General features: G+C 47.3%; 2 protein-coding genes and 1 long non-coding RNA gene across 12 annotated transcripts; all 3 read left to right on the top strand.

The window, feature by feature from the left end:
* The first annotated feature begins 7,770 nt into the window (after positions 1 to 7,770).
* On the top strand, positions 7,771 to 12,079 carry CRIP1 (cysteine rich protein 1). The gene is made up of 5 exons (XM_072866862.1): positions 7,771 to 7,916; positions 10,926 to 11,020; positions 11,141 to 11,198; positions 11,331 to 11,378; positions 11,727 to 12,079. The coding sequence occupies exons 1-4, from the start codon at positions 7,877 to 7,879 to the stop codon at positions 11,369 to 11,371; spliced, it is 234 nt and encodes a 77-aa protein (XP_072722963.1). The 5' UTR covers positions 7,771 to 7,876; the 3' UTR covers positions 11,372 to 11,378; positions 11,727 to 12,079.
* An 8,948-nt stretch (positions 12,080 to 21,027) lies between these two features.
* TEDC1 (tubulin epsilon and delta complex 1) lies at positions 21,028 to 99,841 on the top strand. Of its 9 annotated transcripts, none has more exons than XM_072867704.1 (8): positions 21,064 to 21,267; positions 22,283 to 22,334; positions 30,647 to 30,849; positions 44,583 to 44,753; positions 51,127 to 51,225; positions 72,745 to 72,831; positions 75,820 to 76,032; positions 98,603 to 99,841. In XM_072867704.1, exons 1-8 carry the CDS (start codon positions 21,097 to 21,099, stop codon positions 98,960 to 98,962), a joined length of 1,356 nt encoding a protein of 451 aa, XP_072723805.1. In that variant the 5' UTR covers positions 21,064 to 21,096; the 3' UTR covers positions 98,963 to 99,841. The 9 variants fall into 9 exon arrangements, with proteins under 9 accessions (XP_072723812.1, XP_072723808.1, XP_072723810.1 ...); XM_072867703.1 differs by having other exon boundaries at positions 21,070 to 21,267; positions 22,283 to 22,361; XM_072867706.1 differs by having other exon boundaries at positions 21,098 to 21,286.
* A 21,736-nt stretch (positions 99,842 to 121,577) lies between these two features.
* LOC140655016 (uncharacterized) lies at positions 121,578 to 129,812 on the top strand. Of its 2 annotated transcripts, none has more exons than XR_012043601.1 (3): positions 121,578 to 121,695; positions 124,470 to 124,563; positions 129,628 to 129,812. It is a non-coding gene; the product is annotated as an uncharacterized lncRNA (long non-coding RNA). The 2 variants fall into 2 exon arrangements; XR_012043602.1 differs by lacking the exon at positions 129,628 to 129,812 and adding an exon at positions 125,389 to 125,619.
* Positions 129,813 to 141,725: the final 11,913 nt, after the last annotated feature.

Genomic DNA, 141,725 nt, shown 5'->3' with positions numbered 1-141,725 from the left:
AGCGGGGGCTTTGCCTTCCCCATCGCCCACCTGGCCCCATGCTGTGCACCCAGCCCCGACCAGCAGCCCTAACAGCATCCTCGCCGCGGACACTGGCCCTCGCCCCTTGATGGGGGCCAAGCAGCAGGCTCCCTCGCCAGCTCGCTGCAGGGGGGAGCTGGGCACACCCGGGGCTTCACCTGAGACCGAGAGCGTGGCCAGGGTGGGATGGGAAGGAGACGATGCAGGGCTGCTGGGACTAGTTAAGCCAGTCGTCTTGAGATAGGAGGAAGGCAGTTTGGAGGGGCAGGGATGGGAGGGGATGCCCTGATGGCTGGTACCCGCGTTAGTTCTGGGTGTGAAGAGATATGGGTCAGGGCAGGTACAGCATCCTGGCTGCTGCCTGCTCCTAGGTGGCAGCCATCAAACGCAGGATTTTATTTTGGTTTGGGGCTGGCTGTTTTTCCCCCCCTCCTTTCTTTTTTTGCTTACATTTTCTTTTCCCCATGAGAGTTTTATTGGGGGAATGCAATGAAATTAAAAATAGACAAAATTCAGCTCTGCTGCACAGGGGGGTGCCAGGAAGCCTGCATCTATCACAGCTTCCTGCTACCCCAAAGGGGACAACCTGGCTGCTCAGGCTCCAGGTGGGTGATGTCTCTTCACTGTCCCTCCACCCTGATGGGGGGGGGCTGGGCACCCCTCGTAGCAGAAGGTGGCCCCCAGGTACAGCAGGTACCCAGAGGGTGGGTGTTAAGACGAGGAAGCTGAAGGATGTAGCAGGGCTTTGGGATCCCACAGGGGGTCATCTGTGTGCGTGCCGAGGGGTCGGGGCTGTCCCTGCGCTGCCGAGTCGGTGTGGGGACCGGTGCACTGACACAGCAGAGTGGCACTTTGCTCGAGCGGAGAAGGCAGCTCTGGCCTCCAGTCCTTGGTGCATTTTTGTATTTATTTTTGGGAGGTCTGTGTGAGCTGAAAATGCTCCTTTACTTGAGGCTTCGAAAACATTCTTCCCCTTGGGGATGTCAAATATTTTGGTTTTTTTCAGCTCGGACTTGCTAGTGGGATAAAAAAGTTGGAGGGCTCTGGTGATTACGGACATGCTCTCCAGGGTACGGAGGAAAATAGAGAACAAAGTGAATGCAGCTTTGCTTGGAAATCCCCCAAGCCCTGTGAACTTGTCCTGGGCAATTACCCTTGCTGGCTCCCAGCTTTCCTGGGAGCCAGCAGAGCTCGGCAGGGAGCCGTGCCTTGCAGCTCCTCGCTGGGCGCAGGGCAGGGATCCCACCAGCTGCCTTGATGCACTGGTGGTCAACCTCTTTTAAGGGCAGTCCAGGTGATGGGTGCCAGCCCAGGTATCCTTGAGCTGCGGGAGGAGCAGGATTGTCACCCAGTGGTGTTTCTCAACAGAAGGCTGAGGGCACCCGTGCTACCAGAAACAGGGCTGCAGTGCCCCAGAAAAGGGACTGGTGAGTGTACAAAGGCTGGTCCCAGAGGGGCACAGCAGGCTGCACACAAGGAACACACCAGGGAAGGACTTGGTGGGAGTAGGAATGATGAGGGCAGCCCTGTGCTACAACTTCTGAGAGAGTCCGTGCAGGGAAGGGAGATGCAACCATTGCGGTGTGGAGGGGCTCCCAAAATGCAGGGAGGTGGCAGGACAGCATGGCTGTGGCTGGCAGCACGGCTCTGGTGTGCCAGGGGCCAGAGCAGCACAGCTGGGCAGCGAAGCAAGACAGATTTAAAGCATTTGCTGGGAAATCAATAAATAGGAGCCAAAAGGCATGAAGTGGTGGAAGACGTGATTTAAGATGGGATGCTAAAAGCAACCCAGTAAGCACAGCCTGCTTCCACGAGGGCTAAGAATCGGCTCCAATACCCGCTGAATTCAGTCGTGTGGCTCTCCCTGGCTTTGCGGGGCTTTGGCTCAGCCCCAGAGGGAGGTTAAAGTACTGGGTGTAAATACTGGAGAGGGTGTAGGAGAGCAGGCAGGGATGAAGGAGGAGGAACAGCATGAAACCAAGCAGAGGAGGATTTGGGCTGTAAATCCCCCTCCCAGTGCAGTGCACTGGACTGCCGTGCAGGGAGAGCTGCTGGTGCAGGCTCCGGCCACGGCACTGGCGAGGAAGACGCTGGCTCGGTCCCTCAGCGGATCCCCGGCTTTGCTGCTGCCTGGGGGCATCCGCGAGGCAATTTCCCCCCAGGATGTAGGCTGGGCTCCCCAGCAGCCTTTTTATCACCAGTTGGTTTCCAGGCGGGGTGAGCAGCCAGGGGACCACCTTGGGGACTTGGGGGAGCTCCTGGAGGGCCCTGGGGCTGCTTGCTGGCGGAGGAATACCTGTGCTGGTGGGACAGAGGTGTGCACGCTGCTAATGGATGTGCAAACCTGCGGCTCCTCCTCTCGCTCTCTTCTCTCTTGCTCTGTCCTGACCCTCCGTCTTCCTTGGATAAGGCAGGGTGGAGCAGCTATATCCCGCTCCCCTCCCTGTGCCACCACCACGGCACAACCATGCCGAGCAGCATGCTGACAGAGAGAACAAACACCTCTGCACCCCTTCCCCTTTGCGTCACCTCCAGTGAATTTTTAACCAGGAATAAAAGGTGCGGTGTCAACAGCCTGGACCCAGCCCAGAGCAAACGGTGCTGCCGGGCGAGTGCCCCACGGCAGGGCAGGGCTGGGGAGGTGGTCCCTGGCACTGGTCCCCTGCGAGCAGCCCCTGAGCCGTGCCCACACTCCCCACCAGCGCCCAGCACGGATGTGCATCTCCCCGGCAGGCAGAGGCGATGCCTCACAGGTGCTGGGCGGCTTCCCAAAGCAGCGGGCGTTGCTTCCTCGACGATCCTGGCTGGATTCGATAGCCACAACAGAAACAGCCGGGGCTGTGCCAGGAAAATGCACCAAACCCTCCCCCGGCATGATTTAGCCAGGAGGTTTCCTTGGGCTGCTGCTAATGGAAAGCTTGCAGAAAAGAGCAGATGGTAGTGGAGACGTTGGCCAGACCGTACGCAGGGAGACTGAGGGAACGGTGCCTGGATGAAATCAGAGATTTTCCATGTAGCTGGAGGTTGGAGGGGTTGGAGAGGCAGGCGAGGGCTACCGCGCTCTTCTGTCCCATGGGTGGAAATCCCAGATGCATCCCCGGTGTGGCCCTGAGTGGGCAGCCCCACGCTCTCCCAGCAGCAGGGCTCACCCCGTCCCCACCGAGTCCCTGTGCTGCGCGGCAGCGCCTCGCCGGGCCGGGAGCTGGCCCCGGGGCTCCCGTGTTTGTTATTGCTCCCACAGTGTAATATTAACCGCGTGATAATCATTCACGCCTTGGCTCTTGAGGTTGAGAGCTGACCTGACAAGTGACTGCTGCGGGCAGCCAGCTGCCTTAACCGGGCTGGAAATGTTTTTACAGTTTCTGCTAGAAACAGCTGTGTGATTGCCCATTTCCACGGCGGGACGGAGTCTGCACCACGTCCAGGAGGGCAGCAAGCACAGATTTTTGGCACGGCAGCGAGCGTGTTTCGCAGGCTCAAACCCTTCAGGGCTTTACAGCATCAGTGGCAGCGTGTTGGTGGGTGTGCTGGGCTCCCCTGCCAGCATCCCCCAGGGTGGCCCTTTCTGAGGCCCTTTCCCAAGCCCCCTGCTCCGGCACTGCCTTTCCCGCTGCCATCCTGTTCCCAATTACTCCCAGCCGTCGGCCGCCTGTCAGCTTTATGAAGACATACCCCAGAGTTTTTCCTTCGGGTGTAATTTGCCCTGACAGCCGCCTTCATGCTGTTGTTTCCCCAGCCGGCTGGTAATGGGATTAGCTGCATGCAAATCTGGAGGTGACGGAAGGGAGGGGGGTGGGGGGTGCCAGCCCCCTGCCGCAGGGTACCCCGTGCCACTTCGCAGGGCCACGGCACTGGCATCAGATGCCTTTTGATGGGATCATGCATCTGGCAGCTCCCCCCAGCCTCTGCTGGGCTTTTTTTGAGCCACCCTATAATTTTCTTGTCAAATTAGAGTCCTGCGCTGGGCTGGGTAGAGCATATTTTACAACAAATTGTCTTGGCGGAGTGGGCCTTTGACTTGCACAAGTGTGGGCTGAAATATGGCCAGGGATAGAGATTTTGCAGGACTCGCAGTTGTGTAAGCGCTGGGAAAACGCCGGCCGTGCCTCCAGCCCACCGCTGCCCTGTGCGCCCCGCCAGCGCAGCACGCTGCTGCCGCTCCGGGATATTCCTTAGTCACATTTTCTGCAGGGGGGAACCCACCTCGGGAGGATCCAGGGCTGGGGAAGAAATGAGGTGTCCTAACGCTTGGACCGTGGTGCCGTCAGCCTCCGGGTTGTGCCTTCACTGGTGCATCGGCTTCCCCCCTGTGCAAGCGTGCTTGGGGGGCCGTGAAGCGAGAAGTGTGGGAGCCCCTGCCCCGCTCCAGCGAGGGGGGGCAGGAGGGGAGCCGGGAGCTGCTGCCCTGGCAGATGGGCTGGTTTGCTATGCGGAAATAGCTGTTTTTTCTTGCTGTGTTAGCAAAACAAACCCAAATTGGCTTATGTTACCCACCCTGCCTGCTAAAATGCCGGTGAATTTTCCGGTCGTTACTCCGGTAATTACCAGCGGCCAAGTTGCTCGAGGGGGATATTTGGGCAGGCAGCGTGTGCCCACAGCTCTTGCATGCCCGGGCGCTCCCGCCTTGCAACCCTGCCCTCAGAGCTCGGGAAACTCTTGGTGGGCCCTTGGGGGCTGTGAGGACCTTGCACCAGCTATGCTGCAGAGGGACCTGGGGAGCTGGTGCTGGCTCTTGCTGGTGCTCGCTAAGGGAGCGGGGAGGCAACGCTGGCCGTAACACCACCACCCAAACAAATAAATGGGACTGCCCGGGTTTTTCTGAGGGCCGTTGCTATGCCATCGGGGAGGGCTAGCGCCTCTGGGATGGAGCCTCACCCACAGATTCCTATCAGAGGGCACAGACAGCTGAGGCATGCTCTGCTCTAATGGTTAAATTGGGTGGAACAAGGTCTCCAGATAAGATAAAGCTCTGGTTTGCTGAGGAGTCTGTTCTCCATAGGCGTTGGCTGGGTTGTTTCCTTGGCAGGCTAGGAACCTTGCTTTGAAGCAGTGCTTGGGCTGGGGCCTGGCTTTGCCAAAGACAGCACCCCTGCCTCTCTCCTGCTGCTCCTTGGAACCGTCTCTGCCCAGCACCAGAGCTTGCCCACTGCCTGCCCTTGCCCGTGTCTGTGGGCATGGCACCGTGGGCAGTGTCCCGCTGCAGAGGGATGAGCTGGCCACTGCTCGCTGCCATGCCGAAACAGCTCACAGGCAGTCGTGGCATGGTTTTGGCTCCTGGGGGGACCCTGGATGGCAGAAGGAGCGGTGACCCCAAATGTAGGGCTGCCACAGCGTTTCCAGACAGCTCCCGCCAGCATGGGCCGGCAAGGGCTTTGTTTATTGCCCTGCCACAGCATGCTGATGGGTTTCACACACCGGCATTAGGAGTGTTTATGGCCTCACTCCCTGTAAAATGAGCAAGAGGCCACATCCCGCAGGCTCCCGAGGTGCTGCCGTGCTCCGGGAGCACCTGCAGCCCTTCCTCCCTCCCTGCCAGGGGCCCTCCGCCAGACGGCTTTGCTGTGCTGCCCTGCTGCCATGCACGCCTGCTGATCGATGGGATGAGAGTGGCGTAGCGGCGATGAGCAGGATGCATGCGTGGCCCCGGTGGGGTGTAGAAACTGGGGCTGCTGACCCACGGCATCCTTCACGCTGATACTGGCTCACTGTAATTCCTGTACAATTGCACAGTGCACCACGCGCTGAGACCATGCTTCAGCTCTCCCCTTCGTGAAGCAGGCTGGGGGTAGCCCAAGGTGTACTCATCCCCACGGCAGGGCTGGCCAGGCTAAACCAGGGGGCTGGGGGGGTGGCTGCCAGGCGTAAAGCCCCATGTGGGCAGGGCTGGCAGAGAGCAGCACACGGCTCGGCAGTGCCTGCTTCGTGAGAGCTGCCGCTGGTTTTGTGCCTGCTCTGTTGTGCGAACGGTTTCCAGTAAGTGCATGGGGAACTGAGGGGAGGGGGTGGCTGGGCTCTGCTTCAGTGGGGTCAGTCGGTGTGTGGTGCCATGCGGGGGCACAGGCTGCCCTGTCCAGGACAGGAGCATTCCTGCTGCAGGCTGAGCGGTCTGTGGGGACTGGCCGCAGGGCTGGGCCAGCTGGAAGAGACCTTCAGCTGCCCGCTGGCACAAAACCTGCCTTAAAAGGGAGCGCAGCTGAAGATGGCTGTCCTGGACAGGCAGCGGCCTCAAAGCAGCCTGGCACCATGTGGAAGGGGAAGCAGGGCCACCAGAGAGGGGAGAGGACATGCCCTGTCCCCTGTATTTCATCAGGGTGCCAGCTGCACCCCACGTGGTGCAGGGAGGGGGTCCTGGCCTGGGCAATGCAGCTCATGGGGTGCTGCAACTTGGTGTAGGGGGACGTGGCATGGCTGAAATACGGCGCTTGCATGTGTGTGGCGCCTTGGGGCAGGAAGGACGGGGAGGAGGCAGCAGCCCTTGCAGGACACGTCTCTCCTCCCATGCCATAAGACACTGTCCCAGCGAGACTCATGCCTTAGCTGGGAGTGGGCTTCCCAGTGATGTCCCTGCCAGCGAGGGCTGCTGACCACCCTGCTGAGCCCAGCCGTGCCCTTGCAGCAGCGTGCCGGAGGTGCTCCCCAGCCTGCCGTGGAGCCACCGCCGGTGGGGTGAGGCCGGGACCAAGGGCAACAGTGGGGAGCATCAGCGGGATGAGGGCTCCTGCTGGGAAGGGAGGCTGGAGACAGGCTGGGTCATAAAGCAATCCCAGCTGAACCATGAACTGCGCCTCCAGGCACAGCTTGCCACCTCTCCTGCTGCACCCATGGGTGGGCTCCGGTGTCAAAAGGGCCCCGTTTGTGCCGGCGGGAGGGCGAGGGGTGCCCTGCATTTCGGGAGGCAGACGCTAGGTGTCCTGGCGCTGGGTTTCACAAGCCCTCATGACCTTTGCAGCACAGCAACATGCCCTGGGGAGGATTGTTTCATACAAAACAGACCTTTGGATAGGGTTTTCATTTCCTTCGCAGCCAAGCACAAAGGAACAGCAAGTCCTCGCTCCTAATAAAATGACAACAGTCAGCGACGCAGATGGGCTGGCTCTCTGCGGTGATTGGAGCCACGTCCTGCACCCACGCCATTCCTGAGGTCCTGCAAGAGGGGGCTTACAGCCCTATAGCTCCCTCCGGCTTAACCTCATACCCCAGACTTCCCCACGGGCAGGAGGTGCTGCCCGAGGGGTGACTTTTACACTCCCTTGGGAGAAACAGATCTGTGCTCGGAGGGGGTGAGCCCTGGTGGTCAGCGCCCCATGAATCTTGATCTGGGAGCGTGGTAAATTGACAGATGCCAATCACTCCTCCAGCCCCACTCAGAGCGGGGCTCTCGGCCCCTCACACGGCACAAGCGTGGGCAGGGAGCCAGGGTGCAGCCACTCGGGGTGCAGAGGGGGCAGGGCTGCAGAGCGTGGGGAGTGCAGGGGGTGTGGGGCGCAGTGGGTGTAGGGGTGCAACGGGTATAGGGTGCAAGGGTGCAACTGGTGTAGGGCTGCAGGATGCAAAGGGAACGGGGGTGCAAAGGGGTGCAGGAAGTGCAGGTGGAGGGATTGCAGGGGGCAGGGGGTGTAGGGCTGCAAGGAGTGCAGGGCCCCGTCCTGGGAGCCCCTGCAGGGCTGTGCCCCGGGCGGGTGCCTCCAGCTGCGGGCGGGGCCGCACATCTGGGCGGGGCGGGGCGGGGCGGGGCGGGGCGGCCGGGCAGTGACTCCGGCGGGGCCGGCGCGGAGCATCCCACAGCCGGTGCGAGCGGCGAGCCGAGCCGAGCCGAGCCGAGCCGAGCCGAGCCGAGCCGAGCCGAGCCGACAGCATGCCCAAGTGCCCCCGCTGCCAGAAGGAGGTCTACTTCGGTAAGGGCTTCCTGCTCCCTCCCCGGCCGCCTCCACCCCGCGGGGACCGCAGGGCTGTCGGGCTGCTTAAGCCGGGGTGTCCCGATGCTGCACCCCGCCGGGCTTCGGGTCCCCGGGCACCGCGATGCTGTGGGTCCCCGGGGTGTCCCAGTGTTGCATACCCCGACGCTGTGGGTCCCCGGGGCACCCTGGTGCTTACAGGTCCCTGTGCACCCCAGCGCCACAGGTCCTGGGTGCCCCGATGCTGTGTGCCCCAGCACTGCAAATTCTTGGGGTGCCCCAAAGTTGCGCATCCCTGCTGCTGTGGGTCCCCGGGGTTCCCCAGGTGGGTGGCCCTGTAAATCCACCCAAGGAGAAGGTGTCTCGCTGCACAGTGTGGGGTGCAGTGGGTACCCCCAGCCTGCAGACGGGGCCATGGCACGGCGTGGTAGCTCAGCCCTGTTTCCTTCCCAGCATCGCCCACAGCCCTGTGCCGAGGCAGGCAGCTGGGCCAGCCCTGAAGACTGCTCAGTTTGGAGCCCAAAGGCCTGGCCAGAGCAGCCCACTGCTCTGAAAGCCTGGGGGAGTGAGCCAGCACCTTCCCAAGGGCAAATCCTGCCCTCAGGCACATTCCTGGGTCAGTGGGTTGCCCACATGTTGTCCTGTGTGGTTTATCACAGCAAGATGACAGCCCTGGGGTGTTATTTTCAAGCCACTGTTGCAGGCTAGCTGCGAGCCTTGAGCTTCTTTCTGCTGCTGGGCTTCAGGCAGATGTCCTCCCTCCAAACTGAGGCCCCGAAGCTCCAGGCTCCTGCCCCTTCTGGTGCTGTGGTCCCACTGTCCTGCCTGAGGGTATTTGGGGCGTTTGAGCCTCTTGCCCTGCCGGCAGCAGCTGCTGGAACAGGCAGGGTCTGTCTGCAAGACCTCCCCTCTTCCCTGGTTTAGCTGATCTTGAAGGGGTTTGCTGGGAGCAGCTCTTACGTACTCCTTGCTTTTTAGTTTACTAGAGATGAGGGCTCTGCGATCCGAGTGCCGTCCCTGACTTCTGCTCTCTCTGCCTTATTTCTACTCTGCTTGTGCATGTTGCCCCATCTTCCACTTCTGCTCTGCCAAAGAATTTGGAGGCTCAAACACAGGGGCTGCTCTCCCTGCCAACAGCCATGTCCGTTAGTGATGCCCACCCTGGTGGTTGTGCTGGGGCTGGCGTGGGCGCTGCCTGGAGGGCTACCGGGGACGTGGCTCCTGCGGTTGGGGAACATCTCTGCCTAAACTGGAACTCACTGCTTGCAGCCAGGTTTTGATGTTGTGTTTCAGCAGGGTACAGTTCATGGCTCCCTCCTGCGACCAAGGGTCCTGGGGCACCTCATTTACCCGTGTGGCTTGATGACGGGAGCTACCAAGGTGCTGGTGTCAGTCTCTGCCTTTCCTGTGTCCCTGTGGATCTGCTTCGATCCCAGTCCAGACAAGCTGGGTTTGTTGTGCCCGCAGGTGTGGCCGCAGAGGTGCCAGGATGTTCGACCAAGGAGGGGTTTGGCCCCACGCTTATCAGGCTGCTCTTACGAAACCGTCTATTGATGCAGAGGCTGAGGAGGGTTCAAAAGTGGCTGGAGGACGGAGCTTGCTGCCTCATATCTGTGCCTGCAGATAAGGAGTGCTGGCAGAGGAGGCAAGGCAAGCCCTGCTCCGGGGCACCCTGGGGCTCTCAGAGCCCGGCGGTCCTGCTCGGGCATGCCTTGGGCTGCTTCTGGACAAATTGTGTCTGTAGAGAAGAGGGGTGAGGGGGAGATGATGCCGAGAGGACGGGGGATGGGGTTTGCAGGGCCACCACCAGCTTTCCAGGGGAATCTTGCCTGCGTGGCTGAGAGCCAGGGGGGACCCCGCTGCAGCGAGCCTTGGCAGAACTCCTGCCCGAGTGTTGGCACAAATGCTTGTGCGAGAAGTGGGGAGCCTGAGCTCCATCCAGAAACCCTGTGATGGGAGGGCCCTGCCACGAGCCAGGCTCAGGGTCCTGGGGCTGCCAGAGGGAGGACGCTGCGGCCCCCACCGGGCTGCGGGCACAGGAGGCTCTTTGTGCTGCTGGGGGATGGCAGCAGGGCTGCCTCGTGACATTTGGGCACTGCCTCCGCTCCCACCTCTGCAGCCGCTGGCTTGCTCCTTGTATAAGCTGTTGTGGGCATATTTGGACTCCAAAGAAGAGGTGCTTCAGGCTGCCAAGGGGCTCCTCAGGGCATGCGCTGCCAGCAGTGGCTCAGTCCCATTGCTCGACCTCCTTTTGCAGGCATGGGGAGAGCGCTCGGACCTGGCTCTGACAGAGTTCCTGTGTAAAGCTCTGCTTTATCACTTAATAAAACCCCAGGAGTGCAGCTGCCAACAGGATGAGCACATGTCTCTGCAGAAAATACCCTCCTCCCCCGCTGTGCTGCAATTAAAAGCCACCCTGTGTTCCCCACTCTCTCCATAAACGTCCTGGCCCCAGCAAACAGCATGTTGTCCCCTCCCAGCCGCCTGAGCCCCGGCCAAGCTCCAGCCCTGCTCTGGTTTGCCATGGTGCGTGCAAAATTGGAGCTGTGGCTGGAGTGCCAGTGGCTGCAGGGGACTGGTTTGTATTGGGGCAGGGCACGGCGATGGCTTTGCCTCCCCGGTCCTCACCAGCATCCCCCCTTCGCCCCTGCTAACTCTAGTGATTGCTTGGGCTCCAGCTGGCCGGGGAGAAATTAGTCCCTTTGCAGGCTGATGGTGGAAGGTGGGAAGTCCCCAAATCTTTGGAAGATGGATGTAAGTTGGTCCGTCCACATGGATGTGGTGGCATTCACCCTGGGCACGGCACTGCGGTTTTGGATCTGGGCACCCAGATGTGCATGGCGATGTGCGTGCACAGTGAGCACTTGCGTTTGAAACATGGTGCCCTCTGTCCTGGACAAATAGACTTGAGAAAATGCCCCAAAATGTCCTCCCTAGGATTGGTGGCAGGGAGGCCAACCTGCCAAAACTGATCAGTGCCTCAACTAACGCATCTCCTTTCTGTGGCAGCCGAGAAGGTAACTTCTCTGGGGAAGGACTGGCACCGGCCTTGCTTGAGATGTGAGAAGTGTAACAAGACCCTAACATCTGGAGGCCATGCAGAGGTGAGGTTTGCTGCCCAGGAGGTCCCTGTTCCCTGCTGCTAGGGGCTGCAGGAGGGGTAGGATGGGCAGAGATGGAGCTGAAGGGCGGTCGGGGCTGATGCTCTTTCTCTCTCCCTGCAGCACGATGGCAAGCCGTACTGCAACCACCCCTGCTATGCTGCCTTGTTTGGGCCCAAAGGTAGGGTTGCTGTGGCTGGGGTTGTGGGAGGGAGGGGAAGGGGGCTCAGGGCTCCCGTCTCTCGGCGAGGTGCATCCCACCATGTGCTCGCCATCCCGCAGCGAGGCTGACCCTGTTCTGGCTCTCTTCCAGGGTTTGGCCGGGGAGGAGCCGAGAGCCACACGTTCAAGTAAACCTCAGGTTGGTGCCTCCCCTCGGAGCTCCCCTTCTGCCTCCGGCTGGGCGGGCTGGCCGGGGCTGTCCCCCCGAGGCGAGCGGGGAAGGCAGGCGCGCTGCAGTGTCTCTCCGGGCTGGCTGTGACTCCCAGCCCTCCGCCAGTGCTCGGGAGCAACCTGCTGGGTGCCAGCTCCTCCTCTCTGCCAGCTCCAAGCAACCATCAGCACCCGCTTAGCTCCGGCAGCGGACACCAAAGGCTTTTGCTTTGCGGCCTGTCGGCAAAGACAGGGTCTGTCCTGGAGCACCGTTGTCCCTGGGATGTCTCCACTCCCAGCCTGACTTCATCCGCCCCTCTCTTCCATCCCTCTCCAGGTCTGATGGCCAGGGTTCCCAGCACAGCCTGAAGACAGCACAAACGCACCGTGACAGACATGCATTTTTGTTTTTAATTCACTCTGTACTAGACTAGCATGTTAAAAGCAATAAGTAACCAAGGCTGGGGCTGGTGTGGAGAGGGGCTTTGCTCCAGATGGAGTGCTGCCGGGGTGGGGGCGTTGGGACGCCCTGCCAGATAGGAAATTTGGCCAGTATTGCTGAAGGCCGCCTGGAAAGGAGACCGCACCCTTCCAGCCAAAACCCAGCCCTGCTTCTGGCACCCAGCTCTCGTGGCTGAGCCCACAGTTGTATTCTCAGCCTTTAATAAATCCAGACCAAAAGATGCTTTCCCCATGTAGCAGCTGTGCTCTCTGTAACGGGGGTCCTGCAGGACTTGCTTGCGCAGCACTTGCCGCTTGCTTAAGGACCCCACGTGGCCTCTGGATTGAGCCCCACACCGTGTGATGGTTCCACGTGCTTTTGCTCCTGGTGTACGTGGGGTCCTGCCCCAGGCTGCCCACCCCAGGGGCTGCCTGAGCCCGGGGGGGTGAGAGCAGCCCGCGGGTGCTGTGGGCACTGGGGCTGAGGGTGCCCCAAGGGATGGGGTGGTGGGTGTCGTGCTGGTGCTTGTCTGGGGTCGGGGTCTTCCTCGGCTCGGGGGGAAGGCCTTACCCCACCCACAGCCTCACTGGGCCTGTGTTGTGACATTTGCAGAAGTCTAGAGCGTGGTGGCTCCTGCCATGAGCCACTGCTTGTTGCCTGTGGGTGTCATGGGGTTAAAGCAGAGGCATGCAGTGCTGCTGGACAAGGGTCCGAGGCTGCTGACCCACGGTCTCTCTGGCAGGCAATCTCCGGCAGGCATTCCGGCCATGTCGCAGCCCCTGGCAGTGCCTGCTGGAAAGCCATGCCCGTGGGCAGCCCCCAGCTCTTTGCTCCTGGATCTGAGATGGCACTTTGCAGCCCTGAGTTGGGGCAGGGAAGTGTCTTGCTGGGAGGTTGTTAACTGTCACATCAGGCAAACCTGGTGTTTGCTGGGTTTCACTCTGAGCAGCCATACGAAAAGGCCAAATAAGGCGGGAGGTTACCTGCGAGGCAGAGCCAGCCTCCCTCGGTTGGGAAAGCAAAGATGCAGTATTACAGAGCGAGAGGTGGCTCGCAAGCACTTTGCTCTTTCGTGTTTCAACCTCTTTGCCCCACTGGAAGAACAGCACTGACAGTTGTAAAAGATGTCGACTTGAAGGATGTTTCTAAAATGGTTTCTTAACCATGTCTTTCCCTAACCTGAACCACCACATTTACATATTCAGAGAGACTTCACAACACACTGGGATATTTTTGTCTACAGTTTATGCATGCATTTCCTTAGAGACTGCTCTGCATCTTACTGTCACACTAGCCTTACTGGGACTTGGCCAAAACCCTCAGGGGTCAGAGGTACCTGTCTAATGTCAAAATCTTCGCTGTCAAAAGCAGCCTGATCTGATAAGCATCTTAAAACTTCCCGTGTGCTTGATGCCAAAAAGCTCTGCCACCCACTGGGCATGCTTCAGTGGGACAAACTTGACCAGCCGGCGCTGCCTTGCCTCCCACCCAGTTAGCACAACAAACGCAGGCGTCTGTGTCAAAGGCAAACCCTGGCTATTGCTGTGCGGCCACCACCAGGCCTCCCAGCCAGCCAGGTCTCATAGGGCCCCCTGCCCTCCCACCCTCGCCAGAAGCCTCCTGGGGATGCCAGTACCCATGGCTCCCGGCCAGCGAGACACGGTCCTGCTCTGCACCTCTGCTGGCACCCAGCCCGCCCCTGGGCCACTGGGGAGGTGGCTTTCCTCTGCAAACTGGGCTTCAAAGCAAACTAGTGATACAATCTCAGCAGCCTTGAGCATTCCAGTGAGATAGCGTTTACCCTCAGCATTAAAAATAATGCCAAACACAAGCCTTGTCATCCTCTGGGCTTGCATAAGTGTGTCCAGCTGAGAAAGGGACCCATGTGTTGGGCTCCTGGTCTCTCCCAACAGGGCCCAGCACCACAACTTTTCAGGAGCAGCTAATTCCAGGTGCAAAGGGCCAGGCTAGAAGGGACGAGCAGGGAACCAGCAAGAGATATGGAAAAGCAAGCACTGCTTGGGGAGAGTCTGGACCGATCCAGCCCTTCAGCTGAAAGCCCTTTCTGCGGGCAGTGGCCACAGCTGGGGCAGGAGGCAATGTGTTGCCGTTTGCAGTGTGCTGCCCGGGGCTGCCGTTTGCTTCAGTCCCTGCCACCCATTTACAGTGTAGGGGTGGTGGCTGGGGATGGCTCTCCCTTCCCTGGGTGCATGGAGGGATGTAGGAACTGTGCAAGGTCTGTGCAGCCTCAGGAAACCTGCAAAGAAGCTAAATCCAATCCTGCAGCTGCCTCCCTGGAGGGAGGGGCAAAAACTGGGGGTCCCTCCAGGAGGCTTTTAGAATAAGTCCTTGGGTATTGATTCCCAGTGCAAAAAGCTCCTTCAGGCTGTCCTATTTCTCTGCCCACCCTGCAACAGGCACTCCCACTGAGATGGTGTTTAGCCCCAGGACTTGCTGTCAGGATACTCCCCTCCGAGTGCTGTGCTTGTACAAGTCACGCTCTCTGCCTGCTCCAGCCCTGATGCTGTGAGGTTGGAGTTCAGGAGCAGGTCACATCCGCAAGGAGCCTTGGTCAAAGAAAATACATAATAAATTGATTTTTTAAAACTTGCTTCAGTCTTTGGAGAGGAAGCAGAAACAGCTGTATCACATTTGGATAGGAAATCCGCACCCAAGCCAGGCGCTCCCCTCCGATGCTCAGTGAGGCTCGGCAGCAGCCGGGGAGGTGGGCTGTCAGCAGACACAATCTTTTCTTCATTGAACAGTAAACCTTCAGTAAACCTCTGCGGCCTGGAGCCTGAGCCGTGCAGACAGGCAGCGTGGCTTCCAGCGCAGCTCGTCTGCGATGCTCTTGGCTCTGAGCCCCGGTGGGAGGTGGGGACGGGCAGGGATGGTCCCTTCCCTCCCAGTGCAGCGATGCCCTGGCCGCGCTGCTCCTGCAACAGGGGAGACAGTGAGGGCAGGATGCTCAGGGCAAATCTCAGCTTTTTGGGGGGAGCAGCCGAGGGATGATGGCTTGGTGTGCCCTACCAGCTGCTCCCACCGCTCGAGGCAAAGAGGAGACCCTTGGGAGGTGGCTGGCAGCCCCCATGTCCCGCCTGGTCACCGGCCAGCAGCCACGGAGATATCACTGCCATTGCAGGTGGGGTCAGGGCACGGCCCCAGCCCTGAGGTGCCCGTCTGGGACAGCAAAAGGTGTCGGATGATTTGCAGCATGGTGATGCCCTGCACAAAGGTCCCCTGCTTCAGTGACCTGAAACACTGCCGTTGCTGACCCCGAAGGAAGGGGCTGTGCTTCCTCTGCCATTATTTCAGAAGCTTGGGCTGAGATCAGTGAAGTTCGTGGATTGCTGAGCCTTGGTTGCTATAAACACTTCATCACTCTGACAAAAAAACAAACATCACCCCTTCCTCTGACAGCTGGGTGCGGGCGAGCCCCAACGCCCTGGGTAGGGAAGCAGAAGAGGTTTTGGCAAAAGACAGGAAACAGGACGGGTTCAGAAACTAAACTGCTGCTGTTCCCCGCCCCGGCTCTGCGGCTTTCTGTACAGAAGCAAAAAGGAGAGGGGCAGAAAGGGGCCTGGGGGGCCCTTTAGCTGATCTATAAGAGGTGGGGGTGTTGCTTCAGCCCCCAGTGGAGGCAGAGTGCAGGCAGGAGGGGCCGGTGTGGGTTGCCTGGCCCTGCATCTTCCTCCCAGTGCAGAGGGGACAGACCTTAATCCGAAGCAGGGGACAGATGTGTCCTCAAGCCCGCAGCTGGCAAGGGGGATGGCTTAGGCTGGAAGCCTTACAGCAGGGTGCTGCCCTCAGCATTGCTCCCTAGGGCTGTCCTTAGTGAAAGCAGCAGCCCGGGGACAGGGCCACGTCCTGCCAGCGTGGCCGTGGGAGCCGGCTGCAGCTCACGTCTGGGCTAACACGTGCTGGGGAACCGGGGGGGTCTGGTTCAACGCTGCAGGCTCCGGTGCCTCAGGGCTACGGCAGCCCTTGGGCACCGGTGGGGCCAGGCACCTGCCGTGGGGCGAGTGGTTTGTTTCCCTGCCGGTGTGTTTCTGCAAATAAAGCTGTGTCCCCTTCAGGGACAGGCAGGGCGCAGGCAGGGCTGGGGGAGCGTGGCACGGGGGCTGCGGCTGCAGGGGTTCCTGCTCTTTGCTGCGTGGGGCTCATGGGGATGAAGCTCGTCTGTAACTGGGTGGTAGCCAGCTCACCACTGCTTTGGGTATTTTTAAGGCTGATTTGTGCCAAGTTCAAAAAGCTCTGATATCTTGTGGGAGAGCAGTCAAGAAAGTGTCTGCCCATCTCCTAACACCTCAGAAATCTGCCTTCTTATCTGGGCAATGGTAAGAGGGACCGTGCAGCTGATGTCAGACAGCAGGAGCTCTGCAAGCTCACGTCGTGAGCCGGGACTTCCCGGCCCAGCTCTGCAAAGCAGCGGGTTGAGGAAGCCCCGTCCCACCAGCGGAAACAGCTTTGCAGAGGTGGCAAAGAGGGGGTCAAACCTCGTTCCTGATGGGGAACAACATCCCCAGCAAATACTGAAGCAGCTGAAGATATTGAAGGCAGAGGGGCTCTGGGTAAGGGAGACGGCCAGGGGTGTAACGAGAAGCGGACGAAACCATGAATGAATACTGGAGACTGAGGTCTAATCAGGGAGCAAGGAGAGGAGGGGACGGGCTGTTCCACCATCACCCTGTCCCCAGTGCTGACGATCCAGTGTTAGAGAGGAGCTGGGTGTGAAGAGCCCTGCGGACATTTGCCAGGTCCTGGGTGGCATTCCCCAGCAAGGAGCCCGAGAAGAAAAGTTGGCATCAGACACTAGAGATGTGTTTTACCTTCATGCCTCTTGTGTTATTTTCAAGGAAACAGGGAGAGTTTCCACGGGGGAAGGTATAAGAGCTTCACACCAAAGCCTCTGGCTTTCTTTGGTGAGTCTTGTGTTAAAGGTCTGGGGGGGGAGAAGGTAGAAGGAGTTTCCCTCTGCGCAGAGCAATGTCAACTTGGCTATTTAAGTAAAAAGGAAAGGGTGAAACTCCTGAGAACAGAGAATTGCGAGATCTCAGATCTTTTTTTTCTAATCCTCCCCAATTCACTTATCATACTGTGTGCAGACCCTGCATCAGAGCGCCTGAAACGCCAACGCCTACAGTAAGCACCCAACTGCCGGGAGCTGACCTTGAATTTTGGCACTACAGCCCACACACAGGCCTGTTGTAGCCTAATGCACTGTGTCCAGGAACACCTGCGCTAGAGTATTTGTGTAGCCATTACAGTCCCTCTCAGGGACCCAGTGATCTGTAACTGTTAGGTGATGCGACTCAGCGTGCGAAACGTGCTGGCCATCCCAGCAACATCAGCACCCCTTGCACCCACCAGTGAGGACGGTGCCGGGAAGAAGCTCATTGCTCTCTGGCAAGGAGATGCCTATTTGTGACCTGACATGGCTGCTCTGAGCGTGCTGACGGCTGGACTACAACAGCAGAGATCCCAGGGTGGCCGGTCTGGAAGGCACCATCCTCTCCCCAGTCAGGGAGGGCTGCTCGGCTGACGGAGACATGAGCCCACAACGGATCAGCAGCAGCAGATGCCGGGGCTGCTCCATGCCCGGTGGGAGCTGTGATCCCTGACCGTCCCCAGGCAGCATGGGGCTGAGCATGGCTGCAGGCCTGCCCCGCTACACAGGTGCTCAGTGTTCACAGCCCCTGTGCTGCTCCGCTCCTTCCTGCCGGCATGATGTCTGTGTGGCCAGGCCGTGCCTTCTCCCACTTGGGTTAACCCGGCATCCCAGCGAGGGGAGAGAGCGCCTGTATAAAAGAGCCGAGAGGGTGTTGGGAAGGAGCTGGCAATGTTTGCAATAGGAAGCGGTGCAGCCTGCCTGGTCTGCTCAGGGCATGAAATGCTACGGCTGCCCAAAGCTTCCCTCGCGCGGGCAGGGAGAGCAGCTGTGCTCTGCTCTGGCGTCTGCTCGGCCGCCGCCGCTGCTGTGGGGAGGAGAGAGGAGAGGAGCGGAGTGAGGAGCTCCGGCTGCCCCGAGCTGGCGGCGGAGCGTAGGAAGCACCAATGCATGGCCTGGGGACCTGGCCAGGAGACGGGCTGGCTCCTGCATGCGCCTTCACGGGGATAAAAGCATTAAAAAAAAAAACAAACAAAGAGCAAAGGGGTTGTTTTCCCAGGAGGAGAGCTCACACCTTCCCCTTGGCAGGGCTGGGCCAAGGTGACACCAGGAAGCCGTGCTGCTGCTGGAGCGAGCAGAGATCGCCGTTATCGCATACAATCTGCATGAGGCAATGGGATGTGGCTGTCATCTCTGGCAACGGCCGCAAACAGTGGGGCTGTCTGCGGCGGCGGGTTGCCATGGCACGGGCGCAAACAGGCACCCTCGGCCCTAGCTGAGTCACCCGGGGCGGAAATGACCCCAGCTGACACATCGCGCCGAAAATGGCCGGCTGTGCGGCTGCGCAGCATCACACGAGCCCCGGGAACCGAGAGAGGGCGAAGCCCAGTGACCTCTCCCCGGGGGGAGCATCCCTGGCCTCTCAGTGCGTGCCCAGACCCTCCCGTCCCGTTGTGGTCCCCGCCGCCGTGCTCACTGCTGGGTAACCCCTCCCAAAACTGCCTCGGTGCCAGGGCAGAGCTGGAGAGCCCAGGGGAGCGGCCGGGCAGGTCGAGCCCATGAGCCAGCTCCGTCCTGCTTCCCCCTGCCATACTGAGGATCCTGGAGGCTTCCACGGGTCTCCTGTGACCTCACAGGTGCACATAGTGACATCAGAGGGGTGTGCTGACATCAGCCAGTCATTGCTCGTTTGCATCTGGCAGTCTCTGCGGGGCCGGGGCTCAGCATAGGGGAGGTGAGGGTGGCCTGGATGCAGCGGGGCAGGGGCTCTGCTGCCAGTGGGCTGGCATCGCCATGCCGGCTGGGACAGCATGCCGGGGGCCGTCACACCGTCACCTCCTTCGTCTGTCCACCGCACAAGGTCCATCTCCTCAGCAGGAAACTATCGCCTTCCCATTGGCTTCTCCCACCCTGGGAAAACCGCCCAGGCAGCCGGCAGAGCAGATAAGTGGGGCCTCGCATGCTGGGACCGAGCCCCTGCCGCACCGTGCCACGCTGGAGAGGCTGGGATTTGCCGCCTGGCGTCCGACTCGCCCGTGGCCGGGTGCCAACCCTCCGCAGAGCCAAGCATCTTGCGTCAGCTGCGCCCACGGGGCTGCGTGCCGGGGGAGCCGTGGGGACCAGGGGACGCCAGCCGGGAGGGCAGCCAGCCCAGCTCCGGGGCACCACAGGGCTGGTCCGACAGTGGGATGGAGAGGCGGCACGGGGGCTCTCGGCGTGCTGGGATGGCGTGCACCCCAGCTGCCGCTCCCATGCTGGGTGATGATGCTCGCTGTCCAGGGGTCTGGTGCGTTGTCTGGGGGACAGGAGCCCAGAGCGGGGGTGATGGGCAGGACCACCCATCGGTGCGTGCACTGGGTGCTGCAGGAGAGCCCTTGTCTCGGCCGCAGTAAAGCAGGCAGCTGTCCCAGGGAGGAATGGCCTAGACAGAGGAATGTGTGTGGGGACAGGGATGGCTTTGAGCAGGGTTTATGGAGTGGTCAAGAAAACACAGGAAATTGGCTCCAGCTGAAGGTCGTCCTGCCCGGAGACTGCAGCGGGGACGGGAAAATAGACAAGCGATGTGTCATGGAGGGACCAGACAGCGCCCGATAGCAGCAAGGTATGGAAAGCCAAGAAGGATGCCAAAGACAGCAGAGGATTATCCAGGTCTGATAAGGCTCTGAGCAATAGAAAAGGACTTTATGGGCTGTTGGGAACCAAAGGCAAGGAACCATATGGAGATGCCAAACCTGTTAGGAAGGAGAGCAAAGAAGTGAATAGAGATTGCTGAGCTAGAGCTGGACGAGGAATAAGAAAACACTTTCCAGGCCATTAGGAAAGAAGGAGGATATGAGACAACAGCTGCTAGAGAAGATATTTTAAAAATCCTTAAGCCTGGATAACTCACACCCAGGGGTCCTTTCAGGGCCGGCTGGAGGAGCAGCCAGGATCCGCGGGACTGGAAGAGCACTAATGCAACGCTCGGTGTCGGAAAGGGCCGCGCTCCCCGGCAGAGAGGCGGGAGGCAGGAGAGGCAGCAACCAGAGGGAAAGAGTGCAAACGCAGTTCACGTTAGCAAGCGGGCTTTGCTGAAGGTCTCGTCGGACCAACGTGACTTCTCTCCTCATTGTGAGCAGCCGTTTGGCTGCGAGAGGCCATTCCGTAGCTGGGAAGAGTTTCACGTGTTATTTCATGGTGTTCAGATATTGGGAAAAAAAAAGGAAAAGCATCATGCTAGATGCTTTTAGCACGTTAAATGGATTATGAACTGGGTAACTGGCCAAGAAGCCATTAGTGGGGGTTTTGAGCAGGTCTTATCTATAGGCACAGGCAGGATGCCCACTGTGCTGGTGGAGCAGACCAGTGTCCCTGGCATGCACGGGTTGTTCTCTGTAAGACCCACAGTGGGAATCCATCTCAGGGCCAGGTTTCAGCCATGTAAACCCCAGCCAAGAGATGGACTTTTCATCTCAGTGACTCAGGCTATCTCACAAACGGCAGAACCGTTTCTCCCCCACTGCCCTCCCAAGGATTAACCTCTAGGATTGCTTCAATTAAGAGCTTATACGCCTGGGGACCCGAGCTGCCTGCGTCACATGCCATTGAACTGGGAGGAAGGTGGGAAGCTGGGGATTGGAGCCGAGCTCCTGCTGCCAAAACCGTGCGCTCTCCCATCAGCTGAGAAACAATTTCTTGGTCTGACAGCAGCAGAGTCGTAATTTTAGAAAAGCTGAAGCCGGGGTTTTGCAATAACTCTTTCAGCCAGGAAGGGCTGGGGAAGCTTGCAGGGCTCGCTCGGGGTTTTCGGGTGGGTGGGAGACATGGCCGTGGCTCAGGGTGAGCCCGTCTTGCCTCACGTGGGTGGCAAGAGCACGTGTGCCATCGTCTGGGCGATTCCCACCCGGGTCACTTCCCAGGGGAGGCAAGAAGTGAGTTCTCTGCCCTAAGGCATGAGCACAGGGAGACCAGTGAGCTGTAAGAAGCCAGGGGACAGGCCCGGGGACGCCCAGCCGGGCGGCGCCGCGCAGCCCAGCGCTCCTCTCCTCGGGACGCGGCCCACGCGTGTCGCCCCCACGCGGCGCAGGGGCCGGCGGTGCAGTGCTCCCTCCCAGCGGCCAGGGGGCGCCGCAGCGGGCGGGCTCAGCGGAAGGGAGGGACCGCTCTGCCGCACTGCGCATGCGCCCTCTGCGCGCCGGCAGAGGGCGGGAAGTGGCGGCGGAGCGGGATGCGGCGGCGGCAGCAGCAGCAGCAGGAGCGGGGCCGGGCGCTGCCGGGCGCTGTCGGGGCGTTGTGCCGGGCCCTGCCGCCCCGCGCCCGGCCCGCCCCCGACACCCTCCGCCGCGCCAGGTTCGACCGGCCGCAGGCGGTGAGCGCGGGCCGCCCCGGGACGCCCTTCGCCGGCGGCCCCCGCTGTTGCCTAGTGGTGTCCCCCCCACTTCCTCCGTGCCCTCCTGTGGGCGCAGGGACAGGGACAGCCCCTCGGGGCGGGCCCCGGGTGGGAGGGCGTCTCTGTGGGCGGGCAGGGATCTCCGCGCGGGGCCGGCCACCGCGTGGGGCCGGGGACAGGGACAGCTGGGTGGGGAGGCATCTGTGGGCCCCAGCCGGCACTATCTTGTGTGACTCTCCGCAAACTCGCAGCTCTTGAAGGCGCTTTATTTTCTGGTGGTTTTAACTTAAAGCTCGGTATTTCACCGTGGTTTGCGACACCTTTTCTAGTGTCACCTGAGGTTTGCTTCCCTCTACTCTACACCGGCTGGGGTCTTTCTGCTTGAGGGCTTTACGGAGCGATGCTTGTGAGGCCTCCATCTCACGCAGGGTGCTCCACTTGTGGAGTTAGTTATTTTAAGCATTTTACAAGTGTTGACTGAAATTCCAACTGTAAGAATAACTGTTTCAGCTTGTCAGCGTGCTGTCCTTGTGTGGCCAAGAAATTATTTCCAGTTCCAACTCACTGTGTGCTGCCTCTTGTTTGTGAGTTTTTAATACTATCGTGGTCAGATCTTTTCAGCGTCTTCAAGTGCTTGTTTAACTTTGGGCGAGTTGTGCCATCTGTGGTTGTATCGGAGCAGATACTTTGGAAGCCGCACTCCTGTATGCCTGTGCCTCAAAGCAGAAGTGCTGGGTCTTGCTGTACAGCCAGTGTTAGTAGCCCTTCTCTTTTTGAGTGCACTTTACTGTAGGTAACGTTCATAAGACAGCCAATGTGTGAACCTGCATGATTCGACAGTGTTGGCAGGATGTAGGTATGCTCTTCCATGTAACAACTGATGCTCAGATATGGGTTTAATTGCCTAATTAAGGCTAAATATGTGGCAGATCTTTTGCCTGCTGATCTCCCCCCACCCCTCTCTTTCTTTTGCAGAGCCTGGATTTCTGGAGGCTGCTCTATGCTCTTCTGAAGCAAATCCACGGAGGCAAGTGGACCGAGTCTGATGCCATAGGTAACCTAGTCAGCCTGGCTGACTGTGCGATTTCCAGCTGTCCCAGGGAACTACTGGGACTGGTTTTGTAGCATCTTTTCTTAGGCTCATTGCTCCCAGTCAGAAATTCTCCATTTTGAATACTTTATTTTATGCCACTGGCTCTTACTGTTGCATCACAGGTGTGCAGGCAGGTTTACTCCTCTTTCGCTTGCTTTGTCCAGGAAACGGGGATGTTTTTGTGTCTGCTAGGTGCTCTTGCTTCCCTTGGACGTTTCACTGCAGGTAAATCTCTGCAATGACCTTATGCATTCTCAGCATCTGCAGAGGTAATTACAGAAGTAGATTTATTTTTCCTTTGATCCCTTCTTTCCCCATTCCAGATATCATGTGTGATTCTGTGGTTAATTTTCTATCAAGTCCTATGTCAGGGCCATGGATTATAGCATATGTACCATAAAGGCAGTGTTTTTTATTGAAGTTCTAGACAAAACAAAAAGTAAAGCATGTGTGAATATTTTAGAGGGACCATGAATGTCTCTATGGACAGGGCCACTACTCCAGAGAGAAGCTGAATGCAGATTGGCTTCTCACAATGAGAGAGCACTGTTTACTTCTTAAATGTATGTTATTGCAATGTACGATACTACTCCCCAGGCTTCTCTTGTGAAAGATGTCTATCTAGAGCCCTTTCATTGTCAGAGGAAGTTTTGAGAATGGGATCATCTGTGATGGATAGAGCTCTTCTCAGACTGAAACACTTAAAATCCACTTTTGCCCTTGAAAGCAAAAAAACCCCAAGCAACATTGTTTACACCCCTAAAGAGCTGGGAATCTGATGGCTCTGTAAATTGAGTTAAAAAAGGCTAAGCATTGTGGATGATATCTCTCAAGGAGTGTGGAGCAAAACCAGCATGGTTTTGCTGGTAGCTCAGCGGGACATCAGCATGGTTCTGTGTTACTCACAGGACTGCTATTTTTCATTTGGCTATTTTTGCTTTTCTACTCATCCACAATCTGCTGTGTATGGTAAGTTAATTTAGTGGCTGTCTCCTACAGCTTTGTGGAGGCGGTCCTGCACAAGTGCAGCCTCCTTGATTCCTGGCTGCTCCCATACATATTGCTTGTAGCATTTGGAGACAGGATTTCCCTGTGCATGTGGCAGGTTGCTGGCTCTAGAGAGAGCGAACCCAGCCTCTGCTGGTAGATTGAAAGGTAGGAATGTGTGGTTCTGTTCAGAACTGCTGAGCTGATTTTTAAGAAACTTGTTTAGTCACAACTTGGTGATTAAAGCTGAAACTCAGGTTGGATAGCTGTACCGTTTTTCAAATTACATGAATTACCTTTGCGTGGCCAAGTGAATGAGTTGTCTGCTGCGAACACAATCAATATTTTACTGCCTTTCTTCTCTGTCCCTGCTCTGGAGCACTTGTGGTCTTTCATGTATTTATTTCATGGAAATGAAGTGGAAGCCTTGGACATAGGGACTAAATAACTTTCTCAGGTTTGCACAGGATCTTGTAGCACAACAAAGAATTGAAACGGATTCTTCTAATCCACGTCTAGTGCCTTAGTCCATGGATCAGGCATTCCTTTCTTTGCTGTTTTTGTACAACCTCTTAATTATCTTAGCTAAAACAAGGAGAGCAGCAGTTGCCAGATCCCAGAGGAAGGCTGTGAAATATGAGGGTTACTGGGTGCATAGGCGTAGGAACAGCTTTCTGGAAAAGAGAAGCCATACTCAAATGGTCTTGTACCCTTTCTTTTTTTTTGGCTAAAAGTTTTTCCAAAAGAAACACTGAGCTTTGACCTGTAGTCTGTGTGTTGTTGAGGTCACAGTGGTTCTTCTCACTGCCCTGTAGATTAAGACCTACAGTTCAAGGACTGCATTCCAGATGTTGGGCCTTTTGCAGTTGCGCGGTGCTAGAAGAAAGTGGTGTGTTGCAAGGACAGAATGCTCTTACGATTTTGCCCATGGAAAAGGACAGATTTTTCCATAAAATTTTTCCTTGATCTGGGAAGTCCTTTTTTATCAAGTGACTTTCGAAGTTGCACCCCAGTGTGTATTTCTGTTTCGAGTTAGTAGTTTTCATTATCATTCATCTCGAATCACATCTCGTGATTCAAGACAGCCGACATGGCTTCACCAAGGGCAAGTCCTGCCTGACCAACCTAGTGGCTTTCTATGAGGGCATTACCACATCAGTGGACAAGGGAAAAGCAATGGATGTCATCTGTCTGGACTTCTGTAAAGCCTTTGACATGGTCCCCCACAACATCCTTCTCTCTAAATTGGAGAGATACGGATTTGATGGGTGGACTGTTCAGTGGATAAGGAATTGGTTGGACGGTCGCATCCAGAGGGTAGCGGTCAACGGCTCAATGTCCAGATGGAGATCAGTGACGAGTGGTGTCCCTCAGGGATCCGTACTGGGACCAGTGCTGTTCAATATTTTCATCAATGACATTGACAGCGAGATCGCGTGCACCCTCAGCAAGTTTGCAGATGACACCAAGCTGAGTGGTGCAGTTGACACGCCAGAAGGATGGGATGTCATCCAGAGGGACCTGGACAAGCTGGAGAAGTGTGCCTGTGTGAACCTCATGAGGTTCAACAAGGCCAAGTGCAGGGTCCTACGCCTGGGTTGGGGCAATCCTTGGTTTCAATACAGGCTGGGGGATGATGTGATCGAGAGCAGCCCTGTGGAAAAGGACTTGGGGGTATGATGGACCAAAAGCTGGACATGAGCCAACAATGTGCGCTCGCAGCCCAGAAGGCCAACCACATCCTGGGCTGCATCAAAAGAAGCGTGGCCAGCAGGTTGAGGGAGGTGATCCTTCCCCTCTACTCTGCTCTGGTGAGACCCCACCTGGAGTACTGGCATCCAGCTCTGGAGCCCTCAGCACAAGAAGGACATGGGGCTGTTAGAGTGGGTCCAGAGGAGGGCCATGAAAATGATCTGAGGGCTGGGCTCCTACGAGGACAGGCTGAGAGAGTTGGGTTTGTTCAGCCTGGAGAAGAGAAGGCTGCAGGGAGACCTTATAGCAGCCTTTCAGTACTTAAAGGGGGCCTATAGGAAAGACAGGGACAGACTTTTTAGCAAGGCCTGTTGTGACAGGACAAGGAGCAATGGTTTTAAACTAAGGGAGGGCAGATTTCGACTGGATTTAAGAAAGAAACTTTACAATGAGGGTGGTGAGGCACTGGAACAGGTTGCGCAGAGAGGCAGTGGAGGCCCCATCCCTGGAAGCATTCAAGGTCAGGTTGGATGGGGCTCTGAGCAACCTGATCTAGTTGAAGATGTCCCTGCTCTTGCAAGGGGTTTGGACTAGATGACCTGTAAAGGTCCTTTCCAATCCAAAGCATTCTATGATTACTCAGATTTTGATCTGATCTTGTCATATAGGTGAATTTTAGAGGAGACAAAAATTTGGTTTCAATAGAACAGCAACTAGTCATTCCCTTGTTATGGTTGTGATGTGATATTGTTTAGAAAAACTTTCTGCATCATGTTTTTAAGTGGTTGATGTACTTTATTGCCTAGCTAGCAGAAAATAAAATATTTGAAAAATCACATATTAAAAAAATCCTCACAGTTTTATGTTTTAAAATGTAGGAACTATTGTGTTCTTGCAAAAAGAAACCGTAAACCCTACTGAAGCCTGGCAGTCAGTGGTTATAAAATTCTGCAAATGGCTCTTTTGGTTTCTCATTTTGGAAGAATTTTTTCTTCACACAGTAAAAAACACTTACTGTAAACTTTGGTGGGAAGCCATTAATACACTCCAGCCCCTTAAATGTGTCAGAACAATGGGTCACTCATCAGTGGAGTACGAGTCAAAGTAAGCTGTGTAATAGTACTCTGGACATAGCCTCACTGATGAAATCATGATTAGTGGTTTCATGCTGCTCTTTCTTCACAGAGGCTGAGCTCTGATAAACTTGGTTAACAACCTAACAACCGCATCAGGTAGCAGTGCAATATGCATTTAGATAGTTGGAGGAAATGTTTCTTTTCTGGAGTCGCAATTCATTTTTTATAGTATGGGAAAGAGGTCTGGAGCTGCAATATATTTTTGTTTGTTTGACAAATGAAGCAGAAAATGTTCTTCTGCAGCAGTAGTTTCCCATAATACCACTACCTATGCAGGTGTTTCTTGCCTGAGTGCATGAAGTAATGTATCTCTGTCTGTTCTTGTACTTGATTTAGTTCCTTTCCATCTTAGCCTGCCAGGCTAATGCATAACCCTTATTTGAATATCATGTTGTAATTCACTGAAACTATTCTGCAGGATTCATAAAGCGGAAGAGCACAGCTTGAGTATAGTTTTAAGAGAGCTGAACCCTGAGGTTCATCCACAGCCTGGTCTTACTTGCTGAATGTACTTTTATAAATAATGTGCATGCAGAAGAGGATTAGTTGGAAGGACTGTGTGGGTCTTTCTCTGTAAATTGCCTAATCCTAATGAAATGCCGTAAGAAGATGTTGTCAAAGAGGAGGTGTTTGAGTGACTGGTGTTATCTGCTATCTGAGTGATGTTTTTTCCTCTTTCTCGGCTGCACGTGATGGAGGAATCCATCTTGGTCTTGGATACTTATATAGCCTCTACTGCCATTTATCTGAGCAGTGTTTCCTTGTAAGCAGAGCACTGTAGAGATGAGGAAAACTGACTTCTCTAAGGTCATGGAAAGGCTCTTTGAGCCCTGTTTCCAGATCCATGCTTTGACCACTCACCCACAATTCCTGCTTGATACTCACACCAGTCGTACCCTCTCATGTGAGGGTAATGTGTTGCAGAGGGAGAGATGAAATGGGGGGAGATAAAGGATCAGAGCAACACAGAAATTCAGGAGGCCAGTTGCCTTGGTGAATCTGGTCCTGAGTGGCATATCAGAGCAGGGAAATGATGATAAAGGAAAAAACCACCTGGCTTGCTCTCTGTTCCTTCTCTTTGATGTGTGATTTCTTGGGGAGCTCCTTGAACTGCAGATGGCAGCATGTGATGCTTTGAAAAAGGAGGAAAGTACGTACTGATCTTCCTTCCTTTTGGAGTATTTCTGCCTTTACCTCTTATGGCAGTTCCTTTCTTGATAAATGCACAAAGAAAAGGAAAGGGCAACATGAAAACCTAGCTCATGTGCGAATGTTCAAGAGTGATCAAAATAAGATCTCTAATGTCTGAGTGCTCCCCCTGTGCATGAGGGATTGGAGTACTTACCTACAGCAAGATTTTTAGCAAACCATAGGCATTTCTGCCACCCTAGCATCGTGAAGGGAAGCTGCTTGTTTTTATATCCACAGGCTCTGCAAAAAGAGCAAACGGAGTGATTTAGGTGTTTGGATTTCCTTTTTGTGTCTGCAATGCAGAAACAAGCTAGGTTTAAAACCAGTTGTCCAACTGTCGTGTGTCTCTGCAGAAGCTCTGGCACAGAAAACGCTAGTCTTGCAAAAAAACAGTAGCTTTGCACCATTGTGTCACCTGCTTAATCATTCTCCTGATCTTGTTTTTTGTTCTTCAGTCATGGTTAATGTCTTTGTCAGGAATTCATTTGTAGCTTTCACGTAGCCAGTCATTGTATTCCTGTTCCTGCTGAAGATGTGTGGTAATCTGTAAAAGAGTTTCAGCTGTGTATTTGGACTGAGGAGCACTCTGGAAGTAGGCATCTCCTTAGGGATCCACACTCTTGTTTCCCTAAATCCTAAAGTTGGTCAAACAGGGCAAACAATATACCTTCCTCTGGTTTGTCAAGGTCCAAAGGGCTTGGTGGCTCTTTGTGACTACCAGCTCCTTCCAGCCTCAGCAGAGCTGTAGCAATGTACTGCTCCTATAGGGTTACTAGCATAGGTCAGCTTATAGCTCCCCCCTGTGTCTTGGCTTTGTATTACTTTTGGTGGATAAGACTTTAGCATTTTGCAAATCAAGTTAAATCAACCAGTCTTCACTGTGAGAGTCTCTTGTAATGAACAAATTCCTTTTGAGAGCAACAGGATTTTTCTTCTTGTTTTTTGTTTTGAAGTTGGTCATTATGTGGTTTTTGAGCTTCAGCAGTTGATGCCGGACAAAGAAAGATTATGATACATGTCAATGCAAGGGATGTTTTTACCACAAGTGGCAAGGAGCAGGCAAATGACTATGTAATGTGATGAATTGGTATGTTAATTAAGGACAGCAGTGACAATTCCTGATTGTGCGAGGTTTGTACTTCCTGTTATTTTTGTGTGTCTGAGTGTGTACCTTTTTTATGAAACCCTACGGAGATATTGAAAAAGGGGAGCAGCTTTCTTCCTTACTTTGTAAGAATGCCTTAACTGGATCAAACTGAAGGTTCCTCTAGCTCCATCCAGCTGTCAAAAGTGGATGCCCAGGGGAAAGGAAAGAGCAAATATAGAAGGATGCTTTCAGAGGGGTATTCTTTCAGCCTCCAGTAATTTACGTCCCAGACTTCCCAAACCAGAGAGGATATCTTTGTATTTCATAAGCTTCCATGAACCCCTGTTCCATAAATCCAGTTCTTCCTTGAGCCTGTGTAACTCTCAGTGTCCATAGTGTCCCATGGCCAGAAATTTCAGAGCTTTGCTGTATGTGTGAAGAACATCTCTTTAACTTGCTTTGACTGACGTGCTTGCTAACTTCGGTGGCTCACTGTTCTTGTATTGAATGTCGTGCAAACAAATTATTCCCTATTCATGCATTCCACAGCGCTCATGGTTTTAAAAAGTTTTGTCATATCCATTCTCAGTCATCTTCTTGGTCTATGTTGTCAGTTCTTACAATGAAGCTGTTCTGTACTTGTGATCGTACTTGTCCTTTCTCTTTGTTTTTTTTTTTTTTTTCCCTAAGTCTTCTGTAACCTTTTTGGGACTGAAGAAATAAAATAACACTGAATTTGATATGTGGGGTCACGGGATATAGGCAACAATATAATGGTGTTCCCTGTGTTCTGTTTAGTTTCCTTTCTAAGTTTCTCACATTTTCTTTTGGATGCATATAAGAGCCAAGTGTGATATTGTCATGAAAAATCTTATCATCTAAGACTGTGTTCCTGAGTCAGTGGTCAGCTCCAAGCCCATTGCTATGTTAGTAAAGTTAGGATTTTTTTTTCCCTTGTGTGCATAATTTTTCATTTTTTCTAAAAAGAATTTTATCTGTCATTTTAAAGCTTGGGCTCATTAGGTTCTGCAATCCTTCACGATCTGCCTGCATTCCTTACTACTGAGTAATATCACATCAGCACCAAATTTTCTGTCAGTATCACATTGTCTGTGTGTCATTTTGAGTTGGTTGAACAGCAACTGTTCAGGACAGAGCCCTCATGTGAAACCACCATTTGTTCCTACCCTCTGGTTCTTGTCTGCTAGGCACTTGTCATTGATTCAAGGGCTTTCCCTCTCCCTCCACCACAGTGGCTTAGTTTCTTTGTGCTAGTTGAATCCCACTGGGAAGTCTAAATGTCCTGCATTGGTTGAGTCTTTCTTAATCACTTGCTTGTTGTTGCTTTTGGAGAACTCCAGTAGCTTTTTGAGCAGGACTTCCTTTTACAACAACTGTTGGTTCTTCCCCAGTATGTATGGTTTATCATTGTGCCCTCTAATTATGTTCTTTATTATAGTTTTGACTTAGTACGGAGCTGAGGCTTACTGGTCAGAACCTTTTTTAATAATAATTTTCTCTGTGTTTGCTCAGTATTTTATAGTTCTGTAGTGTCTGTCTTGTAGCTGTCAGGTAACATTTGCTGGTATGAAGGAATACAGATCAGAGCATTCCTAAGAATTAAGTAGTCCATGTGGTCTGGTATGCAGTGTGGTGTGCTGCATTATCTCTGCCTGCTCACTGGTGCTCAGAGATTTGCAGCAGGCTGTGAAAATCCTATCTCTAAATTCCAGTTTCATTCAGGAGTAAAGTAACTCAGAGTGTTTACTGATTCATAGCATGCTTGGTGGCTCATAAAAAATGAATAGGTGAATTGGAGTCCTGTTATAGTGGGGTTGGCTATTTAGCTTTGTTGCCTTTGCTAATCTCCAAGAGGCCATTACTGGCCTTGATCTCAACTTTGAATTTCTTCTTTTCCCTTAGCAGTAGTTCCTGTAGATCAGAATGGGGCAGCACAAGGAAGGCTTTTACCCTTTACCTCCTGTCCTTTATCAGTTGTTGATAAAGACTGTAGTCTCCACTGTCCTCCAGTAATCTTAGGCTTGATTAAAAATCTTGCTTTCGGAGGAGGCAGCAGTTTCTGGAACTGAATGGGTAAATGCATTGAGTAGTGCAGTGCAGTGTGTTATTCTTAATTGTTTTCTTCTTTTCAGATAACCAAATTAGATTTGTAAAATCAGCGTTGTGGTACCATGGCTATGGCAGGCCAGAACTCTATCAGCTCCCCTCCAACGGCTCAGCAGGTAGTCGGGAGCTGCTGCTGGCATTTTCCTGGCTGCTGCACAGACTCAGCCTCTTGGAGCAGCTTTTGGCTCGGAACAGAGTAAAGACCGGGGATGAAACGTCTGTGTGCATGGTGAGCATGTTTGTGTCCTTCCACCTTATCTGTCTGTAAGTAATGTTCTATGACAGCAGCTGTGTTATCACTAGTGTGTAATGTGTGGTATCTTGGTACCTTTACAAATGCCTTACTCCAGCTTTAAAAAAACATAAAGGGGACAGCATCTGGAACCCATTTTCCTTCCTTTCTCTAAACTTTCTGTGTGCAGGTGATCTGGGTTCCTTCTCTTTCTCAAACTCCCACCCCTGCTTGAATTCCCTGATTTTTATTTCCAGTATAGGTGAGACCAGTGTGGAGGAGAGCAAGTAAGCGAATCACAGAATCATAGAATAGTTTGGGTTGGAAGCGGCCTTTACAGGTCATCTAGTCCAACCCCCTGCAATGAGCAGGGACATCTTCAACTAGATCAGGTTGCTCAGAGCCCCATCCAGCCTGACCTTGAATGTTTCCAGGGATGGGGCCTCCACTGCCTCTCTGGGCAACCTGTTCCCATGTTTCACCACCCTCATTGTAAAAAATGTCCTCCTTATATCTAGCCTAAATCTGCCTTCTTTTGGTTTAAAACCGTTACCCCTTGTGCTATTGCTACAGGCACTACTAAAAAGTCTGTCCCCATCTTTCTTATAAGCCCTTTTTAAGTATTGAAAGGCTGCTATAAGGTCTCCCTGCAGCCTTCTCTTCTCCAGGCTGAACAACCCCAACTCTCTCAGCCTGTCCTCATAGGAGAGGTGTTCCATCCCTCTGATTATTTTTGTGGCCTTCCTCTGGACCTGCTCCAACAGCTCCATGTCCTTCTTGTGCTGAGGGCTCCAGAGCTGGATGCAGTACTCCAGGTGGGGTCTCACCAGAGCAGATTAGAGGGGCAGAATCACCTCCCTTGACCTGCTGGCCATGCTTCTTTTGATGCAGCCCAGGATACGGTTGGCCTTCTGGGCTGTGAGCGCAGATTGCCGGCTCACGTCCAGTTTTTCATCCACCAGTACCCCCAAGTCCTTCTCTGCAGGGCTGCTCTCAATCCCTTCATCCCCTGGCCTGTATTGATACCAGGGGTTGCCCTGACCTAGGTGCAGGACCTTACACTTGGCCCTGTTGAACCTCATGAGGTTCATGTGGGCCCAGTTCTCGCGCTTGCCCAGGGCCCTCTGAACAGCAATGTCTGGTCCCTCTGAATGCCTTTGTTCTCTGCACTTCTGAGTTTTGTGCTTCCAGACTGTAGCATGCTTGGTTCTACAGTGTAGTACGCAAACAGGTTAGCTGTGAATGCTGGGTGTGTTGGCATTGGATAGAGCAAGTAATCCTAAGAAAAATAGTACTTCTTAAAACCAGCAAAGATCTCAAATGGCAGCTACTGCTCTTGGGGTAACTAATGAACTTGTAGCCTCCTTGAGAGAACAGTGGGGTATATTGTTGTGTTTCCATCAATAAAAAGATGTTAGCACATAGAAAGCCTGTTCTGAAGTAAGCTAAGGATAGCTGTGTGTCCGCAATATATACATGCGATCAAAAAAAAAAAAAACCAGGGCAAAAATGCCCCCAAAACCACAGTCTAATAATGTTTGGTAATACTGCTTTTAAAATCCATTCCTTGCATTTAAGACCGCATGCACATGTTACTGCATAGACAGTTGCTCTGGAGCGTAGCATGAGAAGCTCAGGAGAGAAGATGATGTTTTTTCCATGTTTGTTGCAAATAAACTGTCTCTGCTCTTAACACAACAGATAGTATAGGCTGAATTTAAACTGATTAGTGCAATGCGTTAGTGTGGCCGAGGCCTCTCTAGATGGTTGTGAGTTTGTTCTAAGTCATCTTCATCTGGTCACACGTTAATTGCTGGTCAGTCTGGTTCAAAATGACAGGCTCACAGAATTGTTTCATGTTTTGGCAAAAGACGTTGTAGGTCAGAAACCCTACCTACTCATCTCTTGTAATGTCTAAGACCTTGTGGTCTTCGTGATCCCATATACGTGCTCCCCTAGACTGTAGGCTGCCTGGTTTTCTAGAATCTTTTTAGGAGGACAACAAAGCAGGAAAGTGAGAGTTTGGAAAGCTATGATATAGATACAGTGTCTTCAGAAGGAAAACACTTGTACAAATGTAAAACAGTTCAAAGGGAAGAGTCACCTTTGTAACAACATTATTAACAGTATTTTGAGGAAACTGACCACTTGTGCTACACTACAATTGTTTGCTGCACAGAAGAGGGAGCACAAGAGGCTGTGCTTGGTGCACTGGGTGTGAGTGGTGGTGCCCTCTGGTGATGTGAAGGGTGCCTTGAGACTTCAGGAAAAACACACTTCTGGAGAAAATTTTACTTTGAACTTCTCTTATCTTTTTCTTGTTTTTCTTGTGTGGTAGCAGATTATTTTTTGTGTCCTTAATTTCTGTTACAAAAGAGTGATGAGTGAAGTGTAGCAGTGATAAGAATTCAGGAAATGGGGCGGCACCTATGTTATTTTCTCTGAAGGTCTTAAGTTTTGCATTTTCGGAAAAGAGATTAAAGAACTATGGTAATACAATGTTATCTCTTATGGCCACACAGAGGCGCACCGAGAAATTTATTGTGGTGCCTTTCACTGCAATTCTAACCTGCTCTACCTGTGTTTCTTGAAATGCATGGAATGCATATTTCATGTTTTTATCCAATAACTGTCTGAAACAGCGTTTGGAAAGGTTTACAGGTCTGGAAAATTTTTTTCAATAGGCCAGAAAAAAATTTTGTAGACTGGGAGTTGGAGTTAGCATGTGTATGTAAAGCTCATTGTATTAATGGCAACATTTCTTGTATGGTGTTCCTCTAGCAAGTTTTCATACTCCAATAAAATGATGCTCATAGGGGAAAAATGATAGAACATATTACAGGGGAGAATGTCTAAATAGCGTGTTTTGTGATTCTGCATCACAAGAAAGTTAAACAGAATTGTGAGGGACAGGTCTTATCTTTTATTTGATCAACGAGGCATTACAAACCCAATAAATTCAACCAGTAAGACCCAACCAAATTAAGATCTAGGAATGCACAGTTAAGGAGGTAATGGTGAGTGTGAAGGAGAAGGTAGGTGGGGGGTCACACCTCATTTTGATTAGTCAGTTCCTTGTAAACCACTCAGGAAAGCCTGTTGTTTGTTGCATAAAAGTGTGATAGTTTTGCTATTGTTCTATATTGTTGTTTGATAGCTATTGTTATTTTATGGGGTACCTTCAGGTGGCAAAGTCTACTCATCAGTCAGCGTTCAACAATATAGCCCCTAAAATCATAGTAAGAAAGGAAGAAGGTGAGGTTGTCCATTTGATACCTGACATCTTGTGAGTTAAAGTACAACTTGAACAATTGAAGTGCTGGAATTTTCACTCAGGGAATGTTAAATACCAGGCATTTGTGATACTTAAGCGAAGTGTTGGAAGATGTGTAACAAATTGTAAAGGCGTTGCTACACATGCCAGAGATGTAGTCTCTGCAGTTGTAACTCTCTTCTATTCAAGTAAATTGAAGGAAGAAGGAGAAAAAGCTTCACTAGAGAAAGATCTGTCTCAAAAAACAAGAAAGAAAAGGAAATGCTCTTTAAAACAACTGAAATTCTCAGCTGAGAAAGAGCTTGAAAAATCTTCCACCACATGGAGTCTTTTTTTAAAAATTACTATAAACAATTGAAAATATTTTCCTGAAATGAAAATGTTGCAAAACAAAAATCCATGAAATAGTATTTGCTTCGGTGCATTGCTGAGATCTCTGACAAAATTAGCAAAGCATGAAAGCCAGTACTTGCTGGCAAAGCACATCTGTTGGTCTACTAGTGAGAATAAATGTGAAGAAAATCCTTACCCTTTGTCTTCATCTAAAAAAATGGAGTCTCAAGAACTGTAGGCATAGCTGTAGTTCAAACTGATATTCATGTGGTTTGCTTTAAAAATTTTGACTGAAAAGTGGACAGGATCTGTTGTATGAAGAAGAGAGAATGCAGCTAATCCCTAAATTAAGGGTACAATTGTGTTCTGACTATTCTTTCAGCCTAAGTTTGAAACAAAGCCTACAGCCTGCTAAATTGCTGATAATATGCCAAATACCCAACATATCAAGAGCCAATTAAATTAATTCCTTTCATTTCATTTCAGATTACCACTCTCTGGCCTTTTCTTCTTCACAGTTCCTTAGCAACACAGTTTTCTTCCCCTGCAAATTGAACACTTCCATCAGCTCTAAAGGATTTCAGGCCAGTTATTTATAGAGGGACAAGGGTATTCATGACACATGATGGACATGGAGCTCAGCCGCTGCATGGAATTCATAATCTTAAGATCCTGAGCTGGGGAAGGCTTCCACAAGCTTACTTTTACATGCACTTACATCTTCAGAATCAAAAGTTAAGTGATTCCTAAAATTATAAACTAAACAGTGGTGAAAGCATGATGAATGGGTTAAGGTGATAGGTGGTAGTGCTTAATGTGTCTAATGTAATTAAAAAAATAATCTTGATATAGTTGTTGATAAGGACAGGCATGGTTAGTAGCCTAGGATGGTTGTATGGGTTGACTGCTTTTGTCAGGTAAGAAAATCCTTCAGGGCACCTTGTCTCATGTAGCCTCCAGTTTTTTGTTTTTTTTTTAAGGGCAGTGCTGCAGTCTCTCCTGAGCCAGGGTACTGTGTGCCTCCTGCAGGATGGCTCAATGAGCAGGACTGAAGGAGCCTCTGCCCTCTCTAGCCTTCCACCCACAGCTCTCTTCCAGTGTGTGAAGTTTATAAACTGAGGGGGTTGACAGTTAAAAGAGCTGACTGGAGCCTGTGTTGCTGTGCAGGAGAAACAGGAGAGGGAAGAGGGGATCGATGGTGCATGTCAAACTCTAGTACCTGGCTGCTGTAGTGCAAGTCCGTTCGCTGAATTTACTGTGCTGATCTGTCAGCAGGTTGGTGACTCCAGAGGCAGGAAGTGAAAGTTCAAACCTTGCATTGGTCAACGCCTTAAAAAAAATAATCACTAATTCTGTTAGATCTATAAAGACTTAAGTACAGTCTGAATTGGAGGTTCACATTGATTTGCTCAAGTGTCTACTTGGGAATTCTCCCCTGTTGTTATTGCCTTAAAGCACTAGGCAATTAATTGATGGATGTTGTCTTCAAAGGCTTTTTACACCCCTTGTGGATTTCTGTCTGAAGTATGCACTGATGTGATGTCAGTCTTAACATCTTTTGTTGCTTTGGTGATCATGTACATGCAGATTATTCTCAACTGCCATTCATTGATTCCTATTTACACATGAAAATCGTACAGTATAAAACACACCTGAAGACTGGTAGGTGAAACACTGTCCTTCACTGAACCTGTAAGGCAGACCTGGGGAGTTCTCATATTCTCTCTGTCTCTGAGAAGCAGATAATTGTTTGATATAAACCTGCCTTTTTAGCACATTCAGTATTTGACTAATTTTTGTTTTGCCTTGCTTTTTAAATTCTAGCGATATCATCACAGCTTTCTCCAAATCTACGATAGTTTGTGCAGGTAATAGCAGTACTCTGTGAGCATGTATTCCTTTGTTTCCAGGGAGGAATACTGCCTGTACTGGTATTATTTCTACAGCTGAAATTAATCTGTGTGCGCTCCATAATTTAGTTATGTGTGGAGGCTGTTGAGTTTTTTACATGGGGGTAGTGATGTTATATCCCTCATTATCACCAGGATATGTTGTACAAACACTGGTTCTTGGTTCCACTAATTCCCTCTGCCTCCATCTTGCCCTCTGAGTAAAATTGGATGCCCCTCCCCTTTTGTGAATTTATAGTAATCAACAAATAGAGCTATTATGGCTATTATAGTTGGAATTCATGTGTGTGTCTCTAGCATGCCAAAGTGAACTCAGTTTAATTACTTCTGGTGGGGAAAAATGAAACTAAACATGCCTTCTGACTCTTAGGTTTGCAATTTGATTCATCTTTTGTTTGTCACGGTCTAGCTTGGCTCACTGGATATTTCCAATATAGTGTAAGGCTTATGCTTGGTCTGATCTTGTTGTTGAAATGCCTTTCTCTTATAGAAATCTTGACTGTCACTGCTGTTCCATAAACCATGTTATTAGAGGAAAGTGTTAACGTACCAGCCAAGCCTGATGTTCCCCCCAGCAGAAAACCAGGAAACCTTTGGCACTAGTGTCACTAGATATAAATTTTCTGAGGTTTTTCTTGCCTCTTCACCTATTCCAGTGGGGGCGGAGGAGGGAATTTTATTAACCTATTGATTCTGACTCAGAAGCATAATTACTTTCCAGATCTTTATGGGCTATATTAGCCTGTCAGCTTTCATTTTTTGATTTCCCTCCCTTATTCCCCGTGCTTACACTTCTGTTCTCTTTGTCCTCCTGTCTTCCTAGTAACTCTCACCATTTATCTTTTTGCCCTTTTTTGCTACTGTTGTTGCCGTATTCAGTAGCTGCTAAGGAACACTTTTTTAAAAGCCATCCCCGAAACCTAAATGGAGGGCACAGGATCCCTAAAGTTTCTCCTGCAGAATTTCCATCACCTCATTTTTGCCAGCAAGCAGTGCTGCTTTGTCGGGGGCAGCCTGGTGTGTTTGGCTTGTGTGCTGCACCCCTCTCCACGCCGCCTCTGCTGGAGTGGCACCGGGGCCAGACCTTTGCGGCTCACTGGGCTCCTGCATGGCTGACAAGCCTGTTGTAGCACTCCTGTTGCACTGCCACCCACCCTGTAAAGGCTTGCACCAGAAACTAAGGGAGAAAAACACTTGAATTTTGCTTTTCTGCCTTTTGTACTTTTTAAAGTCACTTCCCGAATAGGTAACTATTGAACCCTGAAGTGTTAATTTTTATCTCTTTAGTTACTGATATTGCTTGTAGTCTTAAACATATTTTGTGGTCAGAGGTGATTAAATTAGGAATATGTTTTTGCCATACAAGAACTGGAACACATTTCAGTTTGAACTCTTGAAATGCACTTTTTTTGGTGTGTGTTAAAGCACAAGTTAAAGGTGATAGCTGAAACTGTCTCCCTGTCATTCTGCATGTGCATATGTACATGCTATTCCTTCTGATCTTTTGTGGTTTTATTTAATTCCATGCTTCGGACTTGTCATGGAACCTTTTTCCCCATGAAAAACAATTTCTTGTGGTGCGCTGGAAAATGTATGGTTAACAACACTTATTTTTCTGACACAGTGAATACACCTCTAAGATTTTTTTTTTAAGACAGCATGTCAAGGTAAAATGCTCTAAAATAGCCTGAAATGATCAAAAAGGCTTATAATTTATTGAATTTGCTGTTTCTCTGGGTAATGTCTGAATTTCAAATAAACGGAAAATTTATTGAACCTGGTGTTAGAGCTGATACGTTCTGGATGAGGTCCTACCACCAGGCACTGGAGTTGCTTGAGCTTTCACGTGAGGAGAGGAAGATGAGGACTGGCATGCTAACAGGAAGGCTTAGCGTGGTCGTACTGGTACTCTGTACTTCACTGAACTGCTGCCTCCAGAGTGCCTTCCATGTCTGTCGGAGAAGCGAAGTGATTTTAAGATGTTTTAGTGCCTCTCCTGCCCTCCAGTGGCGGGGAGCAGCCGGTGCCTTTGGTACCTATCTTTGCTCTATGGCCTTTTGATTTAAATGGCAACATCCTCTGCTTTTGCTGTCCCACATTTTAAGTGATCAGGGTTTAACTCTCATTGGAGGATCTTTTGAAATAAAATGCTTTTTCCTCAGGAGGACAAAAGGAACGTGCAAAGAAGGGCATGGCAGGCCTTCTGTCTATGGCAGAGCTCTGCTTCTCCTCTCCTGGAGGGCAGTTACTGTTTCTTTTCCTGTTGGCCTCTTGCACCAGATTTACTGTTGATGTAGCATGCTGCATCTTTCTCTCTTCACTGGTTACCCCCTGTCCAGCAGCTTGCCACAGTGGAGCAAAATGGATGTGGGCAACCAGGGCTGCAGCTGCAGGCAGAGGAAATGCAGTGCAAGGCATTCCCTGTATGGTATTTGCTGAGCCCTGCAACATGCAGTGCTCTCACTTAAGGGCTACCCTGCCACGTGTTTGTTTTAGTATATTTGGTTTCAACGTTTTGTCTGTGTACACCATGCAGTGAGCTTTGGGATTTAAATGTTATTTTTAAAATTAAGTGGTACCCTTGACCTTGCAGCTCCAAAGATTAGACAATGCTGCTGTGCTCTGTTAAAGGCATAGTGCTTTTGCTCTATTGCAGAGCTCTTAAGTAACCTCCTGAATGAGTGAGGAGGGATGGGATAAGGGACTGACTTGCTCTAGTGCCTCAGGCCTGTGGCTACTGCCAGACAGGCTTGTTTGAACGAGGCAGGAGTGGGTAGGAGCTGTGTTCACATTTTCTGTCTTCCCCCGGTGCCTTCTCTTTTTCACTCTTTGCCACTCAGATACTAGCAGAGCTCTTGGGAGTGCTGTTGTGAGTAGTAATTTTTACAAAAGGCATTGAAATTTAAAAGCTAAAAGGCCTTGCGGAAACACAGGACTTTATTTTGTTTTAATTGCTGAATACGCTATGAGCATAACTTCTACGTTGTGAGCACTTATGTTTGTGGAAAACATTCTTCTGTGCAAATATCTGGATATTTAATTGGTATGTGCATCATGTGGGAGTGGGTTCTTATACCATGTATCTTTCCATGCATACATCTAATCTGGATCCTACCTTGTCTAGGAGGAAATCCAATTAGTGGTGTTGATGGTGCTGTTAATGAAAAGAGTGTTGTCCCTTTTGCATTCATCTGTTCAAATTGTTCCTTCTCACATTTTCCCCTCCTGCACATAGATATATGGCTGTATTAATTAGGAAAGCATGTTCGATACTGTTGTTTCTGGCTATGGTGTTTAATTTTAAAAAAAATTACACTCTGTTAAAAGATCTGTAATTACACCAGTTAACATATGTTATGTCACATCAAAACCGTTGTCTGAATTATGAGCTGTTCAGAACGAGCGCTCCGTAGAAGCTGCAGAAGCACTTTATTGGCTTGATTTATGTGATTGCTTTGCCTTTCCCGAGTCCTGCAGCAGGGGATCTAGATGTGCTCCTTCCCACCTTCGTGAAACCAGGCTGCGTGCTTACTGTAGTTGAGTAGTACCTGAGACTAAATAGTTCCTGTCTAGACCCAGATTAACTCGGGTGAAAGTGAGTAGTGGGGTGGGAGCATGCATTAGCGGTTTTAACTGGCAGCTGCTTTATTTTGCTCTGCTCAAGGATTAATGTCAGGGAGTTGACTTAATGCATATATCCATGGGTTAGACACATTATCCATGTTGCAGTAGGGCTGCTTCTCCACGGGAAGAACAGCAGGCTGTTTGCTGGCTGTCCAAATAAGGAAGCAGAGAGCTGATCCTGGAAGGATTTGGAGGATGACCGGGGAAAAGCCGCAGCGCGCCGGGGATGGGCCGGCGGCGGCCGGGGTCTGTCCGTTACCGGCAGGTGGCAGCTGGCAGTCGGCAAAGAGCATCTCTCGGTGCTAGCCCTGCGTGGCCTTGCTCCTACAGCAGTGCAGGCAGCACAGGCCTTCTCGTTTCCATTGTGTGTGCAGGGCACAGTAAATTTATTAAGGTAAGAATTTATAAGCATTAAGATACCTGTATGAATTGTGAAAGTACAGAAAGTGTAGAAGTGTGATGAAGTTGCACAGCAAAGGGTTTTCTTTGCTGTACTGCTTGTGGCATATTGTAAGATCTCCACCGACTCTGCAAGGAATTTTGCTTTAAAATAATTTTTGGCGTTTAATTCAAAGTATATGAACAGAGCAAGGTCAACTGCATACCAGGTCACTAAAATCCTCAAATAGAGCAAGCAGGGCAAAAAGTGCTCCCTTCTCACAAGTCTACAAACACGTTGATGCTTATGTTGTTCTTTGAACTACTTGTGTGATGAAGTACTTGTTTAATTTATCTCCATCTACTGTTGGTAGAACTGCTCCCCAGTTTCCAGTACCATGGAATTGCTTTGTATTTCAAACCAAAAATAAAAGCTTTATTTCTGCTATAAAAGTTGAAACTTCTTAATCTTCACTTTCTCTCTAAGCAAGCTGCATACAAGTTGTTTGCTCAAATGTATGGAATGTGTATGGAATGTGAATGAAAACTGATATATCCCCATGTCTTTTTTTCACACCTTCCTTTCTCCCACCCCTTATTCTTTCCCTCCGAGTACTTTTACATCTAGTGGCTTTTTTAGTTCAGTGTGTTTCGTGAATCTGTCTTGTCTGCTCAGGGCACTTGTGCCATGAGGACTGCGTTGGCTGTTTTTGTACTTGGTGCATTGTCTAACCATAAGTGCATTCACACATTTTTAAGAATGATCTGGCATCTTTTTTTCATAACAATTTGACTTTAAATAGCCTAGGGAGGAATGTTTAGGGCAAAACTGGTGTGATGTTGGAGACTGAATTCTAGGCTGCCTTGCAAAAATTTTAAATATATGCTCTTAGGACATAAACCGTGTTTAGCTCTGACTAAGCCAGAGACGTATTTATGAGCTTGGGGTAGGTTTTGTAGTTTGTGAAGCTACCTTAGTTGGGATGGTGATGCACGGTGTCCTGGAACATGTATTTATTATGGGGCTTAGCTGGTTATTTGCCTGGATCTTTTACCACAGGAGAGCTGGGTTTAAGTTCCTAAGTGTGGGTAGGGTGGTAGTTCAGGAATTGGCTTGAAGAGAGTTCATGTAAATATATGCATATCACCTTCATCAGGCTTGTGCTTGCTTTTCTAAGTCTTGCCAATAAATGGATATTGAGATCTTCTAACAGCAGTACCTCGAGCTTTTAGGACAGAAAAGCTCATTTGGGGTGTGTTACAGTGGGAGTGGAATTGAGGGGCTTCATTGTAGCTTCTGCTTAAGTTACGTTAATCACAGGTGCTCTGGCGAGTCCACATCGTCCAGTTTGACAAGACTAGCTCTGATATCACCAGTGCAATGGGAAAAGACTCTGATGCTGCAATGAGGGTATAGATACGTGCTGATGTGGCTTTTGTACTGTAAGCCTGTGGCACCATTATGTAGCTGGAGTCCGTGCGCCTCCCTTCTCTGAAACAGAATCAAAGAGAAACATTAATTGCAGCAAACAGTTTACAAGCAAAAAGCTTTTCTGGTAAGTGGCTATGAAATGATCTCTTCCAGAGCTTGTGTGGAGCATTCTAAGTGCGGGGAGGCCATTGAGAGCCCTGAGTAGTTGCCTGGGCTGCTCTCTTTATGACTTTGACTAAATAATATGCACTTCTGTATCTCAGAAGTGATGTAGGTGTGCACCCATATTGCTGCATAGATTAGATAAATTCATAGTGATATTTGAAGCAAAGGCTCTAGCTTGGGCTGGTGATTTTTCTCCCACTGGGAGAGCAGTAAATAGTCTTAGATTGTAAAGATGGGGCTAGAAATTGAGGTCATAGTATGATATGCAAGACCTTTTTTTTTACCTTGTTTACTTTATGCCAGGCTAAGTATTTCATAGTAAAAGTAAATTTTTTGTGCAGTTTGTGAAATAAATAATAGAGAGATCCTGTTAAAAATGCATTGGCTGGCTTCCTTATTTTAATATTAATAAGGCAGGTTGCTACAATAAAATTAGCTTTGCATGGTGTTTGTCACTGTACTGCCAAAGCAATTGAGTCTAATGCCATTCCTTCCTGAAATGAATCCCCAGGAGAGCAGTATTTGTGCCATTCTGAAATCTCTAACCAGGGAAGTTGGAGTTGAACTGTAAATTACGGAAAATGCAGATTTTAATCTGGGAATCCCAAGTCTCTTTGGCCTTGAGGCTTTCTGGCTGCTTATGTGAGGTGTTTTTAATATTGTTTACACATGCGTTTTCTCTGCTGTAGTGACTAATATCCAATTGCTTGGCTCATCATGTTTATGGACAACTTGGTAATCACAGTCCAGAAACCTCTCCTGGTGGGGGCAAGACAATCTGAACCATGAAGGTACTTAGCTAGTACTGCAGCACCCTGGGACACAGTGCCTTTTGATTTAGGGGCAAGGGGCTGAAAGCAACTGAGGAAAGAGTGACATTGCAGTTGGCACAAAGGAGATAGTCCTTTTTTTTTTGGTTTGTTTTTAAAAAGATCAATCTGTGCCTTTAAAAGGAAAAGCCCTTTACCAACCCTGCGCCCCTGTAATTTATAACATGCATTTATCTGAGCCACAGAGCAAAGGGAAAAAACCTGTAATCTTGATACATTTTGTTATGTGACCAGAACAGCATTTTTGTGCTTATAAATAATATGAACACTCATTGTATTAGAGCCCTGTCAACTGAGGTGATACTTAGGTTAAAACAAGCATTAGGGAGTTATTTGATTACGGTTATAGATACACTTCTGCTGAAATCTGCATTTAAGGCAAGATTAAACTCTTTTCATTTTACAGTTTGCATTTTTAGTTTAGGATCCAAATTGGAATTACATTCAAGCTTTGCCTGCCAACTGAATCTTTGTAAGATTTTATTGAACATGGAAGTCTGTGAAGCCAGGGAAGCACATATGTTTAAATACCATCAAGGTCTATGGGTCCAAATATCTGCTTAAGTGTTTTCTTGAAAACAGTCATGTTTCAAGTAGGCTTTTTAAATTTCCACTTTAAAGAAATGTCTTGAGAATCCAACAACTGGGATACACTTTCTTAGCTGGCGGACACCCGTTCTGAATAAGCAGGCCTTCATAGTTCTATGTTATTTCTACTTCTTATGATATGCTGTAGTAAAAAATTTGGAATTATAGATTGTTTATTGTATGTACTTTCTATAGACTGGATGAAGTTGACAGCTCAGCCTTACTTTAAGTGGTGTTACTGGCATCAGAAGTAAAACAACCCATATCTTCCTCCCTTTTTAATTTGCAATCTGCAGGAGCCTTAGCTGAAAACAGAGAGAGAGATCTGTTGTAAATGTGAGTGATCCCTTTGTGCAAGAGGCTGGGGGAGGTGGAATTCCCTCCATCTTCCTTGGGAAAGAGATATGACAGAAATGTCTTGTTTGCTTTATGCCATTAGCCAAGGAGAAATTTCATCCAGAAGATGAAGGTGGTGGTTGTTTGTTTTTTTTCTTCCCTGAAGCACAAGGAGAGTGGGACAAGATGAACAAAAGGGAACTCTTAGCTTCTCCTTTCTTTCCAAATTACTGTAGAGAAAGGCAAAACAAGGCAAGACAGGTGTGCAACTGTAGCTGGGAGTGCCTCTGTGGACTCCTTGCCAATGTCAGCTGGATGATTGTTTCTTTTCCTCTATCCTGCACGAAGGGAAATGCTGGATGGAGAAAAGAAAATAGCTGGGTAAGCACAGGCCCACAATTTTGTCCCTATAGAAGGCATTGATTTACAAAATGGGGTCACCAACTACAGCCTGCAGCACTTTCGGGAAGACACTGGAGGAGCTAAGTCTGTTTTTTATGTTCTTTGACTTATTAGAATCTAGTCAAAATGTGATTTTTCCCATCTGGGTAAAGAACATGCTTGCTGTCTCGGGAACACTGTGTCTTCCTGGGTACAGAAAATGAAAGATGGGAGAGGAGACAGCTCACCACGTCATCGCTGAGAAGCTGATATTTATTCCAGACTTCAGCACTTGTTTAGGCTTTTCCCAGTCCTGTATTCTAAAAGATTACAATTTCTCTCTGCTGCTGGAACTTACTTCCTTTTTGGGGGACTTTTTTTCCTCTTTGGCCTATTTGCCTTGTATGTTCTTCACTACTGAATGATTTGAAAGTGTTGCAGCTAACTTAAAACATTTCGGTATTCTCCTCTGCTTTTAGTGTGAAGATGATCTGCCTCACTGCCAGAGAGGTACAACTGAAATAGCACCTGAATATGGGCTAGAAGGCAGAGTAGATGTTCGATACCTTCAGTGGTTAAATGGGAGGCTGAGGTTCCAGTGGCGGAGTTTGCATGCTCAGCACCAAGAGCAATGCAAACTTTTGCACAAGGTAAATGATTCTTCTAACTCACTATGGCATTGTTTATTATTTAAAAGCCTTGTCAGCTAGTGCTAAATGTACAAATTATTCTTGTTTGCTAGTTCTGCATTTTCTGTAGGTAAGAGTGAATTATTCTAAATATAAATACTCCCACCTTTCCCCAGTGGGGCAGAACCATGAGAAAATGAAATATGTACAGTGTTTGTAAGGTTATAATTGTTGTATAAAAGTCTCTCTTGCAGGTTGGCAGATTAGTAACTTCTGCAACCATAGGCTCTCTCCATTTTTCTTAGAAAATGCCTGGTAGAAGCAAGACAGAGCATTCTGGTCCCACAGACAAGAAGCGGTGATTCAGAACTATAAGTTCATCGGAAATGTGGATTCAAAATACTGAGCATGGATGTTGGAAGTAATAGCAGCAAAATAAAATGCAGTTTCCCTTTCTGAAGTACTAGGAAACATGTGAGCAGAACCCAAAATCTACCTGCTTTTAAATCAGGAATCAATAGTGGTCTCTACATTGCTAAGATTCCAGTTCTGTTCCCATTTATCAATAATGTTTATATGTCTGTCTGAAAATCACAGACATCTGGGAGCATCATGTCTGCTTAGGATGGAAACAGCCTGCAGTCCCAAAGTTGACAGTGATGGTGACTGCAGAGACAAATTCTAAAAAATGGTGCTAAAGATAGTCCTAGAAGTTATTCAGTAATGTCTTCCCTAGGCCCCCTTTCTCCATTCATATCTCTTCAGGTAACTTATATGGAGCCACTTGGTATTGTACCCAGAACCTTCACAGAAAACCTTTTTGAGACTAAGAACAGTTTTGAGAAATTTCTCCTCAAAGAACAACATTTATCAGAAAGTTGTCAGAATCAGAACCAAGAGGGTTTTGAATGAAGATGCCTTCTTGGTTTTAATCCTGTGTCTGACAGAGCAATTCTGAAAACTGTAATGAGGTTACATTTTGTTCTTTACATGAATTGATTGCTAGGGAAGATGTCTGATTGACAGCCCTAGGGAAAGATCAGGTGCTGTGTGTGCAGCATCTAAAATAACCTTTTGCTTCTCGTTGCCCACTGCGAATGTGCTTTCCTGATCTGGGAATGAAGATAGCAATTCACTGTAAGTGCAGGTGCAGTCCTTGGCTTTTGCACTAAGATTACAGGCAGCTATTGGGAGAGGTGGCTTAGTGATATAAATAAAACTCAAATGAAATGATTGGCATCTTCTCCCCTTGATAAGCTACCTCTATTTAAGGTATGCTGATTTTTATAGTAGGTGAGGCAAATATCTCCATAACTCATCATCAGTGCTCTGATTTATGTAGTACTTGGCAGTAACAAATCATTAGGCAGCTTCAATACCTCAGCTTGCAGTTAATGAGACCAAGGAAGAATTAAGAGCGGGTCGAACCTGGGGCCTTGAGTACAAACAGAGATACTCTCAATGGTCCAGATCAGGCACTGAAGTGATGAAGAGATGTGCTGATTGGGCAACATCCTAAACTCATTGACAGGAGAGATGATGACCTCCTATGGGGATTGTACTTTGAAATAAACTTGGACTTTTTTTCCCCTGTGGCTATCCAAGGAAAAATGTTTGCTAAAGTTAGGACTGTTACAGTCAGACAAATGTAAGAGACAGGTTAGTTATGCTGCAGTTCCCTGGACCACGATTTCCAGAATCTGGAAGAATAAGCAGGAGGAAGAATGTTTCTCTGTTCATCCAGTTTCCCAAAGCTGCCATTACTGCCTTCTCCAACAGTCATCACTGGACTAAACTGAAAGCAATAAGCGGTGCTGGTGATGATTCTTACGATCAGACTATGTTCTGCAGTGTATGTAGAGGGCTGCCATCACGGATGTGTACACAGGAGGATAGATTGGAGCCCAGCTCCTCCGTATGTGATCACACACTGATATTATGTGTGCTCAGATATGTATGTGCAACTGTGGGAGTTCTGTTCAGAGCTATAATAAAGTACAGTGCTCTGATTTGTATTTTAGTCTGAATTAAAAGCAGGAAAATTGAAAGGTAAAAGTGACTTTGGAAGGGACTTCATTACAGTGCCACATTAATGTTAACATTTACGGTAACACAAAATATAACATACTTATACAATTTAACAGCTGCATAAACAATAACTGATATTTCTTGACTCTTTATAGAGAAATTTTGGCTGTGCTACTGCATTAATTTTAAAACTTTTAAAGTAGTCTGCTATGTGTTAGAAGACTGAGCTGACCCAATATGACCTCTATATGAGCTGTTGCTTTTCTCATATAAACCACAAACACAGTATGCAAAAGGCTAATGAGTGTTATGTTTTTTAATTATGCTGACAGATTTACAGAGGACTTTCTCTACAAAATGATAATTATGGCTTTTACTAGCTCTGTTTAATAACTTAACAGGTTATGTATCTCAGCTGTGGAACAGTCTTATTTACTGCTGATCACCAGCTATAATTTTTGCCAAGCAGTGGCGACACTTCCACAGATTTCATTCTGTGACTCACACAGGCTCTAAAATACCATATTCTCTATTTGGGACTTTCTGAGAAAAACACATCACACTTGGAAAATATGTTCTTATTCAGGAGATGACTGCTTTTCCACTCTGTATTTTTTAAGTATGGATATTGCTACTGGAAGTAAGAATTGTACATAGAGGATCCAGCAAGAGGCTACCAAGATAGTCAAGGACTAAGTTGGGCATGACCTCCAAGAAGAGGTTGAGGGAGTTGGGCTTATTTGCTCTGGTGGAGAGGAGGCTGAGGGAGAGGTCACTTAATAGCTGCCTTCAGCTATTTGATGGGTGGTTACAAGGATGGTAGTTACAAAGATGGATCCATGGTCTTCTCAGCAGTACCAGAAGACAAAGGGGAAGAGGCCACTGATTACAGCTTGGAAGGTTCAGACATATTAGAAAAAGCTTCTCTGGGATGATGGGCAGCATTGGAGCAGGTCACCAGAGATGCTGAATGGTCTCCATCCTTTTGAGATTTCCAAGACTCACATACACAAAGCCACAAACTGATGTTGGCGATAGTCCTTGTTAGAGCAGGAGGTAGGACTAAAGACCTCCAAAGGTCTTTTCTGTTTCTAGGATTTTGTGAAAAAATTCTGAATTGCTTGGGTGATCAGGGACGTGTACTTTCAGGTTAGAAGTGATGACTCATGTCTTAATGAAATACTACTGAAGAAAGGGTAAGGGAGCAGTACGAGGGAAATATGAAGGGGAAACAGGCAAAAATAAATGGCTGTTCTTTCTCTAAAGTACACAAATGATAACTGATACTGATTGCTGGGGCCTCTATCTACTCTGTCCTGCCCGCAGCCCCTTAAGGTTGATGGTATGAAGTTCTGTAGTAGCCAGTGTAGGTTACTGAAGAGGGAAGCCTTCCTGGAGCTACAGCTGGTCATGTTTTGGGAATTGCTTGCTAGGTGGTCTGACTGGCTGTTCCTCTTTGCTAGTTCTTCTGATGAGCTGCTTTTCAGTGACTTCAGCTCCCATAAGGCATGTTGAAGCTTACAGACACACACATGTCCTTAGACTTCCTTAGGGAAATCTTAACCTCTCTGTTGCTGAGGAATTTTGCAGCCTGAGGCTATGAGCTTTTGAATAACATTATAATGGCTTCTCGACGTGAACAGGTTGGCCTGCTTTGAAAGTATAATATAGTAATACCATTATAATTCCCTGGAAATTCTCAGTGGTACATATTTACCTGATATACCTTCAAATACATGGAAGCGTGAAGGATAAATTACTGTGTTAAGGCATGCCTCTCAGTTCCTTCTATTCTGTTTCTTCCTCTTTCTGTCAAGTGCCAGAGGAATATCTGTCTGCCTGGTTTTTGATCCCTCTTGAATTCATAGGGGAGAGCAGCTGATTTTAGTTAGGCTTTGAATTACCACTTTGCCTTAAAAAATGTGAATGAGAAGCCTTGCATAGTTTCAGAAAAACAGGTAGGAACCTGTATAGTTTAAAACTGGCATTGTTTTTTAGGTCTGTTAAATGCACTGTGCCACAATCAGCATGTAAAAAGAAACAGCAGAACAAGTGAGTTTCTGCAAAACTGGTGGATTTCCTGTGGCTATTTTCGGCTATCCGCCATCCACTAAAGACTAGGACAGAAATTACACCTGAAATAGGGGAGAGTTAGATCAGGTTCAGACGTGAATTTTGTTAAGCAGGTGAACATCTGATTGTGGACTATGCACATAGGTTAGTAGGAATAAAATGATATTAAATGGAATTCTTGATGATAGAAGAAGAGTTTAACATAATTGGCATTATCAGATCATGGTAAAATGAAACTAATGGTTGCAATATGCTTGGAAACTGTAAGAGCAGGAGCTGTATTCTGTCAGTAAGAATGCAGAGCAGCACTGGGAAATACCTCCTGTGAACGGAGTGGTTTCTTGTACCTCCTCTAAAATAAACAATATAAAATAAGATGTATTACAGTGGATTGGATTGGTTGTATCTATGTATCTGATGTTGTAGTAAAAGACTAAAGGGACAAGGACAAAGTCTTGATCTCTGAATAACAGAGAACAGAGACTGATGCTGGGTGATTACCTCATTGTCAGTAATTTATGAGTGAGCTAAACTGCAATTGTTAGATGCATCTGCATCTTGGCATGAAGAATCTACCATGTTACTCTGTAAATTACTACATTGGTTAAATATATCTTGTTTGTCTTGAGATATTTGGTTTAAAAATCTTTGTTTTTTCCTAAAGTGAAGTTGCCATTAGATCTCAATAGTGCATTCTTTAATGCAGTAGAAGTTTTTCCTCTCGTGCAAGCATGTGAACTATGAACAAGCCCCCTTTTCATCTTCTCTTAGGTGAATTAGACAAGCTGATCTCCCTGCAGGGTGTCTAAGCTCAAGGGTGTTTTGGAATTGGTACTGGAAACTCCCCAGAAGTGGTGCTCAGTGGGGGGCTGTGCCCGTGCTCTCATGCAAAGGTTAGTGTAAGGTTAAATCAGACCTGCCTCCGCCTCAGTCCATTCCAGTGCCGTGTAGCAACAGCTACGCATGCTCTCTCTCTCATCTGCTACTTTTACCTTGGTACTGTTTCCCTCTTTAAGCCTTTTTCATCTTCAGTATGTTGTGGTTATCAATAACAGATTGTGAAAGTACAAATACTGGATTATTTCAGTTACAAATACTGGATTATTCCAGCATCCGTCTAGTCTGGTCTCAGGGGAACACCTTATTCCTCTGTTGTTACAGCTTTAGAGTATTTGTTTTGGGCTTTAGCCAGTGATGTTCCTGCAACATACTTTTGAAGAGGGGCTGAAATTCATTCTGGTGCTGGAGGCCCAAAGGTTTGGCAGCCAGAGTTACGCAAGAATGCAGCAGGGAGAGAAGTGGCAAGTAGAAAGGAAGAACATTGTGTGGGGAGGTGCTCTTTTATTTTTAAACTCGCGTAGCTCTGCACATGTGACAGATGGTTGTCACCAGAATTGAGTTTTGGGAAAGGAACGCTAAAATATTCTGAAGTTTCAGGGAAGGGTTGATAATTACCCAGTGCCTGTCAACTTTAAAATAGTTGTCAATACCCAAGTGTATGATAAAGTTCATATTAGAATAAAGTAAGAAAAGCAGGAAACATTCTCTGTCTTCTGGCAGAAATATTAATGAAATATGAGCGATTGTCTGACAAATGTGCACTGCTATCTTGTTTGGCAGCTGCAGTTGTTACAGTAACAAAGGGATCAGCTCTGAATAGGAGGAATTGCTTTTTATTGTTCCCTTGACTAACTTGGGAAGCTTCTTCATCAAGTAATTGATGATACCATCACCAGCGCAGCTGGGACAAGGTCCCAGTAAGCGAAAGCCAACAATATATAGCAGCAAAAGAGAAACTTACTGTAACTAGGTAGCATTTTCTGCTTTAAAGGAAGAAATAAAAAATTATTCTGAGGTTATCCCTTACCTCTGTTAAGACTTCTGCTATCTGTGTAAATGGCTTCTCCTTTCATGCTATGCACAAGAGCGTGTGTAGTGTAAGGAAAAACACTTTAAGACAGGATGAAAAGAGAAATCTTTCAGTTTTACTGTGGTGGCAGCAGTAGCAATTCCTGCATGTGGTTCTGGTAATAATACCAGATGGACCATTTTGTGAGATGATTGTGGTGCATGATCATCATTTCCTGCAGGCTGTTTTAAAAAGGTCTGTTGTATTGGTGGTAGTAATTACATTTGTACTTGTCCATTGGGAATGGGCAATGTTACAATGGAATTGTAACTGTTGGTTCACGTCACCATTCCAATCCATGCAGGCGTTTAGATGGTAGCTAATGATGTTGTTAATTATCTGGTCCTTGTACTGACGAATATCTTTTAACTTAATCTATTCCAGCTCCATTTATTCACTAGTGGCTCTCATATGGACCAGATCCTTGGACATTTTTCTATCACAGAAACAGATCTCGTTAGACAACCAGAAAACTACAAGCAGGTAATGCTTCTCCTGTAATTCTCGGATGCTTAGTATGCTTTACATAAACATTGTTCAGAAGACTGCATTCCTTGTAGCATGTTTTTAACTTGGTTTCCAACAGATGTAAGGGCTTATATTATTGAATTGTCTGTCTGTCTCCTCACTTATAACTTGTATCCACCAAATGGTTTCTTCCAGTTTGACAGAATATAGACATAACGGTATTAGGCTAAGTTTTGTAAAAACTGGCAGACAGGGAGTGGGGAGAGACCTGACTGAAAGTGCCACTGAAGAAAAGGCTTGTAGAATAAAACATTCTAGATCAGTTGGTTGACTGCTGTTACGTACTACCAGTAACCACATCTGGGCAAGTCAGGCAGAGTGTCTGCCTGTGACCTTGCCTGAGTGGGTTGTCATGAGAATATGGAGAGATCTGATTTACCTCTCCAGGAGAGCCAAAGCACATCTGATGCTGGGTTCACTAATTGCAGAAATTATGCAAGTTGACTACCTTTTTGGATGGTAGTAAGCAGCTTTATTTTGAGAAATGTTTTAGAAGCACAGAATGGTTGAAGTTGGAAGGGACCTCTGAAGGTCGCTAAAGCAGAGTCACCTAGAGCAGAGTGCCCGTGATCATGTCTAGACAGCTTTTGAACATCTCCAAGGATGGAGACTCCACAGTTTCTCTGGGTGACCTGCTCCATGCTCAGTCATCCTCACAGTAAAAAAGTGTTTCCTTATGTGTTCAGACAGAACCTCCTAGGGCAACATCATTTTTCCTAGTGTACTATTTTACCCATAAATATATATTTCTGCTGCTCACAAATACTCAATTGTCGTAGATGTTTCAGATTATTTGAAGGTAGTACAATTCACTTGTTTTAATACAATACATTTGTTTTACAAATCAGTTTGTAAAAGTTCATTCAATGTGAAACTGAAACAAGATTGAAATTGTAAGCTCAGCCCTAACAAAATAAATATTTGGCAAATTTCTGCAGTCTGTCCAAATCTGTTTACTCAAGGAAGATATTCTTTCTGCTGCTACCTTAAGAACAGAAGTGGGTATTGTAAATACTGCACACAAAGAAATCCAGAAAAGTAGATTTGAAGGTAGGGGATAGTCTTATGTTCAAACCCCCTAAAGTAAAGTGCATGTTAATCTTTCATTACTGAGCATTCCTCGGATGAATGGTTCACATCCAGCCTCTTGATAAGGTTCAGCTGTTTAGAACATTTTCCTGGAAAATTATTGTTTTTCTAGAGCAAGTTGCTAAGTCAGTTTGAGATTTCTTTTTCATTTCTGCTTCACAGTCCCCTTCCTACGGTTTGCTCAGCAGCTTAGAATACACAGCAGCACAGTCCTCCGATGCCTCTACTTTAGAGTCTTCCAGAGCTTAGCAAATGTCCAGAAGGGTCTGGTGGGCTGGTACTAGAAACTTCTAGGCTGTGTAGAAGGACTTTGCAACTACCTTTTTCCAAAGCCTTACCCTGAATATGTCACTGATCTGTTACACTAAAATGTAACAATGCTCTAATAAAGCTTATTTGGTTTTTACTGTGCTGTTGATCATTCCAGGGGTTTTCTTTATTGCATGCTGCTCCCTTTCCTGGATGTCTGCTTCAGGTGTGCCATTCAGTGGAGGCTGTGAGGGTAAAATGGAAAGAATCTTTTTGTATTTTTAACGTTGTGGTTAGGTAAAGTGCTATAGTCAAGAAGGTTAAGTGGGCTTAGTTAAATGTTGCTTAGTTAAAATCGGTGGAGGTTTCATTCCGCCTTTCCCAGGCTTAAACAGCAAATAAATTATACGAGGGACACCCCTTCAAAACAAGGGTGACTGCTGCGAGGGGCAGAGGCAGGGTGCCAGAAGATGTTTTATTCAAATAAACTATGGGTGGCCACAGTCTCCATCTCCAGTTTCTGGTCTCTAACAGGTGCAATCCCAAACAGGCTCCAGCTCCAGTGCATGTGTGTTGGAAATTCTTTCTTATGTCACTTACTGCTTGGACTGGTCCAAAACTGGAATTGTTTGTCAGCATAATCAGCTGTGAAATTGTTAACCTCTTGAAGCTCTTGAACCTATTCAAGAAAAGGGGTTCCTCTAAGCTGCTCTCTTATGCCCGATTCTAAAATAAGAAAGAAAAATTGCAGGAAATTGTCACAACACTTCAGTACACATATTTTCAAGAGACTTAAAATTCTTATTGTCATCATTTGAGCAATCTCTGTAGTTTTTGTCTCCCCTTACCCTTATTTCCCAAAAGCAGCTTCCAGAAGTCATATACCCAGTATGTATGAAGAGCCCGATATAACAAGGTGGTATGGACTTGAGAACACAAGGCTGTTTCAAGTGTCAGTTTTCCAGATGGATATAACATTCAATATGCAAAGTGATGCTTCTTAGGAAAATGTAACAAAAAGCCTCTAATTTTCAAATATCTTGATAAGATTAAGTAAATTATGCATATGTGAATAGCTTCGTTTTCAAATATTGGTGCAGATGGCAGCACTCTGCCAAATGTTTTTTTCCAAAAACTGTGAAATAATTTTTTCTCTAAGTAATGTGACATTTCTGTTAATGTTACCTCAAATAACAACCTGCTGCATGGATCAATAAAAAGAGCAAGCATGTCAATATGTCTTACTGTAATGCACTCCTGTTGGTGCATGGTGTTATGAATTCCTTCTCATGTTAGGCATCCTTCAAAGGATAGAAATGCAAAGTGGATTGAAGTGTCAAAAATTAGCTATCACAGAAGGGACATTGGGCTGGTTTTATTGAAGCCCAGAGTTCATTTTCATAAAAAATATCCCAAGATATAAGTTGCTCTGACCTGTAATAAAACAAGAGATGTTTAGTCTGACAGGAAAAGTGCGATAGGATACACATAGCTGTGAAGTTAAACTTCAGTTTATGAAATGGAAAAGTCATGCTACTCCTTTTCTATAGAAGTTGCACATTAACTCATTTAAAATGTTATTCCCTTGGATTTCTGACTATAAAACTCTTTTAGTGAGCTTTTATGTACAGGGATTTTACTGGACATTATTATTCTTTTATTATCATAAATTTCTTTGTCAGATTCATAGAGCTGGAAGTTTTCCAAGCGTAAGAGTTTTAATTATATTTTTCTCTAGTGAGGCATGATCAAAATTCCAACTTTTCCTGCGGTTTGGCTTGGCTGTGGTTATATATGTGTGTGGCTGTGAGTCACAGGTCACTGCTGTGTTTAGTTTCTGTGCTGCCCAAGGGTGTCAGTCAATGGGAGGTGACGTTATTTCAGCTGGTGTTCAATTGCTAGTTGAAGTACATGTGCATGCTCATGTTAGCTCTTGACCTCTACGTGCATGTCCTTTCTTTCCCAGGATGCTGTCGTGACTTTTTGAACACTCTCTGGCTTACAGAGTGTTGCATGAGAACTTTGCTGGTGGTCATTTTCTCAGCAGAAGCGCCTCAGTCAGTGGTGATGGTTACGGACCTGTTTGCCTGTGAGGCCGTGCTGGAGTGTGCAAATCAGGGACAATGACAGGGCGGCGGTGTGCAACAGCCTGTGCATTTCTAGGGAGCTTGGATGTTCATTGTGTCTTTTCTTTAAAACCTCTTTAAAACCACTTAGAGTATGCTAGAACATAGTCTAGTGCATCTTGAATGTCTTGTGTTTTGGTACGTTTTCCAAGCTGTATTGGTACTGCTTGTTTTTAAACGGTTCCCCAGTGTGACTGGGGGGCTGCTGTTATTTGCCAGCCTGAAGTATTTTAGGGCAGAAATAGAGTTCCGGTCTCTGGCACTGCAGGTAAAATAGTTTGAAAGTGTACTGGGGAGAGTATGCAGAGGATGTGGCTGAGGGTGGGCAACATCTGCCCCAGACTCTCCAGGGCAGTGTCGTTTATCTGTGAGGAGGCAGTCACGTTCCTCTTGTGACTGTGAAGACAGTGGTTGTCATATGGGACCGATTGGGTAGTTTTTAATCATTGTGAGCATAATAGAATCCCATTCTTGTCTATGAAGCCCATTTACCTTAGTTCTGCATTGCAGTGTCACCAGTTCTGATGTTTTACCTTGAGCTCAAAAAATGTATGTTGCACTTCAGAGTCATTAAATTAACTTTCTCATCAAATTGTTACCATATAGAGCTCAATTAACTCTGAAGCAAAGCAGCCTAGTCTTCAGTTTCTTCTGTCTCTTCTTATAATGCTTTATATGTGGAATTCAATCTTGCAGGTTTTGTGATTAGCAGAGATTAAAAGTTGTAGTCAGAACTCAGGTCATTGGTACAATGCTGGCAGTGCTGGAGTTATCACTGAAATTGTAATGAATAAAGATGACACCTTTAAATGCCAGTAGATCAATTTACTGAGTGTGACAGCAAATAAATAATGTAGCTGTCTGCCAGGTGAACATGCAAAGAAATTAATAGAACTTAGGTATGAATAGCTAATAATTTTGTTTCAGAATTTTATGAAAAATATTTATACTTGATCATTAACCGTTTTAAAGGGAATTTATTTGGCTTAAGGAACTAAGGTCCTTGGTAGCAAGTAAATAGGAGCAAACAAATAGTCTGTCTGACTTTGCATACATAATGTATGGTCAATTCCATGCCCATAAAATAATTCAGTTGAGCTTTAGCTCTCCAAGCAGCAGGGATTGGGTGGGATGGGATAGGATGGTACGGGCATAGCATTGATCTGCTTTCTGGACTGTTCATGTATCGGGGAAGGAAGCCAATGCACAGTATGTGTATTGCTTCCTTCAGTCAGATGGGACTCCATAACTTCTTACTGGGACATTCAAGGGGTAAAGGATCAAGTTGTCAGCTAAGTTGATTGTGGACCCTAAATCTCATGGCAGTTTCCATTTAAAACATGTGTCCCAGATGGGTGACACAACAGGTTTATTCTCTGCGAGTAATAGCCATGGTTTGAATTCATGCAAAGTACTAAAAAGCTTCTGTTCTTTTTCAGAACAAGTACATTCAGATTGGGAGCATTAGGAACTGATAGGCTTTGAATTTTCAAAAATGTTGAGCATGCATTTACTAGTTACTTCGTACGAAATTTGAGTTTTCAGTTTGTGTCATGTGCATGCACATGTGGGCTTGTGCACTTCTTGCATAAAGTCCTCCTCATCTGCTGAAGTATTTTATCTGCATAGGCATGTTAAACGGTAAGATCAACCAGTATATTCAGTGCACAAATGTGAGACCATGCACAAAAATGCACCATGTGAGAGTTTTTGGTCCATTTCCATCCGAGTGACAGCACTACCTCCTGGAATGTATATGAAGGCAGAGCAGCAAAAGTGAAGTCTGTTATCTAATACAAGTTATTCAGCTGGTTACTGAACAATTGCTATGGTATTGCATTATCTCCAGAAATGGACCCTAAGTTGCTGACCGTCTTGGATGAAAATAGAATAACTATGGCAAGATAATTCCAGCTGCTGTGTGCCGGGCTGTATTTGGTGTCCTTGTGCTGGTTGTTTGGGACTTCATGGAATGTTCCTGGTGGTGACAGACACTGCAGGCAAGCGCTAAATGAAAATAAACAGTTAAAACCCTGCTGCTAAGCTTAACACTGTGTCACATTACTGATTTGACACAGACCTGTGCTAGTATGTAGTATTTCTGTAATCAACCCTCTTATTGGTCTTGTATGGCAGGGATGAAGGGATATGTAGCCTTCTTTGAATTTCAAAGAGCCTGCTAGGGGACCATCTAATGCTTTATGAAGTCCTTCCATCTGTTGTACAAGAAGCAGTTGAACCAACACATTTCTCAGAGTGTAGGTACCAATGGAAAAAAATCACATTCATGCTATAGTCCGTGATGCTGCTGTGTAGAAGATTAATTCGGAAGCGAAGGCTTGTACTGCATGCAAATTCCAGAAAAAAGATTTGTTGTTTTCTGAAAAAATTACCTTGAGCTTCAAGGACAAGCTGCCTTCATTGGTATAAATTGTCGTAGATTGATTATCTTCTGCGATGCTCTGGCAACTAATTCTGTTTGATCTGGCCCTCAGCTTTTTTAATGTTCATTGCTTCATTCCCTTGGTAAAAGCCACAGTTCTGTCATTTCTATCATGGAACAGGATCAGTATTTCATGTTGTAACTACTGTTCTAATTAAGGACAGCTTTGCCTATTTGTCATTGTGTTTCAGTTTCTTGAAGGGAAAAAATACTTGAAATTTCTCAAGTGGACCCTACATAAAAAATAATACAGCATAAAGTTCAAGAGTAATTGCATGGGGCTTGTGAGTATTTGCGAAAATCTGGGGTTTTTTTGGTTTGGGGTGTGGTGGTTTGTTTTTTTTTTTCCCCCCTGTGCATGTTCTGTCTGAAATCCCTCCTTGGCCAGTCTTGACTCCACAGAAATCTTCATGGAGATTCATTTTACTAGGTGTTATGCCAGGTGTGAGCTCTTCATAGAAAGATTGTAGCACAAGCCAATTTTCAAGGTGGGGAGAGACCGTGTTGCTGTGAATGAGATCGGAAAGGTGGAGAACAATCTTCCCCAAAGGAATACAAAGGTCTGTGACACAGTTCTTGGAGCAATGGGGTAGAAGAGACAGCCAAGCCCCAACGGATCTAAACACAATGAGATTTTAGACTTACTCTACGCACTGCCAGAATAAACTTAGTTTGAATCAGTAGTGACTCCTGACCATTTACTAAATCTGCTTACAAGGCTTCAGGTGACCAGAATATTTGGGTTCTGGCATTGTTGAATTTTCAGAACAAGTAAGCTGATAGATTCTGTAGCAAGAACAACTGTTTTTCTTTTCTGTTTACAGAACTCTTTAAAGGTACAGGTTTTTCTAACCCAATGCATCAAAATTTTTACCTATTTAAGCAAGTTTGGTTTTCATTGATGATTGCTGCTGGGTGCATCTTAAATAAGTTCTTTAATGATGAAATGAGAAGAAGTTCTAGAACCTGCTGACCTTTAATAAATTTCAGGGTTCAGCAAAGAATTGTATGTTAGACCCATGGACACACATGTTTTGAAAAGGTCAATTATGACAAGTTTTTTGAATTTGCATAATTATGCTTGCCACAGCACTTTGAATAAAAATAGCAAATGCTTTGCCCTTTTAAAGTATTCAGGTTTTCCTCTCTTCCTGTCTTTAACTTGCTTTTACTAAACCATTCTAACATTGTTAATTGAAGAATACAGGGAACATGGACTGACTGTGTTAGGAGCTGCAGGCTAGGGAGCCAAAGTAGGGCTCTGGACAGGCAGAGGAAAGGGGTAGGATGGACAGTGAAGAGCCTCTTTGCTCTGCCTTGCATTCAGTGAAATCAGGAGCTGGAAGAGACTAGTTAATCTGTTGACCCAAGAGTCTGATCCTGCAGATAAGAAATGGGTATCTCTGCTGCTGCAGGAGGAATTTTCAAAAGTATCTTTTTAAAAAACCAAATAAATTAATAGTCTAAATTGAAGTAAGATGATGCAGTGTACCATTAGTAGTATTACTTTAAGTATGTTTATTAGGATATTTTATCCTAGAACTATGGTATCATTCAGTGCCTTGTTTCTGAGTCAGAGCTGTGGTGAAGAAAGTGGTTGATGAAGGTGAAGAAGTAGCAATAAGAGTGGGAGAATTGTTGGAGGAGGAAGGAAGCCTTAATAGCCGAAGCAGTGGAGCTTTGTCCTGGAGAGCTTCAATACTTCTCTGCCTTTGGGTTCTTGAGTTCCCTGTGGCTAGTTACTTAAACTAGACTTTCCATGGTGGGCTGCCGATGGGATGGTCACATTTTTTGTGTGCCCAATTCGATGCTCAGAGATCTGATTTCTGGAAATGTTGAATATTCCTAGCTGCTGCTGAACTTGGTGGGACCTCTCCTTGGAGCCCCTCGAGTTTCAGCAGTGCAGGCAGCATCATCTAGAAACGTCAGATTTAACCCCAGATGGTGTAGTAGGTCCTTGCAGCACACTGCTCTGCTGAAGTACGAGGCCAGATCCTAGAGTCAGTAGAGTGGTGTGCATTAATGCAACCTGGGCCAGCTGCCTGGTTTCTTCCACTAGAGCTGATCAGCCAAGGCAGTGTGCCATGGCTATGTTGGCTCAGGAACTAACTCAATGAAAACTACCTAAAGCATCTCTGCAAGTTGTTGAGTTGTGCTGGGTAGATGTATTCATTAAGTGCTTTATAGTAATTTTTAAATTCTCTGAAAAATCGCGTCTCAGAAGTCTCAGTTAAGGCATCCAAAAGAAATGGAAGCATTTTACTTTCATCTCTTTGCTTTCATTTCCCATTTGTAAAATGACAATAATACTATCATCTCATCTCACATGGGTCATTAGGAAAGATAACTTGTTTATGTGGAAGATAAAAATTCTGTCTCCAGAATGGGATTTGAATGATGTATGGCAAATAAGTCCATGGCTTCCCTCTGAAGAATAGGCAGAATAATATGCAATTTAAAAGGAAAAGGAATAGCTTGTGGAGTGAGCACCAGCCATTCTGTGCCCTTGGTGAGACAGATTATGAAGGGAAATATTTTGGTCACGTAATTCTAGACCTTATACACATGGGATGGTCAAATTAGTGTCGTTTAGGCAGCCTGAATTCTGGCACTTTTTAACTTTGAATGCTTCAGTTTCCACCCTTAGCAGTTATCTTGCTGGATTGTGCATTAAAAGTGTAAAACATATTTACTGCCATGTGCTCCGAACAACAGTGCCAGTCAAAGCCAATGCTTTTTTTTTCTCCGTTAAATTACTTAACGTTTTGTCTTGTTGTTCCAGCCACAGTTACTTTAGACATTTTACATGCATGGTAGTCAGATTGGTGAGAACTAACATGAGAGCTGACATATTAATATTGCAGAGGAGAGCAGATCTGATAACATACTGAATTATATATGGGGCTCCAGCACCTAAATGCAGGAGGCCTGGAGGCTCACACAAGAAAGCTCAAGGGAGCTGAATGATCCAGAGTACTCTATTTTTTTTTTTTGATGGTGGTTGTTCAAATAAGAAAGAGTGGAGGCTGTAAGGATGGATTTAATAGGAAGGTCACCTGCAGGCTCAAACGAAATATAGCCTCTGTGCTGCTGTATGATGAGCAGGGTCAGGAGTGCGGCAGTGATACTTCGCTGGTCTGAGCTGGCTTTCTGACCCTGTCCAAGACTCCTGCCCTGCCCTAGACTACTGCTTTCCCCTTGGTGCCCTGATATTGGTAAGCTGAACGATGGAGCAAGAACTGGCTTTAAACCCCCATGGGTTATGTTGGTTGAAAGATTTATTTTTTCCCTCTAGATATCTCTAGTTTGGTCTTTTGGTGGTGTAATGTCAGGAGCAGAGTGCCTACCATGGTGCTGTGCACAGTGAAATCTGCTACACTGGGATGGGTAGAATTTCAGAGCCTACAGGGAGGATGAGCTGTACTGGGAAACCCATGTTTTCCTTGTGCGTGAGGATGTTCAGCACAATACATTAAAGAGTTTTGTTCCTCTTAGCGGGACTGCCTATATCACCTTTAAAATCCAGAATACTTACTACTTACTGGTGTTTTTCTGGGAGAAGGCTCTGTTGGTTTGAAGCTTGGTACATTGAAGGTTATTGAAATTGGAAGAAGCCATTGTATTTTGTTTCTTCTGGCTGTGTACATGGGAACCCCTCCTTACAATTACTTTAGCAGCAGCGGATAATGTCTTACAAATGGGGAGATTTGGTTGTTGTTTTGTATTTCCTGTAGAGTAGGAGAGTGGCTACTGAGAAAACAATTTAAAAATGAAATAAAAAAACTCTTGGTGATTCAAATATCATTTTTCCTTCTCACATTTCATCACAAGGAAAGAATAAGCACTAAGAAAGCAAAGAAACTGTCAGTGACAGCATGTGCTGCCCACCCCGTGCTGCGTGGCAGGAACAAAGAATTTTATTCCTGCCTTTTTTTAATGATTCACTCTACAGAAGGAGGGGGTAGGCTGCTATGTCATTTTCCTTCTGAAATACCGTAGGCAATTGGTTTTCAGTTCATTTGCTGACATTTATCACATAAAACATGGTTTGCTATAGTAGTTATTAAAACCTGTTGGAAACGGTAGATCAGGTATTCATTTGCAAAAATGAGGCAGAGCAGATGCAACCCTTGTCATCCATGTAAAATCAGGAAGAATTACAGAGGTCAAATGGCTTCAAAGCTGCTTTTAGACAGTGTCTACTCATAGCTGGGTTCCTGATCCTTCTTAAAGTGAAAGGCTCTGGCCAGCTGGGTACTGTAGAAGCAAGAGCAATCAAATTGTGCAAGATAATGTATATTGATATTTCTAAGGCAGATTCAAGTCAATTTTAGAAGGGATGGCTTTGAAAAAAAGTTAAATATAAATTACTTGCCTTTGGATGCTTTGTGTGGTCTCCTGTTGGGAAAGACAGCGGACCAGTTGTTCTGGGTGAGGAATTCTTCTCCTAACTTCCCTGGTCATCCCTCTTGTGCTGCTGCTGGAGGTTTCACTCCCCTCCAGAAGCAGTGGTGCTTGGCTTCCAGATCCTGTCTGGAAGATGGACAAGGACTATCCAGAGCCAGGAAGCAGCTGGAGGTCAGGGTGGAAGTTTGGGGTTGGTGACAGGAGAAAGGATGAATGGGTACCTGTGGGACAGTTAACCCTGGGGAGGTTGGAGAGGCTAGAAACATGTGGAGTGACTCTTCCTCATGCTGTAGAAAGAAAAAAAGAAGCCTCTGCAGGAGCTAAACTGCTCTAAATAGGAAAGAATGAGTATGATCAAAACATCTCCTCTGTTTTTCCTTCCCTGCAACTGTCTGTGGCATCAGATAGTTTTCTGCTCAGCTGATGCCTGCTGTTACCAGCTGGTTCAGTTCTGCCTGCTCTGGGACAGTCACTTTCCACCTCCACAGTCCCCGCAGATCCTGCTGGTGGTTCCCTTTCAAAGCAGCGTGGAGTATCCCATCCCAGAAAGAGGCAGACACATGTAATTAAAGAGCTTTGAGAAAGGCAGATAGGGACAGAGAATGTCCCTGTGTTTCTGTATCACTAAAGGAAAAATCCTTATATCCTTATAGCCAAGTTGGTTAGAGATAGGGTGGATAAGTGAGTGATAATGTGAGTGGAAAATTGTTTGGGCCACTGAACTCAAATTGGTGTTTGGTTGTTAGTGGCATCCTTCTAGGATCAGCTTTTGGGCCAGTACTGTTTAACATCTTATTCATGGCTTGAACGATGGGATGGAGCACACCACCAGCAAGTGTGCAGACAATACCAAATTGGGCATACCAGTGAATACACTGGAGGGCAGTGCTGCTGTTCAGGGGGGACTGAGACGGGCTGGAGAAATGAGCTGAGAGGAGTCTCAGGAAGCTCAGTAAAGGCTAGTGCAAAGGCCTGCATCGGGGGTGGAATAACCCCTTGCAATTGTACAGGCTGGGAGCTGACTGCTTAATAAGCAGCTTTGCAGAAAAGACCAACCCCTGGGGGTCCAGGTGGACAAGAAGTTGCCCAGGAGCCAGTAGTGTGCCCAGGCAGCAAAGACTGACTGCATCCCGGGCTGTGTTAGCAGGAGTGCAGCTGGCAGGGCGAAGGGAGGGATCCTGTCCCTCTGCCCAGCGCTCCTGAGACTGGGTGCTAGGTGTCCGGTTTGGGTTCCCCAGCACAAGGACAGTGGCATACAGGAGCAAGTCCAGTAAGGCCACTGAGGTGGCTGGGGCTGGAGCATGGACCAGGCTCTTCTCATAGGTGCACTGGGACAGGAGAAGGGGCAACAGACACAAGTTGGAACATGAGAAATTCTGGCCAGGTATAAGGGGAAAAAATTGCCATGAGGGTGGTCAAACTCTGGTACCAGATCCTGAAGAAGGGATGACATCTCCGTTGTTGATGTTCAGGACTTGCTGGACAGAGCTCTGAGCACCTTGCTTTCAGAAGGAGATTGGATTAGAGACCTCCAGAGGTCCCTTCCCACCTACATGGTTCTGCTCAGCAGCTGACGGTGTTAGCATGAGACCAGCTTCTTCAGCTGACAAGCACTAGCTTGTCACCCAGCCATGAATCATTTAGTTGTTGAACTCTGTACCTGATTTCACTTTCCCAGTGCCCCTTCTTGGGAAGGATGCTTTATTTTTTTTATTACTGGAGACAGTTTTAGTGCTAAAATATTTCTTTAGATATTTTTTAAGCAAGGTGGCCTCTGGCTGCAATTAGTGTCCCATTGGAAGAACTGGCAGCATTATATAGCAACACTAGAGCAAATCATTCTGCCTCATGGCATTATTACCTTGATCTGAAAATTTCCCCAGGCTGCAATTTGTCACTAATATTGCCTTCAGCTAAACTTATCCATACAAAAAAAAAAGGAGTTAATAGAGCTGCAGTTCTGGAGTTGCCATCACCATTTTTTTGGGATGAGTTATTACTTAGTACATTTTATTGACCAAGCATGTGGAGTTCTTGGTCCTTGAAAAATGATGCAGTGGTTCATCACGGACTCCATAAATTGTTGGACTATGTAGCAGCAATATCTTAGTCTCCTACACCGTAAGAGAGGAAGGTATCTCCGAAACACAGTAGATATGTACTGCACTGAAGTAGGAACTGCACTATGTGGCTTGACTGATACAAACACTTGGTTGTGATTGCCAGTGACAGAAAAACTGATAGGATGATACTGAGTTTCACTGCTACTTTTGTGCTTTTGCTTGTTTTATGCCATACTTAACATAATTTGAATGCTGTGACAGTGACTATGACAGTGACATACTATAATATAATTCTACCTGAGACAATGCTGTTGGAATTAGTAACATGGAGAGACAAGGCTGAGGTGCTTTGTCATCAGTTGGCATTGGATAATTTTTTTTGGTGGAAGTGCTAACAAACCCAGTGGTGGGAGCAAGCTGCCCCAGCTCAGGAGATGCTTTGGGCCAGCACAGGGAGGCCAGGCAGGCTCTGTGGTCCCATGCAGCACTACAGAAAAGAGTACCAGCATCATATCTGGTGTCTGTAAGCTGAATGATGAAATTCTCATTTATCAGCTGTGTCAGCTGAGGTTGGTATGCAGGGGCATGTGTGGTGTGAGAGGTATGTCTTCTCTCCACATTCATATTGATATATCCTGGTCATGCTGCCTCTTAACCTTCCTCGGTAGGAGACTTCAGAGTGAGAGTTGCTTACTTGCTGCCATTCTTTGGTGATGGAGTCCAGCCTAGTGGATCTTAACAGGGATATTGGGCCCTGAAGGAACAAATTAAATCTCAGGAAAAAAAATGTTAAGGTGAGGAGCTTTAAAACTCATAACCCATCTCTTGAATCGTGCCTTGAAGCTAACAGTAGCCACTGGAGAGTGCAGAGCATCTTTGTAATACGCCTGTGGAGTCATGACTGTTGTTGTTTTCATCCAAAAGAGAAACCAGTTATCAGCTTCTAACAGAAAAGGAACTTCAGACTTGTCACTCTTCTCTTGTGCCAAAATATGGCTATTGATGAAGGCTGATCCTGAAACCACAGAGCTATGATGGTCTTGTGATCCCTTGCTGGGACCTCTGTTGTCCTGCATCCACTGCTGCATCAAAAAGACACTTAACCCATCTGGAAAGTTCAAGCACAACAGGACCACTGCATTCTCCAGCCTCTTGCTAGTTAAAGAAGCAAACTACGGTTAATTAATATATTGCAATGGTTTTGGTCACAACTGAACTGTTGCTGGAAAGCTGAACTGAACTGAAATCTGTTGTTTAGAGGTGAGAATGCAGCTCAGATTGGGACAAGACTGGTAGAGCTTTTTTATAGCCTTGTAAAATTAAACTTTGTGTGCAATTGGCCCATAATGTTAACTCAGCTCTACTGGCAGGTATTTTTGGTTTTTTAAATAGCTGAGGAAATAGAGTTATAAAATCAGCTGTTACTCATGCTTTGCAAGTGGTTTTGTATTTGTGATTCTTTTTAAATATGTTTGTCGCTTAGTTTAAAGGACTGTGTTAAGAGACTAGCAAGAGAAATGAATTGACATAAGGGAGACTGTAGCAGACTTTAAAGTAGTAGTTTCTCTAGTCCATAATGCATATTTTTTAAATGTATGAAAATGCCTGCATGCATGATAGGCTATGATGGTTTGTCAAAGAAGAGGTAGGCTGGAAGAACCTGTATTCATATCAAGTTGGCAAGCTTAGACTAATCCGCGTATAGATTAACTTTTTAAATTCATTGTTTAACTAACATGAACATCTGTGATAATTCTGTGTGCTGCTGGGTCTCCCATGGTGGAAGCTGTTCTTCTTTGTGTTTCTTTTTCTGTCTTTGGGTGAGAGCTAGATTTTATTTAACATTTAGATTTTTTTTTTTTAAATGCTTAGAGGTTGTGTTTCTGTTGCTGTGGATGCTGTACAAGCCAGTTCTAGTCATGGTGTACATCTGATGGTGCCCCGGGAGTGCGGGTGAAGCCATGCAGCTCCATCCGTGACCAGCTGTCCCTTGAAGCAGAACTGGGGAAGCCCTGGATGTCACTGCTCATCCAGTCCTAGGTTAAGGACTACCTGGTCCTTACAGGCCAGTAGGCAAAGAAGGTGGCAGGGAGCTGGCAGGCACCTGTGGGAAGGTCTGTGCCAGGAAGGCACTGCACTTGTGCCTCTGAGCCCCTGTTCTTGCAGGGAGCAGACAGGGCAGGAAGAGGAGGCTTGAGAGCCTTACGTAGCCTTTGGGACTGGCAGCGTGTGGTGTACTCAGAGAATAGATGAACCCATACAGAAAAGCCCCCATAGGAGATTAAGACATCAGTTGTGCACAACTTGTGCTACATAGCCCTTTATTTTGAAGAGAAAATACTAAAGCTCAAGGGAATAAAAAAAGCCAACCCCTTGGCTTAGTAGGTGTTTGCAACACAGGCTGATTTAAAAAAAAAAAAAGGGCATTTCTTTGGCTTTGTATGAGGATAGTGTTTTTGTCTATTCATTGCCAAATGCATGATAAGGATGTCAAGGAAGGAAGGACACAGTAGGTGGATATAATAAGCTGGTGGCAAGGATGGATGGCATAATAAAGGGGGGAGAGTAAAACCTAAAGGGTTAGTTCCCCTGCTGAAGTTAGTAGTCATAACACACGCACACACAAAGGAAAGGAAATGCTCCTCCTATGAGGAGCTCTTCTTCATGGTGTATTAACATCCAGTGTGGAAACGTACAGAAACCAGGATATTGGTACAGAAACCAGAAGTGTAGCATCAATTCTGAATTCAGATTAGTTTAAAAAGCAAATTAGAAATTGCTTGTTCCTGTTGATTTCTATGTGCGTTTTTGTGGTCTGTTAAAAATACAGGAAAATGGGCAAGTACATGTGGAAAAAAAGAAAAACCTGAGTATGGATAATGCTTTGTTCTGTGTACAGAAACAGTCTGAATACAAACAGATGAATAATGGTCTTTTGTTGACATCAGCTACATGGGGGTTCTGGTTGGCAGTACAATATGAACAGCTGTCAGGCAGTACTGTGATACAATTTGGTGCTTTCCTTTGAAATCCTCTGGCTGAGATTTCTCTAAAGTAAATTGTGATTTTTTGGTACCTACTGGATGTGCTTTAACTGAGCATATATTCAGCTAAAGGTACTTAGTACTGCCTGAAAATTTGGCTCTTCAGGTATGTCAAGTGAGGCACCCAAAATCAGCGGTACCTTTGGGGAAGAAAATGTGTACCTTTTCCATTCTCATACATCTTGATCTTGGCTGTTAAAGTATAAAACTCACACTTTGGTTGTCTTTTTCCTGATCCTTTTTCCCTGTTTTAGTATGTGCCATTTTCACAGGGAAAAATGCAAAGTGGTCCATTCATTGACCTGTTCCTCTGCAAATGAATGTTGCTGTGAGTACATCCCAGTTCATTACCTATCAATGTGAAAGCTGTCGTACAGTTTTTATGTGCCAAATGCCTCATTTTGTTTGCTTTAAATTCCATTTTCTTTCAGTTTCATTTTAAACAGCTGTTTTCTAAATCCCTCCACAAATAGCAATTATGTTTTATAATGATGATCTTTGTCACTTAAGTTTTTAACTAGTGGTTTGATTCCCTGCTCTCAGCAATGTAAAACTGAGCTCAATTGAAGTTTGAGCTGCAGTGGTATAAAACTGGTGTTGGCGAGTGGAAAAGTCACATATTTTGTTTTAGCTGTTGGAGGTTTTGCACACATCCAAGCATCTGGAATTACACTCCTCCACCTAAAGCTGCTGTGTTTTGTATTTTATGTATTTTATCTTCTGCAAAAGATCCAAGTCCTGTTTTTCCTTACAGTCTGCACCACAAAAAAACCCCCATTACAATTCCAAAAGAGATGATGCTCATCAGACACAGAAATACTTGCTTCTGGAGCCACAGAGGGCCTTTCCCCATCCCTGATAGTGTTTCAGACAAGGTCCTTATGGGGTTCGTAGCTGGCAGTGGGAGAAGTTCTCATCCGCTTGTCACCCAAGGGCCTTTCTACCTTGTGATCCAGTGTTTCTCCTGCTCTGTCTCAACCCTTAGCAATATTTCACAGGCAGAGAAATTACTTGAGTAGATCTTTGTTTGCCTTGTGGCTAGAGGCTGCTTATTGGTCTGTTGGTTTTTGCTCTTCAGCTGCTTGTACTTCATACTACTCCAGCATGACTTTCTAGTTTTCAGGCCTATTTATTTTTGCTTCAGCCTTCAAGGGATATATGGGAATGTCTTAAACCAGCTTTGCTTCTGAAGAAATCACAATGTGGAACTGAATCTTGGAGCACTGAGTGTGTCCACCTACAGTGTTGGGTTTTTTGTCCCAGCCCGAGATGTTTATGATACCAAGATTTTCTCTGTTTTTTTGGTGAAGGGGTCTCAAAACTTAGTCCTGCTAAAGTGCCATTTGGGCAGTATGTGCCATTTTAAACCAAATGTCATCCACCTAACAGCCTGCCTGCCAAGAGGCTCTCATTTGTCAAAGTTTGCTTGGGTTTTTTTGGTAAGGGAGTTTTGTATTGGTAGCAGAGATGAAGCTGTGTTGTAATTTGTTTATTTCATCTGGTGCTTGGTTAGGTCTCTAAAGCCTTAATCCCAGTTATGGTTTACTTCTGGTAATGTAAACTGTGTAACTTTTTCATGAGTGTTTACCCCTTTCTTTTTGGGTTTTTTTTTGGAAGGAACTTCTCCACTTATCTTCTCTCCTGCAGTTGTTAGATATTCAGAACTAGTATTCAGATTACCAAAATTCAAGTTGAATAAAGCCATTTCCCGTTAAATAAATAAAAGTATGAAGTAGGCTCTTGATAGTTTCCCCATATAAGCTTTCATACTAAGCCAACCCTGTCCAACCCTGTCTCAAGCCTTGAGTCGTACTTCAGAGATGCTGGCATTTGGAGTGAGGTTTGCAGTGATCTGGAGTCCAATGCAAGTTTTCTATCTACAGTCATACGTGAATAGGTGATGAATCAGCAGTATTTTGTTTCTGAGCCAAGAAACATAATTTATTGCTGAAAGACCGTTTTTTGTCTGTCTAACAATAGGATGATTTTCTCAATATTTAGGCAGAGCAATTTTTGATGAAAAATACTTTTGCCAGTGATATGGTAGTTGAATTATGATCTGTAGGCATCAGAGATTAAATACTTGTTGCACGGAGCTCTCTGGAACTGAGCCTATAAAAAGGATGCATTATGCTGCAAATTATTAAATATTGATTTCTGTAACGGTCTGCAGGCATTAATAAATTTAGCAATATGCTAGTAAATAATACGAAAAAGATTAATATCTCAACAGAAAAAGTAATTCCAAATATGTTTAAATAATGATTTTGGTGCAAGTTAGATTTGTGGATACCAAAGAGGACTCAACTTTGGCCTCTTGTTGAGTATCCAAAACCACCACCTAGATGATGTTGTCACCTAGGACTTTTGCAGCTGAAGTTCCCAAAGTTTCCTGAGTTCCATGAGCCGTGTTGCATGCAGGATGTTTGGCTTTGGAGATCACAGCTGCATATCAGAGGAAGCGAGGCTTGTTCTTTACAGAGTTTGCATTCTTCTGCATCACTCTGAGGTTTCCTGGCAGCCTGCTCTGACACAGCTCAGTTAAGCACAACTTAGCCTCTATAGCAAAGCTGTTGCTTGCAAGTCTTTTGCACTGGTGATGGTTTCTTTACAGTGCTTTAGAGAAGTTGTTACTGCAAAGTGTTTGCTCTCAGCATTCATTATGGAATTACTTCTCCACAGAGATTAGCAATTTGAATTTGTCATTACTTTTTCTCTCAGTGTAAGTATTTTAGAGCAATAACTTCCTCCAGAAGAATGAAGGAAATAGATTTCGTTGTCTTAATTTTGTATGGAGGGAAAGACAATTTTCATACGTTATCCCTAAGCATCACTTAGATATCTACGTGAGGCACTTTTTTGACTTGCTGCTTCACTTTGTTCATCAGACAAAATTAATGCTCTTCTGCAGATGTTAGTCTTTAGATTTCATTAGGAGGCATGACAACATCTGGGTCCTTAGGTCAATGAAAATGAGGAGGCAGCTTTAGTCGCAGCTTGTGAATTTGTCTTACGTTTTGAGAGGTTTATGTAGCAGCAGAAGTGGAACTGCTCATTGCGTATAAAGGCATCTCTGTGTGAACTGTTGTTGGTACTAAATGAATAAGAAAAGGTGCTGTATTTGGGGAAAATGCAGAGGTACAATTTGGGCTTTGGTTTCCGCAATTGCAAATACAGCTGAAATACCAGCTGTAGCGTGACTGTGATGAGTGACCTAAGAAAATGTACGCCATTGACCTCAAAGTCACAAAATGCGTACTTTAGTTAAAGAACAATAAATGCTCATGAGAAGCTTGAGTAAAGGATGAGGTTGGGGGAAAGAAGCTGGCTGATATAGATAGCTGTTCATTTGCTAAGTGCAGGTGTCTGAGTGAAAGCCTGTTACCCCTGAGTCATGCGGAGTCTGTCCTTGTGACCAAATTCATGGCATGCAGACATCTGTTGTCCCATCCCTGCCTTGAACGTTTGTTTTTATGGTTTTTGCTAAGGTATCTCAAGGATATTTGTAGTACATTAGTTTTTATTGTGTTCTGCTTTATTCTCTGTGCTGCAATAACATCAGAGTCTTGCAAGGCCCATATAAAGGATGCCAGAGGATATTGGTATCCAGGAAGAGTGCCTTCAGTCCCTTGGGGCAGAAACTCAAATGTTGGCTATTGCAGGCTGCCTAACGCTGTCACGGCGCATTCCAGCTAGGTTGAAAACTGTCCTCCTAGGATGAGCGGTGTAGTCATCCCATTACTGATTTATGGCCGAAATAATCTAGCACACAGTTGCTGGCCTGATATTTCCAAGGGTGGTAATACCTTAGTGAAAGGTAAGGATGCCATAAGTAGGTGAGTCAGATGAATGCTTTCAAATAAGCTGTTCAAGTTCTGCATGACTAATGGAGCAGTTTAAAAAAAAAAAAAAGGTAACAAAAAAATCCCCAAAATGCAAAAGATCCTGAAAGGTTTCAGATAAGAGGAGACTGCTCAGAAAGCTTTGATTGTTGTTAAGGTCAGTTAACTACAACAGATCATTTACAGATTTGGTGACGTTTCAGAACCATATTCTTTCAGTTATGGTGTGAAAGCAAGTGGCATATGGCTTTTTTAACGTTCCGGAGCTCCTAGAGGAGACTAAAACTAAAGATGATGACTATGTTTTTACTAAGATTTTTTTTTTTAAGGCTTGAAATGAAAAGCTTCCCATTCCAACCTTCAGCCCTCTTTAGCTGTCACAAGACATGTTCATACTGCAATCACACGCAGCTCCTGACCACATTATAAAGCTACTTTAAAATCAAGTAACTTAGCCGTTGCCTGAATATTTAATCAACTTTTTGGCTGGGTTTTATTGCCAGCATCAGATCCCATAATGTAAGCCATTTGTGCTGTAGATATACCTATGAAAAAAAGGAGAAAAGAAAAAAGGAGACAGAAACCCCTTCTTCCACCTTTCATATACCAGCTGAGCTTGAAACTAGCAGAGTCATTAAGCATAATGCCAACTGTCAGTTGTGCGAACAAATGTGTAATAATTGTATTTTGGATCCAGCAGGGTTTTAGAGCAAACTGCTCATAATTTCCAGCAGTTACTCTTGCAAACTGCATTCCTTTCTTTGATTTCTTTATCTTCAAGTTATATCTGCAGAATAAAATTGCAAAGTCAACTCATGCTTTGCAGTTACTTAAATTACATGTTATGTAGTAAGTAACTAAATCCAACAAAGCTAGCAGAAGATAGTTGTCTATATCAGGTGGGTTTAACGGGTACTGATCTGTTCTTTATCGTTCTCTTCGAGACCATATACTCTTTGTGTGTCATCTTAAAGTTGCCTTTGGTGTCAGATTGGTGTTAAAATTGTTAATTTCAAATATATGGACAGTACTGAAATTGTTAAAGCTGGTAAGCTCTGATTTATACCTAATTTGTTAATCTATCATTCTTTCCAAGAACTTTTGTTTTACTGGTATATAAATATTTAGTCTTGAAATGTCTCTTTCTCTGCGTACGTGTGTGTATACATGTGTGTTATGTATATATTTATGAAGAATTTGTAATTTGTATAGTTAGAACGTAACCTCTGTCCTTCAAGTGCTCTCAGGTAAAGGGAGGGATTCCTCATGCAGCAGACCAGACAATTTATAAAATACATGACATTTTTAGAGGGAGTTCTTCCATGCTGTTTTGGAGCATCAGAGATCATCTCAGTTTGAGTGATCTGAATAAGGGATGAAAGGTTTTGCAGGAGGAGGCAGAAAGGAATGGAGATACTGGAGTTCTGAGTTTTCTCCAGGTAAGGGGAGGGATTCCTCATGCAGCAGATCAGACAATTTATAAAATACATTACATTTTTAGAGGGAGTTCTTCCATGCTGTTTTGGAGCATCAGAGATCATCTCAGTTTGAGTGATCTGAATAAGGGATGAAAGGTTTTGCAGGAGGAGGCAGAGAGGAATGGAGATACTGGAGTTCTGAGTTTTCTCCAGGTGCGGGAGCAGCATGGGAAGGAGGTATGTTGGACTAGTGGAGGTACCTGTATATCACAGTTGGGGTCATTACTTGAATATGAGGAGACCCAGTCAAAGACCAACTGTGTAAGTTTTAGCTAACAGAAGGCTGTACATGGCCTGGAAGAGAAGAAGGTGTTTAGACCTTACAGCCTTGATAAACGTGAGTGAATGGATAGATGAAAAAAAATACTCATGGAGAAACATAGCTTATTTTGGTAGTCATTACGTGTAGAAGATTTGAAGATAGTCATGCATCTAGGCCTTAATATATCAGAATTATGGCTCTTTGATCCATCAAAGCATATGGAAAGTCACATTTGTGTATAGAAAAGCTGATGGTGTTTGTACATTTGGGGTGAGGAATAAATCAGTGATGCTGGGAAAAGTTTCAGATCATGTTTCTGCAGCTGATTTTACAATGTTCTTGGAAAATAACCCAGTGTTGTCACGTGTACCACTGACACTCTCTTTGTAATTTAGACCAAAGACACATTTCATTTAGTTCACAAGTGACCAATGTTACCTGATTTTCTTTCCTTTGTCTCCTTTCCTCCAGCTGTTACAGCTTCTGGAGTCTGAAACCAGGCAACTAGAAGCCTTTCTGGAGTGGAAGCAACTGGAACCAGTTTATTGGCAGTGGATGGTAATGAATCAAACTAATTTCAAAGGGTGCAGCTTTCTTGACTCTAACAAATAGCTGACCACTTCCAAAGGCCCCTTCCCACAAAAATAAATGCTGCAAACCAACTGTTCAACAGCACTTGAGAAGAAGGGAAAAATGCCTTTGGTAAAGTAAGGAGTGTTTTCTTAGTTCTCCTTCATCCCTCTGTTTTCTTGAGTAAGACTCACCCAGCTAAGCCGAGGAATTGCGGGGCAGAGTGGCAGAATTTCATACAGTTAACACAAATGAAAATGTCTGATCTTCATCTCTTTAATGTTTTTTAAACATAGAAATTGTACATTTTGTTAAAATTAAATGGCTTTTCAGAAGAGGGCCTCTAAGCTTTATTGCAGACTTGAGAACAACTAAATTTGCAAGCAGCTGATATTGAAAACAACTTCATTTTTCCCAGCTAAATAACATGTTGAAATTGCTGATTTCCCCTTGAACTGTGTTGAATGATCATAAGAAAATCAATAAGCCTTTCTCTGTGCATCTTACTATTTCTCAAGTGAGTGTAAATGGTACTATCCATCTCACTTCTCTCTACAACTTTTGCCCATTCACAGTTGCTGAAAATAACTCTTTAGAGCACCACATTAGCTATATGAGTTTACAAAATTTTGAGAATCAGTGAGCTGACTGTTAATTGCCCATATGCCTTGTTCTACACTAAAAGCAAGGCACAGCAGTGTAAGATTACCTCACCTGTCTTGAAGAGTACTTCCAATGCAGAGCCATTCACATTGCCATTAGTTATATAATGGTTTTTGCTTTACAAGTCTACCATCTTATGGTTGTTTGGAAAGCATCAACACTAGCATAAGCCTGGCTCCAAACAGGCAAAATATAACTGCGAGTGTTACTGCATTTCAGTGTATCCACCAAAACCTTTGCCTCTGACACGTTGAACAGTGTAGGGAGTATTGTGAGTGTTAGTGTGTGTGTGCTTCCTGGAGTTAAGTCCTAAATAAATACTTGCAAAAACGTGACTGGCACATCTTTTTAAGTTGTTCAACAGGCTGGATGGCGAATTTGCCTTTTTCTTTCGTTTTGCTGATGATGGTGGTTGTTCCTGGATGCTGTAGGATGTATGGGAATGAGATGTGCTTTGAGGGCACTGTAGTTTTCTCTTTCCACTTAACCTGTGTTTCACATTGCTGATCTGATGGATGGGATGATTCTTGCATAGCTACTGCCAGGTCTTCCTGATGGTTGTGGGCAGGAGCATGACAGAGCATGACATAACTACAGCAACTGGAGTGCCTGCAGTAATGTTACTTCAAAATTCTGTCACTTAATGAATTTCAAATTTAAAAAAAAATCAAAACAAACCCGCCAAAACCGACAAAACAAAACCCCAACAAAACTAGAAAAACTTTGTTTTATTTCCGTGCAGTTTGTTAGCCTGTCAGTGCCCAGAATGTGTCTGCATGGTCATGAGCTGGGCCTTGGTCAGCATGAGCTGCTGGCCTCAGCACTGCTTTGTGCCAATTTTCACTGCTGATGCTCACTGAGAAAGGAGGTTTTGTAGCGTGTCTTTTGCTATTCGTAGCTATCTTACAATGTTTTCTCTTGTATGAGCCTAAAAATCTCTTGCTGTGAATTAAGCCAGAGTTTTGAACCTACCTGCAGAGAAGGGGGGGGGAGAGGGAATACTTCCATCCTCTTTATAGCAATCTTTTATATAAGTGAAGGCTGTTAGCATGTCACTGCCTTCCCAGTCCCCATTGCTAGGCTAAACAAAATTGGTTTTCTTAATGTCTTCTTGTCGGCCATTCCTGCAAACTTCTGATGGTGGTTGCTGCTGCTCTCATATGAGACTTTACTTCCCATTTGTCTGTGTTTAACTTCAGGTGCCTCACCTGTACATCAGTGTTACAGTCAGCGCCCTTCTATCACGGAGACTTGTGTTTATACTTTCTAAAATGGTACTTGACTTTAACAGTATGACATTGGTGACTTTGGTTTTTCTGACATCTCTTCCAGCAGTGCTGCTGCTGAGCCAGTAATTAGGCATTTGGTTTTTCCTTGCCCATGTGTAGACCATGCTGCTCAACTGCTGAATTTCCCTCTCACTGTTTTCAAATTACTTCTCCAATTCTAAAGATAATTTTGAATGCAAATTATGTCCTTAAAAGAGATTATGACCTCTCCTATTTAATGTCTTATTGATAACGATATGGAAATAAATATTTAATACTCTTTGAGTGAGGAAGCCTGGGTCCTTTAGTTATGCTCTGCTACCCTGGCTTGAAAATTGTGTTTTTCTATATAATCTGTGCACCATGGTGTATCGGTACATGCATTTCAAGGACTCTGAAGTTATTTGGTATTTTTTTGAGTATTTCAAATAACGGTTGCTATCTCTGAAGGCAGTTGCAGAATTCATTATAGAACCAGCTAGGTGGTCATGGTCAAGCAGAGCTGACAGAGCTCCTGACCAGCCTGGAGCAGCGATCTCTTGGGGTTCCTCAGCTTGTAGAGTCTTACATGGGCACAGGTGATCCTGTGGGTGTTACAAGTTACTGTGCCACATAGCAGATGGGGCTCTCCTGAACAGTGTGAGCATGTATCTCCATCCTGGTCATCACTTTGTTACAAAAAGCTGTAGAAGTGCATCCAGCCTTAGAGTTTGAGGGGAAGGGGCATATTTAGAGCTTCTGCAGTACTGGTGATCTCTGTCCCATGGCTGTTACTTTATGCTTTAGTGCAGTGGAGAGTATCTCACAGTATGCAGTGCTTTCTAAAATAAGCTAGGTTAGCAACATAAGTTTTCTGTTAACTTAGAAATATGTTACAGTGAACTGAGGAGGTTATCTCTTAAAATAACTCTGAAATTGTGGAGCAACCGTATACTGAGATGGCAGCAGTGAATTCCTAGCAGTGAATTACCAGGAAGACGGGGCAGGGGGTGGGGGGGGCATTTTAGCTCCTGCTGAAAAGTAACTTTTGTTGTTTTCCCTTTAGGAAACTGTGTTAGATAACATGGCTGAAGAGGGAAATATGTGTGAGTCCCAGGATGCTCATGTGGAGAAAAGCGGGCTGCCAAAGGTGACCTCGTGCTGCCCCTGGGCTGACAGTCTGACTGGGCAAATTGACAAGTTATCCAGAGATCTAATGACTCTCCGTGACCAACTGCATGAGCTTGTAACTTGCCGAAAGGCTGCCTGGTGTGAGAAGGTAAGGCTTTGGGTGGCATTCTTGATCATTAGCAACTTTTAAGATCCTGTATTTTTCATCTGTCTTGCTACGGCCCATCCTAGGGCAGCCTCCCTGTTGCTGCTTTGTGTCAAGCTTGCTGCGATCTTGATGTCAGATCTACAGTTACTTGTCTGTTTATGCCCACAGCATGCCAGGTGCTCTTTCAAATACAAAGTAGACATCTGTCCCAGAGAGGCAGCATGCTGAAACAAAATAAGTGTTCTTTTGGAAGGGAAAGCATCAAAGGATAGGGGTTGCAGAGGAGAGAAGGGAAGAGGAGGAAATCATGGCAGCCCCCAGAGGGGACAGAGGCAGCAGGCTGAAAGCATCAGTAATGGTTATAGTGAGAAAAATAAAGATGGGTATTCACAGGGAAAGGAGGGTGGGAGAGGCCAGAGCTTGTCATCTTTCACTGAGTTAGTAGTCTTTGAAATGTCTGATGGGGGAAGGAATAAGAAGGATTTGAAACCTGTGAAGTGAGAAAAGGGACTAAGCACAAGATTTGGTGGAAGAACAGACTGGCTGTGGGAGGCTGGCTGCGGAGGAAAGCAGGTGATATGAAGGAAGTGTACGTGGTATTCGCTGACATAGGGATGGGGAGACACTGGGAAGCACCTGGAGGGGGTGGTGGGGCATAAATAAAGGAGCTGTTAATGTAAATGTAGAAGGTGAATCTGAATATTAACATGCTGGCACAAGGAGAAGATATGATGAAGATGCAGGCATAAAAACTAGTAATTTTTTTCAGGCATCAAGAGGAAAGAAGGATAGCAGAGAATCTATGAAACCCCTGGATGGAGAAAAAGTGAAAGAAAGAGTTGGAGCAGATAGAGCAGTAACAAAAACACTGTATCACTATTCTGTGTCAATTCAGGAGAGGGGGTTTTTTGCTTGGTTTTTGGGTTTTTTTAGATTGAAGTGTTGGTAGACAGGATTATAGATCAGCTGACAAAATGAAAAGTGGCAGGTTGTCAGATCAAGAGGTATTTGCCCAAGAGTTCAAAAGGGTCTGGCATGTTTTTCGAAAAAGTGTGTGGAGAGCTGATCACTCTCTCTTCCACTGTAAGTGTAAGGAACTAGTTAGGATAGAGGCAGGCACAAGGAGCTGCTGCTTCACGCAAAGTATGGAACTTCTTCCCACAGGGCACTGTGCATATAAGCAGTGTACATGGATTTGAAATCTGTTGGATACATTCTTGGAAGAAGAAATCCATCAAAGACTATTAAATACACAGATATGAATTACAAGCTTAGAAAGTTGCAGGAGTACAAATCGTTGCAGGCTGGGGGAATATTCTGAGGAAGTATCTCCACATATTTGCTTTTGTCTTATATTCTGTCGATCACTGTCAGTGATGGGATACTGGACTAGGCAGGTCTCTTAGCGTCATCAGCTTTGGTTGATTTTATGGCAAAACAGATGTGACTGTTGCAGGATAACTCAGACCATGAATTCTAAAAATAAAATTTCCAATGCATGATTTCCAAAGCAAGATATGCTCTGACTCCTCTTATATATAACAATATATATGCTGTTAAATACTATAGAATCACAGAATCATTTAGGTTGGAAAAGACCTTTAAGATCATTGAATCCAACTGTTAACCTAGCACTGCCAAGTCCACCACTACACCATGTACGTAAGCACCATATCTACACACCTTTTAAATACCTCCAGGGATGGTGACCCAACCACTTCCATGGGCAGCCTGTTCCAATGCTTGACAACCCTTTCGGTGAAGAAATTTTTCCTAATATCAGATCTAAATCTCCCCTGGTGCAACTTGAGGCCATTTCCTCTTGTCCTATCGCTTGTTACTTGGGAGAAGAGACCAACACCCACCTCTCTACAGCCTCCTTTCAGGTAGTTGTAGAGAGCAATAAGGTCTCCCCTCAGCCTCCTTTTCTCCAGGCTAAACAACCCCAGTTCCTTCAGCCGCTCCTCATCAGACTTGTGCTCCAGACTCTTCACCAGCTTTGATGTGCTCCAGCACCTCGACGTCTGTCTTGTAGCGAGGGGCCCAAAACTGAACACAGTATTCAAGGTGCAGCCTCACCAGTGCTGCGTACAGGGGGACCATCGCTTCCCTAGTCCTGCTGGCCACACTGCTCCTGGTACAAGCCAGGATGCTATTGGCCTTCTTGGCCACCTGGGCACACCGCTGGCTCATATTCAGCTGGCTGTCAACCAACACCCCCAGGTCCTTTTCCGCTGGGCAGCTTTCCAGCCACTGTTCCCAAGCCTGTAGCACTGCATGGGGTGGTTGTGGCCCAAGTGCAGGACCTGGTACTTAGCCTTGTCAAACCTCATACAATTGGCCTTGGCCCATCGATCCAGCCTGTCCAGGTCCCTCTGCAGAGCCTTCCTCCCCTCAAGCAGGTCAACACTCCCACCCAACTTGGCGTCATCTGCAAACTTACTGAGGGTGCACTTGATCCCTTCATCAAGATCATTGATAAAGATATTAATACAGAACCAGCCCCAATACTGAGCCCTGGGGAACACCACTTGTGACTGGATTTAACTCCGTTCACCACAACTCTTTGGGCCCAGCCATCCAGCCAGTTTTTTACTCAGCAAAGAGTATGCCCATCCAAGCCACGAGCAGCCAGTTTCTCCAGGAGAATGCTGTGGGAAATGGTGTCAAAGGCTTTACTGAAGTCTAGGTAGACAACATCCACAGCCTTTCCCTCATCCACTAGGTGGGTCACCTTGTCATAGAAGGAGATCAGGTTAGTCAAGCAGGACCTGCCTTTCATGCACCCATGCTGACTGGGCCTGATCACCTGGTTGTCCTGTACGTGCCGTGTGATGGCACTCAAGATGATCTGTGCCATAACCTTCCCTGGCACTGAGGTCAGGCTGGCAGGCCTGTAGTTCCCCAGATCCTCCTTCTGGCCCTTCTTGTAGATGGGCATCACATTTGGTAACTTCCAGTCAACTGGGACCTCCCTGGTTAAGCCAGGACTGATGATAAATGATGGAAAGTAGCTTGGTGAGCACTTCTGCCAGCTCCCTCAGTACCCTTGGGTGGATCTCATCTGGCTCCATAGACTTGTGTGTGTCTAAGTGGTGTAGCAGGTTGCTAACCATTTGCCCTTGGATTATGGGGGCTTCATTCTGCTCCCCATCCCTGTCTTCCAGCTCTGGGAACTGGGTACCTGGAGAACAACTGGTCTTACTATTAAGGACTGAGGCAAAGAAGGCATTAAGTACCTCAGCCTTTTCCTCATCCTTTGTCACTATGTTTCCCCCTGTATCCAATAAAGGATGGAGATTCTCCTTAGCCCTCCTTTTGTTGTTAATGTATTTATAGAAACATTTTTTATTGTCTTTTACAGCAGTAGCCAGATTAAGTTCTAGTTGGGCTTTGGCCCTTCTAATTTTCTTCCTGCATAACCTCACAACATCCTTGTAGTCCTCCTGAGTGGCCTGCCCCTCCTTCCAAAGATCATAAACTCTCCTTTTTTCCCTTTTTAAAAGATGTTAAATATTATATAATAATCACAGTGAAATTTTTTTTATGCTTAAATTTGGAAATGAAGTCCAAAAAAATTAACCAATGTACTTTGAAATATTCAAATTGGTCAAGTTCTAGTGTTTCTGAGATTCAGTGAATGTCATATGAGTTTATGACTGTGGGAAACAAATGGAGTGTATCTTAGTGTATTGTTAAAAGGATGGTTTATCATAAGTGCCTCCCCTTCTAGTGCCCTGGAACAGAATTGTTTTGTTATGCTACATGACAGCGTTTTTTGGAATGCTGGGGGTCAGATGACTCTCCATCAGTCCTCTTTATATCAACCCTTCCTTTGAATAGTGTTGCTGCTTATGTGATGCTTTCTGCCTGTAGTCTGTCTTTTTTCCCCACAGCCAGGATGCTTGCTGAACGCAGACTCCTCTATTAATTGTATGTTTCTGCCCACGTCGGTCTTTTCCCTGGAGAAATAATCTTATCAAATCTTTCCTTCTGTATTATTTTTTTAGTCAAACAAAGAGAAGATATAGTGGTAGCGAAAGTGGTCATTATCTTTAACTTTGTATCTTGCGATACTGAGACATCTGGCTCATCTGGCAAATTATCTTGGCTCTCCCAAGCATGCCCGGCTGAGGGACAGTACAGTTTATTATAGCTCTTGTGCCTGCTACCTTGTACTTCATGAAAAACGTGATAATCCACAGAGTAATTATGTCTGTTGTTACCAGTAGGCCTGATGTCTGTGCCAGGCAATTGAGTAGAAACTGTTCTGAAGAAAAGAATTGAGGGCACATGATGAAACGTGATATATTGGGGAAGCGCAGTTTTTGCAGAGGAATCATGAATCTAAAATCTGTTGGAGCTCTTTGAAGGGACCAGTGAGCGTGTGGGCAAGGGAGGTTGGATTGCTGTCGTTTAATTGCATTTACAAGTGGCATTTAATAAAGTCCCTGAAAAGATTCTCAACAAAAATAAACTGCCCACGTGGCTGTCTTTTTCCTCTTACCCTTGAGCAAACAGCAGAGCAGGAAGCAGAGAGGAGGCGGCTGTGATCAGTTTGCAGAGGCGGTCACCAGTGGAACCGCACGGGCCCGTGCTGCTCAGCGTGTGTATAACTGCTCTGGGAAAGCAGGTGGATAGCGAGGTGCCCAGGTTGAGATGAGACTAAATCACTGAGAGCACATGTGAAGGACAACAGCAAAGGGTTGTTGAGGGCCCTTGTACTGAGTAGTGAAGTGGTAAAATGCCAGATAAAATTGGATGGAGATAAATCTAACAAAATGCACCTGAAGGGAAAACCGTAATTTTACATGTGTTTTTTCTGTCACGTGAATGAGCTCTTAGGGTTATAAATGATAGTTCTGTGGCAATGTCAGTGGTCAAAAAAAGCAAACTGAATCCTAAGAATTGTTAGGAAAGCAGAAGAAAGCAAAACTTAAAATATTCCTGGAATGCTGCGTGCAGTTCTGGTCCCAGTCCTAACTCAAAAAAAAGATGTGGTTGAGCTGAAAAGCACAGGGAGGGGAAATGGTGATGACCCAAGTTGTGAAAGTGTTTCTCTGCAAGGGGAATTTACCTAGGTTAGGGCTCCTTGCAGTAGAAGAGGAGAGAATGAAGAGGGGTATTGCACTGGAGCAGGAGGAAACATTTTTTTACTGTTCTTCTGATGCTCCTTGGTTCTCATGATGGGTGAACCTAGAGGGAATTACTGGACAAATTAATGAAGAAAAAAATCATTGTTAAGCAAGAAATATGGAAAGTATTCTCTGGTCAGGAAAGTCCTTCAGCCGCAAACTGCTGGAGTTTCGGAAGCTGTATCTTCCAGTGATGTATTGTTACATATTTGTCTAGTCCTAAACTTATTCCCTAGCTATTTGCTACTGAAGACTGTTGGGACAGTGCTGGGTTAGATGGAGCTTTGATATAACAAGGTACAGTTGCCCTTTCTTTACATCCAGTTTTGAGCATCACAATTCAGGAGAGAAATTGGGGAGAGTCCAAAAGAGAAAAATGAAAATAATTGTAAGTCTGGAACGTAAGATCTTTGAAGGTCTTTATGTTAAAGGAAAGACTAAGGTGAGATGTATGATTCTTTGAATATGAAGAAGTTTTCTGTGGTGGAAAGATTTTTATTTTTATTTTTTCCCCATGTCCTCAGTGACTCGGACAAGACTGTGTGTAAATTGCAACACAGAGATTCTGATTAGATACTAAGGAAAAAAATTCCTAATGCCCAGGGCAGAGAAATGTTGGAGTAGGTTGTCTGGTGAGCTGTGAAGTCTCTGTTCTTGGACCCTTCACAAACCAGGTTATGCAAATATCTGTGAGGAATGAATGAAGAGGAGTTTGACCTGCTCTAAGACTGTGGATTTGGCTTGAAAACCTGTTGAAGTCTCTCTCACTTATGCAAGCCTGTAATTGATTTATTTATTTTGGACTATGTAGAGGTATTTCAGGTGTGTAAAGTCATTGGTATGCCACGATGTCTGGTTTGCACCACTGAACACAACTGCTTATTATTCAGGATGTGGTTTCAGGGGCGATGTGTCTATTTGTTGCAAGTTTGATCATTTGCACACTGTGATTCTTGGTAGTTAAAACTATCAATCTTAAATATTTTAAAATTAAGGAACTTATTTTCCTTATTTTCTTTTGGTTCTTCTTTGTTTCCTTATTTTCTTTTGTTTGTTTCTGCCTGCCCCCCAGCTCTTTCTTTGGTTATGTGACCCTGAAACCATTTCCCCTTTCAGGGACATTCCCTGAATGTCCTGAAACCATTTCCCCTTTCAGGGACATTCACTAGAAGACATCTGAATGTTGCCATGGGATTTGGGTGATTCGTGAAACCCTGATTAATATGACATTTTAACTGATATCCATCTCTAGGCAGCAATGTGTTCAGTATCTTGGAGGAGAAAAGGCATATGAGATATGTGTGATCTGCATACGTGGCTTTCTCATTGTTAGCTTTGTTCTTTTTCATGCAGTACTGGGCAAATAATCGTCATTTCTTTGGTGACATTTTGGGGATTTGTAAATGATCAAAAAGTTGAGTGAAATGGTTAAGCTTTAAAGATGTTTCTCTTCTTAGAAACAAACTTAACTGTAAAAGATGAAATTTCCTAATTCCAGAAGAGAACTTGTTTGTTTGCTTTTTCCTTTCTGAATATTTCATGTTATCTACTTCTCTGTTTGAGAGGGGGATTTGATTTCAGTCTGTGTTAAACATTTGGCATCCACAAACTGGAACGCAGAGTATTTGACTCCAAATGGTGATCATTTCAGTTTTCATCACATAAATGCTCATACCATACTGAGCTTTTGTTGAAACTTGGGATATCGTATCTTGGGATCCTCTGTGTTCACTAGCATTTAAAAGCAAGCCAGACTCCTTTGAGATAGCGATATGATGGGATGGAGCTTGCTCATGCATATGCCTCTGAAGCATGGCTTGGAAAGACTTAAGAGTCATTAATCTGAGCTTGAACACGCTCCCTCCACTAGAGTCCTCTCCAGAAATACTGGTGGCTGTGCTTGCATGTTGGCTCACATTGTGCCTGAGTACCTAAGAGGTTGTAATCCCTGGCCTGCATCAGTCTTCCTTAATGACAGTGGAAGAGCACACTGAAACCTGTGTTTTGTCTTTGTTTCTGTATTTTTCTCCTGATCGGTCACCTCCCCTTCAATTCAGTAACCTCTAACCTTCCCAAACTGTTGCATCCGCAGCCTTGCTAGGGATGGGAGGATGCAGGGCTGCCCATTTCAGAAGAGACACCCTTTGGATTCATAGTGTGTTGGGGAGGGGCTGTATGGGAGACAAACTTTTTGTTTTCTCTTGCTGGGGAGAGAGGAGGTGCAGGGGTGGTCAGCAGTGGTGGCAGGAATGACCTGGGACACCCCATCAAGTGGCGATGGCAGGGGCTGAAATGCAGAGAGGCTTTCACTCCATCCTGAGTCCTCTGATTCACTCAAACTTTTTGCCACTGCCAGCTCATCACAGCACACTGCTGGAGACCTTGTAGATTCTAATAAAAAGAATTTTTTTTCTAAGGATCTTATATTTATAAAAGACTGAATGTTTTTTGATGCACTTTGATTTAAGGCTTCACTATTTGAAGTAGGGACGCAGATCCAGAGGCTGATGCTGAAACATAGTCCTACATCCTTCTGGTTTTGCTTGGGTTTTTTTGTTTTTCTTACCAAGATTGAGTTGAATTTTATCTACTCAAACAAGTGCACTTCCAAAGTTTTTCTGGAAGCCTTGTAATGAATTGGAGGGGGTGATGAGGAGCTGTGGGTACCCTAGTAGCCACTGCTAGTGCTTGGTGGCTGTGCTGTGTGTGCAACTAACCTGCATGAAAATAAAGGCACCTGCAGTGTATGTATGTAGGTGAGGGAAATATAAAGTCTTGTTACTTTCTCCACCGTGTGAATGGCAAGGGGTGACAGTGGGGATTGGACTGGTTCCTGATGTGCCGCGTTCCCTCCTCCACCAGTGCGGGGTCAGCTTGTGTTTCTGCTGCCTTAAACCCGGGACTTGTGGCAAAGGGACAGCTGAGCTCTCTCTGAAGGCTTGTCAAAAGCTTTTTTCTTTTTTTTTTTTTTTTTTAAAGCAAACTGTTCACATTGCATCTTTGCTATTTCTGCTGTTTATTCTACTTCTCTGGGCTTTCTGCTAACATGAAGATGTTAGTGTAGCAAGTAGTTAATTATCCATGCTGTCTGGGATGCAGAAAGTGGAGGAGTGGTAGGGAATGGTTCAGTGTCATGTATTTCTTCAGTCAGCACATTCCCTTCCTCTGCCCATTCCCCGGTCCCAGAGCGTTTGTGTGTTCCACTTTGTATTTACAGACCTCCATCTGGAGCACCGAGCAGCTGTCAGTGGAGCTTTTCATGAAAAAAGAAATTGAAGAACTAGCAAGGCCACAAGAGCAGCTTTTGGAAATGCATGGTTGGCTGGGCCCAGATGCCTGGGTAGGGAGAGGAAACCCAGAGACATCAACAGAAACATCCATCAAAGAGAGCAATGGAGGACATGGACAGGAGGATGGCAAGGAGGGACAAGGCTAATGGCTTTTATGTGTAGTTCTTCTTTAGTTAAATGTAGGATTGAATTTGCTGCTGATGGAATTGCCATGGTATTAGCAGATATAGGTTATTAGAAAGCATGGATCTGCTGTAAACGGTAGGAAGTAAGATCCTAATGTTTGTATTCACTTTTTGCTCATGTATTTTCTTGCATTTGTTTATTTGTCACTCATCAATATTCCTAGCAGATCTGAGGCTGCTTGCATCTTGTAAGTGCCCATGGAGACTGTGGTGGGGATCCAAGTGACTTTTCTTGGAGGGCAGGGTGCTCTGTTTTGTGTTGGAAGGAGGAAAGAAGCCGTCTCCGTGCATTGGTTCTCCTCTTAGCAGCAGGATCCAACATTTGTGTTAGACCTGAAGCCCCTAGTTAGCCTGGTTTAAGGCTGGCGTGGACATGGAAAATTACTGCAGATAAGGAGAGCTGGGAGATTTTTAAAAGAATCTTGCTCACTTCTGAGAACTCTGTGCAGGTTGGTGAGACTTGAATAGTCAATGTTAAGCTGGCAGCATACAAAGAGATGAAAAAGATAAGTATTTATTCTTTGTTTGCAGATGCAACTTGCTGTGCAGATTGCTGAATGAGTGCTGAACTGTGTGAGAGACAGAGAGACTCTATGTACTAGTTGCTAAATCAGCAAACCGATTTCAAACACACACAAAAACTGTAACTGAAAATAAATTACCCAGCCTGACATTTTTCATGGGGTGCTTATGTTCTAAAAGACTCCAGCTCCTTAGGGAAGACAGAAACATTAAAAACTTGAGTGCTGTCTCCTGTTTTGTGTGCAGAACTCCCGGGTTTGAAGTAAGTGTGGGTAAAAGTTTTTCTTGCTTCCCAAAAGATGCTGTTTTCTCTTCCTTTGTCAAAATGCAGAATGTTTGCTCAGGTGATAGGATCAGTTAAAGTATAATCAATAACCACTGTTAATATCTTACTCGCATTATTTGCCAAGATGTTGGATACTGGCCAAGGCAATGAAACATGTAGTAAACGCAGCTGAAGAATTATACTCCAATAAATTTTAGATGAGCTTTATTTAACAATAAACTGTAAAAAAACCCATTCCAATGAGAGAATGTGTTTTGTAGCCACTGTAAATGTTTTAGTGCATTTTTAAGAAATAAGTGTAGTACTTAGTTCTCACAGTTAAAACACACAATAAAACATGGACGAAGACTAGGAACGCCTGTAGGGCTCAAATGCACAAGGTATGTAAGATTGCAGGTCCCAGCACCACCTTTATCTTTTGAATGTGAAAAGCTTGGAGGCTGATGGGTGGGGATTTGAGGTACCTGTGACCTCAAGGTTGCTGGATTTTGAGACTCTCTTGCAAGTGGTGAGCCACTGCAACAAAATGTTGGCCTCCACAAGGGCAATATCTTGGGAACGTAGCTAATTCCGGCTTACAGAGGCCATATTAAACAGCGTAGCCAGTGGCTGTATTTTAGAGCAGCTCTACCTGAAACACTATTAGTGTTTTACTGAACTTTCAGAGTGGGTTTTGGGGACAGTAACTTCCAGGAGGTATCTGGCTTGCTTTACAGCTCTGGGCAGACTGGCGGGATGGGTTCCTCCTCCGCCAGCAGGAGTAACAAGTGTTGCGTGCTTTGCAATACTGCTTGGTTTTTAGGTGAGTTAACAGAGGTGCTTTTGGAAGGACTGTTTGCATTCATGCATTCAAAGCTTAACTTTAAGTTTCCTTTTTTTTCTTAAAACCTTGGCCTTGGTTCTCGCAGTCATCTGCCCTGAAATCAAGGGTACTTGATCACAAGAGAAAAAATTATCCAACTCATTTCTGTGTCTTTGTCCCTTCTGCTTGTAGAAGAGCTGACATAAAAGTAAATCTGTAATTTAATATTGTCACATCTCTTCTTCCCAGCCAGAAATGCATCTAAGTGAAGCTTTAGTCCACTTCTGAGCTCAGAACTCACTATTTTAACTCTTCATCTTATCAGCTCTCTCAAAAACGTAAGAGCTGTTTTATTTTTCCCTTTACAGGTTAGCTGTAGGATTCAGCCTTTGACTGCTACAAAAGTCATGATGGCCATTCAAGCAGCTTCACATCCACCTGCAGCTGCTACTCACCATCAAAACTGTGAGCTAATAAGAGAAACTGCATTTTCAGAGTAGCAGTTTTAGAAAATGTCTGCTTTTTCACTGAAACTCTGCAAATGTTTTATGAGACAAAGCTCCACCTGGGAGTTAAAGTTCATTTGCCTCACACCATAGCTGTGGATAGGCTGGGTTGCTGGAGTGACCTTTGCTGCTCTGGACACACTGTTCCTGCTTCCCCCAAAAGCAGAGAGAAGCCTGCAGGGCTGGGTGCTGGTGGAGGTTCTGCAGTGGTCATGCAAAGCCCCTGGAGGGGACAAGGGAGTATTTTCTAACTGAAAACCAAACCGGTTTGGGGGTGAAGAAACTCCCTAAAAGTCATGGGGTTTTGGCTTTTTTGTTGATTTTGTCGTCCGTGTCTGTCCCCCCGTCCCCCCCCTGTAATTTTTGCATAAGAAAGACCCTTTTCTGAAAATTTGTATGACTAGGTGGTAATACCTTCCGCTCATCTGTGTATTTTAGGAGTGGTTTTTTTGTCTGTATATACAGGGACTACATTGCTTGAATTTGTTTCGCATCCTGTTCTCTCAAAGCAGGATAATACACAGAAGTGCAAGTCACAAGCAGCACTCTGCTTCTAAAGTGGCTACTTTTCATGTTGCACAGTGATAAAGCTCTACTTAAAACAAAGTGGGGCCCTCCAAGCCTCTGCAAGTCACTTAGATCTGAAGATGATATCTCATATCATCAGTGTTTGTCTCTGCTGCCCAAGATAAAAGTTTGGAAGAACAAATTGAAAAATAAGTGAGCAATTTATTATACGAAGCAATACTTGTCTGTTGCCTTCCTTTGTAATTTGTAGTTGTCAGGGTCTTTTTCAAAGTAGCGCTGCAGCCTTTTTGCAAGTGTCTAAATTACTTACATTGACATACTCTGGTTTTCATATCATATATTTTCAGTATGTGCCTATTACTACATTAATTTGTGTGATCTTCTAATTGAATTCAAGGATTTTGAAAATTCTAGAGATAAAACTGTAGTTAAAAAGAAATGCATTATAAAAGGCTGGGCTGTTAGAATGGATTTTTTTTTTATTACTGTAAAATGCTAAAGATCTATAATTTGGACAAGGAAATAGGTGTTTATCTCTTATTCCCTGTGGTGCGCATTCAGAATTGTACGGCATATGGGACTTTCACAAGTCGATGGTAAAGAATCCTCAGTTTTGATGCTCCTGCCGGGTGCTGTCCCATGTTCCTGAGAGCAGCGGGACCATACCAGGTGGTGGGCTTGCACATCTTCTCGGGAAGCAGCTGAAGATGTTTAGATGAGAGCTCTTGGCTTCCGAGCACAGTGATTCTGGCCATCTTGTATGTTCTTGCTGATGCTTCATGTCTGCTCTTTTTGTGCTGGCATCGCTGGTATCCTCTTTAGCTGAACAGAGGTGATGCAGAAATTGCTGATTTCTTTGAAGACCATTTATTATTTTAAGATTTGTCCCTGGCTGGTTCTGCCCACAGAGTTTCTGCAATAGAATAATCACATTACATTTTTGACTCCCATCTTTTTTTTTTTTCTTTGAGTTCAGTTGTTCTCCTCAAAATTTAACCACTGGAAAAGCAAATTACTCATGCCAAAAACTCAGGAACAGAGAGTTCAGCAAACATCCATACAACAGGAAACTTTTTTGTAGCTTTGTGGAAGAGGGATGTATCTCATGAGCCTTTCAGCATAGCTGCCTTCATTCTGGGCTGTTTGCCTCAGGTATGTCCTTTAGCAATCCAACCCTCAGGCTGTCCTTGAAGCAACTGCCTCTTTGTGCATCTCTTCAAGGGTAGGATCCAGTGCAGCTCTGTCACAGGAGGAGAGCTGGGTGAAGCCCTTACTGTAAGCAAGTCTGCTTACATGGGCTCACTGCACAGCAGTCACAGAGTTCAGTTGCTTTTAGGCCTAAGAGGATTAATTTCCCTTTGCTTTGCCTGTGTGATAGATATTTGTAGGCTCAGCAAACAGGCAATGCTTTTATCAGTCGTGTGCTTTTGTGTTTCGTATTGATATTTGGAGGTATACTTTGCATTTTTCTGGTAAAGACCCTGAAAAATCTTAACGTTGTGCTTTTCCTGTTTTCTTAATCCTATATCCTTTTCCTTTATCTTAAGCTAAACTGACTTTTCTGACTCCTATCAGTGTGGTATTTAGATACATGAGTCTAAATACAGATCCATTTGATTATCTTAAAAAAAACAAAACAAAAACAAAAACAAAGCAAAAACTCCCCAAACCAAACAAAACCAACAAAAACATGTGATCAATTCAGATAAGGTCAGGTCACTCCTCTTTATGAAATTATCTCATTCAAATGCTTTAATTAACTTCTAACTTTCCATTACTGTGCTTCCTCACCATGGGAAAGCTTTCTGTTGGATAACAGCGTGGATGTCGTTATGAAAGCTTACGAAGTGCTCTGCAGTATTCAGTGTATAATAAAAGGAAGCACAGAGCAGCAGTGCCCTGCCGGATCGTGGTAGCTGTTCTCGTCGGATGCAGCTATGTGCATTCCTGGTATTAAAAGTATATTTTTAGTTTCTCCTCAGAGGACTCTTCCCCCAGTTAAAAGATGGCCTTCTATTGCTAGATAAAATAGGTGCTTTGCCCCTCTGTGGCTTCCCTGTCAATTTGTTTTGGAATGACAATAGGTGGGCCTGGGAGCTAGCATTTGAATAGTGAATGTTTTGCTTAAAATACATAAGATGGAGATGCATACGTTCCTCTCTAATTGCAGGAAATTGCAAATTCAGGCAAATTTTGGAATGCAGCTGCTTGTATAATTACATCTTCTGTCAGTTGCTATAGCTCAGCTTTACAACCCTTCTAAAATGTCTTCATAGTTTATAGTACAAATAATGCCCCCATTAATATTACTTTGGGATCACCCCTTTCAATTATTTGCCACCAATTCCAAAGGCTTAAGATTTTTCCCCTTGCTGAACTAATAATGAGTGTTAGAAATTAGTAATTATGTTCAGGTGAAATTTTACTTTAGCTGTTATAATTATTGTTAAGCCAAAAGAAATTATTTGAGTTTCTTACTGTTGCTTGGGTTTGGGTTTAGTAAAAAATACCCATGCATGTACCTCAGACCAGTTTGATCTGCCTACAGCATCATGTTTTGGATATGTGCAAACCTTTTCATTTCATGGCCTTATGAAATAGAAGGTAATGGTAATGGGTCGTGGAAAAGTTGTTAGGTTGTTGACAACTAAGTGTTGCTATCTGCTACTGGTCGTTAAATGATGGATAAGATACAGATCACAATTCAGAGCTTAAGGAAATGTGTTGGCCCCACTTATACCACCATCATAATCGGAAAATGGTTGAAAGGTTGGAAAGGATTAAAGGAGGGGTAGTAAAGGAATTATTCGGTCTGTCTTTCTGAGAGGTGTGAAGAGTGTGATTTAACCAAGGCAAAGTTATAGCTGGATCATGTTCTGCAAGTTCTTAGACAGAAGCGGAGTTCTGAGGGTATAAGACTTTAGATGAAAGATGGTTTAAGAAGACCCAGTGGCTGAGGCGGAACTCACTGAAAAGGGGCATATTTTTGACCATAAATGTGTTTCATTGCTGATATAACACAGTGATAGGGTAGTTTCTTGATATGCTGGAGCCTGTGTTTAAAAAACCAAAAGTATATGTTTCTAGAAGAGACCCTGTAGCTTACCAAAATGTAGTAGAACATTGCAGAAATTACTAGGTGAGATACTGTAGCCTGTGCTTTGTGGTAGGTTAGACTAATCAAACAGTTTATTATGACTTTAAATCCATAAATGCATGAGCACTGGTATTAAATGGGCCATTTTAGAAGAACATAAAGTCTCTGTGTACAATCAAGGATCTCACAAGAAGAAACAAACCTCATTTAGGCAGGACAGTGTGGGAAGTGTTCAGCTATTAAAATAGAAAATGATGGTTTCCAGCGTTTTTAACTGGTTACTCTTCAGTGTGTAGAAATTGCTGCAGAAAATTAAAAACCTTGAAAGCTTACAGCAAAGAAGCTTGATTCAATGAGACAAGTTTTATAGAGCTGCAGTACTAGCTCTGTAACTTTCTTAGAGGTTTGAAATTACATTTGGGCAAGTTACTATAAGAGATGAATTTGAAATTAGAGTAGGTTGGGTTTTTTTACAGTAAAACACCTGCTTACTCAGTTGTAATGTTTCCAGAACAGCTGATTGCAGATATTGGTTTTGCTTTAACTTGTGGTTTGGGGTTTTTTTTTGTAAGCAGCAAATGCCTTTAGATGTTTTTCTGAAGGCTGGGGGTCTGATTTTCTTGGAAGTCACTGCTCAGCAAATGTTTGAACTTCGTAGGCTCTGCAGGGTCCTGTCCCCCCCTGCTCTGTAACTTTTCCCAGAAGTAGGAGCTGCAGAATTTGATTTTCCATCACTTAATGCATTCACAGCATCCCTTGAAATGGTGCCTTTCTCTGCTTCTCTGAGGCTGAATGGGTCACTGTCTCTAGCTAAAGAAGGAAAGCATTTGTCATACACTTAACCATGATTGTTCAAAAAAAAAAAAAGCAAACATTTTTGTTAAAAGAAACCGGCCCCCTAGAAGCCCTCACCCTACTTAGGCGTGAAAAAGGTTTTATTTTTATGCCTTTGGGGACACACAAGCACGCAGAACACTTGGGTTATTCATAACTGTTCTGTACAGAAAACAGTGACAAACATGGAGAGCAACGGTGTTGGCTTGTTCAGTTCTTGCTATCTCTAATGATGTTTGAGATGAATTCTGGGCGTCTTCTTTCACAGACAGACCATGGTGCTTGTTTTTCAGTGCTGCTCTGTGTGCAGCAAGGTGCAGAATGCGTATTGTATAGCCAGGAAATTCTTGTATAGGAGCACAAAGAGGTTGTGGGTGGGAATTGTGGGATCCCTGTGACTATTTTTATTGTATTTCACTTTTATTTAATACTTCCACATCGTTCTGCTATGCTTATAGCGGACTCTGCTCTTCCCCCTTCTATGTTATTGATACTTTTGTGTATTATTTCCTTTTGCTCTCTTTCCTTTTGTACTTGGTGCTGTTTTTTCAGTGCTCACAAGGAGGGCTTTCTTAAAAGTAGTCTACAAATCCATCTCTATCCTGTTTTGTGTATCCCAGATAGACTGTCAGCTGGGCTTGCAGTTCTGCAAGATTTTTCTCAGGGGGTGGGAGGGGGTGGTGGTGGAATAAACACTAGACATAAACTGTAAGACAGCAAAAGGTATAAATAATGATCATTTATAAAGTGTTATTCAGGCTTGTACTGATTAAAGACAAGTGTTTGCAAGGTTCAGCCTCTGGACTGATCTGGATTCCAGTCTGGAAACTGGAAACTCCTAAACTAGCCTTAATTTGCCACACCCGGTTTCCAGCGCTCAGCTGTCAGGATTTCTGCGCAGCATCCATGCCGGCAGTCTCTGAGCAATGCCAGCATCTCTGTGCTTATCCCGCTTTCATTTTTTACTTATAGATCTTTATCTATAATTGATGCTTGTCTGTTGAATGGGAGTCTGCTCAGTATACATGGAGACTGAGAGCTCTGGGCAGCTCCTCTAACCTTGGGAACGCCTCTCAGTGCCAGTGCTTGGGATATTGCAATGTGCTGGGGAGCTGTTCGGGGCCAGGCAGGTGAGCGCACCAGCTGGCCTGGCAGGTCTTTTCTATTCCTGCAAATGGGCCTCTCACTAATCCTGTATTTCCAAGCATGTAATATTTCACTTCAGCCTTTTCAACTCCCCAGGTGCAGGGGGCCATCTTAGACAGGATAGTTTTAAAATAAAGCTCAGAAATGAGTTTCCTTTAGGAATAAAAAATTCTGCAAGTCAAATGCTGTTTGGTGTTTTCAGAGGAACTAGATGAGTTTATGAAAAGTGTTGGGTGATTATGCCCTGATAGCAAAGGCAGTATGACTTGGTGGCTTGGGTATTGCATCCGTTCATATTTCCTAATTTCCTTTCACTCCCCAACCCAAAAAGACAAGATCTGAGATTTTTCTGTTTGTTCCTTGTGATTCGGAGGACAAAGGAGCAGGTTGCACTGTGTTTTCCAGCAAAGGCGGGCATCATGGTTTGTAGCAGCTGTACAGAATGGCAAGAATAATTTGTATTTCATGCTGTATGCATATGAGGTCTTCTCCCTATTCATAAGAGAAATACAAGAGAGAATGAATGGACAGATAGGACTGGAGGCAGAAAATGTGCCATTTCTAGGCTTGTGCAGTTTGTTTTTCTGAACAATACTGTTATTGTAGCCATTTCTGCAAAACTTCTAGAATAATTTGAAGAGATTGTGATTTAAAAGTAATGACATGGTTCTGGTCTTTATCATCCATTTCAAAAGGAGCTCCAACAATTTGGTTTGCTGCTCCTTCCTCGAAGCTGGCAACAATGTGATTGTAAAAGGGAAATGCTCTTATGCCTCCCCCCACTCTCTTCCTTGAAATAGGTGTTTGGACCTTTCATTGCTGCTGCATTTTAAACTTCATCTCTAGCTAGTGGCTTCCTTCAAGTATGTAACTGAGAGGCAGAGTGTTCATTTGCTTTCTGAAGCTTTCAGGTTGCTATGTGAAGTTTTAAAAAGCTGAAATGTTAACTTCCAGCATTTGGAAGATTGTCACTTCTGTTAGGTCATTACTGGAAACGATTTAAATAACGTGATGTGGTTATCTAGATCTCTTAGCATCTCTTTGGGATGTCTTGCATGTTGGTAAAATTCTCTCCAAATAAGTTCACATCCAGCTTGCTTCTTAGCAGAAAAAGAACAATTTTGTGCATAATTTTTATTGCACTTTTCATTAGTGAGCTGTTAAAACCTGAGACAGATCAGCCTCTTGGGGATGTTTGCACCATGTGGATTGAAACACAAAGCTCTGGGAAGCTTGTTACCAGCAAGGTGCAGGCAAATGTGAGGGAGCTGAGGAAACCACAGCAGTAATTGCGAAGGGCTGGAAGGTCTCCTCTTTGAGGAGAGATCAAATGAGCTAAATGTGTGGGTCATCTAAGCAGTTGATAGAAGTAGACCTCTACAAGATGGGCAACTGAAAGACTGGGACCGTCCACATGACAAGTTAGCACATGTCCAGAGAAGGTGAATTTGGGTATTACTGTTCTGGCCTCAAAACAGTGGGACATCCAAAGAAACTGGAAGGCAGCTTATTTAAAATGTGTGACACATTACCTTTTTGATGATTTGCCTGCTGAACTCATCGCTATAAAATTTATTCAAAGACAGAAGATTCCCAGGACTGAAAATAGCTGAGAGAGCTGTCTGGATGAAAAGGACAGCCAGTAGTATCTTAGGTTAGAAGAAATTTCAGAGAAGGTAGGGATGAGGAAGTGCTGGGGAAGTTAATCATGTGTGTAGGTGTCTGCAGGCTTGAAGCCTCTCCTGTGCATCAGCGCATAAGTTAATCCACCATGGTGGGGACTGAGCCAAGCTGCCTGCTCAGCCTGTTTTCTGGATGTGCCTCACCTCGCTGCCCCTTTCCAACTCTGGACTGGGCCCACCCTTTTCTGTTTTGGCTTGGCCGTTTTCCTCAATAAGACCTCAGCCTGAACGTTTTTGGAAATGCAGCATCAGTCATGGCGCTGTCCCTGGGGAGATGGGAAATCCTTTCTACGCTAGATGGATGTCCCGCCTGGCTCAATTCCACCACATCAGGAACTAGAGGCTGCCTGTCTCTGCCCACCCTCTGGCTGATGTTGAAGTGATCTGTTTTATTCTCGTGCTTATTCCTTTGCATACGCCTGTGTGTGAATCTGCCAGCAGTGTCTGTGAACACTGCAACCCTTTGCACTGTGCCAGGTTTGGGAAGGGCAGCACAGGCCGTCTGTCACTTCAGTCCCTTTTCAGTCTATATCATCTAAGATGCAATACTCCTATCTGCAGTATATACTATCCTTAGTTTTCCAGTATAAACTATAACTTAGTTATCCAGTATAAACTATCCTTAGTTTTTAATACATTTTGAAAACCTACAGTTGCCTTTTGGAAGACTTTAAGTTATTTTAAAGGAAACCATCTAGAGCACTCGGGGCAGTTTGGCCACTATCCTGTCCCAAGCAGTGGTCGGTGGCATGGTGAAGCAAAGAGCTAGAAGGAACCCAGCAGGAGTACTTGCCTCAGTGTACACTCATGGCATCTGTCCGTCTGCATCCATCATAGGGCTGGTGAGGACACTTGCGTGTCATGAGAGGTTCCTGCTAGCTTATCATGGTCTTGGGAGTGTGAAACCTGGTAGGGTACGCTGACCCTGGAGTGCGCAGAGGGACAGCACACTTCTATGGGCTCAGTGACAGTGTCTGTGAGTGACTGCTCTGTTGTGCTGTTGTGAACAGCTAACCACATCAGTACGTGCTGCAGAGTGGGATATGTGTCAGTTTGAAGACGCTGATTCCTCATCAGCTGATTCCCTCTACGTTTGGCATGGCTTTTCTCAAAATGCACCGGGTCCCTTTGGGATGAGGTTGGTTCTGTAGAAGTGGAAAGGATGATTATCATGTTGTTGTATTTATTCGGAGAGGATGTGCAGCAGTTGTCAGACAGCACTACATACCTAATTGGGAATTCAACTTCCAGCTGGTAGATTGAGACTGAAAGGCAGAGCTGTGGGATAGAGACAGGCAGACACAAAACGCTGAGGCTCCTAATCTTTTACAGTATGTTTGTTTAATAAAAAGTGGTCTGCTGAGATTGTTTCGCAGTGTAGAATAATCATTATGTGCTGACTAATGGGAGACAGCAGGCTGTTGAAGAGCGTCAATTAACCATACAGGAGGACGCTATTGAGTATTTTCACAAGCGTTCAGGATGTGAAGAGTAAAGAATATGACTTGGAGGTAACCCTCAGAGATTTCTAGCCATTGAAATCTACAAACAGCAACAAGAGTATTTGTGGACATACATATGGTTGCAGAGCTTACCAGGAAGAACAGTGCAAAAAAGAAGTTGAGCTAGCTTTCCAACTTCAGATTGTGCTGATATGAAATAAATACTGCTTTGCTAAACTTGTTCTCTTACTTCTTGTTCATTATTTTGAAAATTTCCCCTATTAAATTTATCTGACGTAGTCCCAGGAAATATTGGTCCTCTTTACAGACGATAACATGTGCAGTGCCCTTCTGATATTCAGATGTCAGAATCTGTTGTATTTCTGCTTCCCTGACTGCCTAACTGTAAGGCTGTTGTCCTTGTCCTTACAGCTGCTCCTGCTTCAGTATAGTAATCCCTATTCCTGCTATTGCTATGAGTTAGAACTCAATGCACTTAGTGCTGAGAGGAGCATGCTCTTCCATCATGTGCCTTGCACAATGGATAATAAAATTCTCCAGTTTTGGCTGGTGGAGAGTATGAAAAGCTATGTGTTTCATTAGGAATCCTTTTATACAGCCCTACTAGTGTTCTGCCTGAGTTTAATGCAGAAAAATAAATAACATTTTGTGGGCTCTGTTTGCTGAGTGATTTTGTTCTTTGTAAGTAACAGGAAATTTTTCCCATCCTGGATTCCAGTGTTAAATCTACTTTGTGCAAACATAATTTTCCATTTATTCATTGGCAGTAGGGAGACCAGATAACATTGAATTTATTTTTTCAGTTTTGTTTCTTCTAAAGTGGTGTTAGAGAATTGGACCTGAGATATTCTTTTAGTCAACAGCAAGAGAAGTCCTGAGATTCCATGGCAATTATGATAAAGAGGGACCCTTGGTTCTTAGACAAGGGCAAAGATAGACTTCTCTTGGCTTCAACTCTCTATTCAAATGCCTTAATCAACAGACATCTCCTTTAGCAGATGGTTCTGCATCGATAAAGCCTGTGATGTGTTAGGAAAAATTCAGAGAAATTTACTCCTTTTCTGATCGATTGATTTTCTTAATCTTTTTTGCGCGGGGCTGTGGCAGGGAGAATAACGCATCAGAAGACTGTGGAGAGGTTTAATTACTTAGCTGCAAAACTCATGAAGATACTCTGATGAAAGACGTGGGATAAGTGAGTGAAGCCCTGGTGAAGTTGGTGTCAGTGGGAAAATTTAACTGTCACTGCAGCCCTTGTGCCTGCAGTGTTTCGCACTGTAAGAGAACGTAGTCTGATCCCCTGTATGTCTGAATTTGTTTCAGTAGTGAAACCTTCCCTACTGATATGGAAAAAATCCTTTTGTCTGCAGATATGGCAGCTGGTTTGACCCTGAGCAGTTGTAGCTTGGCAGTGGTAAAGGCAGGGGGGGCTTTGCTACCTTAGGACTCTTGTCCTTGCAGCTAGTGCTGCTTTGAGCTCTGACCAATCTCTAGTGCTTCAGAGAGATGCCAAAATATCCCTGACTTTACAGGGAACTTGTGAAAGCCCTAATATGTGAGATACCACTATCTTAATGCAGATCTGCAGATTTAAAACCCCAAGGAGCTGTTCAGCTTCACCCGTGGCCAGGGAAGGGAGAAGTTGCAGAGCAGCTTCAAGGCTGTAAGAGGGTGTCATTAGCACTGAGCTTGACCTGAGCTGAGCTTTGGCCAAAGGATTCATCCCTGGAGCAGCAATGAAGCATTTCATGGTTCATTATCCTCACAGTAGGAAACAATGTCTTATTCTGAAGCTGAATATCTAACTCAAGTTTTCATCCATTGGATCTTATGGCTTTGTCAGCAAAGTCTGGTCTCTCACCACTTTATTTTCCACTTTCTTTTAGGATCTAAAACAAATTATATATCTGTGTCTATGAATGGAATAGTTTGAGCTCTTGATGTTTCACACTATAAGGCTTGTTTTCTGGGCTGAGTCATTGGGTCACCTGTCTTTGAATCTTACTCTCTGTTTCCCTGTCTTTTTTGAAGCACGAACTCCAGAATTGCGCACAAATTCCAGGAGAGCTCTGGGTCTCGCGCGGGTTGCAGAGGCAGCATCGCTTTTCTGAAACTTTGCTGCTTTTTGGCTGAGCTGATTTGGCAGCTTGTTGCCGTAGCAGAAAATGCCATTGGACCAAAAACGGTTTCCCTGAAGGCCTTAGCAGGGTACCTCTTCTTATGGATGTTTCCCCACTGACAACAACATTTTGAGATGAGTCACTGAATTAATGTTTAATCCACTAGTAAAATTGGCAAGGCAATTACCATCTTGCAAGTTCTTCAAATCAAATTGTTAGAGAACATTAAATCAAATACTTTGGAGAAATCCCAGTATGTACAATTGCTTTTATCATCCAGACTGTGATTCTGCCACAAGAAAAGCTTTGTTTGGCCTATCTTCAGTGAAAGTGTGCTGCCTGGTATTCATTTTGGTCTTAGCCTCTACTTTTTTGTCTCTGCTCCATTATTTTCCTTTTCCTATTTGTTACCCCATAATGAGAATTGAGAATTAAGGAATTTCTAGCTTACAGTTGTCATCCCTACTTTTTAGCATTGCCAAGTACAGAACGCATTTGCAAACTGAATTAATACTGTTAGTCATGAGGCAATTAACCTGTTATGACAATGTGGTGGCTTAAAGCACAACGGTGATGAAGGTCACTCTGCTGGGTCTCCCTTTTTGCTCTGTGTGTTTTGCTCTGTGTGTTTTGCTCTGAAGTCAAACCACCCACTCCTCGGTAAGAGGGAAGCGTGCAGAGCCCTTGTGTATTAGTCATCAGTGGAAGGGCTGGTAGACTGTGAATCTGCAAACAAATTACTTCAGGCAGCGTTTTGGTCACTGAGGCTGCTACCTGATAGAAAGCACGTGTTAGCGTAATTCAGTTTTCAGTGCCATGCACTTAGGTTTACACTCACAGTTGGCTTTCTTCTCTTTGGTACATCCTAGTCCAAACATGACATTTTATGTTGTTTCCTGGCGGGAGGATTTTTTCACAGAAATCTACCATACTCTTTTTTTTTTTTCCCTTTTTTTTTTGTCTTCTCTCTACAGGTGAAAACAAGACAGGAAGAACTACAGAAGGAGTGGTTCTCTGCCACTGCTAGAAAGATACAGGAAAGCGTTGAACTAAAACTGCTAGATCTTGCACACCTTTGTGCTCCAAAAAAAAATAAAATGCATGGTTCGGGCAGACTGGTGTTCAGAAGCAAACATCCTGCCAGCAAAACGGGCTTCAGTAGGTCTGTATCCAAGGAGCCTGTTTCAGCTGTCAGTGCTACAGAGGTGATCAGAGAACTGCAGATGAGAGAGGCCAGCCTGGAGAGAGAGCTGAAGCAGCTGCAGGAAGAGTGCAGGCAGAGGCTGGATGAAATTGCAGAAGGGTTGGATGGAGTGATTTGTATCTCCCCTTGAAGAGATAAAGCTGGACTGAGAAGAGCAAAGGAATAGACTGACTTGATCAGAACGCATTCTGCAGCTTGGCATGGGGGAGTGCAAGGTGAGGAACCAAATGTAATTTCTAATTTTTAAGCCTGGGAATCATAACTTGTTACTGCTTTGTGACTTGCGCTGGGGCCATAACCTTAGTGGTTCTCTCTGCAGCCCCTTTATTGCTAACCTTGCCAATTAAATTCTGCAGCAGGCCTTGGTGGGAGTGTGCGTAAATCTCCCTTTTATCTTTCGGATTTCTAGTTCTTCTGCCAAGCACTGGGCTCTTTTAGAGTGCTCAGCTGCTATGCATGGCATGCTTTGAGGCTGTGCATAGAAGTACTAATTGCATTCAATATTTTCCCAGCAAATGGAAGACGTACATTAGTCAGAAAAATCCAGGTGTTGGAGAACATGCAAAGTACCAAGGCTTAGAGAGATTGGAAATGTTCAAGAAAGTGTGCTGCTTTAATTCATCTGGTTTGCATATTTGTGGCAGCTATAATACAGTCACCATAAGGAAAAACAAATGCCTAATAATAAATAAAGCAGCACACTGATTTCATTTACTGGTGTGATGCACTTGAAGTAATTGGGTTCTCAAAGAGAACAAACTAGAAACCCATTCCACCGAGTTATGAGTCACAATGAGGTAACTTATGGATCTGCTATAGGAAATTTCTGTAAAATAGAAATATGACCTTAACTTCCAAGCTTGAGGAGTCTCCAAGCTCTGTCTCTGGAGGCTTCTTCCCCTGGAACATGCAAATGTTTTTCACTTGGCATTCATTTCCTACCCTTTTCTGTTTTGCTTTCACCAAGGAATATTTTTATATTCTAGTTGTACACTTTCAGGAATAAATAAATTTTAAAAAAACAGAAACCAGTTTGCTTTTCATTTGTGAATTGCTATGAGCAATGGGCTTTCCTCAATCTGGATTTCTGTCTACTACCCCAGCTCGGTGGTGTTGCTGATTTACCAGCTGCTCTTGGCTCACTCGGCAGCCAAACGTGAGGAACCTTTAAGGACCTCTTTGCAGGCATCAGTACGATTGCTGCTCTGCAGGGAGACCATGTGCAAGTGGGAGTGGGTGGACAAGGCTTGGGTCCCCTGGTTTCTGCTGCACCAAGTAAACTTCAGATGCTTCCAGACCTTGCTCATCTGCACCACCCATACTGGTTCTCATGCAGTTTTTGAAGAAGTGAGTGGCAATGCAAACGTCAGTGAAGAGCCACATGGGGAGGGCTGGTTTGCTCTGGTTTCACCCTGTCGAACACAGCATTGCTGGTAAGCCAGGAGTATGCAAGCTCAGTTTAATATGGGCCAAGTTTCACACAGCCTTTCCTCTGCATGGACCTGGTGGCTTCTCCAAGGACCAAGCTTGAGCAAGGCTGATGGGAAGTGCAATGCTCAGCCAGAGACCTCAACTCCAGTCAGCCCCATGCAGATGGGACAGCCCCCAGGAGCGGGGTGTTTGTGTGTGTTGACCGAGGCTGTCACTCACAACCAGTGTGCCTGCTGTCAGCTGGCACTGCCGGTGACAAACATAGTCCTGGAGCAGAAAACCCCAGTGGGCTAGTGAGATCCACCTCTGGGACAGGTGGCCCCAGGCTGCTGTTCCTGGAAGAACAGCCAACCCAGATCACTCTGCTTTTCAAACCCTCTCAGTAAGTGCAGGGTACCAAGCACTGAACTGGTGCAAGCTGGTACAGCTTTGGGATGGTGTTGGCTCCAGGGCTGCTGCAATTCAGCACACAAGAGGACTTACTCAGACACAGGCTTCACAGAAAATTATTTATGAATGGGACACAGTATATCCTAGAACTAACGAGTGGCAGCACCAGTCTACCTCTCTCTGAGCATTTTATATCCTCCTTCAGCTTTTATACAATGGAATTTTCACCCTGCATTGCATTTAGGTTTAAAACATTGCCCTCAAAAGATCCTTTGTTCTCCTGAGGTTTTCAGTGGAGAAGAGTGGGCAAATATTCTTCAGCGTGGCAAGAGCACGCAGATTCAAGTGCAGGTCTAGCTCATGCCTTGCTGTGGCTTATCAGGGTTGGCTTAATGCTGAATGCCAGGATGTATTGTGCTGCTGTCCACTTAAACTGACAGTAGTCACTCAGGGGACGACTTATTTCCTAGTATCAAATATTTGTCACCGCGCAGCACTTAGTGCAGTGTCCTTCAGTGTTCATCCAAGGATCCCGTTTCAGCAGAGACCACAACTGGCAGCGCCTTTCCCCTACTTGACCCTGAAGAATAATTTTTCTCTATAGTGAAATGTAGAAGTAATCAATACTAAACTGGTATACACAGATCTTTGCTCTCATTAAGCTGGTAGAAACTTCTAGAATCATACAATCGTTTAGGTTGCAAAAGAACTTTAAGATGATCGAGTCCAACCACTAACCTTACACTGCCATGTCCACTGCTAAGCCATGTCCCTAAGCACCACATCTACACATCTTTTAATACCTCCAGGGATGGTGACTCCACCACTTCCCTGGGTGGCCTGTTGTGATGGCCCTCAGTGTGTCTGTATATATATATGTGTGTGTGAAGTGTAAAAGTGCTTACAGTGAATTGCAGACAGCTGCATTTACCGCACGGCACAAATCACTGTACTGAGGTGGCTGTACTGTGAATGGGAAGCTGCCAGGAGAGCCAGCGGGTTGGAGCTGGAGCTGCTTGTCCTGGCCTGTACACCAAGAGGGGCTACAGCTGAAAGCAGCTTAAAAGAAGATCGCTTTTCCAGCCGTGGTGCCGTGGTGCCGTGCTGGCGTTGCGCATTTCAGACACCTCGTGTGAAGACCACAGGCAAGTGTAGTTTTTATTTTCTGGCACCAGTTTCCCACTGCCTTTTGTTTCGGGTACCAGTTAGCAGTTTAAACCAGAGCAGATATTCTGCAGCCCCTGTTGAAGGTGAGCAGGGCATTTTGAGCTGGCAGTGTTTTTAAAACCAATACCTCTTCTCAGCACCAGCACAGAGAGCACAAAGCAGGAGGTACTGTAAGGGCTTGACGCTCTCACACACCAAATTTTGGAGGGTGGTTTTCCTGTGAAGGCTGCCTTTTAAAAATCACAGCACCTCCGCAGGAGCTGGACGTAAAGGGACTGAGCTGTGGTCATGCCTCGGTGACTGGTCACAGCTTTTGATTGCTTTTGAGGCATGCTGATGCATCTGAAATACAGATGCTTTCTGGTCCTCGTGAGCTTGGCAAGACATCAGCTGTCTCTCCAGTGCTGCTGGGAGATGCTGTATGATGAACACCACTTAAAAGCTTAAGAAAATTATCCCTGGATTAACACCAGCTGCAGCAAGGGCAGGAAAATGAACTGAGTGACCACAGTCACACTTAATGGGATATAACCTAGGAACAAATAGATGTTTGTCACTCATACCAGTACTGTGGCATTTGAAGTGTCTTCCTTTCCTTGTTTAGGCTGACTTCTCTCACTCACCATCATAGCCCACTGGTTTTAAAGGCTGCAATGACCTTCCTGGTCACTGGGCTTGGTGCCATGTCAGCAGTCGAAGATGCTGTCGAAGGGGGAATGGCTGCTCTGGGAGACGTGTGGCAACCAGCAACCAAATGACTGGTTGGTCTCTGGCAGATGCTGTGACAGGCAGCAGATGACTCAAGCGGTACATTTCATCCATGGGCTCAAGCATGCTTGGTAAATGTTAAGTATTACTTCACAGAAATTGGAGAGTGTTGTAAACAACCCACTACAGACTGAAAAGCAAAGTTACAAGCTGTTAAGCGGTTTGTCCTTTGCCATATCACCACACTGGTTGTACATTTCCTTGTGAAGGCAGGAATCTGCCCTAAAATTGTTGATGGAGTTGAACAGAGAAGGGTGGTTATCGGCTGGAGAAGCTGGGAGATTGTGAGTCACACGTTGTGTGCAACTGGTTGCTAAACTCAGGTGGTGGGGGAAGGCTGGTGGTGATGCTGCCCTAACATCTGGAATAGGCAGCAGGGTTGGTTTGGTTTTGTTTTTTGAAGAGGCTACAACAGCAGTTCTCCCTGTTGGCACATCCTAAAGGGAGTTAGTTTGGTTTGGGTTTGGATCCATGGTTTCTACGTGATCTCAGGAAGACAGGAGCATATTAGAGGTGAGGGCCCATGCTGGAAAAGCAGGAAACCAGGGTTAAATCAGCACCTGCCAGAGATGCTGCACATGGTTGCAGGGTACACCTGACAAGGGTCAGGCAGCAAAGAGCAGTTGCAGACATTCACTTGGGGATGGCTTACAGCAAAGCCTGTCTGTAGGAAGCCCCCGCAGCAGCTAACCTTCCTTGTGGGGCTGGGAGCACGTGGCCTTTTGCTTCATGCTCTGGTAATGCTTCACTGAAGACAGGCTGAGTTACTGCTGCAGTGTTTAAACCACACTCTCTGCTGATGGATTGCTTCCAAGCGCATCCTTAAGAGAAGCTTTTACAGGACTTCTGTGTGTGTAGTTTCTGGTAGGCCAGCAGGGAGGTGTTCATAGAAGAGCAGAGTTTAACCCATTTCTCTGATGTAACTGGCGCTTGCTTTCCAAACATCTTGCAAGGAAAATGGAATTGGCCATAAATACTTAATTGGCTGATAACACCGGCTTGCACTGTGTAGCTAGAAATACTCCTCCCCAAGTAACTGAGCGTCAATCAGCTTGCAGTCAAAACAGGAGGTTTACTCTGCAAAAGGCAAGCGAGGCATCTGCAGTCACTGCTCCTGACAACATTGCGCCTGCTGGTAAATAAGGGCTGCAACCTATGTTTAAAAATAAGAGCTGCTGGGAGTAGTGATTTCCAGCATAGAATGTTTTGGGTTCCCTGTGGGATTCCTCCACCAGCTCCTGCGGGAGGATGAGCTGGTAGCAGTTGGTGTGAGCGTGCGTGTGCGGCAGCGTGGTGCACGCTCAGTGGGAGTTAACACATGCCTGATGATCACACTCCCTCTCCTCTGCCCCTCAGCCACTTGCAGCGAGAGCCTCGGGTCTTTCACCCTCACCCTTCGCCTCCTGGAGCCAACAGCTTGTCTGAAGCAGTCTGCCGGTACCGGCTGCTCCTCGACTGACAGCCCAAGTCCTGGTGGCCAGTGTCCTGTAGCCTCCAGGCTGGGAAGTTTCCCGCCCTCCCAGCCCCTCTGTACCTGCCCGGTGTCCCAGCTACTGGGCCATGGCCAGAGTCCTGTCCTTATCCCTACCCAAGGGGTTTTGGTCCCCAGCTGCTCTGAAATGTGTGACAAGGAAAATGGAGGTGTGCAGCCCACGGGGACTGTGCAAGCATCCAGTCCCATGTAGTGCAAGCTCCAGGCCCGGGCTGGCGGTGCCTGTCCCAGCCCCAGCTTCTGGGTCCGATGGGCTCTGTGCATACGAACGACTCTGCCGGTTTTGCACTGTCACCCCCCAGCGACGATGTAGCCGTGCCACTGCTAAGCTGTAGCACTCAGGTACCTTCCCTGTTAACTGTGCCACCTTGTTTCCTAGCATGAATCTTAGGGTCTGCATCCAGTCCTTCTGGATGTTTTCCTCTGCAGGGCTGGAGAGCCCTTTACTCACCAAGAAACACTCCTTCTGCCGGTCCATCTAGACACTGAACATGAGTAAAGGGAGTGCAAGCACTTTGCAAGCCTGTAAGGAAGGCAGGTTACCCAGCGTTTGACCTTTCCTTGCCTCTTGGCTCTCATTTGTTTCACCCGTTTAAAGTGGGAGGCAGAGGGCTGACCTCTCTTCGGTCCTGCAGGAGCCCCGGGTAGATGGCTGTGCCTTGGGCAGCCCCCAGCAGCTGGGGAAAGCAGCCCCCTGCAGCTCCCGGAGCTGAAACGGGCGGCAGGGCGGGAGGGCAGAGCTACGGCCCCAGCAGCCAGGCTGGTCCGGGTGGCCAGCGTGGGCTGGGAGGGAGCCATGCTCTCCTGGTGTCTTGTGCTTTGATTTAGCATTAAGTACGGCGCACAAATGTTTGAGCGTTAGCTTTCTAGTGTGGCTGACTGCCTCAAAGACAAGCAAACAAGGAATTCGCTAGGGTAGCTGTCAAAACAGGCTCTTAGCCCCTGCTAATGCTCTCCTTCTCCCGTCTGACCTTATTAGCGCAGCCTGGTTGTTTTGCAAGACGCCTCCTTTGCCCTGCAGCAGCCCACGGCTGCTCTGGAGGGAGCAGAGCTGCGAAACCTCTGGGAGGACTGAATGGCTCAGTGGAGCACGACTGAGCACCGGGAGGGAGCATGATGCAGGGGTTCTGCCAGCACGGCAGGACCCTGCCTGCCCTTGGGCTTGTCTTGCAGGAGCTACTGAATGCCCTTTGTGTTACAAACACAAATCCAAGGTAAAAAGCTCATATTTGCTGCTATTCCAGCCACTCAGCTGGCAAAATCTTCCCCAGCACCTGGGGAGCAAGTAAAGGATTTTGCTTAATCACGCCTGCTTTTTGGCTTTCACGTGGGGTTTGCAGCTTCCCTGGGCTGTCCACTGACGGGTGCCGGGGCTGCGCTGACAGCCAGGTCCCAGCCCTGGGAGGAGGATGCAGGGCATGAGGGGCTGGCCATGGAAAGGGGGCAGGCAGAGATTTTTCTCAGGATGCTTTTACATGAAGGCTCCCTGTTGACCCGGGTTGGCCATGGAGCGTAGCAGGGGAGCTGCTGGGTCCCCCGGCCCCTGTTCTCCTGCCGCTGCGGCCCCCTTGCATCCCTGGCTGGTGAGGGATGAAAGGTGGGTGAAAGCCTGTGTGTCTTCTGTAAGCACAAAATCCCTGCCTCTTGCACTTGCCCATCACTTGACAGCATTAGGCCCCTGTAATGACTTGGCTTCTCCGGGTTGCACCGTTAATGCCATAAAATGCCCGCTCCTGCCACAGGCTCAGCAGGGAGCTGGAAGAAGGCTTAGGCTGATGGTCAGCTCTGAAGTGCAGTTCATCCAGTGTTTGGCACGAGATGGCTTGTGACTCCTGGAACAGGATTAGCCCCTGATCTGAGCTGGGAGGAGAAGGTCCTGGGTGGGGTGTGGGAAGAGCCCCGACGTGTGAGGTGTAGACGAGCCATGAGCCTGGGGAAGTTCAATCTGTGCAAATGCTTCATGGCCCTGAGATGTAGTATTAATTCATTCTGGTCCTCTAAGTAAATGAGCTTTCTAATTAGCTTTTTTTAAAGGATTTTTCTTGCTTATACTGATTAATATTAAAAATGCTAATATGTATTTTATAATGCTAACCACCCACAAGGAGACCACGCTACCACCCTTGATTAATGCCAGCTTTCATGATGCTGACATAGCGTCTTCTCTCTTTACAAACCCCTTTTAAAAATGAAAATAACTGTAAAGCCCACAGCCGAGGGTCCAGGCTGCCTGCAGGGCTGGGGGAGATGTCCTGGCCACGGCTGCATGTGCCTGTCCCCCTGCCTGCTGGGTACCGCCGCGGGGGACAGGGCAGCGTGGCCGAGCTGCACCGTGTGCGGTGACGTTCCCTATTAATCCCCAGCTCCCCGCAGTTTCAGGGCACGCATTTATTTCAGGCTCTTACAGGTTTCCATTTGTATTCTCCCGTTTTCATTGCCACCCTCTCGAGGCCAAGACCAGCAACAAAAGGAATCATAACAATAAAGCTCAATTGCAAGTTATTTACTTGGCATCGTTGTGTCTGCCAAACAACGATATTAATTTTGTCTCTCAATGAAGGAAATATTCTGCTGATTAGCCATGGGGGCAGCATTTGTTCTAGAAAGCAGCCCTTAATAGGCCTTTATATCATGCTGTAATTCATATCACTAACTCAAGAAGAGCTTTTCATTGATGCACTTGGGGTCTGCACCTCCTGGTTCCATTGCATGGCCGTGGCTGGGCAGGGGGATGGTGGCTCATGGCACAGGACAGGCACAAACTGGCATTGCTGCAGAAGGTCAGACAGCCACAGTTTGGGCTGTAAGTGATGTGGGGAAGGAGAGGACTGTAGGACGGGATGAGCAGGACTGCAATGGGGAGGGATGGCATCACCCCGAACTGCCATCTCCACGAGGGTCCCATGGGGACACGCCACTGCGGCCAGCCCAGCCACGGGGGTGCACAGCTCTGCCGCTCCCCTGGGAACTGCAATGGGGATGGGGACGGGGTGGGCTCACAGGGCTCTGAAACTTCCCAGGGAGACAATCGCAGAGCCCAGGGGGTTGGAGAGCATACTTTCTGCAAGAGCACGCCTCTGCCCACCGGCCACAGCCACGCTCCAGCCTCTGCAGCTGGCAAGGATAGGAAGGGGAGTGATTTATGGTCTCACTGCTCAATGTGGATTTTTTGCTTGCCTGTTTTTAATTTTGTTTGGAAATGATGGTGCATTTTTTTAAAAAAAAATCTCTCTCATACACTTGAAGAAAAAACCCAGAGCTGAAGTTTCCTGGTGCTGCCCTGGTGTTGCTTAGCACAGTCGTGCCATGAGTAGTTAATGTGGGGCACGCCAAGTCTGCACCGAGGAGCTGGTGGGGGTATTCCCTTCCATTTCAGCTATGGCTCAGCATTACTGCCTGTGCTGCAAATGCGAACCCCAGCTAGACATGCGCTTGGCCCTGGTGTGCGTCGCCAAGGGCAGCACCGGTGGGTCTGGAGCTCCCCGGCAGCTCCCTGCCGCCCAGCTGCCCTCCTCGCCAGCAGCGCCGCACATTGCTCCCCTCTCTCGGCACCATTTTCCCAAGCACAGCAATGTGGCACTCGGCTTTGAGCTCCATTTTTCTGGCGGGGACCCTACAGAGCACTGCGGTGCCTGTGGCAGAGCCACCTTCCCGGGGATCCCCCAGGAGCACCCTGAAGCGGCGGCCCGGGGGTCCTGGCAGGCACGGGTGGGAGCCGGCTTTCCTCAGGGGGAGGCGAGTGCCCCGGGCAATGCTGAGGAAGCAGATGGGATTGAATTTCTAAGGGCAAAGATGCTTTTAAAAATACTTCTTTTGCATCAATTGCTCAGAAATTGTTTGTCTCAAAAGAAATGGGTTAGAACAGAGGAAGAAACGGGGATTTTGCTGTTTTGGCTGCAGGGAATCTGTATGCTAATAAATTATGAAAAGGGCCCCAGTCCCCCTAAGAGCTCTGCTGTAAGAGATGCTCTGTCTGCTGCTCATCCCCTCCATCGCCACCTCTGGGTGTGGGGATGGGGGCTCTCCCCGTTTCCCCGTCTCAAGGAGTAACCCCAGTGAGAAAAAATGAGGAGGATGTCACCAGGCTGTATCTCCTTTCCTTTCACATATTGCTTGGGGATGGAAACTGGGGTGTGTGCTGCTGTCCTGGATCGAGGGCAATGCTATGTTCTTGAGCAGGGTGACGCCGGGCAGACCCTGGGGGCTCTGCCAATGGGACTATGATTCCAGGGGAAGATGGTACAGGGTGCTCCAGGGCTGCATCTACCTGCTTCATGCCCTACCAGCCCGACCCAGCGAGGACCAAGCTGCTGCCCAGCCCGGCTGCAGCCTGCTCAGCCCCTCTCCTGCCAGGGAGCAGCCGGCAGCGACCCTTTGGGATGAGCTCGGGGAGGTTTCAGTGCCAGCGCGAGACCTGGAAGGCTTGCTGGCACATGGGGCTGCTCCCAAATAACCCTCAGACACCCAGGGAGAAGGTTACTTTCAGGTAGGAGCTTGCTAAACTGGTGGTTGAAACATTTCAGCTTTGCTCAGTGGGAGCATTTCAGTGAGATGTAGGTATTTTCCCTGGCTCTTCCTGAAAACTGCCACGACCTAGTCCTTGAGATGAATATTATATTCATGAAAGTATTCTTTCATAAAATATTTCTTCAACAGTGTTAAGGTTTAATGCAGTTTCAAGTGTGTTTCTGTGCAGGAAGTCCACATATTGATAACTTAAGACCTGCTCATGTGATAACTTAAGACCCTTCCCCATACACAAAATCCCCATGGTTGTGTACAGTCACGCATTGTCACGTTCATTTGTTCTGAAGAGGTGATACAGAATCTGTACGGAAAACGAAGTGGTGTCAGCCTATCTGCCTAATGCATTGCTGCAAGTGTAGCTGGCTGGTTTATCAGACTCCTGAACGATCTGTGTTTAATTCCACATCCCACCTCTCTGCTGACCTTTGAGACCACCTCACCTGGCCACCAATCAAAGAAAGAAAGAACTTAAAAATTATTTCAGATGGGGCTGAGGTATTTAATCATGTCAGCCTCCAAAATATTTAGCAGAGGGTCTTCTAGTTAACATCCCCAAAATACAGTCCAGTAATATGTAATCAAATAATGGAATGGGCTATTTTTCACCCTTTTTTTTTTTTTTTTTTAATATTGCTGCTGTCTGTGCATCCCTCCTGGTCTTACAGTCTGCATGGTGAGACACACACGAAGGGAAAATCCACGGCATCTCTGCCAGAGCTGTATGTCCCCAGCACCCTTTGGCATTAGAAATAAACTAATAAAGGAGTAAAAGGAAATTATGAGTCTAATGAAAAGGATTATTTTTCCACAGGACAGGCCGCGCGCGGTTGTCCCCCGTTACGCAGAGCATCTCTGAGCCTCACTAAGTGTCAAATGAAACGGGCTAATGAAATGGATTAGGATCTTAATAGCACATTTGATTAGTGAAGCTCACCTCCGGGCACTCTCTCATGTGTGTTAATGGGCGCTGCGGGGGACGGCTGCCTAAATGAGCCTATTAATGGGGAAAAGCTGATGCAGGCTCCCCGCCACTGTCAGCTGTAGTGGAGCGGTTCGCCTGGGCCGCAGCCCGAGCCCCCGGCAGCCCGTGGGGAAACCAGTCCAGTGTGGGAAAGTGCACTTTTGTGTAGAAAAGAAAACAACAAAAAAGGAGAAATAATAATTTTTTGTTTGTTTGTTAGTGAAAAAAGTGACCGGTCTGTCCTTAAAGGACTTCATTCTGGGAGAGACCAACGTTTTGTGTTGGATGGGGATTTATGAGTAGAGCTGCTGTGCTAAATGTATTTGTGGGGCCCTGTAAGAACGTACCGCGATAATTCCTAAATACTGGTGCCCCACCTGTCCTCCCCAGCGGCTGGGTGTCACCAGTGTCCGGGGCACAATGGGAGAAATGCCTCTGCGTTAGTGCTACTTTTGGCTGTAATTAGTGCTTCCTAGAGTGACACAAGGGTGAAATCAGTGTCTTTCACTAGTGAACATGCCTATGCACAGTCAGCGCCTGCTCCTGCCCTCCTCAAGGGCCTGGAGGAGGATGCGATGGGTGGGGGCTGCGGGGAGGAAGGGACCGCTACTGCCCTGCCTGCAGGTTGGGCAATGGAGGGTTAAATACGTTAGAGGGATGTGAACGACGGTGTGTTTCAGGCTGTAACCAGGGCGCCCGAATAATTCCTTAACATGTTTTCATGATGTTTCTTATTTCAGTGTCAGGCAGTAAATAATACAGAGCTGTAAACAGCTAGGATGCTGTAGGGAGCCAGGAGTTATAAATTGCTGATGCAATAAGCTATCATGTTATCTTAAGGAAGGGATTTAAAATATATAAATGAATAAACAAACAGAGCCGGCCTGGTTTTTTTCAGACGGCTCCAGGATCCAGCAGATTACTGCGAAAAGGAGTCCGCAAGCAGTCAGCCCTGCACACGGCTGCTGTCTGCTGAGAGCAAGAGTTTCATCGTTCTGTCCCATGAGTGACCTCTGACTGGGGCCCTTTTTATGGTATTTGTCATTTAAAAGCAAAATAGTTGAATAGCTAACCCCCTGACTGCCTTTCACACCAGCTGTTGTGGCAAAGTGCCTTCTCTCCAGAGTTTTCGTTGTTCTGAAGTCTGATGAAATCGCTAAAATTATGTACTGAGGGGATAACCATCATCCCCTGGCCTGGACACTCACTGTGCAGTAGGACGGCTCCGGGTATGATGCTCCTGCCTGCTGCGCCAACAGGGTGGAAGGTGCCCGTTTTGCCCAGGTTTTGGCCAAAATGCTAAATTTAACAAAGTTGGGGGAAATAAAGAAGCCTGGCTCTGTTTTTGCAGAGGCAGATGCCACCAGTCCATGGGCACGCTCTCTAGGTGTCTGGGCTCCCGTCCTGGCTGTGCAGCATCTCCTCCTGCACACCATGCGGCAATGGTGCCACCAGCCTTGCTGCAGCAAGGTGCCAGCGAGAGCAGCCCCTAAGGCACTACCCAGGCAGCTTAAACAGGTACAAGTCAGCGCTCGAGAAGCCTCAGAAAGTTAGGATTCAAAATGAAAGTGGGTTGTAGCCCAAACAGCCCCTCTGTGCCTCACATCTGAGCCCAGGTGAGAGTCCCCAGTTGTCCCCGTCCAGCCCTGCCTGGCATCCCTGCATGGGAAGGACACGTTTTGGTATTTGCCTGGGATGTTAGGTACAGATCTCTGGGGCCTGGGAATTGTTTCAGTAATTTGGCTCGCCGTTTGTAACGCAATTAGTCATCGGAGTAACGTTAGCAGTGCTTGATGTCACCGCTGTTTCCATGGCAATGGGCAGATTCCCAAGGCAGGCAGGAGGAGCGTGTGCGTGTGTACATGCATGTGTGTGCACATGGGGAGCTGTGGCACGGGAGCGAAGGAGGGCAACCAGCCCCAGGCCAGAGCCTGGAGGTTTCTGAGCCATCACACCAGCAGTGCAGACGCTGCCGGTGCTGCAGCCCTCGCGCTGCGGCACTCCCCTTTGCACGGCTCTTCCACGGCAAAGCCCAGGGTGACTGAGTTTGAGGTGGTGAGGAGATGGCGTTCCTGCTCCATCGCCCCTGGTGCTGTCCCTGGAGAAGCTGCGAGTCCCTCTGCTAAGGAGCCCCGTGCTTGCTGGCCCAGACGTGGTGGCATAGGGCCATCCCAAAGCAGAAGTGTCCCGGTCTCTTTGGTCCTGTGTCCCTTGCTGGCTGCTAAACATTGCATGGGAAAACTATGGTGGGAGAGGGAACAAACCCAGAGCAGTGGCATCGCGGCCAGCCCACTGAAGGGGAGCGTCTCCCAGTTGTACATGCCTGCAGGACAGACTCCCCGTGCTCTGCAGCTGCAGCCCAAGAGCAGAGGGAAGTGACGAGCTGCTTATTAATGACAAATGCCATTAGAAATTGCATGAAATGCAAGGTCAGGTGAGTTATGGCCTAACCTGTATCATATTTACAGTGTGTCAGCTACATAAGACTATTCTGCTTTTCACCCTAAGTGCTAGGTTAGCACAGAAGCAATATCATGCTGTCCAGAGCTTGCAAGACTCCAGGCATCCCCTGAGTACCTGGAAACCTGCTGGGATGAGAGCAGAGCCAGGCTGAGCCTCAGGATGCAGAAACATCACCAAAAGCCCCTGCTAGGAGCCGAGAGTGAGCAAAGGAGCATGGCTGCATCCCTGCTTCACAGAGGTCTACATTTCCTCTTTCCTAAATTAGGCCCCTGGTGAAGCTGGCAGAGGCCCTCTGCCCAGCTGGGTTGGTTCCCAGTCCTGTGCCGCCAGCCTGCGTTAGGGTTTCAGGAAACCCATGAGAGCCTGTTTGCATCCCAGCAAGGTACAATGGGCAGGGCAGCCCCTTTTCCACCGCCTGAGCGTCGAGATTTAATTCATGTTGAGGGCAAACTTAGCGAGCTGGTGGAGAGCGTCTGTCGGTGAGGTACAATGAAGGGAGGGAGCGTAATGCAATTGCTTCATTTGAAGCAATTAGAGCGGAGCAAAAACATGTTTTTATAAACGGCCTCGATATTGGTAAGTGATGCACGGCTGCTTTTTGTTAGCGCAGCGTCGAAAAGCAATTTTCCTGTGCGTTAGGGGCAGTGCAGAGGTCTAACTCGTTTGCGGTGTGGGCCGCGGTGGGAATTTTCGGTCTGCATTGGAATGAGCTGCTCCGTTTCCCGGTGAATTTAGAAACAGGCTGTGGGCAGGGAGCGGGGGCAGCGGGCAGCTCCCAGCGATTGCCAGGCTCTTGATGGCACTTGACACAGCTTGGGTCACAGCAATCCTTCCTTGGCAGCATTTGTGCCATCGGGTTTTGAACCGTCCTGTCCTCCTGGGGCATCTTCTTGCCTGGAAACTGCTGCCAGGGAAGGATGCAAGGGAACGCCGGTACCCGCCGGGGTGCAGCACGGGATGCTGAAGGACGTCACTGCATATTACTTAAGTCGGCTCTTGGGAGGAAGGTTGTAAAGAAAACTGGAAGTTAATCCCATTAATCCAGCCTCGGGATCAAGGCTAGGAGAAGACAGTGTAATGTATTCAATCTGCGGATCAGGAGATAGCAGCAAGAACAAAACAGCATGAAAGCACTGCTATTTCTTCTGGCACTTCAGAGGTGGGGGCCAAGGAAATTGATATCCAGACAAGGCCTTTTGCATGGCAAAGATTAAGCGCAGGAGTCGAAGAGGATTTAAGCTGTTGCCACAAGAGTGCCTGATAGCCTGAGGCATTTCTATACCCGGAGGGAAGATAATAATAATAATAATAATAATAATAATAATAATAATAATAATAATAATAATAATAATAATGAACAAGGTAATTAATGCTCTAAAATGGACTGAAAGACTGATCCGATCATTTGTGTGGGAAGTGCGGGGACGGTTTGTACGCAGTAAGGTCGCAGACACGTCCAGCTGCCTGCAAACCATCACCGCCTCCCCTGCCCACACCTCCCTAAAGCACGGCTGACACAGCGCCGGGCATGGTGGTGTGAGCTGCGCCCGAAATCCATGCTGGGAGCAGACGTATGGTGGAGACCTGGCCTTGGAGAGCGGCAGCTGCCTTGGCCGGCAGCTTGGTGAGCTTGTTCGGTGGGGCTGAGCCACGCGGTGGTGGCTGCGCTTTCACAAGCGCACACAGAGTTATTTTGCAAGGGGCGTTTGTGTTTGCAGCCGATGGAGGGCTGGGGTAAGGAGCTCACCATGCGTGAATCGCCTGGCCATGGGCTTCTCTGCAGTGAAAACAAGAGGCAAATTTCTGGAGAGCATCAGTAGCAAAGGAGGGAGGCGATCGCACAGTGAGATCATTAGCTAGAAAAGAAAATGGGAAGCAAAGTCCTTCCTTTTTTGGGGCCTTTTCTGTGCTGACTGCAGGCTGTGGGCACCCTGTGTGGGACAGCAGCTTTGACCGACAGCACCGGTGCCTCTGCGGCATGGCATGGTACAGCCCAGTATGGTCCAACTCGGCTCAGCTCGGCTCGGCTCGCACCCAGCGGGGTGGCTGCGCTGTGCCAGGCGAGTTCGGAGCTGATTTGGGTCAGGGACACTGGTCCCTGTCCCATCAGCTGTGCCCGTGCCAGCTGTGCACAAAGGGACACAGAGCCGGGGCTGAGCTCGGGGCAGCCCATGGCCACCTGGGCTGTTACGCCGTCCTCAGGGCTGGTGGGCAGACTGGGGCACGGTGCAAGGCACCGGGGAGAGGCTCGATGTCTCTGCTCTGGGGCAGCAGCATCTTGTGATATTTATCCAGCCTTTCTTGCTCACATCCCAGAGCACCTACGCTGACAGCCCTGGTTTAATAGTCACAGGCTGCAAGATTAATTGGGCTGTCAATTCTTTTTCCAGCAAATGAACTATCCAGAGAGTCTTTTCCAAGGTCCTATTTTCAGTGGGCAGAAATGTCATTTCAATATTTGGGGAGAAATATAGACAGGAGCTTTGTGATACAGAATTTATATCTTACTTGCTCTGTTTTAAAGCTGAAACTAACTGGACCAAGCCTTAATGGCCAAGGAGCCAATGCATTTGACTGATTTGAGTTATTCCATAGCTGTAGGGTGAGCTGAACCTAATTAATACAAGAATTTTCCTGTGGGATGGGGGAAAGAGTGAGACCTCCCGCCTAGAAGGAGAAGTGGGCTCTTTGGAGTCTAATATACTTTAAATTCAGGTCAAAACTTTTCTCGACGCTGCTGTAAATATACCAGCCAGCCCTTCCTTAACACCTGCTTTCATGAGCCTGCTGTTGTTCACCCCTGAAACATGCTTGCTGCTCACCCAGGCCCTCAGAAGCGTTTGGGGTGAGTGGCCAGGTGGAGGCACACGGCCGGTGGGAGTCTGTGCTGGAAGGGGCTCTGGCTCCCCTGCCTCCCCGTCACCGACACAGCATCTTCCTGCCTTCGTCAGTGCCTGAGCCCAGCCAGTCAGCATGGCTCATCACATTCAGTTGGTTAATATCTAACTAGAAATTAAGTTTTATTAGCCTAAATGCAGTTGTGTTTTCAACAGCCCACTAACCTTTTCCTCTTGAATTTTTGCTTATGTCTTAAAAATCCACTTTCGATATAATACTGTCAGATTTAATCCTTTTTAAATATCCTTTTCCCTGGTGAGGCAGCAAGATTTCCCAGGCAGCCCTGAAACTTGCAGATAAGATTTTACTGGAATAAGACATCCAGATGAAGTGAAGTCTCTATTTAAAGCAGCCTTTGGGGGGTATCCCACTTTGTCTGTGTTTGTCTATAACTTTTAAGCATCTGTTTCCTCATAGGACAGCTTATTTAAAGTTGGCTGGACAAAAATAAAAGCTCTTTCTGCTTTACACCTGAGAGTCCTGAACCCTGGTTGCAAGGTGGGCTGGGAGGCCGGTGGGTCTCTGGCAGCCATCCAGCCCTGGATGGAGAGGCTTTGTGCCCGTCACACAGCTCCAAAGGGCTCTGCTGGGAGCTCCTGGGCTTTTCCTTGCTGATGAAGGCCACAAGAAGCCAGAGGAAGGGACTTGCAGTGCAGTCGTACCAGCAGCCTCCATTGGCAAACCAGCCTGTGCTGGTCACCATCGCCTTCGTCCCCAGTCCCATCAGGTGAGCCACGCTGGTCCCACTTTTTTTAATCACCATGCAATGCATCCTGTTACTATTAAGGTCTGGAGCATGTGTTCATCCCGAGTTCTGGGACTGGTAATTGCTGTGAGCGTCTGTGAGCATGTTGGAGGGACTGCACCCAGTGTGATGGGACAGCTCGGTCACAAGCACAAGAAGCGGAGCAGTTCGGTCAGGCTAGGCTGCTCTGCGCTACTTAGAGCAGAATGCCGTACCCTGATGGGCTTTCCCCCCCGCCACGTGTGCACCCCTGTACACCCTGCAGCGTGGCTCAGGTCCCGCGCTGGGGCCAGGACTCGGCTGCAGGGGCGGGGAGGGGGCCGAGCTGGGGTGGGGGGTCTCTGTGTCCCGCGTGGGCTCGGGTGACGGGGCCTCTACAGCAGAAAACCAGGCAGAGGCAGCCAGCCGCAAACAGCTCTCACGGTCAGCGGAACTGCAAGCTGGGGGGTTATTTTTCAAAGACGGATAGGTTTGCTTTTGTGTGAGGTTTTTATTTATTTGTTTTAAAATGAATTTTATGGCCAAATAAGTGTGTAACTACCTGCTTTTGGTTCACTAAAAATAGCCGTAAACACAATGCTAAACAAGCAGTGAGCAGGTACGTGAATGCATGCCTGCATTTCAGAGATGGCATTGCCATTTAGAGATATAACCCCTGGTTAGATTAAAGGCTTAATGGCTGCAATTAAACTTCCTGTGGGAAAGATCTCCTTGCTGAGCTTACCTGGCAGCAAACTCTGCGGTGCCAGCATTTCTATAGCAGTAAAGAGGTGCAAAGCCAAAGCCCAATGAGCCTGGCCAGAGGTGGGACCTCTTGTCTTTGGGCCCACTGACAGCATTAAATGGAGACCCTTTGCAGCCGGTGGCAGGGTGCCATCGGGCAGCGCTCAGCTCGGGAAGAACGCACCCCGCTTAGGAAAACCACTCAATTAAAACAAGCATGGAGTTCGGCTCAGAAACGGGGAGAAAATGCCTGAAAGCCACGGGGCAGGCAGCAGACAGCGAGCCTTGCCGCCCCAGCAGGCAGCCAGGCATTCGGTGTCACTGCTTTACAGGCACCACGCACCCTGTGCGGCCACCTAGCCAAGCCGTGGGGTGAGGAGGGTCCCGCTGTCCCCCATGGGACCCCACACCTACATGCAGAGGGAGGAGCCGGTAGGCAGCATTGCAGGGCTGTGCCCTGCCTGCATTTCCCCTGGCATCAGACCTTCAAAGGCACCTGCAATTTGCAGCCTGCATTTTCGGGGTGAAGAACAGCCACTCCTGGGGCAATGGAGACCTCCCAGCAGGGGGTCCTTCAACTCAGCCTGTGCAGCAACTGTTTTATCCTGATTAGTCCTCATCCCTGGGGACACAAAGACAAGAAATAGTCTCTCTAGAACTACTAACGTGAGACACCAAGGTTTATTTAATAAATCACGTTCACCCACAGAGACAAAACACGCTGGGGTGTTGCACAGGGAACTGCAGCAAAGCTCCACAGCACCCCACGCCCCTGCAAAACAAAGTCCTAGTGAGCAGGGCATTGCCATTTTAGCTCCCGTTTCAGCCCCCCTCGGCAGGCTGACGCTGCCCTGTTCAGCACGGGGCGAAGTGTTTTGCCTTCAGACGTGAGAGCAGCCGAGAGGTGCCCAACCTGGGATTAAACCAGTCTCAGGTGTCCATGCCAGTCCTGGTACTTGCTCTTACAGGGTGCATCATCTTTATGCATAGAGCAGAGCTGATGAGTTTGGGGACATTCAGGATGCATTTGTGCTGTCACCTGGATTTGCCCGGTCCCAGGCCAAGGTTTGGCTCAGCCCATGCCACGGTGCTCAGCCCCCCACACCACCGGGGACCAGGGGATACAGGACATGTTTCGATGGAGTAGCGAGACCTCAGCTCTGGCCACCTCTGCTGCACGAGGCCGAGCCAACAGGGCGCAAAACTCAGACTAAAGCCAACTCTCTATATTCAATGGGAAGACAAAAAAAAAGGAAGAGTCAGCTAATCAGGCAAGAGCAAACCTCCTCTTGGCCTTGGTACCAGACCCCGCAGGTCCCACAGGGCAGTCGCTGCAAATATCGTTGCTCAGCCAGGTGGGCACAGGCATGTCCCGGGGGAGCAGGAGAGCCAGCGAGTCTCAGATTAACAAGCAGGTTTTGGGTAGAGGAACATAGCAAAGAAAAAGCCATATTTCTGCTCACCTTTAAAAACAGGGCTGCTGACAGTGAACTCTGCTGTAAAGCACTTGCTGTCCAAGAATGAAAATTGCTAGATGAAAGCTTTGTATATTATTTTTGCTTCAAGTACGACTGTTATCATTTAAAGTGATCTTTAATGCCTGCTTTTGACATCTTCTTTTCAACCTTGCAGACTTATTTTCATTGGCCTGAAGAGTAAATCTGGCCATTTCTGAGCCAAAACAATTTTCTGGTAGAAATTGTGTCAAGGTCAAAATTAAGGCTAATACAATATTGTTTGCAACTGTTATACGGAAATGGTGTTCAGATGAAAACAAACGTAACAAGGGCCCAAGAAAACAGCCAGAAAGTTACAGCACCAAACTGTGATATTTTTTCATTACACCAGCAGTGCTCCCTTTGAGCTGGCCATAAATTTAGAAGTCTTTAAAAAGAGGAAGCAAGAACAAGTCAAAAAAAAGGATCAATAAAAACAAGCGAATGAAAAGCAGTGAGACCGGGCTCGTGTTTAGATTAATGTCCAGCTTGAGATAATTACACCTTCATCGCTGTGGCACTGGCAGGTTTCAGGAAAAGAAACGCTACTCATTAACTCCCAGCTACTTTCCTTGGGATCAAAATGGAAAGATTTAAAAGTAAAACGTGATCACATCGTTTTGGTCCGACAGCAGAGGAGGCAACCCAAGAGGTGACCCTGCTGCAATTAGGAGGTGATGTCCTCAGTTGTGCCGGCAGCTCTCCAAATTGCTCTCCGGCTAGGCGGCAGATCTGCTTTTTGATGCTTAGCTGAACCTGAAAATCAGGGCAGAGGGTTTCTGTAGTGCTTTCTTCCAGAAAGCTTCCATGGGGGGAAGGGCAGTGAAATACTGAGCAGTCACTTACCAGAACAGTGGCTTCCCTCAGATGAGCAAAGCTGCCTGGAGAAGAGTGGGCGAGCAGCGATACTCCTGAAACAGCCCAGCCACAGCAGCTCCTGCCTCTCCAGGCAGGGATGCTGCTGCTCAGCTGAACCCGCTGGCCTTTCCCCGAGGCGACATTGTCTATTGCACCCAGTGTCACCGGGTTGCAATAGACCTGAAAGCCTTCTTCACTTACCCTTGAAGCACAAGTTGAGCCCAGGTCCAGCAAGTCAACATCAAGGCCGTACCTGGTGCCTAAAAGTCGGCACACCAGGGCTGGGGTGGTCTTCTCAGCTCCCAGCTGGACACACTGCTCTTGGCCCTTCCCGCCCAGTCTGCGGGCACGGGGGAGCGGTGGGCACACAGTTGCTCTCATTGCTACCACATGTCCTCCCGGGAGATCAGCCCTGCAAAAGCCATGGGGAGCAGGGGCCCGAGGGTGGTGGCATCACTGTGGCTTGGGCACAGTCCCCATCCACCCCCAGATGGTGTCTGCAGCCCCACGGTTTCCACCTGTTTTCACGTGCTCCAGCCAGGGGAAGGTGGCTCCGCTCTGGTTCAGCCGCTAACCACGGGGCAGGAGTCACCCAGGCAATGCTGCAGGCTCCGGAGAGGCAGCTAGGTAGGTCAGCCAATTTTAAAATATGCCGCTTTAGTGCAAATAGGAGAGAGAGCATCCATCATCTTCAGCTGGTATAAACACATGCCCTCCTTCTTTCAATCACACCCGCCTGCCCCTTCCGAATTGCAAGCCTTTTGTGCCCACGAGAGGATCCGCTTTCTCTTTTCTAACTCTGTTTAAATTATTCTTCTTGGAACAGTGGCATCTATACCAACATTCAAAATTTTCTTATTACTTTGCTTCTCATCCCAATTTCCTGTGCTTCTCACAGCGTCTTCTTTACAGACATCTTTCCCTTCCTTGTTTTCCAACTATTGTTTTCTTATTCTGGCAAAATTGTTTCCTTCACTGTTTCTTAAACACTTCTTAAAGAGCTCTTTAACTTTCCGTTCACAATCATTTAATTATTGTTTTTTCCACCCAGTCAGTTTTGCTGGTAATTTCCCCTGATTTATGCTAGCCCTTTTGAAACATCTAGTAGCTCTGTTACTGGCTGGGGCTGCCCTCTGTTTGCCTGCATGGACTATAATCAGATCGTGGTCACTACTCCCTAAGCAATTACCACTTCTTCAGCAATTAAATCATTGCAGCAATACAGCAGCTTCTTGCATCCGGCTTAACAGCTTCTATATCAGGAAATGTCCGTCTGAACCCTTGGGAAACTCTCCTGACGCTCACCCTGGTCACCCACATCCCCGACGGAGGTTCCCCACAGCATCACCATCTGAACGCTGTGAGAGGGAGATTGCTGGTGCTGATCTCTGCTTTAACTCGGCAGACTTTTTTCCTTCTTTCTTTTTCGTGGCAAAAAAAATCCTAAATTGCCTGATGATGCCATGTGAATGAATGCTCAAAAGGTTTTTATTAAAGCACCCCTCTCCCAGGGTGTCCCCACAGATAGTCCTTGAGGCTTTCAGGCATGTCTAATGCCGACTGCACCGTCTTCATGGCATAAGCCAGTAAGACAGCAGGGCAGGAAATATTTCCCGGCTGCTGTATAATTCTCCTACAACTATAAAACAAGCGGCCAGGCCCTGTTTGCCCATTTACCCTAGATCAGCTGCAATCCCCAACACAAGCTCCTGTATTGATATTGCACAGAACGGCTGTTAAGTATTTTTGCTGCAAGATTGCAAGAAGAGTGATTCATAGCTCAGGGATTTAGTGACATCTTTTTCTTGTTAAATCATCTCTTTCTCACCCAAGGTGTAGGACTTGGTGTCTTTCTGACAAGAAGAAAAATTTGCTTTTTGTCTTTATTTATTCCAATGGCATCTTACAAGGCTCTTTTTCCTATTGCATCTTCAGTACAGACTTCTGCTGTGCTGAGCAGCCCAGGAGGACCTGCTGCTCAGAGCCAAGGGGAAAGAAAGTCTGGTCCCTTCGGACTACTTTGCTCTGCCAAGATGCTTAGCCCCTTTCAAGGCTGGGCATGGGGAGAAAGGACCCAAATTACCTTGGGTTTTTTTACAGCATTTCTTCTCCTTTCACAGCGGCTGCCTTGGCCGGATCCACCAGCTCACATGGAAACACACGGCAGCATCAGGGCATTGCCGGGAGGGCTGGGGTTCACCTGCATCCCATCCGCAGCACCTCGAGAGGTGAAGTGAAGCCTCGCTGTCCCGGCTCTGCTTTGGGCAAACCCCCAGGCAGAGGGAGCCCCAGCCCCAGCCCCGCTCCCTTTATAGCTGGAGGCGGCCTCAGCTGGCCCCGGGGATGCTCCCCTGCTGCGTTATGAGCTCAGCCTGTCTCCTGCCACTGCAGCCCTTCCCTGCCAAAAAAAGTTTGCACACAAAAGAAGACTTTTCAGGAAAAAAAGAAATTAATGAAATAAAGTCTGTCTTTGCCTTTCTGTCCCAATTCTGAGCAACCTTTAGTGCCAAGAATAATAACAAATCTGTGGTTTTTCCCTGGGAAAGGCTTTCTGCCTTGCCCTGGTACCAGTCCCAGTCCAGCCAGTTTTAGCCCCAACCCTTTGCCGTGGTTGCCCTTGTCCTGCCACCTATACATGCTCTAGGGAGGGCTCACAGAGCCCAGCACACGGGACCAGCTTTGCAGCCCTGCAAGGGTGTAGGGGGTTACTGCCACTTCTCTCTATGGTGTGATGGCCGGGAGGATTGCCGTCATATTTTACACATGACTCAGTCTGTATTTGCTGGGTTTTGCACTATATATTTTCATTACTGGAAAGAGCTGAGGGCTAAGGATACTTAAACTGTAATAAATACATAAATTGTTGCTGAAGACTCCCAAACACCATGATGGAGGCCTGGGGAAGACACAATTACCTTACAGTGTAATTGAAGCCCTCAGAGAGGTAACTTTATTTCTACAGCCCTTAATTTTTTATGAAGAATGTTTCCTAATATGTGCCTGACAAAGATGCTCAAATAGTGTTTGAGAGCTAAGTGAGAATATGAGAAAAGGGAGGGAATGCGATTACGGTGCTGCAGAGAGCAACACACCATCTTTCATGGCACTGCTGCTGATGCCCCCTGTGCGAAATACGGGTCGGAGCTGAAATGGGCGAGGGGCAGGCTGGCTATGGGGAGCCAGAGCCCACCCCATGCAAAAGAATGCCAGCAGCATGGCTGCACCTTGTACACCCAACTTTGGGGACCCTAAATCTTCCCTCGAAGCCTGCCGGGGCTGTAAGGAAGAGGGGGTGGACCCACTGCACTGGGCAGGTGCCCCACGGGGAACACCAGTGGGCAGTGGGTGCCCCCAGGGTGGCTGTGGGGTGGCTGCCAGGCGGCGGCGTGGAGGCAGCCTGCCAGATCCAGCTCCCGGCGGTGGCATATGCTCGCCCAAACTGTCCCTTGAAATCTTCCAAACAACTAATTAGTACAACCTGGAACATATTTGTTGCTAATTTGTGAACAGGGAGAGGGAGGGGAAGAGGAAACTCGAGCGAGCGAGTGACAGCCCAGCCGGGGGGGGACGAATATGTGCCCCAGGCTCGTGGACAAAGGCAGTGTTGTCCCATGGAGCCAAGTGATGGGACCGTTCATTTTGGTGGGGGAAAAACTGCTGGCAGAGGTTTGCACCTCTGGCAGGTGGGCAGGGAGCCCCTCCGCTGCCCGCACCCTGAGGGGGAGGATGCTCCGGGGGCTCCCGTGCACCAAAGCGCCTGCCCAGCGCACCCTGGCAGGCTCCGGCTGGGTCAGGGGAAACCTCGTCCCTTGCAAAGGCACAAGCTGCTTCTGCGGCGGTGCTTTATCTGCTGCATTAACTCTTTGCGACTACAAGTCATTTAGCTTTGAAATAGAGCTGGGCATCTAGATGGAAGGGACTGACAGCTCAATTTTTCAGAAATTTATTGTCCCTGATTAATTATATGACCTGCTTTGGTTGCAGGATTTTATCTTTGCCTGCTACTCGTTTTGCTGTAAATCTCTGTCTGGGAGTTTTGACTCATGGGGTACCATATAATTTGCTTCTGTATATCCATTAGCGCTTTCTGATATCACAGTAAAACCTTTTTGCATAGAAGTGGCTATTCATTTTCCTGCAGTAAATGTAGAAGACAACCAATGTTACCCATAAAAATAGCAGTTTATTTCAGGAGCAAGTGTCTCCATGGGAAGCAAAAGCATCATTGCCAGGCCAGCTGCCTGGCGTGGTTAGAAAGTGCCCTCTTACAAGGAAAAAGTACCCCAGAGTGGGTACTGCTCTGTCCTTGTGCAGAGGGGACGGCTGGCGTAGGCTGTGAGAGCACCCTGGGGACCTGCCAGCCCCCGTCCCTGGGGACCCTGGTGGCCCGAGGCTGAGCGCTGCAGGAGCAGCAGCGTGTCAGCACACGGAAGGGCAGGAGCTGGGCTCTGCTCAAACCGGCGCAAAAGGACATATTTTGTTTGTTCTTCCTCTCCTCAGCCTGAATAAACACAATACGGTGTGTCTTCAGGCTTTTCTTCACACTGTTTGTTGTCATCTCCCCCACTGTAACAAGCACTTTCCATTTTATCCCAGCTAATAAATGACAGACTCTGTTATTGGGCTCATTACTGGGGCGACTGGTGCATATTCTCTGGCGTGGACCGATGCCGTGCTCCTCCTTAGGCAGCACGATGGATGCTGCTGGTGCAGGGTCCCGGCAGCTCCCAGGATGCGGGCAGCCCCTCTGCTCCTCAGCCGCAATTAGGCATTCAGAGAGGGTTCATATCAGAGGATGTAATTCCATTCCCACACATTCCCTGGAGAAATGAGAGTTAAACAATGAAAAGATTGATTTTCCAATGAATGCCAATTTGTTTTCTAACTGGAATATCAAATTACGGCGGGCTGGGAGGAGGGGAGCATGGCACAGTGCAAGAGGGGACTTGTTTTAAACGGGCAAACAATTAATTCCCAGATTCATTACAACGATTGTAAGTGAGGATACATGAAACAGTAAATGCATTTAATTTGGAGCCTAGCATTTCCCCTGATGAGATCGGGAGCTTCAATATGCTCTTGCCATCGGTGAAGCTTCCCTTCCCCTGCAAAATTTAATTACCTCTTCATTACTTGAGGAAATTGATGGGAGGCTGACGTGAGGCTGGAAACTTCACACGACACTCCCCAGATTGCCTTCCCTACCCTGCTCCCATGGCTGTTGAAATGGGGCTGGGTGGGACCTCGCAGCTCCCTGGCTCACCTCCCTGCCTGCAGGGAGAAGCGTACCCTCGTGCCCCTGGGTATCCACAGCAGCTCTGCGGGGATGGAGACCCTGGCCGGATCAGGGCTGGACGCACCAGGCTGCTGCCAGGGCAGCAGCACGCTGGCTCCCGGGCTTGCCTTGATGTGACACCAGGCAGTCAGGGTGCATAGGATGGGGGCCCCAGCGGTGACAGCAGCAGCTGGAGCACAGCACAAGACCCCTACATGGATGCTGCCCTGCAAGTAGGCATGGAGAGGGTGGTTGTGCCTGTCCCGGTGCTGCTCTCTGCTCCACTAGAGCAGTTTAGTGTCTCCTGATGCAGCTCCTGAGGACGCTGGCCACTTGCATCACTGCCTGGGAGAAGCTCTTCACGGCTTGTGGGCCTGGGAGAAATCAGCAGGATAGGTGTGCAATAAATAAATTAATCCAGGCAAACCCAATTGACTTTCCAGGTAATTACCTAATGACTAGCCGAGAGGAGCACAGCAGACATAACACCACAGTCTCCAGAGTCCTTGCACATCCCAGGCGTGGCAAGAAGATCAGGTATGAACGTGGCAGGTTTGGACCTGGCTGGTGAGACAGGCTCAGAGGGCGATGCTGAGTGGGACATTGGCATCATCGTGGCACCAGCCACCCCCAGACACATAACCCTGCTGGTGGCTGGTAAGGATCCAGCTGCCAGGGACTGCTCTCCAGCAGGGAGAGCCCAGGTCCTGCTCCCAGAGCAGGCAGTAGCCCAAGGGGACACACTGACCCCTTGGCACCAGTCAGCAGGGACTGGTTTGGTCCCAGCAAGGGTAAAGGAGAGCAGGGTCCCTGCACTGGGGTGCTGATTAATGGGTTTCAGGGGTGGGCAAGTGCACATGGCTGCCATGCCCTTCCTACAAAGCCCCACCACTGCCTCCAGCGCTCTTGAGGTGCTTTCCCCAAAAAGCCAGCTCCAAACAGAGCTGTCAGCAGTGCCGATGCGATGACAGATTTCATTGGCAGTGCTGGTAAACAAGTGCCTTGGAAACCTCAGCTGAAAACAGAATTGTGGCTGTCTCCTGCTCTCCTAAGGAGAATGGAGCATCCCCCCTACCCAGGCACTTTTTCCAAAAAGTCCCCAGAGAGCTCAGTCAGCTGGTGAAAATGCAGCAGTGACACGCTCTGGATGGGGCCGATGGCTTGGAGCCTCCCTCCGGGTCCTCCCGCGGTCCTCAGCAGGCATTGGTATGCAAGGCAGACCTCAGCTGAGCTTGAGATTACCTGCCCACGTCTTTTAAGACAGATGATCCATTTTACAGGCTGCCATAAAAGCACAAGGAAACTCCCACAAATCAGGCAAAACTGCCATTTCCCCGGAATGATCCTTTCTTCTCCCAGCAGCAGACACCTGTGCGGAGCCCATTAGCCGCGCTCCTCGGAGCCCCCGGTGATGCTGGGGCAGCTGCCAAAGCACACAGCCCACCGCGGGGAGCTGCCGGGAGAGGTCCCAGCACGGCAGCTCTCCCAGCAAACTCAGTTCCCCAGGCCTGATGAAGCATCGTGGACAGTCTCGCTGCTCCGCACGAGCACCCAGGCACCGCGAGACCCTTTGGACAAGGTTCGGTTTCCTACAAGCAGATGCTTGTCCTGCAGACTGACCCTCTGGCCTCCAGGCTACCGCTCCTGTTAAAATATATTTTAGTTGTATACAGTAAGAGAAAAAAGCACAGCGATTTGGGGGGTTCGAAATTGCCCAGGGTTTGGGGAAAGGGGATTTTCAAAATATTTCGTTTCGCTGCAAAGCGAATGGTGAAATTGCAGACCTGCCCCTGAAATGCTTGCCCTGGCTCCTCCCAGCTTTGCTTTCATCTTCCAACCCCAGAGGTATGTTGAAACCCTCAAATTTGAGACCAGCAAGATATGATTCAGCAAGAATATTACAGCACCTTTTAGGTATGAGATTAACGGTGTGTAATTAGAATGGCAATAATGAGAAGTTATTTAATAATTCATTTCTTCTTATGAATTATTCGGTGTGTGCTTAACTTCAGGGCTGATGTGTTATTTAGCAGAGAACATCCCTGGAGCCCTCTCGGGGCATCCTCTGGGTGCTGCTTGAGCTGGACCCTGCTCCCCATGAGCTCCCCGAGGGCCAGAGGGGCAGCACCGGTGAGCTCTGAGCTGGTTTTAGGGTTCCCCAAGTGCATCCCCAAATGCAAATCCTTTAAAACACGGAAAATCTCATTTCAGGCAACATTGCAGCCACAGGAGACTTCTGCTTCTGCGGACGGAGCAGAGGCCTGTCATCCACATGCCCATGTTTATGGTTTGAGCCTCCATTTGCTCTTGTTAACTCTAAGTTACTGAATTTACAAGGAAGCTAGCAAATCAGCCTCGGCCCCTCACAGCAACACGAGAATAACATGGGTTATTCTCACAGAGGGTCTGAGCTCAGCTCTCAGAATAAATGAGTTTTGGCTGTAGCCACAGGGCCACCTGTTCTGCCAAGCTCAAAACCCAAGGGAAAGGTGGCCCTAGAGATTCACGGGTGCTGCCTGCCGATGCCAGCCATCGCCCTGCCCGCAGCCTAGGCATGCCTGTCTTTCCTGCCCAGCCCTGCGAGGTGCCCGAGGCTCTACCTGGCACCAGAAGCGCCTGGATTTTCTAAGCCTCTTGGCCCTATTCCTTCTGACACCAGCTTCCTGGTGAGATGCTGACACTAGCAGGACCATCTCTGATTGCATTTCTCACTGCTGTGTTTTGCCTGGCCTGGTTAGAAAGCTGTGTCAAGGCTCATCTTCTCTGAAGCAGAGCAGCTTCTCCTGCGGGGCTCGAGCACATCGTTAAAAATCATCACCAATTACCAACTCAGAACACCAGACCTATTTCTATAGCAGGGTCTAGCTGACCACGTCCGCTCCCCCCACCAATTAGATAGTCTGTTCAAAAGATTTTGCCTCCATCAGAAACCCCGAGCCCCGGGATGCCGCAGGCAATTACTGCTTTGCACACCCAGCTCCGGTGTCCCTTGCCGGAGGCTGCAGTGCTGGGCAGCGCAGGCAGGCGTCCCTCACCCCACGGGCTTTTTCCCATTTGCACTGTGCACGCAGTTTTTTTATGCAGGCTGAACCTCACATTCAGGCTTTTGGCACCTTGCGATGGTTTGAGCTACTGAGACAGCGAAGGTAAGTCACTGACACGCATCGACAGCCGCCCGAGTGCTGATGGGTTTTACTCCATCAGCATCACCATCCTCATCACATTTCCTGCTTCACGTCTAATTGCTGCTCATCTAGTTGGAGATCCACACCTTCCTACTGAGCTTTTGGGGGACATTTATAATGCTTGCTGGCTCCTTCCCTCTCCTTCCTCTCTGGCCCTGGCTCCACGGTCATTTCTCCTCACTGCTCTGCGTGGCAAGGGAAGGACGACGTGCCAGGGCTGCGTGCTACTTGTACGTGCCTTAAGCCACTTGGTTGCCACGTGGCTCATCCTCAGTCAGCCCATGAAAACCTCAGTGTCTCCAGCCCCATCCTTTAACCCAGCCCCTGCAGGACCTGCCTGCAGCTCTGCAGAGGTATTCTTGGTGGCTGGAGCAGTTCCCATCCTCACATCCCTCTCTCCCTACACGCATTATCTGACTGCAACCCTGTGCTTAAATCCGATGTACTGAGAAGTGACTGTGCTGAGGTTTTGGGATTTGCTCCCAGGCACATCCCTCCTGCAGAACACTCCTCATCCCTGGCCTTTGCTGCTGCTGAAGTAGTGAGGGAGTGCGTCCATCACACTTGTACCTGCCTCAAGATCCGGCCTGGCAGAAGGAGCTCGACGCTTCAATCACAAATAACTTTAAATTCATAGCTTTTTTTTTTCCCCTGCGTGCCTGTTATTGAGAAAAACCCCCACGGTTTTTCATTGCATAAGTCTGTTGACACAAAGCAATCAACACACTTCAGCCCTTGCCCTGCCTGGCTGGACCCCATGGAGAAGATGAGTTTGGAGCATGGAAATGCTCTCCTGGCCCCCAGTGGGGTGGCCCGCACAGCACGGCATATGTGTGCTGGAAATGCACAGCTATGAAGTCCCCATGATGTCCCGAGCAGCTTTCGTCTCTCACACAGATGCAAAGGATGCCAAAATTGGCTCAGTCTGTTCCTGGGGTTCCCTCATTCAGATGTCTCTCAATTTTTGGAGCTTTTACAGGGATTGCAGGGGGACCATTCATCTCCTAACCTGCAAAGTGAGATGTGTTGGACATTTACACTAGGATATCATTATTTCTGACCAATATATTTTCTTTTTCAGCCATGATTTAATTAAATGAATTTTCCTTTCATTTTGTCTTCTTTGGCTGATCAAGAACAACATTAAGTATCCAGATAAACCCAAGAGAAAAAGGTCATTTGTAAAGAAATAATTTCTTTTTTTTCCCCTTCTTTCCCACTGGCAAGGATTCAAGCAACCACCCACAGGCTGGTTTCAGTTTGAATTTAACCAAGTGCCGGCGAAATGCCTCCTCCTCACACTGAAGCACTGCTCTTGCCGCCCGGGCAGGGGTCTGTGCGGTGATAAGCACGCTGCTGCCGAGGTGGGATGCTGCTTCTGGATGAGGCATGTGCTCCCAGCTGGGCACCCTGGAGCCCAGCAGCAAACCTCAACTCTTGCCGTATTTTGCTCCATTATCTGATGCAATACTGACACGTAGTACCTGGGAGTAATTCTCTAAATACCAACAGAAGCATTGATTTTCAATATTCAGAAGTACATCTCCTCTCGATCTCTCTCTGAGGGAGCGCAAAGGGCAATGCATCCTGCAAGAGCAAAGACAGTGGCTGAATCCGCTCCAAGCGCAATTAGCTCTTCTCCTCCTGTTAGCCCTTTCTCAGCACTCACTGCTGTGCCGTGCCTGTCCTGGCCCCCTATTTTCTGCTCTGCCATCTGATTTCTTTTCTTCGGGGCTGCCTCCCAGCAGCATCCTTGCGAACGACTCTCCAGGCAAGTGTGGCTCCTCAACAGCGTTATGTTACAATAAGCTTTTCTAAGCTACTAAATAGAAAGGGTTTTCTTTTCTTTTTGCCCCTGCCTCCTGAAAGGCTGTTCCTGCAGCATCCTGTTGTTCCCTTCCTCCTGAATTTACGTCTCAGTGACTGTAATAAATTGCAATGGAAATATTGCTCCATATTTCCAGGAACTAATCAAGCGTGATTGTGCAGCAGAAAAAAGCCAGGGCAGCTGCTCAGAGGAGTAAATCCCAAGGGAGGACCAAGCCGTGCTGCCCAGCGCTGGCCGGTGCCCACGCCTGCCCCTGCCCAGCCAAGACAGCGGGGCAGATGGAGGGGGAACTCCGGCTCCCCTGGCCTCCGTCCTTCCCCCACTGGTGGGGACTGGCTAGAACCAGCATTTTTAAGCATTAGGTATTGAGAAAAAGGCTGCCTCTCATTTTATCCAGTTTTTAGCCATTTATTTCTTGGAGCTGGTTGCAGTCCAGGCTTGGCATATATAGGAGAAGTTGATCCATGGAGAGCCTGTGAGCAGTTTGCAACCAGGGAGCTGCTAATATCAGCATCAAGATGAAATGATTTGGTGAGTTATGTACATTGATGTCAATCATGTTTCTCTTTGGTGCTTCTCTCCCTGCAGGGAGGTGCAATAAATCACGTGCATTTTCTGAGTGCAACCCTGTGCTGCCTGGCCTTGAAAGCAGAAGATGAAGCCCAAGCATCCTGTGGGTGGGAAAATGCAGGTACTCCTACAAACATCAAGGAAAACACTTATCTGCAGCTGGTATAAGCCAGCAAATCCAGCCACGCCTGATCCAACCCAAGGTCCCGTACAGCTGAAAAGAAGCTTTAAAATGTCCTGGGGAAGAAGCAGTGATTCAGCTTGCTATGTCTAAATCCAGGATCATGTATTATGTATTTCTCACCAGAGTTTGCATGAGATTAATGAGATTGCATCCATCTCAGAGATTGCCTGCTCTTTGATGAACGCCGCGGTGAAGCCTGAGCACAATGGCAATGGCAATGGCTGGCAGCGGGAGCGTGGGTCGGGGCAGGGTGCAGCTTAAAGGCAGAAGGAGCAGAGGGAGAGGAGGAGGACCTACCCCAAAGCTCTGGGTGGTCACTGCTGTGAATTCATTGTAGCCTGGACTTGGTGATGCTTCCTTGGGTTAAGGCGCAGAGCTGCGTCCCTGTGACTTCCAAATTCTTTGCTCTTATTTATACACTCTTCCCTACACACTCTTGTTTATACACACAAATAAAAGCTAGGCAGTGACCCACTGCTTTATGAAAAATCCCATCATGCCCATTTTATCTCATTTAAGGCATGCTAAGTCATTTTCAGAAGATAGGCTTAGGACTGTTTCACATGTCTCTTTTTGAGAAATACAGTACTTGCCTGGACCCCAGCAAATTGTCTTCCCTCCAGCTTCCTCTTTGCCACAGGGAATGAATTTCAGAGCTTTTTTTCCAGGTCATTATTCTAAGCATTTCCCCTTAGGTGTCTGATTAGCGTTTCACAGGCTGTGTTGTGCTATAATATCTGCTTCTGACGTGGGCTGCAGCAGCCAGAAGAGAAATCCATTGCATTTCAGACTTAGATAACAGTTTAATCTGATCTGCTCTTGGGAAAGAAAAATCTGCCAGGGAAAGTCCAGGTCCCCAAAGGCAGCGTACAAGACAGAGGCACTGCTGGCTCCCATACCCATCCCTGCAGAGAGGTGACCCGTTCTCAAAAGAAAGCACTGGGAGGTATTTGGGCTGTCTTACTTGATGGCCATTTTTCAAGCAATCTTTAAGTTTGCGATAAGCCCCATGAGCAGGCTCTGTGCCAAAAAAGAAGACAGAAATCGAAGCTTTCCCTGGCTGTGCTGAGGGCCTGCTGCTTAATGTAGACAATTCTCTGGGCATTTGCAAATGCTGCAGGAGGAGCAGCAGAAGTGGGTTGTCCTCGAGGGGAAAATCAGCCCGTGGTCTGGAAGACCATGCATTGAAACAGGGCAAGGGCCCCTGCCTGGCCCGAGGAAGGACTCTCCCCCCCGCACCCCACACCACCACCTCCCTGTCTACTTGTCTTAAGCACTACACACCTATGACAGCCTTGAAACCTCAAAGTCAGATTTAATTTTAAGGTGAGGTTAGCCAAGAGGAGCAAAAAGATCTGTTCATGTTTATAGTCAAAAGTTTTTAAGCCTATTCTGTTTTTTTTTTCTTTTTTCCTACCGGCTGTAGTTATATAGAAAAACTAAACAAAAAAACCAAGCAAAGTTTCTGATTAATCATTTCTTATGTTTGAAGAAGAAATGTTTTGGTTTTAAGTTCTTCTGAAAATAGAGACCTTCCATGTCCCAGGCAAACAGAGCTACCCAGCAGCAAGGCAAGGAAAAATAAAGGGAATGGGAGGCGAGGGGGAGAGGAGCAGAGCCTGTTTTCTCTCTGATGTCCTTGGCAGGCTCTGCCTGTAGATGCAAGGGTGGGTGGCCCAAACTGCTGCATCTCCTGGGCCATCAGCTGCCGCCTGGCTGGCCACTGTCCTCCTCCCCAGCACGCCGACACTTCGGTTGGAGGCGGGTGTGCAATGAGCCCTCTCCTTGGCAAGGCATGGGGACAGTCCCCGGCCATCCACGGATGCTCCTTGCTCCATGGGAGGGCACCTGCTCTGAGATACCCAGCACTGGGCATTGCTCAGACACTCCAGAGCATCGTTTGCTTGTTCCAGCCGGTTTAGCAAGAGGTTTTACCTCTAGCTACACCCTGGCTCTTTAAAGACTCATCGAAATCTGGCTTTAAAACGCCACATGATGGAACAGCTTGCCTGGAGCTGTGGTGGAGTGTCTGAGGGTCAATTACGCTCCCTGCATAAAAACATTCTGTCCTTAATCTTTTTTATGGCTTTGCCCGCTGGATTTAAGAGCCCTGTATATAAACAAGACTTTAAATAAATAGACCTGGAAGTATAATCTCCTCACATAGATTCTTACAAAATTGTGTTCAAACCATCTCAATCTTCGGACAAACTAAATGGATTGAGACCATTAGGTCTCAATCCATTTAAAGTCCCTGTAAAGTGGCTTTTAGAGATGACCCTTCTCTGAGCTCTCCCGGTTTTCCTACATGTGCTTTTAGATGTGTAGGCAAGTCAGTAAGTGCCAACACCAGCCCATATCTCTACTTAGCTTCTTCCTTTTTATTTGTCCAAGGATCTCATCAGTCCATTTGTGCACAGCATTAAACTCCTTATGAGCACTCATAATTCCTCTGTGTCCTGACAGTGTCTTCATCCACAACTGCACAGCACTTTGGAAGAATTACACTGTATTTGCTACCTGGCTGATCAGCACAGTCCTCGATCATTAATAAAAGCCTGCATGATCAATGCCCCATTGAATCACGAGTGTGCTATTTTTAGAGGGATAATCCTCTAAGAGAGGTTTTGGGGCTAACCTCACCCAAGTACCCGCTGGAAGCTGTGAGCTTCTTATTCCTGACCAGGACAAAGTGCTGCTTCCACCCTTCAAGTGTTTTTCGCATTAGAGAAGTTGTAGCCAAGCCACGGTTGGAAGAGGGGTCAGGCACATGATTTATGATATAAGTACAGTTCATTGTAACTCCAGCTGGCAACTTCATAAGCCAGACATAACGCAGCTTTCCATCTTGTGGCTGCTGGGAGCGCTATTTAAAGAGGAAGAGATTGCACCGGGAGGAAACAACTGGAGGTGTATGAGCGAAACCCATGCAAGGCACTCCGCCAGTTCAGAAGGGGCAGGAGAAAGGGAGCACAGAGATTTGGGGATGGTGGGAAGCACTGCATTTCCTTCAGGTCTGTTCCACAGGAAGATTCACTCTGAATTTCTTCGTGGTGCATTCATCTGTCCTCTCAATAACCCCCTTATTTGGTAGTTGCAGACAGCAGTATCATCTCCCAAGACTTCTTTTCTGAGCAGACCCAGTTCTCTTGGCCTCTCCTCGTCTGTCCTGTGCTCTGTCCACCTCAACGTCTTCATGGCCTCCACTGGACTTACTCCAATATATCCACATCCTTCTTGTGCTGCTCATTTTTCTTGTGTGTCAAGGGCAGAAACAGTTGTTTGGCTTCTCTCTGAGCCCTGCCGCCATGAGGCCAAGCCTGGTTTAGAGATGAAAGGCTTTCCTGAGAGCCTGCCTGCGACTGCTGCTCCTTAGATATTGTTGTGCCTCCTTGTGTTTGAGCCAATATCAATATTCAACCAAGCTTAAGGAGAAGAAAATCATTACAGTGCACCAGTTCCTCCTTTCTTTTACTTAGTGAAGAAAAAACCTGCTGGCAGCAGATCTGGAAGTAGTGTATCATGTACTTTTAGGCAGAGACATCAGCTAAGTCCCTCCCACGATGAGAACAGCTCTGAGCATCCAAGGGCAGACAGCCAAACCAAGGACCTCCAGGGTTTGCACAGTCCCCACGGTACAACCGGATAGCAGCAGTACTGAAACCCAGGCTTCCAGGTCACCAACCTGTCCGGACCAGGCTCCTTGGCAGGCTGCCCAGCTGCCACGACTGGCTGCACAAGGATGCCAGGGAGCAACCTGGGTTAAATGCTCCAGAAACGGTCTTGGTGCAGAGCACGTAGCTTTGTCGCAAGTGGTCTTTGAGCAGGAACTGAAGCCACTGCAGCTCCTCTCCCCAGCTGCCCCGTCCCAGGCTCTGTCCCCTGCATTTATTCTCTTGCTGGTCCCCCACACCCGTTTCTTTCTCCTTCTCCCTCCCAAAGGGCAGGTAATACCCTTCCCTCTTGTTTCCCTGGTTCCTTTGCTCAGCCTCAGCCGCCTTCCTGGGACCCATCACTCGCAGAGCTCTCCTGGTCAGACGACCAGGTACTCAGCAGTGCTGCCTGACGTGGCATCTCATCTCCAACCGCTTTCAGCATCTGTGCATCTCCTCCTCTTCCCAGCCTGCCTAATGGCCTGAAAGGAAAGGGAAATTATCTTTTCAGTCCCATGGAGCAGGCTAAGCATTTATATGTAGGCCTGTATGCAACTCAAAAGTCATCACTAGCTTAATTCACTAAGCCATTAATGATGCTAAAGCAAGCAAAGTACATTAAAAACCTCTTCTTAAGCGGCAAATTCATCCCGTGGCTTTTAGGGTCAGTGCAAATTGATATGCGTGGCATTAGTGCCACTGCAGGATTTAAGAGCTCTTGCAGAGCACTGGCCAGTGCTGCCCTCTCCTCCCCATAGCAAGACACAGGAACCTCCAACCTGCAGAGCTGCCAAAATTGCTCTGAACTTCTACAGCAATCTGCCCTACAAGGCATGCCTGGCCAAAGAGATTTATTTTTTCCTTTCTGCAGGTGACAGCAGTTAGATGTAATTTATCATGCCAGGCCAGCACATGGAAATGCAAGAAGCATCACCTGCAGCACGGGTCCAGCTGAAGGCGTGCTGAGGGTCACAGACCCCGCACGCCTGCCCCGGCCATGTGCTTAGCGAGCACTGCCCTGCTGGGGGTTGTCTCTGGTTCCCCGAGGGCAGGAGGTGGGCGCAGGGGCTCAGGACAGAGGCTGGGATGCCCACGGCATGAGGAGCATCATGCGTAGTTGGGAGGTGGCTGCGGGATGCCCACATTCCCTGGGAAGCGCCAGGCTTGGACTGGAGCCCAGCAGGTAGGAAGAAGTTTTCTGGAGGGCTACAGTTTGGGGGTAGTACATGGGCTGCACATCTCTCCATCTGTAGTTGGTGGCGTTTCTTCTGGACAAAGCCATTTGTTTTCTCCTGAGACATTGCTGCTGTTTCACTGGACTTGAGGTGGCAGTTACCATTGGGTCCATGAGCTTTTCTGGAGAAAGCAGATCACCATCTTTGGATAACCTGAAGGGCTACCTTTGGTTTTTGAATTCCTGCCCAGCTGAGCAGAGGTGCTGAGCAAAACCCCACCTCTGTCAGCCAAGAAAGTCCAGCCACATCCTACAGCTTTACTCTTGGTGTAGGCACAGGGTGTGAGGGCACGGAGGGAGGAGGCAGCAGGTCTTTATGTAGATGAACTTTAATGGTCCCTCTGAAGACCTAAATAACTTGGTGCTCTCCAATGCTTACTCTTTTTCCCCGATGCTGGAAGTGACATAGATCTGGCCACCTCAGTAAAAAAACAGGTCTGTATCAAGGGAGCCATCTGACAAAAAAAATTGAAGAATTCACTTTTATGGGAATAATAAGTATATCGTCCCAAGCTTCCTTTGGTGTCCTCTGTCACAGGGACCTGTGACAGGCTGTCTGGTGAGATGCTGAGATATTGATGCACCTCATCCCATTTTCTCACCTCCAGGATTTGAAAGGAATGTCAGATGACAACTTTTATTCTGCTTGAGAACTGCAAATTAGGATGTCTTCAGCATGCGGGGATGCAGCATGGGGCTGGCAGGGCTGCCACCACTGAAGGATTCGGTGTTTGCTGTTGCTGCTTTCCCCTTATCCCAGGGCACTCCTTTGGCAGGCAAGAAGAGAGTTCAGCCTCTGCCACTTGTTCCACCCGCAGGTGATGCTGAGATAATTTCTGTAGCAGTGCACAGCACCCCTGGAAGTCATGACCCCCATTTCAGACAGAGCATCACCCCCTCCTGAAGGCTCAGCCTTTGTGCACAGTGCTGGCCAGCCAATATCGGCCAGCTCCAAACCCAGTCCCTGGCTCACGAAGCAAGTGCGATCTCGACAAGGCCTCTGCAGCTTCTCCCAGCATGAGATAAAAGTGGTTTATTGCACAGCACTAACAATGTGATTTTCTAACACATTACTCAGGGGTGGCACAATCTGTACTGGTTAAAGGGAAATGTTAAAACTGTCACTTCAGCAGGAGACGTTCAAACGTGCTAAATGGGTCATGCCATTAAAACAAATATTCCCAACCTAAATTTAGGTAGAGGGACAGATATCTGAATGCTGCAGCATCCAGAGCCTCTTCCTAGCTGCCAGCCACAGCATCGCTCAGGTGCCAGTGCATGGCTGAGGCTCCTTTTGTGCAGACACAGAAATTCCCGTGCAAGACAAGTGCACCGGCAAGGGACCGGGTGGTCACGGCCACTCACTGCAACCCAAGGGGCAGGTTGGAGGACTCTGACAGCAGCGAATGGCAGAAGCAGGAGTGGGCTTTCACAGGGCTGCACTTGGCCAGGGCAGGTGGGAGGCAAGCAGGGGGACAGGGGCTGAGCTGCCTGCAGGGCTGGAAATGCTTGACTGTAATGTGCACAAAAATGCCTGCCCTCAGCCCCTTAGGATTAGGGAGCAGAAAGCCGTGCTTAGCCCTCAGAGTGCATGTTACCCTGCTAGGTGCAGAGGAGCAAGCATCATCTCATTTTCTCAGGCAGAAGCTCATGCAGGTGGCAGGCAGCTGCCCACTGCTCCTGGCCAGGGGACAGCTTGGTTGCAGGGCAGGTTTACTGCTGATGCACCATCACCTGCCCCAAACTTTGTTTCCAGACACTTAATCCGTGACCCTTGTAGCCATGGGGACAGACTCCCATCACGCTTCAGGGCTAAGCCAGCTACGGAGGATGCACCAAGGTGGCACCAGCCTGTAGGCTTGGCAGGGCTGCGGGCCCCTCTGCCAGTCAAAGCAGCTGAAAGAGCAGAGGAAGAGCAACAGGCTGTCCTCAGAGCTGCCCCAAGCAGGGCATCGCTGTCCAGGATGGGAAGGTGGTGTTCCCCAGAGGCCCTCGGTGGTAGCCAAATGAGCCCATTTAGTTGCCAGTCAGCTGGTGTCTCTGACATTGCACCTCCATGAATGCAGGTGCTGCCTACCCAAAGCTGGGTCGATAAGCACGGCCAGGGCTGAGGGGGCATGGGGGACGAGGACATCATGGGTTTGGTGCTCATCTTGCAAGGACACCGCAGCGGAGGTGTGTGGTGGCGGGGGCCAGGTTGTTCCAATGCGCTGCACGTTCCCACCGTAGCCGAGAGATGCTCTGTGAAACAGGGGATGTCTTTGTCTGCATCTTGAAAAAGGCCCAAAGGAGCCTCCTAGCAAAAGGGAGAGCCTCTTATCAACTCTGCCGGAAACACTTTGCAGGGAATTGTGCTTGCAGGAATGACCTTGTTTTCACCAAACAGGCATGGGGAGGGGCTGTCAGTGTTCCCAAAATTTCCTTTTCTCCCTGAACTATTCCACAGTGTTATTCTCAGCTGGCCACTTCCATGGGAAATAAAACATTTGAACCAATGTCAGACACCAGCACCGGCCTGGCCCACAGTGCATCTCACCGGGAGGAGAGCAGAGACCGAGCCTGGAGCTTGTGTGAGCCGTGGTTCGCCCTCTCCTCCTGGCTGCAGGGAGCCGATGAAGTGCGGAGATCTGAGCCTGCACAGGCTGTTTCATCCCTAGTATGTCAGCTCAGCTCAGCTGGGCTCTCACATTTAGCCTTGCTGCCCATCCGTTCAAAAGAGCACAGAGAGCTGTCGGCCCCCACACTGCCTGCAAGAGCAATCCTGCCAAGGCCGTGACCAGAGCTTTGGCCAGCAGCGCTCGGTAGTTGGGTGGGAACAACACGACAAAAGATGAATCCTGCCATTCCCGTGAATGGGTAATGAGATCAAGGATCCCTCAAGGGTCCCTCCGTCTTCCTGCTGACACAACCCCCCTGGCATCTGAGCCATGCTCTGCTATTCCCTCCAGGGTCCTGCTTGGCTTAGATTAAAAACAAAAAAGCAGCTGCCTTGTGTCCCAGCCGCTCTGGGGACAGCAGCTTTTGGGTGCAGGAGTGGTGTCTTCCTCTGCAGCCAAGGGGTTTGCCTAACTAACTGCCCTGGGGATGACCGGGAACTTCTCCGGTTTCCAGCTGCTTCAATCCCCGGACCCCAACAAGGTTTGTGCTTTCTGACCCTGGTGAAGGAGAAGCTTTGAGCGCTGGATGCCCCTGCAACATCAAGGGATCTAGGGACATTCCCTGCAGCCTTCACAAGCTGCTGCTACCAGATGGCAGAGCTGAATTTGCTCATCTCCATCTTCTTCCCCCCTTCATTCTCCTGCATTGCAGCTCTATTTGATCTTTTCTTCCTTGGACATGCTGATAAGCATGTAATGAAAATTCCTCCTGCGCTATGAGTAGGAGCACAGTGAAATGCACACAGCAGTTTGTATCTTGCAGTAACTATTTCAGGCTCTCTGCAAATCCAAGCAGCTGTCTCCAATTCAATTACACATTTTCATTCTGAAACTATTAGCTCCAAAGCAAGAAGCATTATTTTTGCTAACATAGAAGGTCAGGGGATGGGGAAGAATTCACATCTTTGATGTAAGACCAAAAAAAAAAATTCAACGTTGCCATGAACTCCAAAGCTCTAAAATAACACAGTAGCAAGCCAAGTGAATATACTGCCTCTTAATATAATATAAAGCAATCAACAGCAATAGAAAAGTATCTTAAAACTAGATATTGATTTTGTGTCCAATAAGATATATCTCAGCCATTTCCCAGCCTCGCTGAAGTCGCAGCCGTGGGGCTGGAGCCCCGCACTCAGGCTGGCATGGGCAAGGAGAGCCTTGACCATCAGCACGACCTGGAGTCGCCCCATCGCCTTCCAGAGAGCTTAGATCAGAATAAAACAGGAAAAATGAGATGAAGTCTGTTTCAAAAGCATCAGAAGCAGAAGTCCCAGACCAACAGCAACAGTCTGGAAACATTATTTTAAATTAAGAGCTATTGTCTAGCACAGTCCCCAGCTGCTTTCTCATCTATAGTCCCCTTAGCTCTCAGCCTGTTACAGAAGCATTGCCACACACCTGTCTGGCACAGAGTACTGGAAACGCTGCAAATATCATTCCTTTGGACAAATCTCCTTTGCACACATACCTGTGCAAACCCCAGGCCCGCAGGGCAGCAGTCAAACTTGCGCAGAGATGCTTGTGCAACCGGTGAACACCATCAGCTGCATAGCAGAGTCATAAGCAATGCACAGGGCATGACAGAGCATGGCCATCCAAGAGCAAAACCAGCCCTGCTGCTATGTATAATTGTCCATGACAGGTTTATTTTCAATTAATTGCCTAGTAACTTTTCAAAGCCATGCAGATGCTTATTAGCCACCATACCCTGCAACACTGAGGTCCACCACTTAAGTACCCACCACGTGGAAAGGAGTAAGGAGGTCCAATATACAGGGATTCATCCCGGTCTTCCAGACCTACCAGCACAGACCCCTGGGCTGGCCCTTGGAGTTATGCTGGCACATGCAGTAGGAGCTCAGAATTGCATCCCTGCCCAAGCAGGGCACAGAGCCACTCCTGAACCATTTATTATTGTCATGCCAGTACAAAAGAACTATTTATTTTGGTTGCTATGTTGGGAAATCAGGAGAGGACTAACGGACCAGCAGAAAATGCAAAGGGGCTCTTGTCTGCTGTCCATTGTATTCTTATTCCTGACCAAACCGTCCACTTCTGGCTGCTCAGGGTTCCTTTGAGCATGAGCAAGTCTATGAGTGAGCCCTGGGAACATGCAGGGCTAAACAGCAAGCAGAGAGCAGTTGGGCTGCTTTGATCTGCTCTGCTTTTCCTGGGATTTGCTACCAAGGCCATTAACCAAGGGAAGAACAGGGATCCACTGCACTGCCCACCTCTCACTCCTGCCCGTGGAAATGCCTGCTGTTGTTGCAGATTTGCAGGCAAACTGGCAGGGATTTTTCTGCAGGCAGAGTGAGACATAATTAGTTGGCATAATTAACAGCATAAGGAAGGTCCTCGGTTTATGAATCCATTGATCAGAAAAGAATGTCTAGCAGACAATCTGTGGGTTGCCAGCATGCTGAAAACAGGAGGGGACAGACTTATCCAACTTTGCCCTCTCTAGCCCTTCAAATGTTATACTGAGAGTCACTAAAGATGGATAAAGATGAGCACTAGTTAGACAGTAGGACCCAGGTGCATGAAAGCTGGATCCAGTAAAGCAAAGAACATCAAGGTATCTGTGCTGGTTTTGGCTGGGATAGAATTAACTTTCTTCCTAGTAGCTCGTATGGGGCTATGTTTGGGTTTGTGCTGGAAACAGTGTTGATAACACAGGGATGTTTTAGTTACTGCTGAGCAGTGCTTACACAGAGTCAAGGCCTTTTCTGCTTCTCACCCCACCCCACCAGCGAGCAGGCTGGGGGTGCACAAGAAGTTGGAAGGGGACATGGCTGGGACAGCTGATCCCAACTGACCAAAGGGCTATTCCATGCCATATGACATCAAGCTCAGCATATAAAGCTGGGTGAAGAAGAAGGAAGGGGGGACATTCGGAGTGATGGCATTTGTCTTCCCAAGTAACCGTTAGGTTCCCTGCTTTCCTGGAGATGGCCAAACACCTGCCTGCCCATGGGAAGGAGTGAATGAATTCCTTGTTTTGCTTTACTTGTGTGGCTTTTGCTTTACCTATTAAACCATCTTTATCTCAACCCACAAGTTTTCTCACTTTTACTCTTCCAATTCTCTTCCCCATCCCACCAGCGAGGAGTGAATGAGCAGCTGTGTGGGGCTTAGCTGCTGGCTGGGGTTAAACCACAACAGTCTCTCAGAAGAACAGGGGACATTGGAGGGAAGGGTGAGATTGTGCTTTTTTATTTTTAATCTTACATAGGGATATTCAATCTTGGGGTGGGGGTGATGCACAAACACACTCAAAACACATTCCCATGGGCAGCTGTACTGTATTTTACCTTGTGCAGCTCAATTTGGTAGCAGACATTTGTGTATACTCATGTCAGTCAACATGTAACAGCTAAATATACTCATCTCGTTGCTATTATCTTGTTAACAAACAACCTATGCTATTCTTGCTCTGTATGACACTGTTGTCTGAAGCCCCTCGGTGCTACACTGACACTGCAGGTCACTGGTAAGACAACGCAACAAGGAAAAAAAAAGATCAGTAGAGGCTTTTCACAGGCTTGCCCTGCAGTAAGAGAAAGGCAGAGCCCAGGCTGGGCTCCCTTGCATGGCAGAGACCATGATCTTACACCGTGCTAGGCAAGTTTCTGCTCCCTGAGCTGTACCAGCAGCGAGTGCCCTGCTGGGACCTCGGCCAGACCTCAGCCTCTCCACTAACAAGCAGCCCCAAGGGAGACAGAGCTCTTCACCTCTCCCATGATCCTGGAGGCAAATTACTCAGGTTTCAGAGGCTGCCTGGGGAACTTTATTTTTAGAGGATGCTCTGAATTATGCATGAAACATAGGGAGAGAAGGTGGTATTTTATAGGAAATTGTAGCATGGGGCTGCATCAGCCCCTTCTTAACACAGGCACTGGGGATTCAATCAGGCACCTGCACAGAGCACAGGACCACTCTGGCAGGAGCTGGAAGGAAAGGTTTGCTGCAAGTATGCCCTCCCAACCCACACCAGCCACAAGCTCAGCTTAAAGCACAGAGAAGCTTAGAAGGGAGCTATAAAGGATCACTGGATTGGGACCCAAGTGCTCAAGGTTGCCCTTGCCCACTGGCCCTGTGCAGCACAGGGTTGTCCTGGGAAACACAGCACTTGGACCCCACTCATCTGAGCATGGTGCCTCTGGGCAGAAAACTGTGTCAAGGAGCAGCCTAATGAGGCATCGCTTGAAGCGGCACAGCAGGGAAGCCCAGCTCCATCCACCAGCACTCACCCTGGCTCCTCTGGGACCCCCTCAGTAGGGTGCCTGCACAGCTGGATGGAGAGGTCAGCTCTCCGCAGCTGTCAGATGGGTCTAGCACACCCATCCAGCTGCAGGGTGGTCTCCAGTAATGGCCACACAGGCTGCAGG

This window comes from Ciconia boyciana, chromosome 7 (assembly GCF_034638445.1).
Source record: "Ciconia boyciana chromosome 7, ASM3463844v1, whole genome shotgun sequence".
In the NCBI taxonomy this organism is placed as follows: Eukaryota; Metazoa; Chordata; class Aves; order Ciconiiformes; family Ciconiidae; genus Ciconia; species Ciconia boyciana.
This window is presented reverse-complemented; position numbering and strand designations above follow the sequence as displayed.

Bases quoted from the DNA above. Each gene is read 5' to 3' on its own strand.
- CRIP1 (XM_072866862.1), top strand. From the start codon at position 7,877: ATGCCCAAGTGCCCCCGCTGCCAGAAGGAGGTCTACTTCG. The intron at 7,917-10,925 runs GTAAGGGCTTCC...TTTCTGTGGCAG, and splicing joins CCAGAAGGAGGTCTACTTCG to CCGAGAAGGTAACTTCTCTG. The intron at 11,021-11,140 runs GTGAGGTTTGCT...CTCTCCCTGCAG, and splicing joins CATCTGGAGGCCATGCAGAG to CACGATGGCAAGCCGTACTG.
- TEDC1 (XM_072867703.1), top strand. From the start codon at position 21,097: ATGCGCCCTCTGCGCGCCGGCAGAGGGCGGGAAGTGGCGGCGGAGCGG. The intron at 30,850-44,582 runs GTGAGCATGTTT...CTCTGCTTTTAG, and splicing joins ATGAAACGTCTGTGTGCATG to TGTGAAGATGATCTGCCTCA. The intron at 72,832-75,819 runs GTAATGAATCAA...TTTTCCCTTTAG, and splicing joins CAGTTTATTGGCAGTGGATG to GAAACTGTGTTAGATAACAT.